Source organism: Scomber scombrus, chromosome 13 (assembly GCF_963691925.1).
Source record: "Scomber scombrus chromosome 13, fScoSco1.1, whole genome shotgun sequence".
NCBI lineage: Eukaryota > Metazoa > Chordata > Actinopteri > Scombriformes > Scombridae > Scomber > Scomber scombrus.
In genome coordinates this window covers 3223354-3367532 of record NC_084982.1, presented here as the reverse complement: position 1 = coordinate 3367532, position 144179 = coordinate 3223354, and the positions used below count along the sequence as shown (strand labels likewise).

General features: G+C 40.1%; 3 protein-coding genes across 3 annotated transcripts; 1 reads left to right on the top strand and 2 right to left on the bottom strand.

Annotated features, from left to right (window-relative positions):
* Positions 1–11536: 11536 nt before the first annotated feature.
* LOC133993088 (probable ribonuclease ZC3H12C) lies at positions 11537–17661 on the top strand. The gene is made up of 5 exons (XM_062431939.1): positions 11537–12318; positions 13536–13675; positions 13839–14073; positions 15577–15683; positions 16114–17661. Exons 1-5 carry the CDS (start codon positions 11537–11539, stop codon positions 17658–17660), a joined length of 2811 nt encoding a protein of 936 aa, XP_062287923.1. The 3' UTR covers position 17661.
* A 6387-nt stretch (positions 17662–24048) lies between these two features.
* LOC133992917 (radixin) lies at positions 24049–71908 on the bottom strand. The gene is made up of 15 exons (XM_062431715.1): positions 71681–71908; positions 58211–58311; positions 41793–41876; positions 35745–35840; positions 35245–35367; positions 34811–34962; positions 34639–34722; positions 34230–34376; positions 32378–32474; positions 31996–32159; positions 30787–30917; positions 29252–29412; positions 28816–28908; positions 27066–27275; positions 24049–25264 (listed from the first exon to the last, which is right to left on the bottom strand). The coding sequence occupies exons 2-15, from the start codon at positions 58220–58222 to the stop codon at positions 25100–25102; spliced, it is 1719 nt and encodes a 572-aa protein (XP_062287699.1). The 5' UTR covers positions 58223–58311; positions 71681–71908; the 3' UTR covers positions 24049–25099.
* Positions 71909–102951: 31043 nt separating this feature from the next.
* Positions 102952–137131, bottom strand: arhgap20 (Rho GTPase activating protein 20). The gene is made up of 15 exons (XM_062432243.1): positions 136871–137131; positions 133924–134009; positions 124402–124578; positions 122769–122918; positions 122083–122124; positions 121620–121704; positions 121373–121450; positions 120018–120084; positions 119460–119669; positions 116276–116466; positions 115319–115483; positions 114471–114580; positions 113734–113923; positions 108293–108407; positions 102952–106725 (listed from the first exon to the last, which is right to left on the bottom strand). Exons 1-15 carry the CDS (start codon positions 136961–136963, stop codon positions 105056–105058), a joined length of 3429 nt encoding a protein of 1142 aa, XP_062288227.1. The 5' UTR covers positions 136964–137131; the 3' UTR covers positions 102952–105055.
* Between the last annotated feature and the right edge of the window lie 7048 nt (positions 137132–144179).

Here is a 144179-nt window from a genome sequence, read left to right as displayed (position 1 = left end):
CCAAATACCTGTAAAACTAATGATATTCCCATTAACAAATGTTAGTATGTTGATGGACTGATCTAAGGTGGGAAACCTGCCAAACATCTGTTAGAATACCATATCCTGTTTTGTAAATGTATGCTCTGTGATTCACTATTATTTGGGGTTTTTTACTAAAAATTAAACACATTCGGTAAAGGGTTCAGTTCTTCTTGAAAGGCGTGTATTCACACCTTCTCTGTTCTCTTTTCTACTGAAGGGTGAATAAGGTTTTGTTCCACTGGGAGTTCTGAGGAAAATAATAAACCTCCTACTCTCTGGGGGTGAAATTGCCTGGTAACACACATTGTTTAAGTTTAATCTTTCTTTCTGACCTTCTTTAAGCTTAAAAGTAAAAAAAACCCTCCTCACAATCTGAAGCCTTTGAAAAGATGCTACCATTTTTCTAAACAATGAATCTCAACTCTTGTTAGTTTGAAGGCTTTTCTTGTTCACAGCTTCCTTCCCCACCTGCTAACCTTCTGTCTGACACATAGATGTGGACATGGACAGTACTATAGTATCATGTTACTACCAATATCCAGTTGTTTCTGGATTGTCCCTACGAATATTTTACCCATCTCAAACCATCTTTATCTCCATGTAATGTTAATGGTGAGATCTCTGCTGAATATCCAGGTTTACTATTATGGTACAGAGTGAAAGAGCAGGATATGGGGGATATTCAACCTGATTTGGGGACGATGGTGATACCAATATTGGGGAGTAAAAAAATTCTGATATGGATATATCATCAGGATATATGCATAAACACACTTTTTTTCAAATGTGGTTACCAAATACCGAGAAAGATATGTAATAGAGGCTGTGATATTTTAACAGTTAGAATAAAGTTATGAATGAATAAAAGTAGGAATAAACACATAAACTACATCAGTGCACTGAAACAGTAAACTTCACAGGGAATTTAAACTTGAATTAGGAAATGGATGAAATATACATAAAATGCGGGCTATATATCTAAAAATCGGCACATTACAGACATAACGGCATAAACATAAACAATACCGATAAATCTGTGATAAACCAATATCGGCAATAATATTGGTTGAGCCAAAGAACCAAAGTTTAGTTTCTTTAAAAGCTCTGTAATCAATCCAAACATATTTTAAAAAGTGAGATTTCCATATTTTTTTTAAAATACAAAGCAGGTCTAGTTGCTATATAAATAATGTGAATTTATCCACAGAATCCGTATTCAGAAACTAACTTTAAACAAGCCATTTGGACTTCCATAAGGTTGTGTGAGATCACAGCTATATGGTCAGTGTTTTCTTTCAGAAGGGCGGCAATTAAGCAGACAAATGAGCTCGTTTCAGATTGAGTCAGAGGGGCTGCATCAGTGGCTTGTACAGCTGTAACTTGGTATTTTTGGACCATAAAAAAAAACATTTACAATAACGTTCATCTCCCCTTTTCCATGAGTGGATCAAAAGCAGAGATGCACATATTGCATAATGTTTCATTAACACATGAATATTATTTATAAGCTAAATTAGCCACAGCCTGTTTGTGATTGTCGGGGCATCATTTGATTTGATTTGAAGTTTAGTTGAGTTTATTACGGTCATTAATAGATTCCTCTTGATGAAAATGACGAAACAATCAAAGTGAGCTGCAGCCTCTTGGGTGAGCTCTGATGTCATAGTGAAAGATCCTGCCATAAGTTCAACAGTTCAAAGACAGATTTAGATGGGAGGCAATTGAATGACTGTTGCAGAATCTCAGGTGAGTTACGGCAGTGAGTTATACATTTTATTTTATTACATCATTTATTGTGACAGTCTGTTATTTTTAAGATGATGAGATTGATTAATAGTCATTTCTCTGAGTATTTGGGGGGGGGGGGGGGGGGGCACAATACAAAATAAAAAGTAAAACAATCATAGAAAAATTGACAATACAAGTCTGGTTTCAGCAAGTCAGCAAATGCATATTCAGTAAAGTAACATTTTGCACAGTGAGGCTCTTTATGTGTGAATGTGTGAGAAAAGAGAGCAAAATAGAGATAGAGAGCAAGTATACAAATATTTTGGCCGTTCAACCAAAAAAAAAAATTCCCTACCAAATCTAAAAGAAGCCTCAAACCTATAGGAACACACACACACACACACACACACACACACACACACACACACACACACACACACACACACACACACACTCCTAACACCCATTTTTGGAGCACACACTACTTTTAACATAATTCATCTCATTGTCTGACTCAAGCCAATCCCCCCAACCCATAACAAAGAGGCAGCAGCCGTCCCCAGTGGGCCAGGTGTTCCACAGGGCTCAATTCTGGGTCCTGTGTGTGTGTGTGTGTGTGTGTGTGTGGGTTTTTTTCACGCGGTCTTTCCCCTTATGTATCTGTATTTATGTGTGTGTGTGTGTGTGTGTGTGTGTGTGTGTGTGTGTGTGTGTGTGTGTGTGTGTGTGTGTGTGTTTGTGTAATGGCCCTGAGCATGGTGTGTCTGTGTGCAGCTGCCTGCCGAGGACCCTCCTTTGTATCCCCCTCCTCACTATTGTGTGTGTGTGTGTGTGTGTGTGTGTGTGTGTGTGTGTGTGTGTGTGTGTGTGTGTGTGTGTGTGTGTGTGTGTGTGTGTGTGTGAGGTTTTCAGTAGGGTGGGGGCAAGGGGGGAGTAGAGAGGGTGGAGTTATCCTTGCTTATCTTAGTGTCCCTTTTTTAATGGGTGGAGAGATGGGTGTTTGGTGTGTGTACAGAAGAGGCTTTGCTCAAGACAGGAAAGTGAGACGTGTGTGTGTGTGTGTGTGTGTGTGTGTGAGTGTGTGTGAGTTAACTGCGTTCCTATTGGTCAGCAGGCAGACTCAGTGTGAGGAGGGGATGGTAGATGCCTTACACTCCATCTGTTGTCAGTCACACAGCTGAACCTGCAGCTTCAGGACACAGCACTCTGCTTCTCAACCAAAAAGGGGAAACTTTCGAAGGCTCATCACTTATGATTGCTGCTAAACTCAACCAGGAAACTCATTCTGCTCAGCCCTCCCTTGGATTGGCAGCTTTACTTTCTCCAATTCTCTGGTGGATACTGAGATTTGAGACATATTTCTTTTTTTCTTGCTTTAAAAAGGAATTTCCTCCTACCTCGGGGCTTACCTTATCAGCACCAACATTGGGAAATTTTCCTTGAAGTTTTTCTGATTTATGGAATAATCATAGGTAGCATTTCAGGAGAGAAATTATAGGAGTTGCTCTCTTTTCTCTGTGTTGCCGCTTTGTCTTTTCCTTTGGAGTCGTGTGGTGAGTGTTTTTATCTTCTTTTATTGCTCCTTTACCTAAATTTAACATTCAAAAAATCCAATTCAAATCACTGTTCCCATGTTTTAATCTTAATTTTGATCTGTTTAAAAAAAAAATGATTATCATGAAATCTACCTGACCATATTCCCCCAAAAGTACAGCCTGTATTCAAATCACAGCCTTCTGTGTAACAGCAACAACAGCATACATGTGCAGATGTGACTAAAAGGCTCAAATAGAGGAAGTGTTAGCCAGAGAGATCAAGCTTCAAGCTGGAAGACAAAATGTGTCAAAGCTTGTGTTCTTTTTTTTGTCTTCAGCTCAAAAAGTGTTTCACATTGTTAAAAGCTGCAAATGACTCATAACACAACACTGAGGCAGACAATATTTATTATCTCCTTCAAGTGCGATTTTCAAAAAATTTATTGTTGACTTTGGAAGGTTTTATTGATGATATATGTTATATGGTGTTGACCATGAGTGAAAGAATGATGGAGAATGGTTTTGAGGTTCCATTAAGGGCTTCTGGGGGGATTCCTTGGGATTCCCCCAACAACACAAAGAATAGTGAAATTTCACTCCAATTTCATTCAGCCGAAAGCATTCAAAGTATTGAAGACTGAGAGTGAAACCAAAGATAGTCAGTGATTCCACTCTCACCACTTTAATCCCCCTACATTTGATGTCTGTGACATGTCTGATCCAGAGCTTAGTCAGCACCAGGGAGGCACAACCAGACGTGACCAACTGCTCAAGGAAGAGGTGAAAGTGAGTGTTGCCTTCAACTCTCTATCAAAAAAAAAAAAAAAAGGTCACGTGACAGACAGTGGTGATATGTGTATCACTGAGGGTGAATCTGGACACCACCAGTTGCAGGAGAGCAGGAGGTGGGGGGGGTTGGAGGAGGAGGATGCTTTCAGGGAGGTCCCCTGTGGCTTCAGCAGGCATCTGTTGCCCCCGCTGCCCGTATACGCTCCCCACCCCCACCGCTTTCCACACACCCTTTGTCCCCCTCCCAGCCGGTCGTCGGTGTGGCGCACCGGCTCTCTGCCGGGCTCAGCCAGCAAATGGCAGCCATCCAGGCAGCCCTGAGGGACTGGTCAGGGTCTGGCCTCAGGGGAGCTCCTCCCTCCATACATCCCCCAAGGGGGGTAACCCTGGATCATGACACAACAGAGATACACATAGTGCCAATGAAGTGCAGGCAGGCAGGCTGGGTCACTGAGGTGGAGGCTGCAGCATCTGCTCACTACGGAGGCACTTGGACCCCCCCATCCTCCACCCAAAGTCACACACCTACACAAATGATTTGGAAGATGAGTTATTCTAATTACAGAAATGATAGAATTTGCCATTTTGACTAAAAAGGTTCACAGCTGAGAAGCATTTCTCCACGACTGAATGGAATGAGATATATTTAATATCCTCCAGTATTATATCTGTGCAGGTTTATGATTTTTGTTAAAACATTAAACACCAACATATTGCCTCAGTATGACTCACTATAGCTTAACACAACTTAAGTTCAACCATTTGGATCTCAAATCCTGAAACTTGTTTCTCCCATATCTTTTTACTTAGCATTATGGCTCAATGGTTGGAAACTACCACCAGCTGTCTGTGTGGTTGTGCATATAACACCATAAACCACTAATTGCAGGCTTGATATGTCTATAATAATATATAACATTAATAATTATAATAAAATAAGTATTTCAACTCTTCCTGTATATTGCTGCATATACATTACTCTGAATGGCAGGTCAACATTTTACAAGTCCAGGAATTTTATACATATTTATATATTTTTATATTTAGTTTATTTAGTTTGTTTTGGGGAGACTATCCCATAATGATTCATCTCAACATTAATGCCAATGTAGTACATTATACAATATTATAATATTATACATACAATAGCCTATAGTACATTACACTAAAAGTCATCTATAATCTTTCACAGAATATGTATGTATAGTTCTATAATAGAAATATGATCAAAGCAGCAACACTTTGTCACAATAGCTGCTTGATTATTGTAGTTTTTTCCATTTATTGTAGTTATTATTCATGTTGCACTGTGGATGAGTATATAAGGATATAGTCATCAAATTACTCATTCACAAAAAACCTATGAAAAAACATGATTTCTTATTTTATTAGTCAAACTTTTAGTGCTGATGGTTACAAATTAGATGTAAAAAGTTATTTCTAATAAAATATTTGGCTTTGTATGATGAATATATTGGTGTTCAGTGAGTGTGATTCTCAATTTAGAAAAAAAAAGTTGAAATTAGTATCTCATCTGATCAAAAACATAAGCCATAATTTCATAATGTGTCTTTAATTTACTGTAAAATAGTTCATGAAGATTTACTTTCACTATCTGAAAGCTGGAACTATCATTCAATACTGTGTTCAGAGCTTCTTTCTCTTCATATTCAATGCTATTTGCCAATGAAGGAAGTTAGGAAGTTTTTGCTTTAAACCTTTTTTGTATTGATTTTTTTTTTTTTTTTGTAAATCTCAAACTCTCACCAGGATGTTATAAGCCTAACAGACTATAACACACAGAGGCAACACACATACATTACGTGACTGCCTCTGACTTGGTGATTCACACTTTGCTGTGTCACTGTCATATTTCTGCTGACTCTTCAAAGGTTCCGTCTGGCAACCTGTAATCGAGGCTGCTGCATTACCAAGCACTGTGTGTGTGTGTGTGTGTGTGTGTGTGTGTGTGTGTGTGTGTGTGTGTGTGTGTGTGTGACGGTGGGGGTGAACCGGGTTTTGAAAAGCCCCCAGCCTCCGTCTGTGCATGCTGCTCAGGCCGAGAGAACAATGCTACCATCACAGGGGGACAGATTGGGTGGCAGCTGCATTGTTGAAGGACGGCAAGCCAGACACACTTCTCCCCCCCACCCCCACCCACCCCTCAACACAAAAAACACACTCTCACTCTTTCCATTTGTGGCCTCTTTTGTTGTTTGGTTGGACTAAATTATTCCAGCTCTCTTGTGGCATTCAGGGTGACAAACAGTGGCGCGGCAGCTTAGACGTCGGGGGTCGGGACATTAAGAGGCCCCTGCTTTCCGGTGCTTTAGCCCCAACATCCAAAAGACTTCTCATTACAACTGTCTGAACTGCTAAAATATAACCATACATATGCATGCATACAGTGTCTGAAATTAACTTTTTTGAATCATCAAAGGCTTGTAGATTTTTTTTAAAAGTGTGCAGAGAATAATTTGCAAGCATTTAAGTGAAATACATATTGAACTTCACTGCTTTTTAAGGCCGTTTCATGCTCAGCAAGCTACTATGCTACAGCAGTCTTTATTAAAGTAACAGTTTCCATTGCTCATTTCAGTACACTTAAGAGTTTTGCCGCTCTAGCCCTATTGGGTGTGGTCTCTCAGTGTCTCTCACTATATTTTACTTGACTTATTTTAAGACTCTTTACACCAGGAGACAATGTCTGCTTCTTACTTTTATTCCCATTCCATTTGCCATGTCAGTCCCTTCACCTAATGATGATGTCTTTAAAAAAATTGCATCAAGAGAAAGTTGGAAAATCGTGAGAAAATGAGCAAAAATACGGTGCGTTACGTGCCTTGTGTTATGACCACAGAGGTGGCTGTTAGGCAAAAGTGATACAACCTTGCTTTTTTTTATTTTTTTCACACTTTTTTTCGCAGATTTTTTTTTCCATCTGTGTCTGCATCCACAGATTAACATTACATTCAAACTAATATCATGATTGTTTACAGTCCAATCAGCAGTAAAACCGATGTTTCCACGTTGCCCATGGCAGCAGATTAGACAATCAGAAGTGTGTTTGTTTGCCAGTGTGCTTATAATGCATTGATTAAAAAGAGAAGGTACAGTGGCCTGCAGGTACAAAGTTCACAAACAAAGCTGTCAATAACTAAAGCATTAAAATCTATAGTTTTTTCACCAAAGCTTGGAGCAGTGCTATGCTTTGGAAACACCCTTCATGGGTATTTCCACAGATAAACAGCAAACAAACTGGCAATGTTTGTGGTGTGAACTGCAAACCTAAGCAGGTCAACAGCAGCTCTGTCCACATCATACCAGTAATAACAGGTGCTGTTTTGAATTATCTTATAACTGATCTTTGAGATTTATTTTTTTTTTCTTTGTGCACAGCTCTGTTTGAACAATGTGCTTCTGTGTGGAGCGAAAAAAAGACAAGTAGAGGCAACTGGAAGAATGACCTTCCCCATTGTTCACATATTTGTTAATCTGCAAGCACAATGAACAAAAAGCCCTTATGTTGCACTGACGGAAAATCATACATCAAACAATCAGGACTGACCTAGATCTGAGGATAATAAATGTTTAAATTAAAGGAAGCTGCTGTATATTCATATAAATGTGTATGTATATGTAGAGTAAATCATTTTCTTATAACAACAGATCTCTGGACCCCCACTAGAAGAAGAAAAAGATACTTTAAAAACCATTAAGGGTTCTTTTTATCGTAATAATGGGGGAACTGAGAATCCTTTCAGATTTATTAGGTGCTTTTTATTTTTGAGAAATTGAATTAGTTATGTTAAATGATGTACTTTGAAATTCAATTAAAAATGAACTGATTAATTAGATTATAGTCCTGTATGCTATATCTTATAATATGCAGACTCAGACATTTCCCTGCATTTGTAACACTCAGTGTCTACAGGCGGCACAACATCAAAATTGCTGCAGTTCATAAACTCCCACACCTAGTCTATTTCTTGTCGTAATATGGAGATGCTTCTCATTCATTTCTAATCACTAGGAATTTATTTTCCTTTTTTTTATTTTCCTTTTTCCTGACAATTGTGAATGTGATCTTATTTTGGTCATATATTTGGTATATATTTTGCCTGTAGAAGTAGCATGTGTGTCTATATCCACAGGTAAACTCTCTGCTAATCCTTTTGTTACCTATAGGTGGCGCAGGTTGTACCTAAAAAAGTAGCAGGGCTGAAGCTATGTCAATGTATGGTGTTGGCGTAGTCAGGTCACTTCGTGTGCTTTTTATTAAAGCGGACTTATTACACTTTTCCTTATCTTCAGTCGTAATGTTACAATGTTGGAATAACGAGGTAAATATAAGAAATCGCGGTGAGCAAAAAGCACCAGCTTCAAACTGCTCTGAACGCTCCGTTTCCAACATTTTTTTCTACTTTCAGCCTGAGCTGATGTCAGCTTGTGATAGATTTCTTTATATGGTCATCTGCTGCACACACAGCATGCAAGTTAACTGCTCTACTCATTATGGTATTTTTCCACTGTTTGGGGGGGTTGTCATGCAGAGCCATGACTACAGTTGAGCTGGCACGCTATGAGTGTTTTTCCATTACACCGCAGGGCAAAGTATAATAAGTTGTTTACCTATTGGAGGTGTGCTGGTCATCTGTACCTCTTCATTAAACATCATCATCACTGTGGTTGTTTCTGCTTGGATTGGCATTATTTGCGACTGATCTACTGAACAAAGAACTCTAAATATTGTCATATCTTGCTGTATCGACTGATATTTAGTGTTTGAACACATCTCATTTTCCTGTATAACCTTCACAATAAATTCTCCCATTATTTAGTCCTTTGGTAACTGTACATATGAAGCAGTAAAGCAGGAAATGTTGGGTTTGCATCAGCAGTAACTAAACGCAACTCTGATACAGATGACCATTGGTAGGTTTCTGGAAAGCTGGCCAGTCAGAACAGAGTGGGCTCATCAGGAGGGGGGGGGGGGCGCCTTAAAGAGACAGGAGCTAAGACTGCCTGTTAGAGACATAGGCTGAACTGAGGGGGGTTGCATTAGTGGCCAGTATAAGATAAATAAGGAGTTTTTTTTGTTTTGTTTTTTAAGCTATGAAACATGCAAAGCTACTCTAGTGAAGAATTATAATATAAAGTAAGAAAAAAGCTTCCAGACCCTATTGACTCTAAAGGATAAGCTGCAATGTCTAATGGCTGCATCACTTTATAGTAAGAGTTGGTTTAAAACACCCACGCTGTAATATGAAATTGAATTCAGCAGTTACTCCAAAACACTTTATCACTCATTATAATTATAATAACTTGTTCTTTTCAAATTGGAACTACAGTTGGAAAATTGCTTAGATCCTTTTTCTTTTTAAGTCCTAGAGCACTTAAGCCCTGTATCAAAGTAGTACTTTTGGCAGCGCATGTTTGAAAGTGTTATTCTTGGCAACAGGTATTGTGTACAGAGAAGGCTTGGCATCACTTGGTTATTTGCTCAGGTTTCTGGTATTTTGCCTCTAGTCTAATTGATGTTTGTTTTGACAGCTGAGGTTAAATGCTGCTAAAATGCAAATCAGTAAAAGTGGGACGGCGAGTAAGAGAGGCCACATTTTTCAACTTGCCCTTTACGGCTCTTAAAAGCCTGTCGTGTGTGCTGTTAAACATCACAAAGCATGTATTCTAGTTGATGTATAGTTCTTGATGATGCTGTTATATGGACGTTAGTTATTTTTTGGCTCTGCAGAGGACACGGTCTCCTGCAGGTGTTTGCTTGTTTGAGATACCAGGAAGAGGTGGAGTTAGGTGATATTTCAGTCAGTTGGGCAAATGTATGCTTTTGACCTTTGCGTATCTTGGGGGGTATTTTAAATGGTACATGTACATGCACATTCCAGGTCTTTATTTATATTTTAGGGACAAACAAATACTAGTAGTAGAATTTCTCTTCTTTCTCTTGGATTTTTAACAGTACTATATTTTACCTTATTATAACATTACTTTATTTAATCTTATTATAACATTACTTTATTTAATCTTATTATAACAGTACTTTATTTAACCTTATTATAACATTACTATATTTAATCTTATTATAACAGTACTGTATTTAATCTTATTATAACAGTACTATATTTAACCTTATTATAACATTACTATATTTTACCTTATTATAACAGTACTTTATTTTACCTTATTATAACAGTACTTTATTTAATCTTATTATAACAGTACTATATTTAACCTTATTATAACATTACTATATTTTACCTTATTATAACAGTACTTTATTTTACCTTATTATAACAGTACTATATTTAATCTTATTATAACAGTAATTTATTTAACCTTATTATAACAGTACTTTATTTAATCTTATTATAACAGTACTTTATTTAATCTTATTTTAACAGTAGTTTATTTAATCTTATTATAACAGTACTTTATTTAATCTTACTATAACAATACTATATTTAATCTTATTATTAACAGTAATGTATTTAATCTTATTATAACAGTACTTTATTTAATCTTATTATAACAGTACTATATTTTACCTTATTATAACAGTACTATATTTAATCTTATTATAACAGTACTTTATTTAATCTTATTATTAACAGTAATGTATTTAATCTTATTATAACAGTAATTTATTTAACCTTATTGTAACAGTAGTTTATTTAGTAGTTTAGTATTTTAGTGGTTTAAGGTAAATTTGGAAATTTCGAGATATATATTATGTATCGTGCTATAGCTTAAAAATATTGCAATATTATTTAATCATCCAACCCTAAGAAGGGACTTTGCAAACAGAGCTTTCAGATCATGTTGAATCCTCGGCTTTTGACTTGCAGGCAGCATTTCATGTTTGGAAACGGGAAGTAACAAAAAGCATGTTAGTTATGTCCTCCTTAGGTCTTAGGACAAGAAACAAGGGAAAGAATACACACCAAACGTCCCTGGACTGACATTGTGGTTCATGGTCGGCAGTTTAACCCTTCAGCTATGGGGGGGATTACTGATTGGGGGGGATCCACATTATTTCGTTAAGAATGTGGCAAAAACTGTACAGATTTTATTTCTACCTGACTAAGGTCCAAAAACAATACATTTAATACATTCTGGGTAAATGTACACCTCGCACAGACATGCATTTTTCATTCAGGTGAGATATTTACATACATACTGCCGCTTAAAACCAGATGTAAGTGCAGTTAGTCATATGCGCTATATATAATATACAGTATAAAGCAAACCATTGGTTGCCATCCATCTACATTCTGTCTGTTTCATACTGTCCTCAGGAATTTAACTAGTTGCTTCTTGTGTCTCCTTCAAGCTTCCCTCTCAGGACCAGTCAGTAAACTGTTAACTATCAGCAGTAACGGTGGGGTCGGTCACGTGCCTGGGAGGTCACGGAGGGCAAGGAGCTGGATGTATGAGACGGCTTCATGGGCCTGAGGGACCATCTGGAGGATGGAACAGGCCACATCCTCAGCCTGGGGCTGGATCTGGACTACCTTCATGTAGAAGGTGCTGAGCGGCAGGCAGGTCTGAGCGCTGCGGTCGTTGCTGGGAATGTAGCCTTACAGGTCGGGGCCGCTGCTACGTTGAGCAACAGCACCAACAGTATTGGTAGCAGCAGCACTAGTTGTAGTACTCATTCAAGCTATAGCATCAGCAGTAGTTGCAGTAACCTCTCTGAGGAGTGTGCCGTCTCTGACAGTGAAGATGAACGTCTCCAGAATGGCTCCAGTTCTCAAAACTCTCACCAAGATCAGCCTTCATTCTGTCAGCCGTTCAAGCAGGACCTGGCACCAAACCGATCCCCCAGAGACCCCCCGCAGCCAGAAGCATCACCTCCCTCTGACCGGGTCACAGACTGCCGCAACAAGGTAGAGTTTGCTCTTAAACTAGGCTACTCCGAGGAGCTGGTGCTGCTGGTGCTGAAAAAACTGGGCCCCGAAGCACTCATCAACGACATCCTCGGAGAACTGGTCAAATTGGGAACCAAGACAGAAATGGAGCAGCAAAGAGGCGGATTTGGCGGAGGCTCGACCATCTCCCAATTTCCCTCTTCCACTTTATCTTCCTCTTTGGCCTGCTCATCCTCCTCCTTCTCCTCCTCCACATCCTCCCTGGACTCCTGCCGGCTGCTGTGCCCATCCCAACTACTGGAGGACAAAGAAAACCTTCGGCCTGTTGTGGTGGATGGGAGCAATGTAGCAATGAGGTCAGGAAGAGAAGTTTTTGGAAAACTTATGCATGTAGCCACATCTTACATGATTACTGCATGATGCTTCACCCCATGAGAGGGGGGGAACAGTGACACTGTTCTACCATGACAGGTTGAGTTGAGCCTCCTACTTATGGAAACCTATAGGGGAAAATATTACAATGACAATGTAAACTTGAAAACGAAAATGCATTATCATTTTCCATATATGTATGTATTTTTTGAGTACAAAATGAAAATGCAATCATCCAATTTGTAGACATAACTTGCTGTACAGTGGACAATATTCAAATGTTAAATCAAATTTTGTGAAAAATAATATTCAACATAAACAATGTAGCCCAATTTTACATTTGTGAAAGTCGCAATTAAAATTACAATGCAATTTTTCTAAGTATGTTGAATTACATTTTCAGTTTCAAGTTTATATTATGATTTAAATATAGTCCCCTATAGGCTTCCATACACAGTTGATTCAGACCCATTTTGTTCATATGCACAATGGTTTTTGGTTTAAAGGGAAACAATGAGCAGTATCTAGAAATAGTGAGCAGCTTAGCAACACATAGCATAGTTAGCAACCATATAAATGTGCTGGCTATATGCTGGCTAAACATGCAAACATGCTTATCAATCTTATCTCTCTCGGTTTTGTGTTTCAGTTTGTCTTTGAAGACTGTAGTGTTTATTTAAAGTCTCTCCAGTGGTAGGAACCCATACGCACAATCAATAAAATATCATTTGACACACACTGGCTAACTCTGTATATGCGTAATTATTAAAAGTTTTGGTATAAACTAGTATAACGCAATGCAACCATGTGTGTTTTTCATGCACATTTTGGGAAATTCGTATTGGCCAAAAACTTTTGCGTTCAATCAACTTTTGCTGATTTGGACTGATACTGTGGTTTGGAAAAAGGAAGTCTGAAATTTGACAATGATCTGCAACCTGGCTGAAAGTCACTTGCAGACAGATGTTGAGTATAATAATATTTTTTGGTATAATTGACTGAGGGTTTTTTATATAAATAATATAAGAAGTTGAACGTCGTTAAAAGTAACAGTTTGGGAATGATGATGTCAGCACTTACCCCTGGGTTTTCCAGTCATCTCAGTCACATGCATAAATGGGTGAATTATTACATACCATTTAATTATGTCTAATTTGTCCCATAAGAATTGTATGTTCAACCTTTCTCTTTGCTCTCACAGTCATGGAAATAAAGAGGTGTTCTCCTGCCAAGGCATCCAGCTGGCTGTTGATTGGTTCTTGGAGCGAGGTCACCGTGACATCACAGTTTTTGTCCCTGCCTGGAGAAAGGAGCAGTCGCGACCCGATGCTCTCATCACAGGTAAAAAACACCTGTAGCTTTCACAGTGAAATGACACCATGAACAAGCAAAACGATAAGCCTAAAGAATACCCTGCTTTGAGAGGGATTTCCTATCTTCCTAAAAAAACAACTTTCTCTTGTCCTTCATTTATGTTCAACTCTATTCTCTCTTATATTTCCAGACCAGGAGATCCTACGACGACTGGAAAAGGAGAAGATCCTGGTCTTTACTCCATCTCGCCGTGTGCAGGGACGCCGTGTGGTTTGCTATGACGACCGCTTCATCGTCAAACTGGCCTACGAGTCGGACGGCATCATCGTCTCCAATGACAACTACCGTGATCTAGCCAATGAGAAGCCAGAGTGGAAGAAATTCATAGATGAGCGTCTGCTGATGTACTCCTTTGTAAATGACAAGTAAGCGACTCAGACCTAACAACTAATGAAAAGAGGAATTAGAAGAAAATACAAAAGACACTGATACAGAAAATGTGATGAGTTTGAGTACATTTGTAATGAATAGGAAGATCTATTATACTAGTCCAACATCTGAGGCTTTCGTGCATCGAAAGGCAGTAAAATAAAAACAGGTTTAGCTCCTGTCCAAGAAATTACTTTTCAAAATATTTTCTGCAACATTAAGCAACATGTATTCCAACCACGAAAGAGCAGTTGTATAAAATATTGATAATTGCGCAATGCTTTTTTTTGCAGGGAAATCTACTGAGGATTTCCTGTGTACTTATCAGCTTTTTTCATTTCCTCATTGCCGCCCTTTTGATCTTTTATTACATCTCTTCAGTTTTGCTGCACTAATCAGATCGGCTATGATCAAAACACACATTCTACCTTTGTTTGCACCTTACTCTTACACTCTTACTCTTACCCTTACCCTTACATGCATCTATGGTCACCATGGCCGTAGCTACCATTGAGGACACCGAGGTCATGTCCTCGGTATTTTTTTCTTGAAGTTTCGTTTAATTGTGAAGTGAAAATAGCCGACCGTCACACGACACATACTTCCAGATACCGCTGCCATGTCAAAACAAAAGTAGTCGGCTATAACCAGCGGCGGAGTGATTCTTTGAAATCCACCGGGAATTTTTTCACTGGCCCGAGTGTTATGTCGCAACTGGTTTCCAATTTAACTGGTTTCCTTACAGAACAGCTCCAGCTGTGTTGCGCTTCCGTCAGCAGATTCGTCACAAATTCACAAATATACACAGCATATTACTAGAGATTTTTATGTCGCAGTTATATAGTGCTCACTTCCAGAAAAAATATTTGCTGCAGTAGATGTAGTAGTGAACTGCGACTTGAAAATAGCCAGAAATATGTTGTCTACATTTGTGAATTGGACATGACCCGATGTTGCAAACTGTTCATTCATTGGACGAGCCCTTTTCTCCCAGCAGGCCGTGCTCCATTCCACATTTTAAGAACAAACAAAGAAAATAATATATTGCAGTTATAATTTTTAAAGATACAACCATGGAAGTTGTAGAATACTGAAATAGGAGTTGATTTAAGTTGCAAAATTGGAAGTGATAAGAAAGAACTGAACCACAAAAGTGACCATGACTAAGAAATGCACAGCAAGAAAGTAGTATAAATACATCATGTATTACTATTAACTATTATATAGATTGAGGTTTTCTTTTTGACCTCGGTATTTGAAAAATCCTGGCTACGGCCTTGATGGTCACAGGAATGTTTTTTTGGGCGGCAAATACCTGCCCAACCTTCAATTATCAATGATAAGTTGGGAGACAAAACTAGAACATCCATGCTTCAGTCTCACTGTACAGTTTCAGATATTTGCTGAAATGCTGTCAGCTATTGAATCCTGGATGAAGCAGGATTTAAAAAGAGCTCATGGGGTTAATAAACATTTGAAACTATTTTCTGCTTATTTAGGTTCATGCCACCAGATGACCCGCTTGGACGCCACGGACCCAGTCTGGAGAACTTCTTGAGGAAGAAACCTATTATTCCTGAACACAGGAAGCAGCCATGTCCTTATGGTGAGAAATATACACTTATCTGGCTTCTGTTGTAGTCAATGGAATGCTTCAAGTCTGAACTGTAATATCATTTAAAAAAATCAGATAGATGTATGTGTATGTGAAGATTTGCATTATGTAGAATACCAGCATTATTTCAGCAGGTCACATATACTGGGAATGACACAGTAGGCTATGTGTGTGTGTTTGTGTGTGTGTGTGTGTGTGGTGCAAATTGTATTTCTTATCTGATTTTTGACCCATTTTTTTCATTTTCAAATAAATCCCATAATTATGTTAAGTAATAATCGTATTTTTATACTAGTGTGGATGACTTTGTTTCTAGTGTATTGAATTAAAACAATGTTTAAAAAAGGGACAAATGCTGTCCACAATCCAAGATTCATTACAGCAAATTAATAGGAAATGCTTTTCTTTTTTCTTTCATTAGGGAAAAAGTGCACATATGGCCACAAGTGCAAGTTTTACCACCCTGAAAGGGGCAGCCAGCCCCAACGTTCTGTGGCTGATGAGCTCCGCGCCAGTGCCAAAATGTCATCAGTAGCTTCCAAAGGCCTGCTGGAAGATGCCCTGATGGTGAAGAGCCAAAGTTCTGGCCGACCAGAAGGAACGGCTGAGGCCGAGCCCGGTCGGGGAACTCCAAAGAAACAGCCGAACCCCAGCCATCGGAGCTTCTTCTCTGACTTCCTAGAGGACAGGCTTCGGGTCCAGTCCAAAGTGGAAGCACGTAGGGGAAGCAACAGCAGCAGCAGCAGTAGCTGTAGCAGCAGCTTCTTAGGCCATCCAGCTCCAGGGGGTCCTCCTTCATTAGGAGGCCTGGAACAATGGGATCAACCTGGAGGAAGTCGTGGAGGCAGCTCCAGGGTTTTAGGAGCCTCAGGACCAAGCCAGGCTGAGACTTACCATAGATGTGAGTCTCCAGAGCTGGGCTACAGCTCATTAGTAAAGGGCTACTCCAGTCTCGGTCTGGTAGTGCCACAGAGTCCAGAGTGCTTCTTCCCAGCGGATCTGCGAGATAGATCTCTGCTCTCAGACTGCAGCAGTGAAGGCAGTGTCAGCTCTGACTCATTCTCTCCTGATCCCATGTTAGATGACGGCCCAAAGTGCCACCATCACCACCATCACCACCACCATCCTCACTCCCACCATCACTGCTCTGGCCAGTATAACCAACCTGTGAGCCGTGTTCCTCCTGGACTGGGCCAACAGCACGCACCTTATGGATATCCCCACCCTGAAGCACATCGGAGAAAACATGGTTTTGGCTTGGATGACCCCCCATCTTCTCTTACTTCACATGCCTCTCCACGTCCTTTCAAGGCCCCATCAGCCTACCTCCCACCACATATTCAGCATCCATCACTGAGCAGTTTCCCAGGGGAATTTCAGGCTCTTCCGATACATCCAACCCAAACATCCCCTGCTCACTCCCACTCTCAGAGCTCGTCCCTGGGCCACAGTTTGATGAGCTCTCTTTGGCAGGAAGGTGGGCTGCAGGACTCCCGAGTGTACGAAGGGTCCCCACTTCATACCAGAAGGAGCTACCCTGGGCTAAACCAACAACCACAGCATCAGGTAAATTGGGACCCGCACTACCAGCAGCCCTCCAAACCTTGCTATGATCCGTTTGCCTTCCAGAGCCTCCCTGATGTCCACGAGAAGACTTGGCACTCTCCTTGGGGCAGGCAGGTTCATTCATCACCCCGAAACCATGCTGCATCAAATCTTCCACCACCTCCGCAGTTATCCCTTTCGTCTGTAGCCACCCACAAAAGGCAACCATCCTCAGCACCTCAGCACCAGGAGCCCCCTACCTTGGGTCGATACCAGGACCTGAGGGAAAGGGTATTCGTTAGCTTGTGCGGAATCTTCCCTCCAGACTTGGTGAGGATGGTGATGACCAGGAACCCTCATGTGATGGATGCTCAGAAGCTCGCAGCTGCCATTTTGATGGAGAAATCACAACATGGTTCTTGAATACAGCCAGAAAGTGAAGTTCCAGCTTCATCTCAACTGGTCTCACATGTGCAGGGTTATCCCTTACAATCATCTAATGCCAGGTTGGACATTCACAGACATAAACACAAGGTATAAAGCTCCTTACACTGCTATGAACTGCGTATTTTAACTGCAGGGATGTTGTCTCTTTTTTTTAAAGGTATTATTTGTAAAGGAATCCCAAAATTGCCATATTTTTCTATAAATATGCTATTTTAGCACTTAAGATCAGGAAATTTGGGGGTTTAAATGTGCATGTTTGAGTTATTTTGGGCTGTGAGTCAAGACACCTTGGTGCTTAGGGAGGCTTTTAATGTGTTTCATGGGTGACAGTGTTGCGCATTTTAAATTAATGTATTTGTTTCATTTTAAGTTATTTGCATAGTTTTACATTTATTCTGTTCTGGCACTTTTTGTTATTATTGTTGTGTTTTCTCTCCAACTTTTTTTTTTTTCCCATTTATTGGCAATCATATCAGGGTATCAGGACTGCTCAAATTCATACTTTCCATCTGAGTGAAATATAGTTCTCTTTTCCAGTCACTAAGATGGAAATGTGGGGTATTTAACCAAATACATAAGCATAAAATCTCACTGCCATATTACAAATATATTGTAATATGGTGTATTTGGTGCTGAAATGAGCAAATGCCATTTGGTTTCTGTCTATGCTAACAGGTGGTAGATCAGATGAGAGTTGATGGATTTCCCCCTGTAGGGAAGTGAAACTCACATATCAACCATAAAGGAAGATAGCAAAAAGTCCACTTGAAAACCCCAAGGCTGAGCTCCGCTTTTGAATAACAGTTCATTTCCTCTGTTAGGATAGCCCTGTCAGCTGACTTCATGGTTTATCCGCTTTCAGTATTGATTTTGTTCTCTTTTCCTTTTTCTTTCTTTAAATCATATCATATCCAGGTTGCTGTTGAGATCATAGTCATCAGAAATGTGCAAGATTGTTGATGTTATTTTTTTAATTTAATTTAAAACTATGTGTTAATTTATTAATTTTTGATGTGTGTGAATGTGTTTGGTGCGTGAGACACAGGGTCGTCTTTTGTCAGTGGTGTCACCACTTGACAAGCCAATAGGGTTTCACTTTTATACCCTACTTTTTTAATACACAGAGATTCACAGCTTTCTAGTACAAGTTGGAAAATAGACTTGATGAATATCTTCCGACTGAGTATGTTACCATGACAACAATGGGAACACCAACAGATAGGAGTTTAGTACTACAAACTTTTCTTATAGGCACTCATAATCTCATTGGCTAATTTAAAGCTCAGTGGTGGTGCAGAGAGAATTCTGATGAAAAATATACAATACGTGGTAAATAACTTGTTTTAATGATTATCATGGACATGAAGTAATTTGCCTTCTTTGAACAGCAAAGGGATTGTATGACTAGTTTCATTTAGGAAAATCAAGATTAAAGTTTTTCAGGTTTAAAGGAGTAACCATGTTCTGTATACTTACTGCCCACCAGCGCAATAGGTGTTAAGTGCTGGTTCATGAATTCAGTATTTAATCTATAAAATAGCAAAACATTAAAAAAATAAAATTCACACAACCTAAAGTGACAATTTCAGATTGCTTTTTCTGTCCCCGCTACAGTCCAAAACCAAAAGATATTCAGTTAACATACATAAAATATATAAAAAATAAAAATGATATTTAAAAAAAGATAAAAGCAGCAAATTCTCACATTTTAGAAGCAGAGAACACTTGAATTTTTTGACAAATTGTTATTTTATTTATTTATTTATTTATTTTAAATTAACTTAAAGTGATTTTTTTGTTGTTGATTTTAATTCATACAGGGCTGATTATCAAAATTCTTGGCAATATATTCCCTCATTTTGATTTATACAGACAGACAGAAATGATCAGCATTAATACATTACTTCTTTTAATTTAATACACACAAAAAAAATCAATAGCAAAACTGTACAAACCCAAAATATTGACTTAATCAGATGGTAAAGCATTAATTTATGGAACATAATAGTATGTACAGTAGAACATGGTTCTTTTGTTTGTATCTTTCCTCCTTTCTCACTTCTTATCTTCACATCAGAATTCAGCTACTGAGCCAGAAAGACTGTGTGGCTCATTAGCTCCATCCACTGAGTTATAGAAGAAATTAAAATCCCGTGAAATCTGCTTTCTCTTTGAAAGTATTTTTTTAAAAGTCATATAAAGCACTTTCAGCTGCATTCCCTGAATTAAATATGTATTAGTATTCTTTTATTCTGTCTGAGAACTGTCTGTGAGGCTGAAACTCTTGCCTGGTACGCATCATTTCTAGTAGCCAGATGACACCTCTCTTTGTTGATACAAATTGTATCCTTTTTAAACAATATCATCGTTTTATATGAGAATATTGAAACAAAAAAAAATATTTGGAGTTGAATATTTTGAGTATTTGTGACAAACTTTGTCACCTTTTAGCATAAATTTATATGAGAGGCCTTTTAATTCCCCTTTTTTCTCCGTATGCAGGGAAGTGAAAGTCTCAAATGCATTTTTTTGCAAACAATTGTTATTGTTTTTATTGTCAGTGAAAGCATCTGTGTAGCTCTAAAACGATGAATCTTTTTACGCTGGTTTCGGTACGGTAGAGTACAGATGACGCAGGAAACATCCCTTGTTAAAGGTATTAAAGGTAAAGGTGTGATTCAAATGTTATGCTCTCATTCATCTTGAGACATATTGAGACTTTTTAGCTTCACACTCCACCTCAGAGCAGTATTTCTGAACACCTCTGGAGCCAAAATGGACTTTGAGTGCAGTAAGAAAAACTGCTTCTCAAATGTACGCATCAGGCTCCAAATATTTGCCAACACCTTTATTAGAAATATAAAACCATTGTCTTTTTTCTTGCCCTGAAGCTCTTGGATTCCTTTCATCTCCAGGGCTTTATTGTAATGCGAACGGCATCGAGTCATCTCTCATTACTCGTCCCATCGGTCCGCTCTTCTTCTTCTTCTGTTATTAATAATAATGTGACCGCTTAGAGAGTCAGTCATAATGAGTTGCTCTCACACTGCTGGTCTGGCACTGTGTGCTACCGTCTGCTACAGGATCGAGTCGCTCCACAGTTTTAATATGAACACACCTCCAAAGTGTGTTTTGTGAACATTCCTGTGGGCGTTTAAAAAAAAAAAAAACATTAATGGCAAAAACTATTTTTCTATTGTCATGAACTTGTTAAAGAGCTATTTTTCTAAATGTATGTGATGTTTAATCCACAAGAAGAGATTGTAGTCAGTGTCAGTGTTGCTGCATAAGGAGGGGATGGATGCATTTAACTGTGCAAATGTATGTTGTGTTTGGATTTCTCTGCAAATGTTACTTGACAAAGTGCTTTCAGACTAAATATGCCAATTTAAACTTTGCTTTACTATATGTCCTCAGGTCCTCAGTTTATCTCCTTTTTTGTTGAGTCGGTATGTTTCAGTTTTGTCAGTTGAAGAAAATTACAAGTTTTTCATCAAAGTTAAAACATGTCAAACTTGCGTGAACATGTATTTGCCCCAACTTAAAGGATAGATTCATCATTTTCTGACAATTCTCAAAAGTGTCTTAAAACAACAGTAAAATGTGCATATATATATATACAGTGAAAGAGGTTTTCCTTGCTGTAATCAGAAGCTTCATATTAGCTTTGGATAGCTTTGTTTACACAGAAGGAGGACTGTGGATTTTGTCCTCCATCACTTCCATTGTAAGTGCATTATGAAGGGATCTTCTAATGGTCAGTATGAACAGGAGGAATCATTACAGCAAGAAAAATATGTTTCAATATTCATTTGGGCAGATTGGAAAAATCTTAAAACTGCCATTTAATGTATACTGTCATAAACCTCTATTAATATTCTGTTTTCCATTCACTTCTATTCAAGCCTGCATGTTGGACAAATTCATGCATTTCCTATTTCAGAGTAGCTTCAAACTGCAATTCAGCTTTGATTTATTGGATTTTTTTACAGTTGTACTTTTCCTACTGTGACATGTTGAAATGTTTACTTTTTAATATCCATAGGCAACCTATTCTCAGCAATTTACAAGACCTCAGCCAAGAAGCACTTCAGTTTTGTTTATACCTTTACCTGTAATCTTGGAAGCGAGGATATATATTAAAAAAAAGGAATCCTGAAATCACAACAGACATTTTGTCACAGCTGACAAAAAACTAAAACTTTCTCGCCCATCTCTACATCACTCTTTTTGCCAAATCACTGTGGAGCTTTTAAGGGAATTTCACCCACATTTACATTAAGTGTACTGTATATCTTTTGGCAAAGTTCGGGAGGGGGGGGTATTCTCGTTTTGCACCGTGGTCTGTGGGTATTCCACAGCAAATTTGCATGTTTACATCATCTTACATTTATTCGTGCGACCTAAAAATTTGCTTCAAGTTCAGTCTGATCACTTTCTAAGAATGAATATGTGTTAAGAGAAATGAAATGCTTATCTCCTAATGTGTTGCTCATTTGATGAAAATGTTTTGATGCAGTGAAAAAAAAGGAAAATATCAACAGCGTCACAGTTTATTCCCACGCTTAATTGTGCTTTAATGCAGCTTCATTTCTGCTATAGAAAGCATTGGCATTGTAAAAAAAAAAAAAAATCCTCTTCAGGGACTAAAGCCAAGTAAAAAATATTTTTTTTATTGCTTTCCGATGTTTCCTCTGCTCAGGTCAACGGTAGTTAAATTAAACCAAAATAAGGAAAAGATACTGTGTTAAGTGTTTCACAGTGTGACCTGTGGCAGATGAAGTTCACTCCAAAAGACCAACCAGGGCCGTGTGCCAAAAACCCAAAGCCGTCAGTATACAGCTGTGCTAAATGATGAAGGTGTATTGATTAAGCTCAGTCAAATTGGGTTTCAAAATACCTCCTTTACTTTTCAGTGCAATGTGCAATACCAACAGAACATATTGCTTTAAGCTGATACTGATACTTGAAAGAGTTATTCTACATAAGTGCCCAAATCTATACATTTTAGATCCATCCATAGTGTCTATCTAAAAGGTAATGATTCAATTCAATTTTATGATATTTACTTTTCCCTATTAGAGTTACACCTGTCATGAATAGTATCTTGGCTGTTGTTTTTTTTTTTAGTGGGTTACATGTCATTTTAGAATGGTTCTCTTCAGACCGTTTTGCTATTATTAAGCCGTGGAACTCAACTGAGCTTTAGGCAATGAAACCCAAAAAAAAGAAAAAGAAAGCACGAAAAACAAACCTTTAATACCAACAGAATTTGGGAAACCGTGGCCAAATGAGACATGTTGACTGTTGATGATGTTTGATGTAAAAGTGAGCAATAAAAGCCCTTTTCTTTTCATGTTGTTGTTGTTGTTTCCTTATAGGCTCTTGAATGTTACTGTGCATTTGATTTTGGCATTGTTTGTATTAAATAAATCATATACTTATATTAGACCTGTTACAATAATTATCGACTTAAAGTACAATAACGTAATTATCGACATCATCATGGCTATATATGGACTCATCATATGATACAGGGACATGACTTTGATCATTTTTTAACCTCCATATTGCCACACTTCATATTAGCAGCTAAGAGGCTATTCATGTCACATTGGCTAAACAAGTAGTGTCCTCTATTCCTCACTGTGTACGTCCTGAGTGGAGACTGTAGAAGAATTAAAGGTAAAGGTGTTATTATATCATCATTATATCAGTGGTATAAAATGATCTTCAAATGACAATAATATCGTTTATCGCGATTATTTCTGAGACAATATATCGTCCTTCAAAAGAAGTTATCGGGACAGACCTAGTTGTGCACATGTCACAATAAGATCAGGAGCTAAATGTTTTTCTCCTACGTTTTAGCATGTACTGCATTGACTTAATACTCAATAAGAAATAATGTTACAAGTTGCTTCAGAGCAGCCAGACAGTCCTCCAATACTGAAAGTGATATGTTGTTTCCATTTTTACGAAACACTGAAAATGATTCATGTTCTTAATACTAAACCCTAATTTTCTTTGCAGAAATACGCATAATCAGATGATGGTTCTGTGGGTAAATACCTTTCAAAAAAACCATTTTATTTGACAGAACACATAATTTTAATATGTCGAGTAACATAAATACATGTGCCAATGAAGAGTAATGTTGACTGTCAGTAATATTATGTGAATGCGCTGTTATTTTGAAGGTTTGTCTGCTGTATCTGGCAGCAGAGAAGAGCGTCGATGATGGTACATAATCATACGTTGATGTCTTGTCATGTTATTGAAAAAAAAAAAAAAAAAAACTTGACCAAATGTGCAGACAAGTCAACAACAGTGAAAAGTGTAAAAAGACAAACCGGATTCATAGCCAGCAAATTCAGGGTTTCATTGAGTTTTATACATGTTTCGTTTTTTTTAAAGCAACTCTGTGTATATCAGGTTTGAACAGGTACGTCTATAACACAACATCTTCTACCAATTAATCCAGCGCTACCGACAGCGACCTCAGTCAGGACCTTAACATCATACTGTAGCTGCATAGTTTGGAAATATAAATTCATTCTTTATTGTGAGGCAAAATATATATATTTGAACAAACGTATCAATGGATGGAGAATGCCAGCACAGGAAGAATGCAAAATCAGCAAAAATTTCGTTTGCGTGTCCGTCGGCTCACAAGTGTCGGAGTGAGCGTTCGCAAACACGGCGGTTTAAGAAGCTAGCTGACATTAAACAGATGGATGACAGTAATCACAGAACTCATTTTCCCAACACTAAATGACAAAAAGGTAATGATACTAGACATGAAGGAAATATGAGATGAATAAGGCGTTTTAAAAAAAACAAACAAATGATTTGAAACTGTTCAACTGATGACAAGAGAAGTGAAAGTAAGGATATTAAAGCTTTACGGACAAGCGTGCCGGCAACATCAACAAGCTACAAATGGCCATTTCCTTCGTAAAAAGCACAATATTAACCAATTTTGTCCAGTCTCTCATCGCTCATGTTCCTGTTTAATTATCAATCATTCATGCAAGCCTTAATATCGTCCGTATTGTACAAGGGAGAGGTCCGTGTTTGACAGGACATGTTGCGTACTATTTTTCAGACGGATAAAAACGTGTGCTTTGTTGGGGTTGGAGGGGGGGGGCGGAGCTCTAAAAAGCAGGTAGCAGTGTGATTGGCCAACCGCTGCTAGGCAGAGCTTTGGCGAGGCTGAAGCTACAAAGCCCATTGGCCAGTCATTCTCCTTGGTAGAAAAAAAACAAAAGCAGGAGTTCCTGGGAGGTGGCAGCAGGTTTTGGGCTTTTTTTTTTTACGAGGAAAAGTGAGGAGTTGACATGGCAACGAAACCGACTGTCCCCCCCCCCGCCCCTTCTTCGTTGTCGTGGTCCGCCCTTCGCCCCCCCCCCCTCTCACATGGACTCGAACTCATCGATGCGCTGCTTGGTGTTGCCCTGGCGGATCTGGCGCAGGGTTTTGTACTTGTCTCTGCCTGCCTTGACGTTCTCAGCGTGCAGCATGTCGTTCTGTGTTTTCTTGCTGTCGTCTCTCGCCTCGGCCAACTCCGAACTCAGAGCCTGGACAGGAGACAGAAACAGAGAGAAGGAAAATGAGAAAAAAATTGCACCAACAGTATGATTTAGGCACCAGTGAGGGCCAGTTTTGACCTTATTTGACCTCATCAGGCCAAGATGAGGGCTGAAACATCACATTTAATAGAAAAAACATTCTGCTACATTAGACCAATTACTGTATTTGGGAAGACTTGCATAACTTTTAAAGCCTCTTATAGCCTCTATATTAGACCAGCCAATATAATCTTTAACCCTTACATACTGTTCATATTCTACATCCTTGCAGTATGTTCCAAGTCAGTTCTGACCCAGTCTAAGAATCCTGTCATAAAAATCCATTTTAAACCACAGATGTGTTTAGAAAACATCAATAGTCGTTATGACTGATCAATAAATGTTTGATTAAACCTTGATTCATGTTTCAGAGAGCAGAGAGAGTTTAGTTTTTAGGTAATTTTTGAAGAAAAAACATCTCCTATCACACAATATCATGTCCTATTTTACCTAAGACATGAAAATATAACATAGCAATAATGATGGAAATGTATTTTATGTAAAGTGAAAATGACAAGACCTTTATGGAAGTGTGGGGTTTATTGTATAACCATTAGAGTCATCAGTCTTCACTGCTACATCATAAAAACTACTATCTTATTAAAACTATTAACTATTCCTTTAATTAAAACACATGTCAATAGATGCGGCTCAAATCTGACTCAGAACAGCCTCAATGGACAAAAATGTTTTCATTTTTGTGCATTTTGGACCACTTTAGGTAAAGTCATCATATATCAGGGTAAAAGACATTAGGGGAGTTTTTACAAGCTGTCAAATGTCAAAACAGGACAAATTTGACCCGAACAGCATGTAAGAGTAAAATATAAGAGCATAGGGCAAAGACCTAAACATTCCATCACGCCTTTCATTGTGTGATATCTGAAAATAATTGATAATGCTATAGAAAGAGGAGCAGAGACCGAGACCTGTACATTCACACATTTGAGGGTAGATACCTGACCTTGCTCTAAAGTACACACACACACACACACGCATAAAAATTAAAATGACATTGAAGAAGGAAGTCTGAATTACTCTGCACCTGAATGAGACTTTAAGGCAATACCAAGAAAAATAAAAACAGAAATACATTTGTCAGTTTGACAGCTTGTGTTGCTTTTGTGGTTTGATCTCTTATCATTACACGCCACAAAGGATATTTTAAAAAACATTTCATAGAATAAACAGAGTACTTCACTATATCTGAATGACGTGATTACTGAAACATGTAGCGGCATGCTCCTCTCCCAGGAGGTCATAAGTATAATACGATTCTATGGAATCAGATTCATCTTAAATTCAAGTTTCCAGGTACTTTACAGCAAAATATCTTCAGCATATGTGCGTGTGTGGATGTGTCAATAAATATCAAATGATCTAGCAGGAAGTGAGACATCCTCCAACTCTCTCAGTATAAATATTAAGACATTGCAAAAGAAGTCTTGGTGAGCCATATCACAATATCAGGAGCTACGTGTTTTTCTCCTATGTTGAGCATGTACTTAATTGAGTTAATACCCAGTGATACGTTTTTTCCATATTTACTAAATTCTGAAAAAATGATTTGTGAATCTACTGTATGATTCATGGTCTCCACCCAATTCTACTACATTCAGCAATCCATCAGAAAAATAGGAGGATATATGGAGCATTACTAGAAGGATTTTGGAGTTAGAGAGTGTAATATGCACTTTAGAAAAGGCTGGCACATGTTTACTATCCCTCCACTCTTGCACCGTTCCCGTACCTGTAGCTGTTTCTTGACACGTTCGTTCTTCTGCGCCTCTGTGATGCGCTCCTCTTCGCTGCGGTGGCTGGTGACGCCGTCGCTGAGCAGCTCGGCGCTCGCCTCAGCGTTGGTCTCGTCCTGCTCGTCGTGCTCCGGCGCCGGAGGACACGTCATGGCCATCTTCAGCTCCTCCCTGGTCTTCTCCAGGTCGTCCTGTGCGGCCAGAGCCTGGAAAGAACACACGAGAATAAGACACAGAGCAACATGTTTACAGGTGTACATTTATGTAGCTTTATACTAGAAATGTATGTATATCATTTCTCTTCTAAACCTGCCTCCTCTGTACAGATACAGACATCAGGTTGACTATGGACTGTGTATTTATTCCCTGCATCACTCTGATAGTACACTAAACTGAAATCACATATACTATTTATATCAAATGACTGACTGTAAGAACAATGGGAAGTTATGTTGTTTAATTGTTTAGAAAATATCATTTCCTATTATTTTTGGAGATACGTCTCCACTCAGGTTGTGATTCTTGTGTTACTTTTTAAGTTAAATTAGTCCCTTTAAATTCACCAACCAGCACTTTGTGTGGTCATTTTAAATAAAGAGTCTCATAAAAATGGAAAAGCAAAATGTCCTCAAGCGTAACTTATTTTGCCTGAAGCTTTTCAACAAATTACATTTAATATTAACTTAATATTGTATTTATTATAGTATATTAAGTAGTGATATTTTTAATTGCAGTTCCACGACTATTTCTGTCTTCTCTGTGCACACATCTCCAATTTCCTGTCTGCTTGTCCTTCCTTGTTTCTTATTAAAAATGTGTCATTTTTCTTTACTGAATTGAATGTCTGCAAATAGATTCTAAAGAAAAGTTTGTGAGTAAAAATTCCCTTTACCTGACTTAAATCTATAAATGATGTGAAACACCACTTACTGTACTATACACAGAAGAAGAGTGGGAGTTAATGTAGTTCATATATTACACTCTTTATTCAACTTCCATCTAATACTGGGACTGTATGTATGAATACATGTCTGTTTTATCTAATGTTAAGCTTTATACATGTATGTATTGAAAGCGATTTTGTCACATCACTTTAAATGAACACACAGCGTCATAGTAGCAGGTGTGCACTGGTTCATGTGTTGTGGTTTCCAGGCTGCTGCTAATGTACGTGATGTCATGTGAGTGCACTTCATGAACCGCTTTGATGTAGAGCCAAATGCCCCGACGGGTTGTCTGATGAATCATTTCCACATCAGCATCATGTGAACACACGCTGACATAAAACAGCTCACCGCATTCATTGTTTGTTTTTTTCTGCCACGTCAAAATTGTATTATTATTTTTTTATCGAAGATAAAATCAGAGAATAATGAGCCCAACATACAGCAAAAATTAACATGTCACACACACACACACACACACACACACACACACACACACACACACACACACACACACACACACACACACACACACACACACACACACACACAGGCACACAGACATCAGACCATGGTCACTTTTGGGGACATTACATACAGTAGACTTACATTCATTTTCTGGAGGCTTGCCTAACCCTAACAATAACCACCGACCCAAAAATCAGCCTGTTCCCAATTAGGGACACAGCTTGTGTCCCCGATAGCACAAGCTGTCCCCAATTAACTGTTCCTAAGTCTGGAATGTGTCCCCAAAAGTAGCCTGTGACAGAGTGTGTGTAGAGGAATACAGGGATGACATTACCTTGTGTTGCCACTCTGTTGCGTCCTCTTCTTTTTTCCTCTTGGCCTCTTCAAGCAGAGCGATTTTGGCAGTGAACTCCGCTAACTCACCAGCCTGTCAAAAGTTAGCAAATTAGAACTCAATGTGATGTCTAACCAAACGTCCTAAAACTCAAAGTATTCAATTTACAATAAGACAGAATTAGCAGCTTCTAATATTTGAGATATGAGTATATTTGTGTGATAAATGATTTCATATTTTAAAAGTATAAAAATCTTATTGGTGATTAAGAGTTGGTTTAACATAAATAGCTCCTAGAATCAGTTGTATTACTATTGCACTATTCAATGTGTGTCTACGTAAAGAAATAAAATGTGAATAAATGAGTGGAGTAACATAATGGATGATAGTGGAAGGTATGTGGTAGCAGCTGCTTGATGTGTGAGCACAGGTATACCAGCTGTTCCTGGGTCTTCATTTGGTCAGCAGCCTGTTGAGCCAGCGCTGCCTTGGCCTCCTCCGCCGCCTGCCTCTCCTTCTCCAGCCGCTCCGCCTCCTCCTTCGCCCGCCTCCTCTCCTGCTCCAACTCCAACGCCTTGCGGGTTTGCTCTTGCAGCTCTGTGCGCACACAAACAAACACACACACACACACACACACACACACACACAGATCAGATATATAACCTCATTAAGCTGTGAGACCCTTAAGACATCATGTCAATGCTGCACATTCTCTTAATTATCCTAATAGGGATGTTACAGCAGAGTTGAATGAATGGATGATCTTCAGAGACTCATATGTAATGTGTTTTTCTTGTATTTCAGCGTGGGTGTGGACTTTTAACCACTATGGACAAACAGACTCCTAGAAGACAAGTGTAATTACTCATCTCATAAACTATGTAGCTGCAGTGAAACTTAATAATTCTCACATATTCTCTCATGTTTTCCGGTGACATAATCAGGGGTATTTTTATCAAACTGACACCGTGCAGCTGTTTCCACTGACAGAATACGAGTAAACTAAACTTCACGTGTAAAATTGGTGAAGTTTCACTTGGCGTACAGCTTAAAACCAACAGAAGTTCTAACAGATTGAGAACTTGCTCCACACATGCTTTGCTAGCTTATTCCCCGTTTCTTACTTAAAACACCCAGCAGGTGGAGTTGAGGCTTGAAAAATTCTCCTATATGTCTTTTAAAAAAATTTGATGTGATGACAGTAAGAAGCCTGCTGCTGCCTGCGGCTACTCCTCCCCGTCTGTGTTGGAAGCTTCACTTTATGCAAATTCACAACAGTAGATAAAATGTTTGGTTACACACACACAAAAGCAGTTTGTTTAAACTGTGTAGACAGGGTAACTGTTTAGATATTGGTGGAAATGGAGATGTTACTTGGGTTTGATGTTTGTTTTTTTAATTTAAAAAGTATCGCTAAAACAATAAAAACAATGTTTGAATAAAATATTTCAAAAATAAAATAAAATGGCAAAATGATTGTCTAAAGTAAGAATTAACTGATCAAACAATCAGCAAACAAGCCTTTGAATCTGACTCTTAACTTTCAATACTTGATTGTTTTTAATATGTGATTCTAGAGACACATTTAGGTCACTACCAAAAAAGTATTGAGGTTCCATTTCCAACCCTAACAATAAATCTTTTGTATTTACTGTATGTGGCTTTCATTCTGTTTTATTCTGATTGATGCAGGAGAGAAACTAGAAAATCCTCCTCACTTTTGTATGACTCCACCAACCAGTCAAGTTACAGTTAATCGATGTCTGTCAACACATGTCTGAAGTGAAGAGTAGGCCTGTGTGATATGACCAAAATCTCCATTCCCGATAAAGGTTATATCCCAATAACGATACATATAACTTTAACGATAGTACTTTTTCTGTAAATTCAATGAATAAATAGTTTCTGCCCCCCACCCCCCCCCCCCCCCCCATTGCCTGTCCATTGCGTGTGTTGTTGGTGGAGGCGTACCTTTCTGAGCTCTGTGTGTCTGCTCTTCAATCTGCCTCAGCCTCTCGATCAGCTCGTCCTTCTCTCGCTCTATCCTCTCCTTCTCCTTCTCTGCATGCTCGCGTTTCTTCTTCTCGTTCTCCAGCTGCGCTCTGTTAAAAAAAAGACACAGAAAACGTCCGTCACACACACGAACCTCATTTTATTTGAGGTTATACACTGTAAAAAATAGTCACATTTCAAGGTGTTTGTATTGAATCGGTATTTTTCCTGATGCTGTGTCAGCTGTTTTCTTTTCATATACGTCTTATTAACAGTGTACACGCCAACACATACTGTTAAAAAGCAGAAATGAATACAGCAGTCAGCTCTGTGTCAGCAGCTCACACACACTTTAAAAAACCAATGTTACATGCTCGTCTCACACACTGAACCACAGAGATGGAAACTTTGCTGTTGACCGTGTTCAGTGCTGTTTGCTATTGGTGGACTGATTACTATGTATCTGTTGGTTATTTTTTTTGATTAATTGATTAATTGTTTGGTCCATAAAATGTCAGAAAATTGTGAAAAATGTTTCAGTCCAGAGCCCAAACATATTTAATGTATTATTAAAATAATTACTCATGTAAAACTGGAATCAAGAATTTGGTCATTTGACTCAAAATATTATTAAAATGGAGCAATTAATGAATTAATGTTTGCATCTCTATTTAGGAATGATTTAAAATGTATTTGATGTTAATCATGACAATGTGCTATCTAATGTAACAGCTGCAGCTCTGCAAGATGAACATGAGTTGTGTTTTTATGCAACACTGCCCCCTATTGTTCACTTTATTGATACATTTGCACTTTAAGAATCAGTTTATATTTGCTGAGTCAAAACACCAGGAGTTTATTAGGATGAATAAACATGGTGGGAACTGACCTTTAATAAACCTGTAGTCATTCATTAAAACTAAGCAGGGGCATGAAGTGATTTAATTGATGATAAAAATGCCAAAAAAGCAGTATGGCAGTGTTACAGTTGCAACTTACATATTATGATAAATAGTGTGTTTGTTTTCATATTTGCGCATTTACACGTGTGCGAGTGTGTAGAGTGTTGTGAAATCCATAAGGAATAGACTATGCACCACTAGGACAAACAGGAAAACCATCATTTTCAGCAGGAATAAACAGATGATATCGCTTCAGGCCCTGAAGAAGAGAAAGCAGGTACTGTACCTCTCCATCTGTTTGTGGTGCTTCTCCTCTCTGGCCTGAGCCTTCATCTGCTGCACCTCGATGGTGTCGGGCTTCCTCCTTCTCATGTACAGCTCGTGGTTCCCCATACATAACGCCAGGATGCGCTTATTGATCCGCAACCGCGGGGCGTAGAACACAAAGTCCTGGGTGGGAGGACAGAAGGGGGACATGACGGCATTAGTGCCCAAAAACCAACCTGATCTCACAGAAATATGTGACAGGGGCACGACCCCTGTTAACAGTGGAATCCGTGTGTCCACCACGAAAGAGGATTCCGTGATGGGGACACGTAAATTCTGAGAGATCAGGCTCCCAAAAACATATTTGAAAATCTGCAGTTACATTTTATTCCAACACTTACTGGAGCTTTCTTGTCGATGGGTTTGATGACAAACTTCTTGTCGTTGAAGGAAATGTTTCTGATCTCGCTCCAGGGGAAGCCGATTTTTGGTGACAACCTGAGGAGACAGGTACCAGATTTAAAGACTGATGAATGAGTTCTTTGAATTCTTTGTCTGAATACGTTCACATTTTTTCACTTTTCATTCATCAATTTGTTGTTTGTGGTTGACTCTGGAAAATGGAGAGATGTGTCTCATGTTATTCATCAGCTGTGCTGTTTAACACCACAAGATGGCACTGTGGTCATATTAATGCAACCCAAGGCCATCCAGGCAGCAGTGACAGTATATTCTTTAACCAAGCTATAACACAGTTGCTGCAGTGGTAGCATCCATACAAGATAATATTTTATTTAGTATTTTATCGGGTGTTACACTTTAAAAACACACGTTGTAGTGCCCTCATAGCCTTATACCCGCCATGTCCCTGGTCAAGACCGGCAAGGGACCTTTGTTGCATGTCATACCCAATTCTCCCCTTGTTCCTGTTGGATTCTGTGCCACTAACTGTCCAATAAAGGCAAAAAAAACCCCAAAATAAATCTCTCACAACTCCATCGCAATAAAAAAATTAGGAAACTGATTCCTCATCATCAGCGAGAATGTGAAAATGTCCCTGAATAAATGCTGCTGTGACAAAACAAGCACTCTAATGGGTGTAACATATAATATAGTTAAGTCACACACATATCTACCTCATACAGTACATACTTATTGCTGTCTTCCTCTGTGGTATATTGTGTAAGTTACACTTCCCACTTAATGTTACAAATGCATTTTATAGCTCCATTCTTCCAAACATGATTGTCTGTTGCTATTAAGTTGTTGACTTATTTGCAATTGATGAATCAAATGTGACTAAAAGAATTAAACTATGTGAGTGGGCGTTGCCATCATTAAGAGCCACTTCTCTTGTGGTTTCATTTTCTTCCTCTTTGTTTTCTGTTTTCAGTTTTGATGGATTGATAATCAGAATGAACTAGACCACTGCTTCCCCTTCTTAAATTGATCCAATGTGTCCTCTGACCCATTACATGTCACATGTTGCATATTTGAGCAGTTCTCCCAAAGAGTAATTACATTTTAATAACGAGTAATTGAAGGTCTGACTAAGAAGAAAAAGAAAAGACTAAATCAGTAGCTGAATATAAGCACAGAGTCATTTACTCAAATATTATACTTAAGCACAAGTAAGTGTTACATACAAAATATATGATCAACTTATAAAATATCACATCTTAGATCATGGATGTCCAAACTATTCCATAAAGGGTTCATGTGGCTGCAGGTTTTTATTCCAACCAATCAGGAGCACACCAGGCTTGACTCATTTAATCAACTGATCTCAGTCTTCAGACAGTTGATTGGTCGAATCATGTGTGCTCTTGATTAGTTGGAACAAAAACCTGTAGATACACCCTGCCCTTTATGGAATAGTTTGGACATGCCTGGTTTAGATTAAAGTAGAAACATGGCAGTGCAACATGGAAGCCACTAAATTCTACAGACTGCACCTTTAAATTACTATTACTAGTACTACTACAAATTCGCTAAAGTAGTAACTTAGTAATTAATAAAATGCTGCTTACACAGTAATGCACTGTAATTACTGATCTGATGATGGATCAAATATGGTGGAATGAAGTGCTAACTTGTAACCCAGTAAACTGTCTTACTAATTAAATTAAATTAAATTAAATATTGAGGTATGAAACTATAATAAATTAATTATATTCATTATTCATTCAATTCAATAAGTATGTAGCCATGTATATATGCGTGTGTGAGTGCTGTTACGTGTGTGTTGGTTACTTGTCTTCGTGTTCGTAGATGTTGAGCCCGAGGGCGTCGACCCCCAGCCACAGTTCTGTGCCTTTCTTGTTTTTAATTTCAAAGTAGTTGACGCCGTACATCTCCAGGTCCTGAGCGATCTTTAGATACTCCATCATTGCGTCCTCCCTGCGCATGCACACACACACACGCACACACACACACACACACACACACACACACACACACACACACACAATGGTAAACAGACAGATACACATGCATTTAGGTGTCAGTGTCTTCAAAATCATAACCCCACTCTCTCTTCCTCTCACTCACTCACTCAGTCACTCACTCAGTCACTCACTCACTCACTCACTCACTCACTCACTCACTCACTCACTCACTCACTCACTCAGTCACTCACTCACTCACGCACTCACTCACTCACCTGAGCATGCTTCTGTGTTCCTCGTGCCAAGTCTGTATTCTGTCCTCCCACTGCTCCTTTGTCAGCTTGTGTTGCTCCAAAACTCTACAGGACACACGCACACGAATATTATCCATCATCCATCACTGGTATATTATAGTCTGTGTGTGTGTGTGTGTGTGTGTGTGTGTACCTCTGTGGCAGCAGCCGGTCGGAGGCCAGGTAGCCAGGCTTGTGCATGTCTTTGTTGTAGTCGCCGTACTTCGCCTGGACGGCATAGGAAGCCAAGAGCACAGCCGTCTCTGGAGGACAGTAGTTCTCATCATTCAGAATGGCTTCTTTCACCTGCAGACACACACACACACACACACACACACACACATATATATACACACAGTTGGGTATCATCTGAATTGGTATTACATTGCCGATACAATACCTGAGTTTCAGTACAAATACCAAAGATGTTTTAAATCAGCAACTATCTGATTAATACTAGATACACATTAATACTATAGCTTTAAATCACAGCTCAATTATCTGAACATGTTTGTCTGTATCTTTTTAGCTACCTTTACCACCTTAATGTGTTTAGGCAGGCACAGTAATGTGTGACCAGTCCAGTACCTGCAGGAAGAAGAGCTTCTGGGTGATCTCCTGGATAAGCTCCTCAGAAACGTCCTCTGGGAAGAACTTTGCTCTGAACTTGAACTGCAGAGGATTCTCCTTCTTCACATCCTGCTGGGTCACCTGGAGAGAACACCAACACATGACTTTTCACCCTGAAACTTCATTACATTATGTAAACATATCGATTATTCTCGAGGAAAGAAGACTGCCTATTTAGGTTTTAAGAGTCATTTGTTTAAACAAGATAAATATGAACACTGGAGTTGATCTGAGGCACTTTGGATTTAAGTCTCTAATAAACAGAATATTGAAGTTAGTTCATACACACACATTTACTTCTAATGCTTTCTGGCATGAGTCAAGTCTAAACCACAGGAGGATGACCATGTTTACTGTTTACAGGTTTCTGTAGCATTGGATTCATGATCTTTTGATATGGATTATTAATATTTAATCAAGTAGATATGTTTTGAGGGGTCGTGTTCAGGGTCTCTCACCTTCTTATTGAGCTTCAGCCACGTGATGTATCCTTTACTGTCTGTGTACTGCAGGCCGAAGAACCAGACCTCCCTCAGACCCACCGTCTTCACCACCTGAAACCATACAAATGCCGATCGTTTCCACCACTTCACAGGATTCTGTCATTATTTCAAAGATGTTTTAGATATTTGAGAGGTTTGAACGACTCGCAGTCGAGACTTGAGGAGGTGTAAACGATGCCATAAAACAAAAGTGTACTTCTGTTAAGCTGCTGTGGAACATGAACTGTATTTAATGCATAAAATCCTATTAAAGAGCAAGTTCACAGTTTTTTCAAGTGTCTTAAAACATCAATCAGGTGTCTGTATGAACAGTGAAAGAGGTTTTTCTCAATGTAATTACTCCTCCTGTTAATGGCTATTAAAAGATCCCCTTCAAATGTTCTTTTAATGTAAGCGATGGGGGCATATCATACATTTAAAAGTAAATGTGAAGCCTATATGATGCTTCAGCAGTCTGAGTTGGTCATATCTGACACATTCACAGTCTTTTTAGCATCAAATTCTCTCTTTGTGTTTCCTTGTTGAGCTGTGGTGGAAGTATAGTAACAAAAAAAGGGACTTTGGCACTATAAAAGACTGTAAGGTTGAATCTGCTTGATTTGACAAAAATGAAGCTTCATATTAGCTTCAGATCAACTTTTAGATTTTTGCAGAGGACGACTGTGGATTTTGGACGCCATCACTTCCATTGTACTTTACGGCCAATATAAACAGGAGGAATGATTACGGCTCCTGACTGTTGTTTTTAAGACAGACTTGAAAAATTGTGAACCCATCTCAAATGCATTAGAAGTTTAGTGAGAGAAATAGTTCCATCGTTTATGACCAAAAACTCTAACGCTCAATGCGGCATGAGATAGAGGCTGTGCATCATCTCAACCGTGGTGTCACAGCTAATTGTGCTGTGAAATACTCTGTGTGTCACAACTTTAGGGACAGATTGTTATCATACGTTGTTTTTACAGCCAGGGAAAGGCTGAATACTGCACCATACCAGTATACAAGCAAAAAAAAAACAACCAAGTACTCTTTCTAAAAAAAGGATGTGGAAACCAGAACCGAGTGAGTGGACACCTGAGCATTACAACTGAACATCTCATTACAAAACCATGAGCATTAATCTACTTCTACAGCGGCCTCCACTCTTCTTGGAAGTCTTCCCACCAGATTTCCAAACCTGGCTGCAAGGATTTACTCCCATTCAGCCACGAGAGCATCACTGAGGTCAGCCGCCGGCTTTGTGTACAAAGGCATTGTCATGTTCAAACAGGAAAGGGCCTTCCCCGAACCGCTGCCAAAAAATTTTGGAGGCACACTATTGTCTGAAATATCATTGTGTGTTGTAGCTGATCCGCTCCCCGCAGTTACTGTTTCACTCTGAATTTTTGCTCCCTCCCTTCTGTTCCCTCTCTGGCTGCTTCAGTCTTTACCTCATCACTTCTGAATCCTTCACTACTGTCTCTAAAACACGCTCGCATGTTTTGTCATTCACAAACTGCCAACACATTTATAAAGAGAGAGAGAGAGGGAGAGAGGGAGAGAGAGAGAGAGAGAGAGAGAGAGAGAGAGAGAGAGAGAGAGAGAGAGAGAGAGAGAGAGAGAGAGAGAGAGAGAGAAAGAGAGAGAGATAACCTGAAGGGTGTTGTGGACGCGTACTCAGACTCTAATGTGATTTACACAGTCAATACGACGGTTCTCGCTACCATATAATTAACTCTCGCTCTTGCACATTCAACACGCATAAAAAACATCAACTACTCGTGTCTAATCCACGTAATGACACTCGTAAAACAAAATGCAGGAAACTCCCATCAAAAACACTTTATTGTCACATCTGCAAACACACACACACACACACACACACACACACATACACCCACAGGGCCTCCAGTGGGGATGGGAATGCGGTATGCAGAGAGCTCAGCATGCAGATTTAGAAGTGAAGGCTCAGAGTGTGGATACATCGTTTTGGAGATTCAGGATGAAAGAGAAGGAATAATAAGTGAAGAAAATAAGACAGAAGAAGAAAAAAGCAGCTGAACAGGAGTCCTTAAATCCTTTTTGTTTGTACAGACAGCTGTAAAAAGTGCGTGTGCTTCGTGCTCCATCAAAGCGTGCACGCTCAGAGAAGCGCTTACATGTTGGTGTTTGGCTCAATTTGATTAAAAAGCTTTCCTAAGCCCCTAACCCCTTTTATCATTGTGTGTGTTCGAGTGAGCTTATGTGTGTTTTATATTTAGCTCTGCGGCCTCTTTGTCTATGGACCCCTCTCTTCATTCATCTGAATCTGCTGAATGTGTTGTTAAAAAAAAAAAAAAAAAAAAAATTGAACAGCTTTTTAGGATTGGTTTGATTCTTGCACGATGCATCGTCACAGAGCTCAATGTTCACTGCTGGACATGTGACTTCCTGTATGTGACTTATGAAGCGGATCAGTTTTTGATATCAATACTGAGCATCATGTTTATGTTCCATACCAGGCTGACAATGTTATCCTGTTTCACTGCAACCTTCCTTATATAAACACATAACAATAGGCGTCACAATAATTATCGACTTATCGTACAATAACGTCATTATCAACATCGTCATGTCTATATATGGACTTATCATATGATACATATTGACATATATCAGTATTACCACACAAGTGTAGCACCCACTCTCCAATCATTATTATACTATATATTATCATTATATCAGTGGTATAAAATGATCATAAATGACAATAATATCGTTTATCACGATTATTTCTGAGACAATATATCGTCCAACAAAGGTAGTTATCATGACAGGCCTACTGAAGGACACATCCAGTGTATCCTAATGACTCTCCGGCAGTTTCTTAATCTTACTTGTTTGTTCATGACCTACAAATGTTGAAAAAAAAATGGATGTACAAGAGCTATATTTTCAAGGTTCATGGTTCAAGGTATCTTTATTACCTTGAACCTTTCATGCAGGCAGTCATACTGAAACAGTGCTGTTTTCAATAAGGGGATATCTACAATGTGATATCTTCATCTATTTTTAGCTAATGATGGAAACTTTACAGCAACACCCACCACTAAAGTCTATCCTCCTGCACCTGTCAGCTCACTCACGACCCACCTTCTGTCTCTTCTCTATTCTCCACATGAGTCAGTGGGCCTTATCCTCCTGCTTACACTTGTTTTTTTTCCCTCAATTAACTGATTAAAATGATTCAATTTGAAAACAGAGCAAAGTATTTCTCACATTTCATGAGCTGGAACCTATGAATGCATTTTAGCCTGATAAGTGAATGATAAATGAATCGACTGAATGTTTCAACAACCTGAAGCACTTCAATCTCCATCACAGCCAGACTTATGGCATATCTTCCTATGATCTGTTCACTTCTCTCATGCATCAATAGGAAAACCTACAACTACATTAAATGACAGATAAGACATAACAGAACAGTACTAATGATGCACATTAGAGCTGAAACTAATGATCATTTTATTGGTGATTGATCGCTTCAGTCTATGAACAAATCTGAAAAACATTGTGAAAAATAATGTGACATCTTCAAATTGCCTTTTTGTCAAATCAACAGTCTGAAACACAAAGATATACAGTTTAAATGATATCAGATGAAAGCAGCAATTTTGAATGAAAGAAGCTGAAATCAGAGATTATTTGACAGTTTTTTGATGAAAAATCTTGATCAGCTGTAATCTAGATCATGAAATTTGAAAACCAAACAATTATGTCAGTTTTGAGACATAAAGACTATTATTATTACAGAATACATTATTCTGCACGATACAGTGCAAAGTAGATTAAATCAGTTTTTATTTTTATTAAAAGGTCTCATCTCATTTTTATACAGTCTAATCATACACACAAATACACCCATTCTTATGTGTGATCACTTGCACACAAACACACATGCAGTCCGGCAGCATCGCACATTCGTCCATCGACATTTGATAGCTGGTTGCTATGACGATGCATGGGCACACCAAGCTAAAACATTCAGGTCTGGTGAGTCAGTCTTTTTCATGGACGTAAAAGAGAAAGGACAGACATTCATGTTGTGTGCATGAGAGGGAGAGAGGGAAGAAGAAAGTGTGTGACAGAAGAGAGACAGAGAAAGTAAAAGGGAAAGGATTAGTGTGTGTGTGTTCGTGTGTCTGCGTGGTGTGTGCAAGAACTATTAATGCAGCCAAGATACAGCATTCTAATATGATGTTATATCAGACAGAATAATTGTATTGAGTCAGCTGTGGAGTCAGGTTCTACTGTATAGAAGTTAATTAGCAAGAAAACTGCTGAGTGAGCACAAAACACATTAAAAAGGACCAGTTCACCCAAACTGCAAACCGACATACTTTCTCACATATATGTGTGTGTGTGTGTGTGTGTGTGTGTGTGTGTGTGTGTGTGTGTGTGTGTGTGTGTGTGTGTGTCTTTCATAGGCTACTTCTGGGGACAAATTTCAGACTTAGGACTGGTTAACTGGGTACAGCTTGTCCAATTAGGAACAAAAGCTGTGTCCCCAATTGGTATTAAAGGCAGATTTTTGGGTCAGTGGTTAAGATTAGGCAAGTAGTGGTGATGGTTAGGGTTAGGGTAAGTGGCTAGGAAATGAATGTAGGTCTATATAATGTCCCCAAAATTGACCATGCTCTGAGAGGGAGAGAGGGAGAGGGAGAGAGAGAGAGAGAGATAGAGAGAGAGAGAGAGAGAGAGAGAGAGAGAGAGAGAGAGAGAGAGAGAGAGAGAGAGAGAGAGAGAGAGAGAGAGAGAGAGAGAGAGAGAGAGAGAGAGAGAGAGGGGAAGGGAAATAATATAGTCTACAACAGAAAGTAAGCATCGGTTGAGTGTGTGAGTGTATGTGTGTATTTATGTATTAATGAGTGTCTGAGAGGGGAAAGGTTTACATGAGTGTATTTGTATGCCTGTGTGTGTGTGTGTGTGTGTGTTGATGGAAAAACAGTAGTTGACTCAGCATTAGCTCCAACCTGGGCCTCTTTCCAGTGCCCCCTCCAAACACACACACACACACATACACACACACACACACACACACACACACACACACACACACACACACACACACACACACACACAACACACACACACACACACACACACACACACACACAGTTTAAAACAGTTCAATCTCAATCTCTGTCTAATGTAGCCAATGATTTATCAATCACTATTAAAAAAAAGCAACACTCACATAGTTTATCACTACACTTGGCATCATGGAGACATAAATACTGCAAACTACAAACTGTAATAACTGCTATTTGTCATTCTGGATGATCAATTCTCAGTTTGACACATTTCCCATTTTATAGAGCACTGAGAAGACTCTCTATTCTTGTGTAGCCTCATTTCGTGATCTAAGTTGATACGACAGAGGTATTGTTATATGCACTTTCTTCTGTAGCCTTAAGAGCTTTTTCCATGATTTGATCTCCTGCTAAAAAGCAGAAAGCAGGCAAGAGAGCAACAACAAAAACAGCAAAGAGAATCTCTTTTCTTTTGTGTTCTTCCTCCAGCATCATCACAAGCACAAAAAACATTTACAGCCTGACATGAAACAACGCTGAAAGCTGCCCTTTCACCCCCCGGACGGTATGTGCGCACACACACACACACACACACACACACAAAAACAATCATACATACATCCACTGTCTCCCAGTTTAGACAAAGACAGCTCTTGTCTGTCTTTTCTGTACAACCCAAATCCAGCCACGCACTTACTGGCACACATACACACACACACACATCAAGAACTTCTTTTCATTTGTAATCAACAACAAACAATGACATTCTTTCGACAGGTCACAGAGTTGACTTAGAAAGACAAAATTTGAATTCTGACTCTGCTCCCGTCTAGTGATGGATTTTTCACACCATTCCAGCTGCTGTATAAGTTTTGGTTCTCAAGCTCATTAACAACATACTGTGTGTGTGTGTGTGTGTGTGTGTGTGTGTATATGTGTGTGTGTGTGTTACCTGGTCAAAGAGCTGTTTGCCTGTCGTGTTGGGCTGGATGGCAAACTCCAGCTCAGCGTCCATGGTGGTGACGCGCACGTTGATCTGCAAAACACAAAGAAATCGTCAGGTTTTAAAAAAGAAACTGTAATACTGATTCTGCTACATTCCTATGACTTCAATCATTTGTGAGATATCCTATATTATTTTCAAGTTTCCTGGAGATTTTGCCATTTTTTGATTTCACCTGACTGGAAAAGAAAATTCCACGTGACATCACAGCAAATGCAAGACAGGGTGGAAAGTTGTGAGAGTGCTGACTGTGCAGAAGATCATCTAAAAACAGGTTTTTATCATCCTTTGTTTACTCTCATAGAGGTTTTTGTCGTTTGCGGTGTCTCTTGAAACAAAAAGTCAGGGCCAGTATGTAAAAAGTAAGCCTTTACTAATAGAATGAAGAATAAATGTCATAAATGCATCAATGTCACATCAATGTGACTTTTTTGCAGTCGATGTGATCCTAAACCTAGACTAAAATTCTATCCCGTTAGACTTGATACACACCAACCCAGGTACTCTGCTCTCTACAGTGATATTTCACTATTTGTAATGAGGATATGAAACTCATTATACTGCTGCGCTCGCTGCGGGGGCGTCAGCTGAATGTCAAAAATGTAAAAGCAGATCATTGAGGTTTGGTATGCAGCATGCAAACATGATACAGTAGAGAAGACATATGTATATGATGATCCGTTATGAACCTGGTGAACTTATACATACATATATCAAAAGGAACATGGAGTGAACTGGATGGAATTTGTACAGGAGGTATTAAAATGGCAAGAAAGTTTGAGAGGTCACATCAGAGAAAAATAACTAACAGAAGTGTAACGAGTGAATGTAAGCGAAAAGGTGTGATGGAAATTGTGGGAATTCTTAATAATGTTAAAGTATATTTGTCAAATTAAAGTGCAAATACAAGACTAAGGGCCAAATCTGCACAGGCAGCATTCTCACAATTACTTCTCTAGTATGTTGCATCTATAACATAATCTACTGAAATGTCCATCAGAAAAGGCTACAGATATTAATGTGACTCAGGCAGGTCTGAAACCATAGTGTTGTTCAGGTGTCACTGAATGAATCCAGGATTTCACAGAAACATCAGTGCTGATGTTCTGTTTGTTGTCCACAGCTGGCTGCAGTTCACACAGCAGCTGAAATGATAGTGGGAAAGAAGCTCTGCACATGTACACACGTGGCAAAGCACTTCATTAACACCGGACCGTTGAGGATCTGACAGTAATTAATGTTCTGTGTTCTGTGTACACATCTACACAGGTCAACCGTTACACACAGATTCAGGTTTATATGGTGGGACTGTCTGTAGTAAAGCAGAACTTATGGATGAATACTGAGCTCCATCAGCATTGTCAGGACATTTTTATTTGTAAGTAGCTAAAAGGCCGAGATTTGGCCCAAATGTACAGAGAGGACTGGTTGAGTGGCAAGGAAAGAAAGGCGGTTAAAGGCACACTTCACCTCAGTTCCTTTCTGGGTTTTTCAAATGTAAACGCCCACTCAGCAGTGACCTCACACCCACACATACCCCTTTTCCACCAAAGCAGTTCCAGTGCTGGTTCGGGGCCAGTGCTTAATTTGGAACCGGTTTTCCTGTTTCGACAGACAAAGAACTGGCTCTCTGCCAGAAAAAACGGTTCCAAAGTGGCACCAGTTATGTCATGGGGCAACCACAACAAACAAGACCGCGTGAAGCGTGTTTGGATGCCAATTAAGCCTCGTAGAGCCAGGAGCAACAGCTGTACACACACGTAGTCTGCCATTGTTGTTGTTGCTTCTTCTTCTTCTTCTTTGTATTGTTGTTGCTTCGAAGTTGGCGCCAGTATTTATGGGAAAGGAGCGACGTAACTGACGTATACGGTGACATAATGACGTGGCCCCCTAACCACCTCGAGATGTGGCTAAGCAAATTGGTTCTGAGCTGAAACGACTGTAACCAGCACCGGCACAAGCCCAGCTCTAGCTTTGGTTTAAAAAGGGTAACAGTGACCCCATCACACACAAACACACTCACAATTTGTTGACAGTGTCTTCGCTATAAGTTAGAGAACGAAAAATTGTCGAGATATACAATGAGTGATGTCAACAGTGAATGCTCCGTCTATGTATCTGTTATCATGTTTAGCAGAGCAGCCGCAACAGTGAGTGCTCCGTCTGTGTATCTGTTAGCATGTTTAGCAAAGCAGGAGCAACAGTGTTAGCACGTTTAGCAGAGCAGCAGCAACAGTGTTAGCACGTTTAGCAGAGCAGCAGCAGTAGTGTTAGCACGTTTAGCAGAGCAGCAGCAACAGTGTTAGCACGTATAGCAGAGCAGCAGCAACAGTGAGTGCTCAGTCTGTGTATCAGTTAGCATGTTTAGCAAGTGTGTATCAGTTAGCATCTTTAGCAGAGCAGCAGCAACAGTGCTCAGTCTGTCTCTGTGGCTACTGGCTAGGCAGGCTAAAGGGGGTTTATATGCAGCACCATGAGGGCATGGAAGAATAGCATATTGATGCTAAAACAAATGTACTCTGACCAAAATTTAACTTCTAGGATTTTAATATATATGGAATGCTAATGTGAAGCTACAGAATTATATAAAAGCCCTTAAAAAACTCAATAATGTCTTTAAGACTGCTGCGAAGTACAAAATAAATGTTGACGGTCAGCGGAAAAAAGGCAAACTTGGAAAGGAGTAGAGCCATATACCTACTGTGACCCTCTATTGGTGGGCCGACCTGTGCCAAGTGTGTGTGTGTGTGTGTGTGTGTCTGTGTGTCCTCTTATCGGACTTCTATAAATACTCTTCGCACATAGCGGACGGACACACACACACAAACACACACCCTCTGTATTACAGCCTGTGTCCATGTAAGGCGCAGGCTGTTTATGCTGCTCATCCTTCTGCCAGGAAGCTACAGAGAGGAGTTTGTTTTCACTTCACTCTAATGAGAAACATCATTAGGAGAACTCTACTTAGCCTTTCCAGCTGCCTAACCGTAACCACTTATTAACCATGATTACATTCCCAGAACTTCTGACACATGTATTTTTAATGTAATATCACCATAAACTGTCTACTGTATGTGAGACATGAGACAAAAGAGAGATGTGAATACCTAGTTTAGAGGAATTATGAAGAGAGTGTTATTACATTACTACCACTGCCTCTTCAGGGTCACATCATCTTTGCACTGACAGATTGAACGTTTGCACTAGAGCAACCACAACAATTATTTTGTGGTTCATGAACTCTAGGTCTGTCACATCATCATGTCTATAAATGGATTTATCGTATGATACATGAACATGACCGTGATCATATTTTTCACCTCAATATTGCCACATTTCACATCAGCAGCTAAGAGACTATTCATGTCACATTGACTAAACAAGTAGTGTCCTCCATTCCTCACTGTGTACGTCCTGAGTGGAGACTGTAGAAGTGAGCGGTGGAGCTTATATGGAATTAAAGGTAAATAACCAATAATGACAGTCTGCACATACTCTCCGATCCCACCCCCGCCCCCTTTGCGTTATTATGCTATTATATTATCATTATATCAGTGGTATAAAATGATCTTCAAATGACAATAATATAGTTTATCGCGATTATTTCTAAGACAATATATAGTCCAATAAAAGTAGTTATCGTGACAGGTCTTATGACGTTTCTTGGTAACTGAAAGTGTTTAATTCCATTGTTTTTCTTCTTACACGATCTACATATCTTTAATTATGTGTGTAATTCTCTGATTTTTGATTTATTTATTTTTTATTCATAGCTAATTATACTTCCCAAATGAAAGTTACGGTTTCACTGCACCGATGTCGTTTTATACAGTAACGTTTATAATTAAACTGTAAAATATTATACCATCATTACATATCTTGGTCACAAGTGTTTGATAACCACATTTGAGGGATTACTGCAAAAAAACCTGTTTATGTTTCTATTCTGTACGTATAATATTATCTGCCAATATATTGATATCAGAATTATTTTACTCCCCAATATCGGTGTCGGCATTGGCCCCAACAATCCAGTATTGGTCAGGCCCCAATACAGTGTGACAATTCAATTTGTTGTAGCCGTACTACAAATAGAGAACATTAGTTCCAGATCAGAAACGTGAAAATACAATGAACTAATCCATTTGTAGTTACAACCCTTTCAGTCATCTATGTAAATAGTATATTCCTGTACTGCATAATAAAAAAATCAGTGTACTCACATGGGAAATCTAACTTTAACTTTTAAACCTCAAACTTTTAAATCAAAGTATGTATTTATTTATTACATTTATTCAATTATGGAATGAAATATGAATGAATTTTCAACTATGCATCATGAAAACATAAGTATTTATGCAACAGCACATACAATGTGAATGTTGTTTTATATCAGTAACATAGAGGTAATGAATAAACCCATCTCAGCCTTTTCTTCCTGCACATTTTACAGGATATTTTTTTCATGCTTTAAAAAAAATTATAACTTGTGCAAATAAACTGAACTCAAATAGGAGCTGAACTATAAATTATTCATAATGATAATAAAATGAATGTTTTCTTTCCACTGGGAGGGCAGCAGAGAGGTGCGGTGGAGTGCTGCTCAGCAGTAAAGTTAAGAAAAACAGTCACCAGAAAGTAGCTGGTGTAGAAAGGGATTCTGGGAGTTTATGCAGCCTGCTATGTCTTACAGAAGCAAAAATTAGCATCTGTAAACTTTATTCAGGAGAGCTGTGCCATTTTTGAAGTGCAAGTTAAATATTCATGGCAGTTATCAGTACAAAGGTAATGAAATGTGTGTGTTTGTGTGTGTGTGTTTGTGTGTGTGTGTGTGTGTGTGTGTGTGTGTGTGCGTGTGTGAGTGTGTGTGTGTGTGTGTGTGTCCCTATCACTTCCCAATAGAAATCTAACACATTACACTGCACTGAGGTGTTCTGTGCTGCAGTAAGCATACCCAGCTGCAGTGAAACCAACCGATTCTGTCCTCAAATAACCCCCGATAGAGAGCGAGAGACCCATACAGAGGATGGCAGGAGGTAACAATGGTACTGTAACAACCGGTAACCTGCCGTACAGATAAAACTGCAGCGTCAGTCGGGTGTGTGCGTGTGTGTGTGGGAGAGAGAGACAGACAAAGACAGACAGATAACGCCTGAAGTGAAAACAGTGCATCAATCATAAGATGGCAGCAGTCAGACTACAGAAGAACCTCAGACAGCTCAACTGACCTGAAAGATATATGCAATGACTTCACGCACATACAGTAGAAGCACACACACACACAAATGCAGACAAAAGGGAAAGCAATCTACCCCCCAGCCTGCCCTCTGTACAGACACAGACACACACACATGCATATACCATACAGACACAGACATGATCTTGCAGGCAAATCCTTTAAAGTCGATTAATAAACAGTTGTGACTAAGATTAAAGATTTCTGGCATTTCACTATTCACTATATATATTCACTATTTATTACCTCCTGCCACCAACTACCCACCAAACTTACAATCCCAAAGTCAAACTATGGGTCGTACACATACAAAATAACCGTACATATATCTACATATATCTATCTAAAAATGAGTCTGTGTGAAGAAGCTGTGGAAGCCTTCTTCACACAGACTCATTTTTGTGTTGTAGAGCACAATACTGTCATCTGATAGAAAACTGACATACTGAGGAGACTGTCCTTTGTTCATTATGTTCACATGTAAGTGTCATAATTTTTACAGTCACCTGATTATTATGCTTGAGTTATTGAAATGTCTGTATAGGGCTGCAAATAACACTATTTGTATTACCTATAAATATAAAGGTTTTTTAATTAATTGTTTAATTTAGTCTTAAAGGTAGTAAAAAAGTGACATCATTGTCTCCCTGAGCTCAGTGTGATGTCATAAAATGTCTTGTTTTGTCTGACTGAAAGTCTAAAACCCAAATATATTCATTTCATGATATCACAGAGACCATTTCAAGGACTGGAGATAGATCTGTCATCATAACTACTTTTATTGGACAATATATTGTCTCAGAAATAATTGCAATAAAAGATATTATTGTCAATTGAAGATAATTGTATACCACTGATATAATGATAATATAGTATAGTAATGCATACTGTATATAGACATGATGATGATAATTACGTTATTGTACGATAAGTCGATAACGTAATTATTGTGACACGCCTGGAACTAGCAAAGAATTGAGTTTTTGCTAGATAAATGACTAAATGATTAGTTTATTACCAAAACTGCATATTAATGTAGAATCTTTTTTTTTTTTGTCAGTCAATGAATTCTGATTAATTCATCAACATGTAATAATGTGTGTGCGTGCATGCGTGTATGTGTGTGTGTGTATGTGTTCTGGTATTTCTGTTTAAATCACAATTTCATTTAATCAGTGAGGTATACACAAACTATCTTCTGTGTTTGTGTGTGTGTGTGTGTGTGTGTGTGTGTGTGTGTGTGTGTGTGTGTGTGTGTGTGTGCGTGTGCGTGTGTGAGTAAATGTATGTTCTGCATTTTTACACCACCACAGTATTTGTAGAGTATATGTATGGGAACACAACCATATGGTGGTGTGCGTTCCTATATGTGTGTATGTGTGTGTGTGTGTGTGTGTGTGTGTGTGTGTGTGTGTGTGTGTGTGACATCTGCATATGTGAGCGCAGAAATATGTTAGCCTGATATGTACCTACAATATGCATACACAATATGGCATCTTTCTGTGTGTGCATCATTGTATCCCATGTGTCTCTCTATTCTGACTGTTAAGGTTTCCACAGCAACCACTCTTGGGGCCGATTTTAATGCAATTTCCTTAAAAGCCTTTTGGACATCCTAATGAGGGATTTAAACACTTGACAGGGTGACCCACAGAGGATTGACCTAACCCTAACCCTGTCAAGGTGAGATACAAGCTGAACAGTTTCACAGAGAGAAAACAGCCAAACAGGAGACAATAAGAACAGAACTGCAGTTCAATTAGTAAGAGCTGCAGGTTATATTTTTGATTTCATTATCGATTCATTTGTGAATTATCTTTTTGATTAACAATAGAACAGTTTGTCAGTCCAAGGTGTCATCTTTAAATTGCTTGTATTGTCCAATCAACAGACCTAAACCTAAAGATATTCAGTTTCACCGTTTACCAAATATTCACATTTGAGAAGGTGAAACCACTGACAATGTGGAATTAGCTGAGAAACGGACACAACCACACGCACAGCTATTCTGTGTGTGTGTGTGTGTGTGTTTGTTCCTATGTGTGTGCTGCACAAAGATACAGAATGCCAGCAACATGTCTTCCAACTGATAGCTGCTGAACGTTAACAGATAAAGCGGGCGGTCTCAGCCTGTCCACTGACCACAATACTTTCTGTCTTTCTGTTACTCTGCATCGGCTGCTACTGCTTCTTGTTAAACTTGTGTCTGACACATTAAATATCTTTTCATGTTGCACAGAGAACCTCTCTAGATCCCAGAATAATGTGATTATTATTATGTGTGCTAGTCATAGGAAATACTTTAATTTAAATACAATTATATCAGTAATAATCACTACTGCCTTACTTATGCTCCTAGTACTACCGTTATCATTTTTTCTACCTTGCATACAAAAACAACTACTGCTAATATTGCATGGTTAAAAAATACAATATGGGCCACTAGCAGAAATATATGCAGCAGTAGTATGTGGACCCTAAAAATAAAGGAACGATGGTCCACACATGACCCAATAACTCCTTCCTGTTGAAGCTGACTTCAGGCTGCTTCCTGTGAAGAGCATCCGCAAGCTGTGAAATCATTTAACTGAATTCTGAATTCAATTCATTCACGTAATTGAGACTTGAAAAGCAAAGAAAAAAAAGACAAATGGATAAAATGCTGAAATACTCTGCTGGGAACAATGATATGTGTCTGATATGTTTTTTCCACAAAAAAGTATAATCACCACTTAAAATGACATCTACCCTCTCTCTCTCATTAAAATTCTAGTCATGCTTTTCATTCATTTACCCTCCAGAGAGTCGCGTGTGGGAGGTGGAGCCAATCCCAGCGGAATACACCCTGGACAGGTCGCCAATCCATCACAGGGTTAACATATAGTAGACAAACAACCATACACATATGGGCAATTTAGAGTGTCCAAGTAACCTAAGCTGCATGTTATTGGTCTGTGGGAGGAACCCGGAGTACCCACCCAGACACAGTTAGAACATGCAAACTCCACACAGAAGGGCCCCAGTCGGCTCAAACATAGAACCCTCCTGCTGTGCTACCCGCTGCACCACCATGACAATTCTAAAATCTATAATGAACTAATCTATAAATTATTAATATTATAAATTAACGACTGGGCAAAAGATGTCTCCTACTTCACTATAAAGTCCATTCTCAGTGTTTGTGCACTGGAAGCTTTAAGTTTCTACATCACACTTGTGTAAAGTGAATATTGGACCAGGATTGGCTTCCAAATGAGTCTCAAATCATACTCATAGACCCACCACTAAAAATCTGATTGTCAATGAGCACATAGAAACGTTCCTCCTTCAGCAGATGAAGGTGAAAACAACCTTCCAAATGTCTGCTCATACATCATTCTGCACACTGAAGGTCTAATATTCAACTGTAGGAACAAAAAGAAAAACACATTACTGAGTGGAGGGCGAACTTTAAAGTTAATACAAACTATGATTAAATAAATAGAATTAAATTTGTCAGAGGATGTCGTCCTTGCTCACACACTAGAGCAGCAGCAGGATGCTCCACTGCCACTAGTGGCCACAATGTATGTTGCCATACAGCTGATTAAAACAATACTCATGTTTACAGTACACAGCTTGTTGCAAATCACACTGCCTTTTTTCTACTTAACACCTTGCTATAGATTGCCATGACGAGTTATTTATAAGATTATAGACAATGTATCCTAAACATAGAAGGAATAACCAGAAACAGCTTGAATCTACCTCGCAGCTTCCATAATCAATAGAGATTAGAAATCATGTAGCAGAATGTTATTGTAATTAATATACAAGACAAGAATTGGGTTATGATTACAGTATTATGTTGGAATGTCTGTGTAACTTGGGAAATCTTCGCTCGTGAAGCTCTGGGGGGAAAAGAGAGTGCGTGTCAGTGTCGGTTTAGTTGGCTGCGTTTGCCAGCCTCCTCCGGTATCTCCATGTTATTCATAACAAGTAGTGACAGCTAAATAGTAGGCTAGTGTGTGCAGGCAGAGGCTGCCCACGCAATGCAGCACACCTGTTGACTTGTGTTTGTGTGTGTAAGAGGGAGAGAGAGAGAGAGAGAGAGAGAGAGACAGAGAGAGATTCAGACAGCCATAATTAAAAGCTGTATGTGGCTAAGCTGGTTAACAGAGGCTTTAAAGGCAATCAGGGCCACACTGCCTTCTTCACCTCTGCTTTTCCGCTTTACGTCGCCATGCACGCTTTCCACTCATCCACTTAACATTTCCCCTCTGACACTTTTTCACCTCCTCCGCTGCTCTTTAATTCTCTCCGCCGCTACTCTTTTCCACTCAGATTCTTCCTCTCTGCTTCAATTCTTTCCTCTCCAAACCCCACTTATCTTTATGTTCTTTCATATATTTATCAGTCATGTTTTATGTTTATTCAAAGCTGGATCATACATCTTTTTCTGTTTGAGGACAAATCCATCCATCAGTGCTGCGTCAGGCCTCCTAGTTGGTCCTCCAACTGATGCTTTTCAAAGCATAAATTATAAGCATTACATGGCTATCTGAGTTATGGGCTGATATGGACTGGAGTAAGAGGAGTCAGCAGTGCCAAAGTAATTATTTTAAACATATGCAGCCTTATCTATGATATGACATATGAACCCATGTAGTAACAGAGATTGCCTCTTTTTATTAAAGTATTTGCCTTTAAATGCAATCATCATTTGCAGTTGTGCCCTAAATTAATAATTGTTTCCATTACTGATTAAACTCTCACTATTTTTAATTAATCAATGAATCGCTAAGTCTGTGAAAAAGTGAGAAATGCCTATTACATCCTAACATGTGAGAGGCTGGAACCACATATTTTTGCTTAATCAATGAATCAATTAAATCAATGAAAACAGGTGACAATTAACTTTCTGTCAATTGACTGAACATGTAATTATTTATCTGTACTATATACTGTATGTTATTTAGGTGTGTACCCTACATGGCCTGAAGTATGTAGAAGCTTCAACATTGCTTCCATACTAGATGTGATAGTTTCAAAAACCACGTGCATTTAACTGCTGCTGTAACAGCTTCCTCTCTTGTGGGAAGGTTTTTATCAAGATTTTGTTAACTGACTACAGGAATTTGCTTCTATTCAGCCACAAGAGCATCGTTGACGCTGGGTGATAAGCCCTGAATCACAGTTAGCCTTCTAGTCTGGTGTCGCATGGGGTTAAGTTCAGGCCATTCAAGTCTTTTCACACCAAACTATTTTATTATAGACCTCAATTTGTGCACAGGAACATAGTCTAGTTCCTTTAATCAAAAACATCACTGTGTGCTTGAAAAGTTCTTCAAGGGCTGAAGAAAACCAGACCAAAAGCACAGTACTTCCACACACTTTTGGTAATATAGAGTACTTCTATAAATCGTTTAACTATAAAAGATACTGAGTGCAGCCTGAGGCAGTAATGTTAATGTTTTATCCGAATTTAATAAAGGCAACAGAGCATTTTTTAAATACATTCCAATAAAGCAGTGGCTTGAATTAAGTGGAGGTTAGTAACAGAGGCGTGGGTGGGAGTGGTGAACTTCACACCCTCCCTCTAATTAGATTTAGTGACTTGGATAATTCCCATTATATAAATGAAAATGACCCTCTGAAATATTTAAAGCCTCCAGCGCAGGCGTGCAGCCCCCCCTCCCTGCCCCCTCTTACCAGCCCAAGGCCCCCAGGGACACCATCACCAGGAGGGGCAACATGTGCAAAACGCAGAGATAAATCAATAATGTACGATATCCCACCACATCTCACACTGGGGATTAACAGGCCTGATGCACGCTTAAATACACACGCAAAACTGTGGCTGAACAACATGATTTCCATTTAAGCAGGCAAATATATTGATAAAATAAAAACACACGTTTAACCGTTCCTCTTACAGAAACACACACGCTCAGAATTTCAGTGGTCTATTATGTTTAAAACGTGCAGACACACATCTATACTCACACACACTCATTCACTCACCACTGGGGAAACACTGACCGAAACATATTGGAAATCAATATGTCTTTTTAATGATTCTTAAGCAACACTGAACGGCCATGATGAGTAGAACGATTTTTTTCTGTATTGTCTACGTGTTTGCTCGTCCTTTCATCTTCCCATGTCTCCTTTCTTTGTTCTTCTCCCTTTCAAAATGACTGAACTGTAAAATACTGAGTTTTGTTAGACAATTCGTACTCCATAATAACACAATTCAATAGTGCCACAGTCGATCTTCAAGACCTCATAACGAAAGCTTTTTAAATGATGTTACTTTCAACCCTTGATTGAACACCAAAGGATCAGGAGAATATGGGAAAAAATTGAAAAGGACAATACTTCTGTTTGTGTTCAGAGCCCCTGTTTATGTCTGTAGGCATGGATTGCCAATCAGCAAGATAATTGATCGTTACAAGCGTCAAGGGTGTTGTTTAGTGCCTCATCCTGCCATCTGACCTTCCTGTGGAGAACAAGATTTCCTACAGCTGTTGAGTAAACCAAACCACACATTTAGCTTTAACTGTTCACTGTCTTTAGGGCTTATTATACATTATGTTATGAATACTAGGGCTAGGTATCAGTACTCAGTCGATATCTCAAAGGTACCTCAAAGATATCGACCAAAATAAATCGATACCAAGTAGTATCGAAATGTCTCCTGTCAAATGTTACAGAATTTTCTGCTCACTACTGAATGAAGTAGAGTGTTTATTATATAGGGAGAAGTGAAATAGTGAATAAGGACAGAGCCAAACAGTACTGGCAAACTCCATGAATGTAGCTTTTTGTTTAACAGTATTAAAACATATCATTTGATTTTGTTCCTATCAACATGTTTCTTGTATTGGACTAACACTGACACTTTCCTCTACCCATTCATATACAGATATTTATGTTGGATATTTAGTGACAATGGGGAAACCAAAAAAAATGATTTAAACAGTTAACACAGAGCTTTGACAGAAAATTCCCCACATACTTGATATACAGCTTGAAAGTCCCACTATTTAATTTCACTGCTTTACAAGATAAAGTAACCTACTTAAAGGTTAAAGAGACATTGTGTCTTTTAAACTGAGCATGTGTGAAATCATGTTAACCTCTTAACAAACTTTGATAGTCGTACAAGGTGTTATGCATTGTAATAAATTAATACTGTGATAAGACCTTTTGACTTTTTTTTTTTCTTTTTTAATTGAATCACCTCCTGTTTTTTTTTCTGGCAGCGTTCCCCCTCTTGTTAGCCTCCCTACATAGAGCCCCTGTTCACCCCCGCTTTGAACTACATGAAAGAGGTGAACACTGAGGGACACCCATGTTGTGTTAGGGGTGTATGTGCACACAGACACACCATTAAAAAACAGCCTTGGGGAGGGTTACGATCCAGGCCAAATTCACTTTTTAATGGCCTGCCTGAGGCTAACTAGCTTGTAGCCCGTCTCGCTCTTTAGGGAGACAGACTGTTTCTGAGTGGCTCGACAGAGCAGAAAATCTTTATAGCTCTTCGGGGAGCTTCACTTGCCTCACCTGTTAAATTGTTTGTGCATTCTTTATCTGTTGTTTTGATCTTTTGCAACAAACGAGCTACAAGCTAACGCAGTCAAGCTAGTTTACTTGTTCCATATTTATCGAGCGGAGCCACTCAGCTTTAGTTCTTAATTTCAATGTATTTCGTGGCAACAACAGCCAAAGAATGAACAGATGAAGCAGTGAAAGGGCTGATGTGTTTACAGTCCAAGCGCTAAGCTTAAGGTCAAAGTATATAGCTTAATGTAACCGGAGTGGGAGTTCCCCTCCAGGGCGGCTCTGGTTTCGTTTTTCTGGACTGGATATGAACAAAGTGCCTGTCACTCATTCCTCTCCCAAATCCTCTCGTATCCCTTTGTGTGCCTTTTTTTTCTCTTTCCTACATTGTGTTTCAATAATCTGTGCTTTCTCCTTCTTTTCCAACTTTCTCCTTTGCTCTTAAAGGTTTGGCCTCTATCTGTCCATCCTCATGGTTCACTCCACTGATTCTGCAATGGTTCCTGTGGTCATACAGGTCGATGACTTCTTTGAAATGATTTTGATCGAAAACTAAACAAAAAGTAACCTTTGAAAACGAGAACCATGACAATAACTAAATGATAACAATAGAATAGACAGAATTAAATACTGTTTATTCATCGACCTCCATACATCACACACTATAGCTCCTGACATGTAAAATTGTACCTCCCTTGCCCAAAAATATCCCTGGCTCAGAATATTATTAGCGTTAGCCACTCGCCTAGCAATGTTGCTAATGAGAAAAATTGCATTCCCTAACGTTCTGTTACCTGACAATATCATTTATAGACTAAATTCATCTAATATCAATTGTGAGTTAGACTAAAGTGGCAACAAAACAGTCTGGACAAACTACGACCAAAATGCAGACTAGCACGCCCAATATTTCTGAAAAGATAAGCTAGCTAGATAAGCAAGCTGTGACCAAATGTAACGCTAACATTACTTTCAGTCAGTTATCTTTCATGTTACTATCAGAAGTATTGAGTACATTTTAGGATCAATGACAAAATTTAGCCGGTCACTCATCTAAATCTTCCTCAAGATGTTTGCTAATTAAATGTCGCCAAGTTGTCATTGGGAATGACAACTAGAATTAGAATCAGTGTGTGAACAATTTAACACTGCTTCTTCCATAACTTTGCCATAAATGAGAACACCTGTAACATTTAAAAATAAAAGCAGGACAGAAATATGTTTTCCTTAAAGTTGGATTATTTTCAATTTGCGCATACTTGTGTCCTTGCATTCACTTTGTATGTAATTGTTAAAATTTGCTTCATACTGTCTGGATGCATTAGACTAAAACTGAATCAAAAACAGATTTTAATAATTAACAGCTATCAGGTGACAAGACGGTAACACCAGTTTTGGTGATTTTCGCATTTTAACTTCTGTTTTAGTACATTGCTCCTTTATAGTTGAGCAATTGTGACCTAGATATGTGCTCAGCATTTCAGACTAGCTCAAAATGCACTGGAATCAACCTGTGAAGTCTTCTCTTGTTTCATCCTCCTTTCTCCATGTCTATTATCCTCTATCTTTCTCTTCACCTTCCATTCACTCTTTACTTTTTCCATCACATGTCCCTCGCCTCTTTCCAGGAATTGGGCCTGGCCTAATTCCCAATTACTGAGATTGATGGACCAGGGGGCTTGATACAATCACTGGCTGGCTGTACATTCCCTCTGCTGGCAGCCAGCCTGTGTGGACTGTAAACCGCCTGCAAATACAAGCTTCCTGTCTTTTCTGTAGTTTCTAATGATCTCTTTCGATCCATTTTGTAGTTGATGGGAGAATTTGATACAGCTTCACAGAGTTGAGTTGCCTACATATGTTGCTTTTATTGAATCTTTCTAAAAACTGAAGCAAATATTATTCAAAATAACTGCACCTGTAAATAGCTCTCTTTCAAACTGTCTTAAAGTTTAATAATGTTTTTTTTTTTAACTATTTCAGAGCATGTTGAGCTGTTATCATCTGTACAAATATAATAAAAAAGAATTGAACATTTCAAAACATCAATATAGGCCTATAAATAAGAGAGAGAAAACCCCTCTATGGTTCCATACTAAGTCTTATAACTGCTTTAATTTCAAAGTGCTCTTAAAATAAATAGAATAAAGGTACAATAAAAGGTAAAAATACTCCACGACTATCAGACTATAATACTATTCAGTCTGTATGTGTTTGTGTCAGAGCAACATGAAAGCTCCCAGTGTCCTTCAGTCCAAAAATAGAGCAGAGAAAGCCTTCTTTGTATTTGCTCTTTTCAATAGACAGGACATTTCCACAAAGTGACCGTCTGTTTTCCCAAAACTCTGTGTGCTCCTGTGACACGTTACTTTTGACTGAGGGGGCCTGATGACAGACTCTGGGTTCACTGAGCAGGTATGTTGTGCAGCATCAGAACAAATGCTTTCATGCTGCACAATAGCTTACTTCTAAAACATTTCTCATTTATTTCTTATCGGTGCCTGAAACTCATCCTGCACCTTTCTCTTCTAAGCCAGAAACTTTAACCTCCTGAGTACAATTGAAAACAGAGTGCATTGTTTAATTGGTGCTCAACAAGAACCAGCATAAGGAAGTGTGACACAAAATTGGTGGTTGTGTGTGAACAGCCCTGAGAACAACGTGATGATTGAAGCAGTTTTAGGTTGTTTGAAGCTGCTGTGAATCCATAAATGGAGCTTTGAGACTTTGGCTGCTCCTGATCAGTTTCACAAGCAACATGTTTGTGTGTGTGTGTGTGTGTGGTTAGCAAATTCAGGGGTAATTTATCTAAATATGACATGTCCAATAAAAGCGCTGCAACCTCTGAATTGTGTTTTAACATTTGTTTCCTCTGTGTAAAGGCTACTAGTATGCACCATGTCTACAAGCTAATTCAGTCTCGCTTCCTCTTTGCTTACACACCTGGTGCAGATACCTGCCATTCATTTGATTCAACCATTGCAAAATCTGAAATATGCACTGGTTGAAGAAGGTGAATATTACCCATGAAATTAGAAAAAAGGAAACTAAAGAGTTCCTGTGCAGCAGCTCTAATTTGAAAAGACTTTATTGGCACTGTCAGCAAGCTGCTACTCAAGAGAAATGAAAGGAAGCACATATGTAATGAAGATAGCAAGAAGCCGATGTACAAACTGTGATAAATATGCCAAAAAAGTATGTTGATGCCATTAAATGGGATGTATTAATTTAAAGATGTAATAGACTGCAGCTTTAAGATAATATGCATGCAAAATAGACATCTACAAAAGCAAAACAAACACCTCTAAAACGCCAGAGACTAGATATGAAAAAAGTAAGTTCACCATCAACATGATCTCTGTAATAGATCTGCAAATTCAGAATCATACAATAACTATGCATTTATGGCAACAGTCCTGAAATTCTGCAATCTGATACTGAGGAATGCAACAGATAAGTAGGGAAAAACCTTGTGGGATTTAAAGTATTTCAGCACAGGAAGCAAATCTTAACATGAGGGGCACACAAGGGGGGTGGTGGTGGTGGTATAAATCAACCTTTAATCTGTTACATGTCAGGTACTCACTGGTTTGGGCATCTTTCTCCTCTCTCCGCCCGTCCCCTGCTGCTGAGAAAACAGAAAGAAGTCGTCCTCCGTCTTCGTGTCTCTCTCCGGGGCACCAGCACCTGACAAAGAGAAATGGCAAAAAACAAAGGCAGCGATGTCAGCAAACAAATAACACCAAAAAAAAGCGTCCTCGAGTGTTCCCCCAGCAGACTCTTAATTGGTCTAATTGTTTAAAAAGGGGAAATACAGCCTAAATGAGGCATATTCTTGCCAATATTCCCACTCCACACAAAATGGAAAGGGTTCCTTTAACAAACAGCAAACACTGTATTGGCTTACAATTATCTACTTATCGTACAATAAAGTAATTATCAACATCATCATGTCTATATATGGACTTATCATATGATAGATGGACATGACCGTGATCAATTTTTTTTACCTCAATATTGCAGCACTTCACATTAGCAGTTAAGAGGCTATTCATGTCACATTGGCTAAACAAGTAGTGTCATGTCTTTCTGAGACAATATATTGTCCAACAGAAGTAGTTATCATGACATGCCTACTTATATTGTGTTCTGTTTAACAAAGGAGACTGCTGTGCTGCAGTCATTTTAAGACCTATTAACAAATAATGTCTTGATTATTGTTTCAATTCATGTTTCAGTCATTTCAAATATCAGACAATAGTAAAAAATGCTCATCACAATTTCCCAAAGCCTGAGGTGTCATCTTCACCTTGCTTTTTTTTTGTCCAACCAACAGTCTACAACCCTTTTTTAGATCAGGCATGTCCAAACTATTCCATAAAGGGCCATGTGCCTGCAGGTTTTTGTTCCAGCTGATAAAGAGCACATCATTCCACCAATCAACTCTCTGAAGACTGAGATCAGTTGATTAAATGAGTCAAGCCTGGTGTGCTCCTGATTGGTTGGAATGAAAACCTGCAGCCACATTGACTTGTATGGAATAGTTTGGACATGCCTGCTTTAGATATTCAATTTGCAATGATATAAAACTAAAGTGGAAAATGATCATATATTAATGATATATAAAATTATTTTCTCAGACATAGATCTGGTGTGCTCATTGACAGCTGAGCCAATCACACCTTTGTAGGCGGGATAAAGAATGTGGATGTCATCTTCCTGTGCCAGAACCAGAAAAACAAATGTGAAGAGAAAAATGGCGACAGGTGTGGATGAGATCAGTTGTACTATACAGGTGAAAGATGACAAAAACTCCCAAGAGGACATGTTACTTCAATCGACATAACAAGTTGATAACAGATCGAGTGAAAATGGTGCTGTAAGGGCAGAATAAGGTCACTCCACTCTCAACACACAATACGGTTCACATGAACACAATGTCAGACTGAATAATGAAGCAGAAAAAGTCAATTCAGTTTGATTATCAGGCTAAATTACGCTACTGTTTAAGCAGTATCATGCAAAGCTACATGTATGTTACACACAGCTTCAGGTTTCAGCCGGCCTGATGTTGAACTCAGCTGAATCCAGGGGAAACTCGCTCTCTTCCCACAAGTGAAATTGTTATCAAGAGTCAGCAGCAGCTCATGTAACAGCTACCACAGAGGTGCACTGCTTTGGCTACAGCAGAAAAGAAATAGCCTTCCTCAGTGCAGGAGGAAGTCGTGGACTTACACCGGGACAAAAGACAATATTCTGAGTGGCAGCTCGAGTAAAGAGGGTAGGAAACACGAGAGAGGAGGAAGAGGAGGCGGTCACACTGAGAGAAAAAAAAAGAATCCAGAAATAGCGAAGCAGCAATTGCACAGAGAGAGAAAAAGAGACAGATTAGGAAAGTGAGAAAAAAATTATCTTCCACTTCTCTGTTCTTCCCCTCATCTTTTTTTGACAGCCTACTTATGCGATCTCTCTCTAAGATCTGACCCTTGTCCTGCAGCGGTGGTTTTTCACAGGGGCTGATTCACAGTAACGCAGCTTGTCAGCTGAATGACTAGAATGTAAAACAGAGAGAGCAGTTGGTGGGTGTCCCATAGGTGCCAGATCTTTGTGATGTGACAGGCCAGAAATAGACCTTTCTCCAGTGTCAGCACAGAGAATCAAGCCAGGCACTGGAAGATTTGAACTAGCACACTAAGGGCCTGATTTACTAAGATCCCAAATAGTGAGTACTAAATTGCGTGCACTTTCACAGTGGAAAGACACAAACCTCAGTGCGCTGCGTTAGTACATCAGCTTGCATATTTTTTGCGAGTGATGTCAAGTTTGCACACGTTTCTACACACGCAAACCTTTAGTACATCAGGCCCTAAATCAGTTAATAGGAAGGTTTGCCCTCCATAACCTTTACAAACACAACACAGGGGTTTCTTGATCAAGACCAGCCGATTACCACACCATGTACATGAAAAGTCTCTTCAGTGTAGTTTTATTTACATAATATTCAAGCAATCATTATGCGGTGTGGCAGAGACCGTTTGTACACTGACATGCAAAAATCTTTAGTGTGGTTAGTGGCAGGTTCGAGGTCATGAAAAAGGCTAAAAACATTTTTTCTGAGTGTTGTCTCAGCACTGCATAATATAATGATTTGCTTGGCATTATTTACAGAAGTCACTATCTTTGATGGGTATGACTAACATGCTTTCTAATAAGTGGTGTCTTTTACAAGAAAAACCAATTCATTTTAACCCTTACATCCAGTTCGGGTGAGATCTGACCCATTTTAACATTTGAAAGCAATAAAAACACCCTAAATTAATTTTTTTAAAGGTGCAGTGTGTGGGACTTAGTGGCATCAAACAGTGACGATGCAGATTGCAAGTGAGTGCCCCCCTCCCCTTCCAAGTGTATAGAAGAATCTAAGATGGCTGTGAAACTTGCGAAAAATGTGGCAGGCCCTCTCTGGAGCCAGTGTTTGGTTTGTCGGTTCTGGGTTACCGTAGAAACATGGCGGGTTCCATGGAAGAGGACCCGTTCCCTATGTAGATATAAAGGTCTCATTCTAAGGTAACAAAAACACAATGATTATTATTTCCAGGTGATTATAAACTAATTAAAACATACTTATGAATATTATATTATATTTCTGCTAGACGTCACTAAATCTACACACTGCACCTTTAAGCCTGAAATTTCCTGACTTTTCCTAAAGTGGCCCAGAATAAATAAAAATGTTAATATTTCAAAATAATTTGTGTACAGTTGGTATACTACTCCAGCCTCATCAACACTGGTACAGGTAACAACAAAGTCCTCTTCTCAACAGTCAGCCACCTACTTCAGACTCCTAGAACCTTCCCACCAGACATTTCCACCGATCATTGCACTGCCTTCCTGGACTTCTTCAACTCTAAAATTAACACCATTCACCAACAACTGGCCTTATCCTGCACCTCCTCCAACGATCCAACCTGGATAATCACCACCGGCCAACCTCCCATCAGCTCCCTCTCCGACTTCACCCCAGTATCAGAACACACCATCTCTGAACTCATCCGCAAAGCCAAAGCCACCACCTGTCAGCTTGATCCTCTTCCCACGTCCCTCGTCAAAGCCTGTCTGCCATCCATTTCTCCCTTGATCACCAACATAATCAACTCCTCCCTCACCACTGGCACTGTACCCCCCACTCTCACACTGGCTGCTATCACACCCATCCTGAAAAAACCCAGTGCTGACCCAACAGACCTTAACCTTTACCGGCCCATCTCCAACCTTCCCTACATCTCCAAAACACTTGAAAGGGTGGTTGCCACACAACTACAATCCCACCTGGACACAAACAACCTACATGGGTGTCCCCCCGGGGGTCCACTCCTCTTCATCATCTACCTCCTCCCCCTGGGCACAATCCTCCGTCATCACGGGGTCCATTTTCACTCTCCTTCGAACCCACCACTGCCATCCCACCCACCTCCCTCATCACCTGCCTTGAAGACATCCGGAGCTGGATGAGCAGGAACTTCCAGAAGCTCAACGGCAATAAAACCGAGGCCCTGCTCATCGGCTCCAAAGCAACCCTCACAAAATCACAACACACCCCAGCCACACCCATCATCATCGACGGATTCCCTGTACCCTTCTCCCCCCAAGTCAAGAGCCTTGGCATCACTCTGGACAGCACCCTCTCATTTGCACCTCACATTCAAAACATCACCCGGACTGCCTTCTTCCACCTTAGAAACATCTCCAGACTCCGTCCATCACTGTCCCAATCCAGCACCGAAATCCTGGTTCATTCATTTGTCACTTCCCGCCTTGACTACTGCAATGCCCTCCTCACCGGACTCCCCGACAAACTCATCAACAGACTGCAAATTATTCAGAACTCGGCCGCCCGGATCATCACCCGCACCAAATCATCTGACCACATCACCCCTATTCTCACACAACTTCACTGGCTCCCGGTTAAATACCGCATCCACTACAAAAACCTCCTCCTCACATACAAAGCTCTCCACCACCTAGCCCCTTCTTACCTCTGCGACCTCCTCCAGGACTACAGACCCTCCCGCACCCTCCGCTCAACCTGTGCTGGTCTACTAACCATCCCCACATCACGCCTCAGCACCATGGGTGCCCGAGCCTTCAGTTGCTCGGCACCCAGACTATGGAACTCCCTCCCCCCACACATAAGACAGTCAAAAATATATTGTGACCGTGAATGTTTTTTTTAATTTTTTTTTTTAAACATACAGCACTAACCATAAAGAAAACACTGCTCTCTGAAATATTATTGAAGGATCTATCACCCATGTCTTGATGACTATGAGATATCTATGGATGCAAAATACATTTGTGGTTCAAATATGGTACAAAGATTAATGATAAAGGAATATGATCTGCTCTATGCTGTGAAGTGTCAGAATATGAAGAGTATGGAAGGGTTAAGGAGCTCTAGACATATGAATGAATAAATGTAAAAATTATGACTCGGGGTTTATAATTAATGCAAGACAGGATTTACTGTACTTTACAGCCAGCTTAACTGTAATAGAGTATATACAGTGTTTCACTAGGTTGACAGCTTTGGGGCGGTGGGGGGAGTGAGCAAACCACGAAAGAGACTCAGCAGACAGACATTTCTTTGTCAGTCCACTTTAAGTATAAAACCACTGAGTGGAGGATAGTGCTACAGACATTTCATTTCCGTGTTGGGGGTTTGGCTTCTTATTTTGTAACTCTCAAGCTCTTTTCATTACTGACTGAAAAATGTAATGTTTCAACCTCACCAGGTCTTCATCAGGCAAATGGTCAACATGAGGAAGAGCAAAGGTACTGTATATGTAGAAATTAGTACCAACATCATCACAGAAAAATGATGTAGGTCACAGATTTCTTAACGCCTCTTTAAGTGTCCTAATCTTTAACTGATTCCCGTTCCGAGCTGGGAAAAGATTTACATATTTGAAATGAATGAGATGTTCTTGAGGCAAACCGCAAATTTTATAATAACATCTGAGCGCAATATGGGCAAAAAGGATCTAATTTAGCACTAATTCCCTTTTCAAATCATTCTTGGGAATTTCACTTTGATGTACCACATATCTGAAGGGCATGTCCTGCACATCAATACACAGCTCAGCCAGAGCTGCCATCATCCCATCAGGTCCCTTTTTTGGAGCCAAATCCTGAAGACGTATGAGGCCTGGGAGATGTCTTTGTTCACAGCTAGCACCAGCAGTCAGGCCAGCCTCGCTCTCCAGGTACAAAAGCAGCTCCATTAACTCTAGATTAACATTTCCTGTTCACCACCAATTATACTAGACTGAGTTCAAATTCAAGGTGAAGGTGATTATTCTAATAGGAAAGAAAAAGTGAATGTTTCGACTGCTTCACTATGATATATTAACAGTGTTTAAACTGCAGTCTTAACATAACAACACAACACAATTTCCACATTTAAAACATCTAATTAGGGCCAGACCAATGGGCTGTCACAGATATATCATTATCGGCATGTATATTGTCTGATATGCACAGTTATTTTTTTAAAGTTATATAGGCAGCATTTTACTTGACTAATTAATTGACTTAATTCAAGCTTAATATATATGTATGTATGTTTTTTAAATAGTAATTTATACTTATTAAAGGATTTATATTTATGAAATTCCCAGTGATATCTGATGTCATTTTATACAATAAAGTTTATAGTTCCACTGTAAAATATCCTACCTCCATGTCTTTTTCACAAGTGTTTAATAACCTCATTGCAAAAAATGTGATTTATGTAATGTTCTGTCTATATAAGATTATCTGCCGATATATTGATATCGGAATTTTTTGTGGTTAATCGAAAGAATATCAGTCTTGATTCAGGCCTCTATGCTATGCTATCCTCAACCATTGTCCTGTTTGTGATAGCTGAGAGATCCAGTGCAGCAAAACAAACATCCTAATTTCTCCCTGCGCCACATTAATAAATGAACAAGTTAACGTGTCATCAAATTTATCAGCTCCCTGTGCAGTTTTTTCTCCACCTCTCTATGTCCTTTTGTTGCGCTACAGTCTTTCTATTTCACGTCATCGATGCCGAGACACAGCGGGAGAGTAACGAGTATAATAGTGCTGCTGACGGGAGAGAAAGCAGCGAGGGACGCACAAGTATTCAAAGCTTGCCTTGACCCATATACCTGCAGCCAGGAGATAGGTGAAGACACCCAATACTGTCTCGCTGCTTTCTTAACAGGAAAGTAGAAAGCTGGAGTTGGTGGCTCTTGTTTTAAAAGACGAGTATGCAGGGGATTTATTCATCCATACTTCAATTTTTATCATTGCCAGACCTAAGCTTTTGCTTTTTTTTTTCCTGAGTTGGTTTTGTGGATATAACAGCCACCAGAACGACAGCATCAGCTTTATTCTCTGTTCAGCAAGGTGAAAGTGATTACCATCTACACAATTTAATAGATTTAAATGCTCCAGGCTTTACGGAAGTGCTCAACCCCTTACACACACAGACACTCAGACACACATGCACACACACACACACACACACAAACACACCTAAGGGTGACCTATGTACTGCAGTTGAAAGCATCCAGAGCTTTCCAACAGAACACAGGTCTGCTCTGTTCAGCAGCCCAGCCGCTACCTTGTAAACCTACGTATATAAGCCTGCAGTGTGTGTGTGTGTGTGTGTGTGTGAGAGAGAGAGAGAGAGAGAGAGAGAGAGAGAGAGAGAGAGAGAGAGAGAGAGAGAGAGAGAGAGAGAGAGAGAGAGAGAGAGAGAGAGAGAGAGAGAGAGAGAGAGAGAGTGTGTGTCTCTTCATTCAGTGAAACTAGAGGGTCGCTCCCAAGCGGATAAAGACTTCCAGGTCACCATTCATGCAGAAAGTAACTCTGCTTAGAGCACATTACACTCTTTCATCTTTTTCTCGTTTTGTTCAAATCAATGTCCACACACACATTCACACACACACACAACAGTTGCATTTTACAGGCTGTGCCAAAGCATTCCCTGTCACACACTCTTTTTATGGGGGAGTCCTGCGTCCATGCTTTACAGATTCCTGCTCCTCCTCCTCCTCCTTCTTCTCCCCTTCAAAAACATTCACAGTCAGGTTGGTTATAGTAATACATCATATTTGACTGATTCTGACTCTTCTCATCAATTCTGGCTCTGGTTGAGATTTACGGCAGAAAATCTACCAAATCATGTCAAAAGCACAAACCCCCTTAAATTTTTCAAAGCTTTAGACTGTCAAAGCCACAAAAAAGTTATATTGTGACTGGTTAAAATAAAGAAAAATAATATTTTCTGTCTTGCCTGCATGTTAAATAGCATGTTTGTTAGCATGTTTTTATTTGTGTCATTTCAGAAACTATATAAGCTGTGTCCCAATTCAGGGGCTGCATCCTTCGAAGGACACAGCCTTTGCGGCCTCCGAAGGCGACTCCTTCTGAGGGACCTCCGAAGCGTCACCAGATGTTCCCGCCCTTACCATTACGTCCCGATTTCTGCCGCTCAGACCCGCAAAAAGTAAGAGAGAAAGAACAAAAGGAAGTGAAAGAGTAGAAAGAAAGTTTAAAAAATGATTAAGAGAGAGCAATTTTTGATTTCATTTAGAATCTTCCCTGTTCTGGAGGAAGACGAGAAGCGGCTCTGCCGGCGCCGATTTTCTTTTCCAGGACTGAGCAGCGGCGCGCAAAGGATAGTAGCCAGTGTCCTTCAAAAAGAGGGAAAAGGCCACATTTGTAGGCTGCATTCGAAGGAGCCTTCGAATTTGGACAGCCTTCGCACAGCGTTGTGACGTAATCAGCGTCCTTCGAAGGATGCAGCCCCTGAATTGGGACACAGCTATAGACTTCCAATAAGCAAGTGAAAGTATAACAGCTGCTAAACATTGTTTTGGTGAAAGCGCTGAGGTTTAGTTCCCAGTACATATAAGCCTGTTATTTTTCTTCTATCCTTGCAAATATCTACACCAAGCTATCCACAGATACGAAAAGTATGTCACATAGCTGACAATGAAGCAGTCCACGTGTCTTTGGGAACAGAGGAATACTTCACTCTTTGTGTTATGTGTGTCGTTACATGTGTTTGCAGAGGCTGTGTGAGTGTAAATGCTTTACGTGCCAGATATACAAACAGAACACATACACACACACACAAACTTCCAGCAACTGTTATAACAGCAGGACGCTCTACCAACTGCTTTATTGACAACGTGGCTTTAGTTGTACAACAGTATAGCCAACTGACTTCTTAGTAAGTGTAAGGAGGGAGGCGGTGTGCCAAATAGCACAAATGGCCTGTCCAGGGTGTGACCTTTAAAGCCACAAACATCAACGCACTACATAACAATGCTGTCACTTTTTGCCGCTTTGACACCTGCTTTGAAAAGACTAGAATTTTGTGAATGGTTCATCTGCAGACTAAAATAGTTATAGAGGAAAAGAAGTAGGTGAAGTACCAAACACTTGGATCCAAGTTCCCCTACATTAATTGACTAAGTCGTGTCAAGAGTAAATATGAGCATATGCGATTTACGGTATTAACAAACCTGTGACAAATGATTCTCTCCAGCTGGTTGTTGATTCATGTCAAATTTAGTGGGAGAAAAGCCTGAATGTAGGATGGCATGAATCATAGCGGTTCTACATTACAGATGACAGAAGACATACATTCTAGCTAGAATTCAATAAACCAAGAACATCACAGCTTTCTGCCAGGTTTCATTCATCTACATTATGTAATCTTTCAAAGGTGTTTTTGGCATTATTAATATTAATCTGATCAATATTTACTATTATAAATACTCATTGGGCTTAACAGATGGTGACAAAAGGTTTGAACAGCTGTTAAAATGAATGGAAATCTAAGATGAATGGCACCATGGGTCCTGTCTGCTCCTGCAATGGAGTTGACACTCATCCAGGTTGACTCTCAATGATTTAATACTATAGGTTGATGTTCAGTGTTTTGCTCCAGGACACAGGACTGACAGGGAACTGAACTTTACCTTCTGCGTGGGTTGAACCTGAAACCAGCTGTCTGATCTGCATATATGTGGCGGAACAGAGAGGATGTAAACATAAGGGTCAGTGGCTCGTAGGAAATTGTATGTGACAGAGTAACAGTGAAGGAGGGGAAGAGATGCAGATACAGGAAAGCAAAGTGAAAGAATCAAACAGGAAAAGACATGATAGTCAGATGCTAAAAGTGAGAGACGGAAAGAGAAACTTGATAGCATCTGTCAGTGAACCTGGCTGTGATGTAGGTTGTGAAACTAAAGAGTTTGCTTTCAGTCATCAACTGATACTAATCAAATAAAACCCCTACCTTTTATATAATAGATTGACTGAGAGAATAAATGTCCGTGAAACAGTCACATATTAGTTTACTGTGGCTTGGTGTTGTCAGTGTATTGACTTGTTTTTTACAGCCTGTGTCATTTATTCATAGTTTTCCAATACTTTCTAGAAGTTAAACTAAAATTTTACTCAAAGGAAACGTTGCAAACTTTACAGTCACTGGGGTTTGAAGTCTATTTATCCCAAAATATCTAAATGTATTATTTGGAAATGATAACTAAATTGAGTGTAACTGTATGTTAATGTCCAGTGCAGTGCAGAGTAGGGTTGGGGGATAAAATGATCTCAATAATTTTCACTATAAAATCCTCCACGATAACGATGATGCATTTATTTGCGAAAGTTATTTTTGTGTCCGTTTTCTATTTTTGTATCTATATTTGTATTGCTACAAAAAGGTTAGACCAACAGCCAGTTGTACAGAAGAGAAACTAACACATGTGGTTGATGCGTGTTCACTCAAGACAGGTCAGAATGACCACCTGTGAGAAGTAGCCCGCTAAGATTAAAATGGGCAGCTATGCAAGTGTGAAGAATCTGTCTTCAAAGATGAAAAAATTGTACTGAATAGTTAATGAGGGACCTTTGTAACCTTGTCTGCACCAGTCAGACTGCTCATCATGACCAAAGACAGCGGCAGGAGGCAGATATCATCTCTTCTGGAGGCATGGCTGAGGATGCAGGGTCAGGATGAGTGATGCTGGGCTGCCAAGCCTGTGGCAAGCATGCTATTCTGCCCTGACCTATGTACAATTTACATCAACAACCTTCCTGTGGGCCGGACTGCCTCCTAGTTTACTTATGAGGTTAGCTCCTTGCATTAATAATGCCCCAATTGTGTGTGTGCCTTTTTTTTTTTTTATTGTGGAAAAAACAAAAGCAGAAACATTTGATAGATTAGTCTTTTTTGCTTGTAATTGCTAGAAACGTGTAATGTGTAAATATTCAAAGAATTTACAGAATCATAATCATCTACAATATTTAAGTTATTTTCTTGAATCAATGTTAAGTATACTACTAGAGATGTTTGAAACAAGGCATTTGGTATAATGGGAATCACAACAGTTGTTTACATATTTATTATTTAATTTTAGTCATATTTAGTCATTGTTTACCATAAATCAATGTTTGTCACTTATTCATTCTAACTATTTCCAAATGAACTAATAATTGTATATTATAAACCATAATTAACCCTCTGGTTTCTTTAGGGTTCTGTATTAAGGAGAATACTGTTAAAAATGTAAATTGAGCATTATCATCAATTATCAACATTGATCAATATAAAAAAAAACATTGTGATAACATAATATTTTTGGCCATATCATCAAGCTCTAGTGCAGAGCTTCGTCCTGGTTCAACTTTGACCTACTGTACTTGTACTTGTTATGCATGCATGCACTTTGACAATCCAGCGGATGATTATTACGGATATTCTAGCACATTCACTTTTGTTTCATCCTTCCTTCGGTTCTGGGTTTCACATGGACGGGAATGTAACCATAGCTGCTATAATAAAAATTCAACAGTGAGAACCAGTTTTCCCTAAAGATTATTTAAAAAAAGGTGCAAATGAAAACTAAGGAAACTAGGAATACTGACGGCAAAAACATAAAGAAAGATAGACACAAATTTCCTCTAACAAGCTCAGTGAGCCAAATCTCACTATGAAGAGCTGATTAGGCATCACAACCAACACCATGACATAGAAGACCAGTTTCAGACAGCCTCACAATGGCAGCTGGTGTGTGAAAAAATCATCTTCATTCAGCTAACTCCACTAGCAGACTCGGACACCATTTGCTTTCTCCATTTAACATTTGTTTATGCAAACTGATTTAAATTTGTTTCTGCATTAAGTATACCATGCCCCAGTCTTTTCTCGCACAAGAGTAAACATGGCTGTATGTTGCTTTATTGAAGATCCATGATCAGGCTGCATATGACCTCTTCTCAAGGTGGGTTTCTTCCTGTTTCGCTCACAATCACAGTTACACTCTTCATAGATTTACAAAATTGAATAAATCAAACACCATGATGTGTGGTGTAAATGTATAAATTTGTCCATAACTTAAAAGTTTAGCCTGTCAAATGGTAACCAAACACGCTTCATCTTTTCATTCAAAATGTAAATGAATCATTTTAAAATGTTGCTGTCTCTAGTCTCTATCTGGGGTTTCTAGCAGGTGACAGGAGTGACTAATCAAATGTAAACCTGCAGTAAGTTCACATAACAACCCAATAACAAGAAAAGGCATTTATTTTTTAGTAAATTACATGACTATGGATGTCTGGCCAGAATAAGACAACACTGCCCTTCTCTCTTGAGCCATGGGATTATTCAACAGGTTACAAAAAAATAGTGCAGAAGAGAGAAATCTAAAACCAGCCGTCAAAGGTATCTCATGTCATGATGGAGAGTCTCTTTCTCAAATGAGTTGTAATTTGGTCCCTGGAGGGGGCGTAGCCGTGAGCAACAGGAGGATTTGAGTGACAAGCAGAACAGCCAATGAAGTCACTTCCCCCGCTGTAAAGAAGCCAATCAGCAACTCATAACTTCACTGACGCCGGCGGAGCATCTGTTTGTGCCAGATGGACCGCTAGCATCATGTGTGGGCGGGCTAGCGTTAGTGTATTCAAGACAGCTGTTAACGTACAAAAACTAAACTAACCAGCGTCATTCAGCGTGGTTTCCAGGGCGAACGGTAAACTAACATGAAGTCGCTCAAGGAGGCGCATTTACATGGGGAAGAGAATTAGCATACATGTTCTCTAACCACGTGTAAACATATGTTGTTATTGTGACGAAGGACAAATGTGTTTAGGCTCATTTAGAAGAGCGCGAATTAGTTGTTTGGCTCATTAAAGAAAATAGCGGAATTTGAGTCGACCACAATTAATTATTTCAGCGTCCCCTGTCCAGAAGAAGCGAGCCCATTAATAAAACCAGCTTTAATGTAATAAAGCTCGTAGTTGAGTTTTAGCAGCTGCTGTTTGCTACATAGTTACAGAAAGAAAGGCGCGTCGTCAGAGGCACGCGCACGAAAAAGTTGCAAACGGCGCAAAACATAGTTTCCGCTGTGAGCTTTACAAAACAAGAGCAGAGCCCCCCCCCCCCCCCCCCCCCCGGTATTAAAAACAGCAACAGGACGACACTAAAACCCGCTGCGTTACAACAACAGACTTTCAGACGTTCAGACTCTTGTGGGTGACAGCAGTGAATTAATTAGTCAAACGGTATACGCTCCAAAATGGCTACAAACAGTGTTAATATGACCGGTGTGTATATACTACCTTTGGGTCATTCTGGAAATAAGGACGAGCATCTAATTACACTGACTTCTAATGTAAGCCTTGTCTTGTTGCATAACATTTCAAGTGACACACAGCACCTCAGCGCACGGTGACACCGGTTCACTCACCCCGTCCTCCCGTCCTGAAACGTGAAAAGAAGCCGGTAAGAAAACGGAGGTCAAGCCAAATGTTAAGCCGAACCACGCCGTTTTTTTTTTTACCTGCTTGTAAAAACAGGTCCGCGCCGTATAATAAGTTATATGCCCCGCGGCTCGTTAAAAAACACCGTTACCGCTCTCCAGCCCCAGAGAAGAAAAAATAAATCCCCCCCCTCATTTGAACGGCTTAAAGGCAAGCAGGCAGAGATGAAGGCGATCTAACTCACCTCTAACGCCTGACTGCGCTGAGGATGTCTCCAACTGTCAGCCCCGTCCAGCTGGCAGCAGTGCTTTATATATCCACAGCAGAGTAAAAATAGAGCGTTTCACCTTCCCGTCCTCTGCGCTGTTTACCGGACACGGTGCGTACCGGGAGTGTATACTGATACAGGCTACCGAGGTGGAGACTCCTCCGTCTGCCTCCCACAACCAGAGAAGAGGTAGACTACAGACAGTCAATATGGCTGACGAACTTACCGTACTGAGGCGTGGTGAGCCGAGTCCTGCAGAGTCAGTGGCGGATCTAGAACATTATTCATAGGGTGGGTTGAGGTTATGACAGGGTGACATGGTGTAAAGCAGGGGTCCCAAACTTTTTTTTCATACCTAAAGAGATGTTTACCTCACAGGCCATAGTGGTGAAGGTGTTAGATCACACTTTATTTTGGATGGATCACTGCTGCTGATGCTATAATTACTACAGAGTTTAATGTGTCAATAAAAAGGTTTATAGAGGCCTAACTGTGCAGTTAGTGTGAAATAGATATTTTGAGTCCAGGTTAGGCTGATCTTTTGATTGGATGAGTTTTTAGCAAATGATACAAAGCAAACACTACTTTTCAAAACATGGATTTTTTTCTTTCTTTAACTGATAACTACTATCAGTGCTCTATCCAAATAAAGTGTTATTATGACATGTTAAGTCAAATTGGCATTAAATCATACCTGGTGTTGCTGATGAGTAGTTAAACAGGAAAATGATGATAGGCATGGAGTTGTGCCCATATGCCACCTGCCAGTTTTCCTCTCATTTTCACAGAAGTGAAAGTCTTAATCTGCCTCTCACAAATCTACACATTCATTCACTGATCAGTCAAAAAAACAATCAAGATCAATCAACAATCAAAATTGATTTCAATAACAGAATTTTATTTTTTTTAAATTAAAAAAACCTGTAAAAACTGAAACCACAAAGAAAAACATGGAGCTGCATCAAGAGATCCAACTTTCTGTATGACAGCCCTAAATATGTTTATATGACACCAAACCTTCAGGTGATCATTTATTTGCATTTACTTGTATGGGTTTGGAACAGTGATTTTAGAGCATCAATAGTGTCACAAAAGAAGAAAATAGAATATAAACAGATTTCTCAACACATACAGTTCATGAAAATTCCTGTTAGACATTTTGACAACCTTTATGCTGTATTAATAATTGTATGTAAAGCCCATGATGATAAAACCATTATATTACCCACGAACAACTGCATCAAAGGTTCACACTAACCCTCATAATACTTTAATGAATCTCTAAAAACTTGTGATATTCACACTTCTGAGGAAGCCTGGTCTGCTTGTTTGCTCCCTTTAGATCTCAGAGGATGATGTAAATTATGCACAGATTCAGTCCCGATAATTACTCTCATGTTCCCAATGTTCTTAGTTTGAAGTAACTTATTTCACACTTTGATGTCAGAGGCTTCCTGTTGGAGCACAGAGCACATAACTCTTCATAATAGATGCCTTCCCATGCCCTGAGAGGAAAACTATCAAATAAAATAGATGAGATAAGTCAAAGACACAACACCCATGAATGTTTTGTCTCTGAGATTTGCATTTGAAACATAGAATTTGCATCATAGTTACATAGACATCACAATTGCCATGATATTTTATTATACTGTAGTAATAATTGTATTCACTGAAAAGCAAGACATTATTATTATTATTATTGTTATTGTTATTATGATTACTATATCCACCCACATTTCCCATGCCCTTTTCTCCTTTCTTCAGTGCCTGTAAATGAAATGAAAATAACTTTGTTGTGAAACAGAGCCCATGTGGTTGAGAGGAGAAGAGTTGTGTCATCTTTGAACCGTGAGTCACTGGCATGCAGCGTGCCTCAACCTGAAGTCACAATGAGAAAAAAACAGCAGGAAATCATTGATGTGTAATCTGCACTCGATTAAAACCTGACTAATACCAGTTGAGCCCAATATTAAAGTTCATATTTAAGAGCAATAAGAGTCTATCAGCAGGGAGTCTTTTTGTCCATGTGTCATATACTGATTACACAGTATTTGTTTGAATTCATTTTTAATAATGTCCCACTTTCTTGGCACAGGTATCCAAAATTTGAAGGTTTCTAATAACTTAACAACTGCAGATACAGTATGTTGTCTGTCCATTAATACTCTATAAGCACTGATTCTCTAATAAATACAAATTACTTAAAAAATAATCCCTGGATCTTCTTTCTCTCCTTACAGCTTTACAGTATGGAGCCCCAGAAGGTGACACATCATTAATCCACCTCTCATTTAAGTATATCCACAAGATTATTGAACATTAATGCCAAACATAGCCTTCAGCAGTTAATACTAGTCCATTGTGTGGTACTGCACTGATATGTCGGATACCAGCCTCTTCTTCGGAAAGTGAAAGGGAAGGCAGTCCGTTGAAAATGGAGGCCAGATTAATGACAGGTCTCCAGGGAGGTTGATTCATCAGTTTTGCATCTCTGGCCTATTTTAATATCTCTGACATACATGTGACACATTGTGAGGAAAAATGAAAATGCTGCACAGTGAAAATGTGAGATAGATGAACCATAGATGATTAAACGTCTTTCTCTGTTTCTTTTTTCTTTGTTATTAGGTGCTATTTCATGTAGCTGATTAAAAAATGGGAAAGTTATTGTATTCTGTCAGGGAGGATACAGACAAGGACTAAGGTAAAGCAGAGAGACATGTTTTGTAATGGTCAGATCCTTCTAAATCCATCTTAGTCAACAGAGCAGACTGGTTGTTGCAGAGGACATCTCAGGTTCAACCTTACAAAAGCTGAGGTTGATACCATCAAGAGTGGTGTGTCGAAACAGTGAAGATCTATTCTTGTCATATATGGCGAGTTCTCTTCGGGGTAAACTTCAGCTCAGCGCCTTTCACATCTTCATATTATTCAACGTTCCTCCGACATTTAGTTCCTCTTTTTCTTTCTCACCTCTTTAAAGTCACGTCCTTTCTTTTTTTAATCACCAGTGTGTTTTCAGTCAGCAGTTTGGGGAAGTAATGCGGTACCTTCAGTGGGATTACAGAAATAGTTATAGTGATCTGAAAAGTACATGCATGCTGGTTGTTGCATAGAAACAATGAGCTATAGCACAACACTGACATCTGGTGGCCAGTTGCTGACATGAGCGCAGTTTCTTCGTCTCCAGGGCAACATGAGATACAGATGCAGTGCAGCAAAAGCCTCGGTGTTAACCAGAATTAGGTTGCTCTGTGAGTTGTGTTGGGGTCAGTAATGGAAACAAAGACACTCAGCTGAACCTAGGACTAGTTAGAAGTATGAACATTTGCTTCCAAAGCTAGATTCTGTATTTCTTCTACAGGATTGCATAATTGGAGGGATGTGAGTAGATTCTATGGTAAAAATGAAAAGTTATACCCTTTTCATGCTCAGGGTCAAAGTTATGGTTCATTTTTGTATACTTTTGTGTGGTTTAAGGGGATTTTCATAGACTATAAAGAAAATCAAGATCAGTGAAGTTATTCTCTACAAAACCAAGTAGCTGATAACATAATGATTGCTAGTTATGACAGCGGGGAGCTCCTGTGGCTCGACTATCTCTCAAACAGACGGATCAAATGCAAACTTCACTGCCATCCTTGCAGGACACTGAGTGCAAGTTTATACTCTTCAGCTGACCCTGACCTCTGATCTACATGTGTGGGAGGGAAAGAGAAAAAGATGCCTGACATACAGTTATGGGAAAATAAAGTCGGAGGATTTTACAGCTGTGTTAGTGATTAAGGCAGATATGCAGATTTGACTCAGTCTTTAAAATACTGATCTTTTATTTAACACTGATCATTGGAAATATGAATGAAGATTAGAGTCATGCAGCCACTAGAGGGTGTAGGTTGGTACTTTCCCTTCTCATGACCAAACATCAGGCTCCATCTATCACTGTAAATACTTTGAGTGAGATTTAAAGTAAGATTGAATCTGTAATCTCCAAAACATGAGAAAATATAGGGGAAAGCAAAAAGTCATTCATTTTACTTTTAGAAAGTAAGTAATGTTTTTAAGTGAAGATGATAAAATGGTGTATGTTGCCCTACATACTGGGCTGTCCTTTACTGTTTTATAAATGAACTTTGGTCTTTTCGGAGAAAGCCTCGAATCAGTTGAATTATTTACAATGTTCAACAATCTGACACATTCGCCTTTGAAGAACCTGGAGGACCCTCACATCTGGAGTTGCCAAAACAGAACTCAGTGCTTAAAACTGAACGTATTACAGGTGTGTGCATGAGCATAAATCATCTGTGAGCTTCCCTGTGTTATTAGTAATCACACAGAGACGGTTACTTCACACTGACCTCCAGACTGTGGTTCAGGCCAGTTGTCTCATGTGATGATTACGGTTGTCAGTCTGCAGGTTTTTATCTTCCTGGAGGAAATATCAGGGCAAGACCTCATATCTGTGTTCAGAAACATCGTTACAAAAGAGCCTGTTCATATTATGCTCAACCTTTATTTAAATCCCACTGAGATCAGAAAAGGATTTTTCAAAGCATATGTGGCCGTCTAACAGAGTAGCATCACAATAAGCACGCAGGTCCCCTACAACTGTTCATATCAGCACCCAAGATAAACGCTCTACTGTGTATGTTTAAAAGATGAAGGTTCTGTATAGGTTGTAACAGATTGATCTTCTACTGATAAGCACATATTTGGTCTCATGTAATTCAGAAAAAAAGCTGCAATTTATACTTATTTAATGTACTGTAGCGATAATAGTGTAGAAATGTTGAGTCAGTTCATTGATTAGTTAACTGACAGAAAATTAATCAACGATAATGACGGTAATTTTGTTAATTGATTCATTATCCAAGTCATTTATTAAGGAAAAACACAAGAGTTCCTTGTTCCTAAGTATTATCTCCAGATAAAAACAATCCATTTTCACTATTTTATATCCAACAATTAGTTGTTTAAAAAAAAGAAAAGTTATAAGTCACAGCTCTAATAGATAACACACATGCACATAACAAACATTTGTAAAACAAACTTTGCAGAATATGCGTGTACAGCATGTGAACTATTTTATCTGAGGTCATGCTATCTGAAAACTCTTGGTTAGTTCCTCATATTTAACATATCGATGAGTGCACTGTAAAACCTGCTCATTCATTGTTCACTGGGGTTAAACCTGCTGACATTGCCATGTTGGTTTTGATATCACTTGGCTTAAACAAAGGCTGTTCTTCATAAATAATGTATTGGAGTTCAAGATTTGTATTTTTTTTTTATTCGTAGAAGTGAATTTTACTTTTGGATATAACATCCTTTTAACTGGTATTGTAATTGAGATTTTATATTAGACCATTTAATCCCTTTTGTCCCAACTCGTCACATACTAAACACTGTTTGAACACAGTTTGTCGAGTCCTTTATGAATGTCTTCTTTCCTAGGACCGGGACAACCAGGCAAAATGCAGTGGATCATATTGTGTGTCTCAATCATGATGTTGTGTAAGCCTGTAGGTCATTGACAGATGATTTTACAATGTTTTTATGCGCAAAATAGAAAAGATGAACATTACTGTGGGATGAAAAGTAATTGTATTGCTTTTTCAAAGAGACATTTCAGAGGGAAACGCTGGTTAAAAATCTGACTGGCCACATGAGGGCAGCAAAACCCCACTGACTGTCATTTAAACCACTCTGGATCCCTTTGTCATCTAACATGTTAAGCAAACAGTGCTGAACAGCTTCATCCTAATGATTGCATGCACCATTCTTTGTCTATTGATCCCTCCGAGTTTTAAACCAAGGTCTGTCTTGTTTGATAGGAGAGTCAACACAGCATGCAGGCCTCTTTATGTTCTCATTATGAGTTACTTAAAGTACAGTACAGCTGACAATAGATAATGTGTTTGCACATGGAGGTGGTTTGACAGTGTAGTGAGTCTGAATGCTCTCTGACATTGATTGAACTCTCTGGCATTTATACAAGTGTAGTAAGAGGAGAGTAAAAGATACTGTGAATGATTTATAGAGCAGCTTTATTGACTTTTTCTCACCTCAGAACACCTTTAGAAGCTCCTGTCACCATCATTTGGAACGAGGTCAAACTATGTGCTTATAACATATCTGTATATGTACATGCACACATATATAGATATACATTTTATTACAATTTAATTTGACTAGATGTACACGTTGGTCAGTTGATTGCTTTGTCAACCAAGAACTTGATTCATTGATTTACTGTATTTGACCTTTCAGACACGCGATCAGCTGTTTTCATGCTGCTCTGCTGCAACTCTACAACACAAACTTATAACACATTGTAGGCTAAATAAATGTGACTTTTCTTCATGTTTTCATGTCTTAGTTTGGAGTTCAACAGATCTGACTACTTCATTCCATATACGTCACATTGTGAAGTGGTTATTTAACAAAATCCAATAAGATCAACACGTTTCCTTTTATTTGTATAGTCGCCATCTTTGTTGAACATTCCAGAGATCACCTGGCAGCCAAACAATGCACCGTACAGTACTCTCACTTTGTTGCTGCGGTTTATGTAGCTTTAAGTGCCTGTAGGTGTCATTCTTGTCTTTAGCTATCATGTTTTCTGTTTATTTCAAATAAAATGCAAAGGCAGAACAAGCCAACATGTGACAGGAAGTAACAAAAAATGTTGGAAAAATTGAGAATAGTAAAATAAATAAGTAAATGTGTGACCTCCTTGTGACTGAGTAGCTAAAAATGACAGTTCCCAGCAGTTTAAAGGAAACGACTGTCATTTCTAAAAAAAATAAAAAAAATAAAAATGAAACTACATATTTTATGACATATTTTTAAAGAGTAACAGTAAGTCCTCAGAAGGAAGCAGTGACCCTTGGGCTGAGTGCCACAGACGGGATAAAGATGACCTTTTCATGGGATTTCTCTACAAAAGACAATAAATAGAATAACACAAAGGCTTTATCTATATACCTTTAAGTAAAACATTCAACCCTGAGATTTAAATGCACAAAACAAAGACCTCAACATAAAAATCCCCTAATGTTTATGAAATGTACTTGCAATACATTTAGTATAAGTGAAAGTACAAAACTGCTTTGCTTATAACTCTTCAAAGTTATTGTACACGTCATCTCACAACCTCATAACTCTAATCTGGCATTTATGATATTTCAGCTGCTGGCTTTTTGTAAACTTTAATCCTGCTTAACATCCTTCAACTAAATATTTTCGAGGTACAAGTTTATCTCTCGTCAGATATCTACTCCTCCACATATCACCTGCACGCCATTCATCTTGTAAACGTCGGTCACGTGGACTCTGTTTGGGTGTCTGGATCTGGCAACACACACACTTGGACGGTCAAGAGAGAATTTGGCTTTGCCTTTCGAGGTGACGTGATGTTTTCAGCAGCAGAAGAAGAAAACAGGGAAACCGGCCAGCGGTGCTTCTGAGTGCCAAATAAAATATTATTCAGGTGGGATAATAATGCGCTGCTGGCTGGAAAAGTGCTGGATAAATCAAATTATAGTTCTAATTCTGACGATAATGTAATTGTAATTCTCATTATTATTCGTCTAGACGGGATCAGAAATGGAAGTGGACTGGAAAAAAATGCAGCTCATTGGTCATAATATTATGTGGGATGGTGGTGATTCAATTTAAAAGAAAAAAACAATACTACAAACCTCAAACGTTTGGTTTTGTTTAAGTTATGAGATAGTGTACATGGCTGATTCTTGCTTAAAACACTCAGAAATGCAGTGTGTGGTTCCAGAAACGATTTCCCTGTTACAATCCACAGACCTCACTGTCGACAGTTTTAATAGGGAGTTTCCTCGGGTGGAAAGGAGTTCCTGTGAAATCAATTTGCATTTGACTGTCCTGGATTTAAAACTATTCTTTGTCTCCAAGTTTCTACTTCATTTTTTCAACCTTTACCACTACGTATGTACAATATAAAAATCTCGGTGTATCACATGATCTCCATTAACATTTATTCAGTTTCATTCATGTCATACATGGACTTGCTTGGGCTTGCTTTACATATGAATAGAGGTGAGATTGAATCATTTCAATAGATTCACTGAGTGGTTTATTCCTGAGAAAAAGCTCATGCAATGTCACCTGCTTCCCTTTGTGTGAATTGACTGTCATTTCCTGCCATCATTATTCATCATAATTCAGATTTAGAAACATCAAATCAGTCTAATTATTTGGTAGAACACACATGAACATTACATACTCAACAATAGTAAAATGAAGCTAAATAAATGGTGTAAATAAACAGAAACCTAATAGTCAAAAGGATTTACATTGTTGATTGTTTTGTGTGTTGTTTTTTCCCATATTAGGTATTGTAGGATTACTATCACACGTTTTTCCTCATTCAGGATTCGCTTTGACACGCGGCCCAATAAGTCACAGCGACACGTGGCACGTGTCGCCGGCAGCCCCGAGGACCCTCTCAGTGTTTCCATGGCTTTATATGGTGGAATCACAACATCTAGGAGGCCTGGAACTGAGAGGTGAAAGAAGGAGGGGGAGGAGGAGGAGGAGGAGGAAGAGGAGGGGGAGGGGGAGGGGGGAGGAGGGGGGCGGGCCGAGGGAGTGAAGATGTGAAATGAGAATGAAATGGAAATTCAAAATGACGAGAAGCAGGCTAGGAGGAGAAAAACATCAAGGAGGAGAGTGAGAGAGAGAGAGAGAGAAAAGAGAATCAGGGAGAAGAAAAAAAAGACTCTTTACAGTTTTTATGTATCACAGACATATAGAAGACTTTATCTACAGCATGAAAAGATTGACAGACTACATGATCTTAAGATAATTCTAGTGTATTATAACCTATATGTTTGTAGATTTAGACATCATCTCTACTAGTTATGATAAACAAAGGTCACATGATCTGGGAATGCTGCAACATCACTAAAAAGAAAACTAAAGGAGCAAAAAAACACATGCAGATAGTCACATTGTGAATATCTAAAGCTGTGCACAGACAACTACAGCATGTCACATCAAAGTCAGTCTGTAAACTGTGATGGATGATAATAAGAGACAGTTTTAGTCATCATTTAACAGTTATCAGTCTGTTTTCTCTTCCAAAGAAAACTGTCTGGTTATGTTTTTGCTCACTTGGAGTGTTTTTTTGTAGCAGTGTGTCTGTGGTAGGTATGAATTTATCAGTATTTAAGGAGTGTTGTTCATTTTTAGTGCAATCCTGTTGGTCAAAAGGCTCTTTCACAAACAACAAAACATTTCAGTTTGCAGGAGTGAAATGTCAGTTTTAAAAGACGAATATTAAGGTTTAAAATATCACGGCCGGCCTTCAAAAAACATGTCGGCTGTTGATGTTAGCGAGGTCGTCTGCTTGTCATGTCTTTACCCTCTGCTCTGCTCTCACTGTCCTGCCGCTCTGACCTATTTTGGTATGAGGATGATAACATCTACTTTCCTGGGAATCTTCGAGCAGAGGCAGAGAAAGAGAGAGGACCTTGTTTCCAAAGACAAAGTCAGCACTTTGAAGTCGCTTACCTTGCGAGTGTGTGTGTGTGTGTGTGCGTGCGTGCGTGAGTCATTACTATAACATTAATCTAATTTCAGCTTACATTTAACTAGAAATCATTTACTGCAACACTCAAACTGGGAAAAAGTGGGTTTAACTGCATTTAAATGTCAGTTGTGAGTGAGAAGTTATATCATAAAGTATATCATCCCATTTCAAACTGTTGTTGACACTCGTCTTCATAGTATGAAGCTGTAAACAGAGCGGATGTACACAGCTTAGATGATCATATCCCAGTAAACACAGAAGATACCGAGGACATGAGTTCAGGCGGCCAGTAAACTCTCAAGGAAACGTGCCTGCACGCATTCAAAAAAAAATTGTTTAGAGATGTTTAAAAATGGTATCATGTTTGTAAATATTTGTAAAGAAAGATGAGATTGACAAAGTTAGTTCACATTTTGTATCATGCCTGGTTTACATTTTCTCACAGTCCCTTCACTTACAACACTCAGACACCCCAAAGAGAATTTGATTTTTACTCCAGAGTTAGATTTGAACCATAAATCTGTCAGGGTCAACAATAACACAACATGACGCAAGGCTAAAAGTTGTGACAAGTTCTACTTCAAAACGGCTGAAGCTGCGGCACACTTTGTCTAAAAAAGTCATGAAGTTCATTTCCTCTCATTATAAATATTTCATGTGAGCAGGTGGTGTCCCAGAGAAGTCATTAGACTGCAGCAAATACACAGGAGAGAGAGAGAGGGGCAAACATCCTCAGCTGCTAGATATCATAGACATTATGTTAAAAAAAACATTAAGAAACCTGGCATGACCGACCATTTTTACTTTATTGACTATATTATTTATGCTTGTTGTGTAGCCTCCACTTGGAAAATGAAATTTTAAAAAATTGGTCATAACAAATAAATAAATAAATCTGATATCATCCGATAATTTGATTTAATGTAAGTGAATATATGAATAAATACATAAACATACTTCTTTCCTTTTTTTTTGTTGCAATGATCCTTTAAAAACACTTGTGGCAAAGATATGTAATGGAGGCATCATATTTTACAGTTTAACAATGATACACTTTATTGGATAGAATGACATCAGTGCACTGAAACAGTAAACTTCACTGGGAATTCAATAATTATAAATAACTATAACTAACTGAATAACAAAAAATACATACAACAAAACACATGCACATCTATATTAAACTTGAATCAAGAAAAAGGATCAAATATACATAAAATGCTGCCTATATAACTTTAAAAAAAAAATCTTCACATATCAGAGAACATATACGCTGATATCCATACATATCTGTGATAGGTCAATATCATATGAGGAAGGAGAGGTGTCTCACTGGGACCAAATTGAATTGCATCATACTGTATTGTGTTGTATTGCACTGCATTGTAGTGTGCTGTGATCCACCAGCTTCATTTTCTTTCCTGGCCTTCCTTGAACTCTCTGTCTTAGCGACACTGACTCGATTCCTGACGCTCGATCCACTTATGGATATTTCAATCATTGCACGGATTGACATGCATGAGCATCTTTACTGTGAGCTGGCAGTTTGCTTGTTTTATTTTATTTTGTTCTGTTTTGTTGTGTCGATTTGTCTATTTTTTTCTCAATGTTGTGGAAAAGCAAAACTCATAAATTACATTTATTTTTAAAAAATACCACCAAAAAATGTTTGTTGTCTTGGTTTCCTGGATGGAGTTAAGTCCTCAGGCTGCTCTGGCAAAAATGGGTAAAATAAGGTCAAATCTGAGCTTTTCCTAAATCGTATAAAATAAACAGACATCACGCGGTGCGTTCAGGCTAACGTTTTTCTGTTGGTGACCTTTCATTGCTCTCCAGGTGACCCCCACTATTGCTTCACAGCTCAGGCTGATGACAAGAGGGTTTGGTATTTAAATGTCAGCTCTATATTTGACTTGGCCACTGTATAGACCCCTGCAAACACAAAGGTCTGCAGTGGTCTATAATGTGTTTGCATTTTTTCGTTCAGGTAGACAAACCTATAAATCAAGGCATGCTGCCAAGTGTGTGTGTCTCCAGGTCTGCCCACACACACACATATATGCATCCATGCTCTCTGGCTCTCATGCATGCTTGTACATATTTAAATGAAAATTAAATTAAAAGAATCAAAGTAGGAAGTTTGGAAACTCTTTCTTTCAGCCAAGAACTACATTTGTTCTCCCAAATTCACTGATTCCCTTGAATTGCTTCGACTTTACCTCAAACGAGAGTGATCCATCAGAGTTCAGCGTTCAAACTCTCTGAACCCTTGCTACAACCCAATGCTTTAATGCTTTTAACAAAACCAAGCATCCTTTTCGAACTTGACAGCTACTTCACTCGATGTCTTTATTTCCATCTGGTTTTCCATGGCGTTCTTTTTCTTTTAGGACTCCCCTCCTCCTTCCCCTTGTGTTTTTTTTTTCTGCTTGTTTCAAATTATCCTCAATTTGTATCCAAAACATACCGTATCCCCTCTGCTTTATCCCCAAAGAAAACAGGTGCCACTATTCATTCTGAAAGTTTATATCCCCTCCACTTATTTCGTTATTTCGTGGAATGCCGAATTTGTCATTTTTCTGTCAGCCGTCTCATCTCATTTCTCTGTTTTATGACACGGCATCCAATTTTATGTCACGAGAGAGTAGCAGGTGATACATATAGCATGTGTTTGTACGAGATCCAAGATGGCAGATGTTGAAGAGGGAGTGATGCCATCAGAAGAGCCCCATCTGGCCTCTCTCAGCAGCACGCGAGCTGGGCAAAAAAAACATACAAGCTGTGGAGAGAAAGATAGATTCCTGCCACAAGCCAAGGTGATTTGCATTGCTGGAACATCAACTTGTGTTCGCAACTGACCTCTGATACTGAATTGCTGCATGCGTGTCCAGGCACGACCTGGCGGAGGATTTCTCGGGTAAGTGCTCTTGGCTTTATCCTCTGAGGTTTTTCGGAGGAAATATCCGCAATCAGTCACACTACACAGACTCTCTAAGCATTTCGAAAGCCTCGGGATCTGGAAATATGAAGACATTTACATTCCTGCGCTCCTTGTGGCTACTGATTACAATGTTTACCTGGCTGTCTGCTGGAGGGACTCATCCTGCTTCTGTTTGGTGTCTGAGTGGACAGTGTAAAACCTCCAGCCTTGCCATTTAGAATCTTTATTAACACTGAATCAAATGACTTCTGTACTGTAAAAGGTTGGCTGAATGAACTCGATTTGACAGACAACGGTCAGGTTTTAAACATATATAATGATGCATATTGGAAATTATTTGATATTGTCCAATCAAATCGGTAATGACCAACACTTTTACCAACGCAGATTTGGTCACATGAAGTAGAATGGAGAGAAACAGTTGTTGGAATTTGAACGCTACTCCTACTCTGTTATCCGTCTCTTTCTGCTTCCAAAACGGATGCTTCGCTTTGACCGTCACCACATTCGGAGTGGATTTGTCTCGCTTTGTCAGAAGATTTGGAGGAAGTTGTGGGAGGAATGTTGGGTTTGTCAGACCAAACAGGGAGCGATCTGGTCAGGGAAGTGGGTGGCTTGGTTTCTGGATGACCTTTCTACATACATATCTCTCTGACTTGATTCCTATCTTTCCAAGCGGTGCAAAGTCTAGAAAAAGCAAGTGTTTCCCAAGACTGTGACGCATACTATTGCTTTGCAGCACTTGACTCCTAAAATTGTTGTTATCGGGGTGGAAGCATACTGCAGATCATTCACTTTGCTCACATCAGATGATGTCTCACATCATCTATCCCTCTGGTTACATTAAGCGACTTAAATAAACTTAAAAACAAGGTGATAGGTCTTCTCCATCACAGGAACCTTTCTAAGGGAACAAGAACGTTTTAAGCAACTTAATGTTTCACCTGGAAGAACCAGGGAATAAATCTACTTCCTGTATGATAGTTGAGAAGTGTGAGAAAAATCCTGTCAATGGTTCATAAAATATTGGGGTTGAACATTGCTGACAGGTCAAAGACACTGTGGCAATTACAAGCTTACATAGCACTTCATTTACAATATAAAGTACTTTTTGACTGGGTGATTCCAGTACTATACTATTAAGTTGAGGGATTACATTAAAACATTAACAACAAAAGTTAGGCTTATTGCCTTACCAATTACAAAGACCATGCCTCATACCTCCACAAGAAGTACTAAAGTCATACTTTATCTGCTCCTCTCCCCTTTGTCTCAGTTCTCACATCCCTCTCTCCCAAACCCTTTCTAACATTCTCTCTCTTTGTTTGACTTCAGGAACCATCCAGAACAGGAAGAAGAGACGGTTCCCCCAGTCAGAGTCTCTCTCTCCACACTAGTTCTCTCACTATACCCACCACTAAATCGGTCCAGCATTCCACGCCTACATCTGGCATCCTGATTCTGACCTCATTCCTTCATCCCTTTCCCTATACCCTCATCCCTTCATCCCTTCATCCCCAACCCCGTCGACCCTCAACCCTCATCCCTCCATCCCCTCATCCCTCCACCACTAACCCTTCTACTGTTGTTGCAATGAATCTTTAAACTCATTTCTAAGTTGGTCTTTGTAAGTGAAAAGCGAGATCAGAGACGGAGTGCGTGCAAGTAAACTGAAAGCAGAGAAAAGAGAGGTAATGAGAGAGGAAATAAAAGTTGATTTGCTGATTCTGTAGTTTCATTGTAGTTATGCAGACGTTAAGCAGAACTAAATAACAATCAAACACTCAGCAGATTCTGAGTCTGCTTTGGAAGGAGGCAACAGGAGTTTTCTCTCTCCTTTTTTATTATTTCATTAACATCCAACTCAAACAGTAATTCAACAGCAAATTCAAAGAACAACATGATGACTGTGTGTTGCTGTTTTACGTCCATTATCAGACTTGTTTGACTCATCTTCGAGATCCTTCAATTGCGTTGACAAAGCAAACAAGAATGGACAAAAATGGACTTTTAGTTGTGTTCTAGAGTTTCATTCCAAAGTTCCTGAAACCTCTTCAAGTAGGGCTGTACGACTTCTGGAAAGTGAATTTTAGATTCACCCTATTCAGTCTGAGGGTCAACTGTGTTTTTGTACTCTTGAGTGTGTTGTTGAGATTGTTGTGAGCCTTTTGTTGTCGCTTGGGAAGTTAAGCTTGTTCTGTCTTGAGACATACAGGAAGTGGAGTCATCTACAGGCTCAACAGGGTACGGTATGTGAGAGTTGGGTTTTTCTTACTGAAGTACTTGAAAACTCTGAATACAAAACTAGTGAGAAATATTTAATAAATATTTCCTTCACAAGTGTTGTTTGACACACCCATATATGAGCAGGCTCAGCAAGTCATCTGGTACATGGGCTCTTGTAAGTCTAAGGTAAGTCCCACGATGGTGTCATGTCCACATTGATATACTATTCCAGGTAAAAGCTCATAATTGTTCTTGTACTACAAACTGCTTGGCCTATCTGATAGAGGTGGTTCCTTAAGTCCTGCAGAACTTCTGGTTGCCTCCACTAAAATACCTGCTTCAACATGCCGTCCCAGCAGCTCTGCAAAATGGCTTCTGGAGTCACACAGGCTGTTGAGGAAGGGGCTCTACCACTCTGTTAACCATGCTTCATCAGGTCACCTTCTCCCTCTGCACCAGAGACAATGTGGTTCAGTCTTGCAGGGAAATGTTAGACAGGGTTACACTGAAAATGTCCTGGTGGTGAGGTTGACCTGCTTTACAGCAGATGTACCGAACACCATCACCAATGTCGCCGTGAGAGATTTATGTTTTTTGTTCCAGCCTCAGACCGTCCTGGAGGGTGAGATTATATAAAACAAGCCCAACAGAGAACCAGCTGTTGAGGTTTCTCCTCCACAACATCCTGTGTCATCTGCTGATGAACCCCCAGCCATCACCCAGCCAGATGAACCAGCAGAGCAGCCAACACCTCACCAAGAACCAGACCCCGCATCTGCTTCATCCGAACCAACTCCTCTGACATCGCCTCATGACCGTCCCATCAGAACTGCAGAGCGGGATGAGCGGCAATGAGGCCATAATGAAGGAGGAGGGTGGAATCAGGTGCTTCTTTAACTGGGTCAGAAAAACATTGTGCTGCTCCCTGCCTAAAGACACAAACTGAAAACATTCCTCAGTTTTAGTAGTTCTGTGCTCATATTGTTAATATCAGTTCTAAATAATCTGAAACATATATTTGGTCATTTACGGAAATTTCTTGTTACTTAACAGCTGCAATGAGCTGACTCTATTATTATAAATAGACATAAAAGGTTATAAATAAGCCTTTTTATAGTTTTGCATTACATTACAGTATCTATATACAGTACCGGCATTATATCAAGGTGACATTAATCAGTATTCAGTTCATGTTGGGTTGAAAAAGCACCAACTCTCTGGAGACTGAAAGCATGATTGTTATTATTAGTCTTTGGAGCGGTTTCTAAGGAAACTATCATGCCCAAAACTGTTCGGGGGCAAAGTAACATGTGACTGGCATGTTTTTAATTCTTTTTGAACAACAACAGAAGTCTGCAGCACAGAGAAATATATCAGGCTTTAGATACACACACAATACTTGTAAGTAGGATCAATTCATAGCTGGTTTAGTGCTGCACATGAGATTTATTGACAATAAGAAAAATGCATGATGTAAGTAAACAATACAAATTATAAAAATATGTCATTTAGATTTCTGTCAAGCTCCTGTTGTATTTTTTTGCTTTTAACTCTTGTGGAAATCTGTGGTAAACCATGATGATGATATCATCTACATAAACATTTACTTTCGTTAATACGTTAATACACACACGCACACATACACACAAAGGGATAAGCATACAGATAATCTGAATTGCATCCCAGCAAATAAGCTGGTGAATGACAGCTGGTGAATGGGCTATGAGCCCAATAGTAAAGCAGAAAGTGGATCAGTGTGTAAGCTCATTCACATCAGTGATAGAGACATGTCTTGATATTGATTTTCACTCCATTATTATTCAGCTAGTCAGATAAAAAAACAATTAGGTCAAAGCCTCTTGAGGCCACTTACAATGATTACATTAATCAGATTTGAGGGTATTTGTAAATCAAATCCCTCTGAGGGATTTATTGAGTTGATGAAAACTGGAAATTGTTTATAATACTGTGGTAGCTGCTATAGATGTCGTCTATTATTGTGGTAGCTATTATTGAAATATTGAAATTGAAAAGTCTGTCTATAAATGGGTCAAAAATGAAACCGAAACAAAATGTTGTACAATAGTCAGTACTAGTCTGATAGGGTTGAATACCTTCCTCGGTTAATTCATCTGTAGTCTATAATTATTCTTAAGAGCTCACACAGTTTACTGTATAAGAAAAAGACATTAAAATATGTTTTATTAATTGTATATCAAATCTAACTGCACCAACAGACAGAAAAGAAGGTAAAAGTGAAAGGGGAAAACGTTACATCTCCTGTCACATTTGGTCTTGTTATAATCAGAATAAAAAAAAATAAAAATAATATACCAAGTGTCTATTGACAAAGCTCCAAGAACAGTGTTTCGTTTTCGTGTGGTAACTTCAGTACGGTGGCCACTGTATGAACTGTAGGTCACATTATACTCTGGTGTCCTAACTGTGTTCAGACAGCACAAAGGGAGTTTTCAGACGCGCCACAATTGCTCACAAAGTCACGCATGTCGAACATGTTTCATCTTGAGCGTAGAATGGAGTCACCGCTCCAAACTGGAGGGAAATAACACAAAAAAAGGTGAATTTGTGGTGGCTTCTTAGTTCATTGACAAGCTGAAATGAACACAAACAGACAGAAATGCTCACACAGACACTGTCAGTCTGTCTGTTGCTAGCTTACAGCTAATGTACAGTTGGTACTTTGGCTGTTTGGGGCAAATAAACACCAATTGGTCAAATATGCTTGAATGACATGAGGCAAAGATTTTTTCCACATGCATCCATTACTTACAAAACCATTCAAAACTTTCGTCATTTGTGTGTTGACAGGCAGTTGGTCTGTCCAGAAACATTTTCAGTGTTTGCACTGGTTGATCAACATCATACTTGCACTTTTTTTCATTGTTGCTTGACAGAAAATGTACTGGGCACATCAACACTCCCAACAAACCTTGAAATGTTGGTGGTCTAATCATCATTTCCCCCCGTGCTACCATCACACCAAACTCTGACTCATGTTATGTAACCATGATATCATCCACAGTGTAGACTCTAACAGCCAGCTGGGGAGCCTTTAGGTCAGAGGTGTGCGCTGTGCTTTTCCTCTTCATTTGTGAAAATAATGTTCTACTGAATTGGAGCCATCCAGCGGGTTACATCACACGTTATGTCACATACAGAATTTGGCGGACATATTAGGTCCAAAGCTCCTTTAACCAATGACTGCATGCTCGGTCAGCCCCATTGTTAGTACAGTCCTGGCAGACCTGAATGACAAATTCAGGCAATCAAGAACAGGCAAGAAATTTGAAAGTAATTTACTGTGATTCTCTACGTGGAGGTATGTTCAGCTAGAATATTCTTACATGCGGTACAAAAGTTGGAAGAGACAGAGGGTGGAAAGTAAGTAAAGCTATAAAACACTTTTTTTTTTTAAATAGTTACAAAGTGCTTCACACACATGAAAATGATCAATGAATAAATAAATAAAGTAAAATAAATTACAATATAAAACACAAGCACACACAATTAAAAACAGACCAAACTACAGCGAACCAAAACATAAGACATGGATGGAGATCTATGAAAAGGCTTGCCTTAAAGATGGGTTTTTAGAAGCAGTTTAAAACAGTCCAAAGACTCAGAAAATCTGATAGATTGGGGGAAATGACTCCAGAGGGTTGGGGCTAAATCTACAAAGGCACAGTCAACTTTAGTTTTAGCAGTTGGAGTGGGGGATGGGAAAAAGGCCCGGACAATAAATTAAAATGGATAAAAGCAGATTTGAGGATCGGAGGGGTCGAGAAGTGGAATGAGGAACGGGGAGATCTCAAATGTGACTGAGGACAAGGTCATGTGAGGCCTTATATGTTATCAGAAGGATCTTATAGTTTGAGCCAATGGGGGATACAAGAACAGGGGTAATGTGGGACAGATGGCTAGTTCTAGTTAATAGCCGGGCAGCTGCATTTTGAGCCAACTGTAAACGATTTAGAGCAGCTTGACTGGGGCACATGTAGGGGGAATTACAACAATCTAGATGGTAGAAAATGAAAGTGTGAATTAATAGCTTGAGATCCGTAGAAAGACAATACACACTGAAAGTCATATACTGGTCAAAGTTGTTACCAAGAGTTTTTGCTATAGAATTGATATTTGAGTGAAATAGACCAATATACTGATCAAGAACTGATAAAAACAGCTTCTGTTTTATCAGGAATTAGGCAGAGGAAATGAAGAGACATCCAATCTTTGGTGGTGCCTAAGCATTTTAGTTTAGGTTATTGGGTTTGACAGAGAAATAGAACAGTGTATCATCGGCATAATGGTGATATGAATCGTCTTGAAAGCGGCCGAACAGATGACTCACAGGAAGCATGTATGAGAAGCCGACTGGTCCGAGGACAGACCGTTGAGGGACTTCACATAGCAGGGGAGCTGAGGAGACACGTTTGGTTTGTTAATGCAAATATTTAAAATATCTATTAGTCAAACATGAATGAAACCTGTGTAAAGCTGTACCAGAATTGCCAAACCAGTTATGCAACGTATTAAGTGAAATGACAATTAATGTATCTAATGCAGCATTTAAATTAAGTAGAATAAGGATGGGATATTCATCTTCTTCTGCATGCTTAGAGAATGAGAGAAAATATATAGGGAAGGTGTGGGATTGGGTTGGTTTCTAAATCTGTGGATGAGGATACAAAATGGCTCACTGCCTAATCAAAAGGACAATACTATAGGTTTAACAGGGTCGTCCACCATGTCTGAACAGACAAAGAACATCACTAACATCTCAGACTACACCAAAACAAAACTCAACCACTTGTCATCAATACAGTCCAGTCCAGCATTTTTCTCTTTGTTGACTGTGATTGATTTTACGCAGCATTTACCCCTCCATTCCCTTTCAAAATGTATTGACATGTCTTTGAAAAGACAGAAGAAGTATGTGTTTAGTGACCTTGTCCCCTTTGAGCAGCCACATCTTTCCCATCTCTGTGTGCAGAAGGTCAAAGGTCACATTCCATCATCGGCAATTATTGGAAAATTAGAAGCAGAAACAGGGAACTGACATTCTTGTGTGATCTGTTCAAAAATCAATTAATCAATTAATTATTTTGCCATCATTCCTATTGATTAAAAGATACTCTACACTGCCAGTATCACATAGACACCCAAGAATTACACCCATAGGTGATTGTTGAACATCTTATTCTATGACATGGACAATACTCTGTTGTTATAACTGCCTCCCCTCTTCTGTGAAGGCAGTTGAAACAGGAAATACCTTCCCCAAACTGCTGCCACAATGATGGAAACATACTATTGTATAACGTGTAATTCTATAGTTCAGCTCATTGTACTGTAAAAGCCCCTCAACTGGAACAATGAGGCCTAGCCTGATCCATTGAAAAAATAAAAAATAAATAACAGCTCAATTAGCCATACACAGCCACTGTTGCACAACAGCTGAAGACATCCAAATTGGCTTTGGCTTTTCTAGGGTTTGTGTTATATCACCTAAAAGCCAACTCTGAGTCACATCTTGGCAAGCAGTCCAAAACACATTCATATTTTGGCCATATCACAAATTCAGGACACACACTGAGAAACTGTGAAAAGGTCTGAGTGTAGTAAACAAGGAAGCTTATGTAAGGGAGTCAGAGGTTAGAAATGTAATGGCCACCTGTTACGAGGTAATACCGAGAAAAAAAAGAAAAAAAAATCATGTTTAGAGTTTTGAAGTGAGTATGTAAGAAGTTTCAAGTTGGGCCACAGATCCAAAGAGTTTTGTTGGATGTGTTTGAATTATAAAAGAAAATTTGAAAGCTGTAATCATCGAAAGCTTTTTGTGTGAAAACAATGCAAAATTCATCCCCGTTTAGTCCATATTGTTGCTGTTGTGTTGACTGTGTGAAGAGTTTTGAAGATGCATACTCAGTATTGAACCATGTGGGTGATCCATCATTTAAAAAAAACCTGGAATACACACTCTTTCTCACTTTCAAGTGTTGGAATTTTGTGTTCACTATAATAGAGGCTGGCTTTGGTTATGGTGCTGCATTATGTAACACTGAATGTGTATGTGTGTGTGTGTGTGTGTGTGGGTGCTTGTGCAGACACATGTCAGTGTCACATAGCTTAACTGGTAATAAGTGAGTAAATTACACACTGACTGAACAGGGCACTGACCAAATGTTTCTCTTTGTGTATCATATGTCTCTAATCTGTCTTTACGTCAGCCATTACAAATGTACCTGGGGCACTGTTGTAAACTTAGTTTCGTCCTATGTAATCTCAGAACATGTTGCTGACAGGCAAACATACACCAGCACGTAAACATGCATGCAGACACTTGAAATATTCACACACACAAACAGTCAAACCCGACGTGTATATAAACAGGAAATTTCCCTCTAAATCCGCCCCCGAGGTTTACACTGTAAAGTGCAATGTATAGACCATTTGTTAACAGCGGGATCTATGGATGGTAAAAATGCCATCTGGCACCTTTTAAAAGAAAAAAAAAGGGTTGCGGTGTGTTACGTAATGACCGAACTGGCCACAAGATGAAAAAGCTACGGTGGCCAGCGCATGCAATGATCTATAAATAAGAACAAAGGAGATGATTTCATTCGTCCAACATGAATAACACTGACCTGCCACCAACATGACTGACATACGTGTCAGTCATCAGAGAGGGACATGGGGTGTAGGTGTTTAGAGGAGGGGTACTATGAGCTTTTGAAGCCTTGATGTTGGGCAGGAGGGTGGGGGGGGGGGGGGATCAGTGGTTCTTGATGTCTTCAGTTTTACTCATAGGTCATGGCAACACCCCCCCTACCTCGCCTGCCATTTCCTCCCACTCTCATGCTTCCTTCCACATTTCATCCATCTTTCGTGAATTGCAACACAGAGTGCACCCTAAATATCTTTTACCCTCTCTCCTAACAAAGTCAGCGAGAGGTCAGCCCCCCCCCCTAGAAGCTGATAGAGATCTGATATCTTGCTAAAAAACACTTGAGGCCAATATGGGGCTTCGTTTGGTGGACAATTTATAAATTCAGAATAAAACCACACTGAAAACAAGGCTTACTGTGTCAAGAGTGAATTTAAAAAAAGAGAGACTTTATAAAAAGAGACATCGTCTGCCCCTTGCAGCATATTTGTGGTGAAATGTTTGGGCTGCTGCTTATTTACACTTTGTGTCTCAAGATCTGCTGGAAAAGAATATTTGTTTACTCTTTGGTAAAGACACTCATATCCATAACCCCAAACTGTCTCAGTGAGTACATTATGGTGGAAAGAGTACAGTTTTAGAATGAATAAGAGGAGCTGATACAATTGGCCACGGTTGAATTAAGGCTCTCACACATCACTGTAAGTCAATGATAATAGAGTTGTCCCTCCTAATCCCAAACACTCTCCAGGTGCACTGCTGCTGTGCCCAACACAACCGGGTCAAGGGTGTAATTTCTCATTGGGGACGAAGGATGGGGTCTTCTTAACATTTTTTTTTATTTATTTTTTTTACAGTTTTACATTTTAGATGGTAGATGGTATAGAGACCGTGAGGAAACAGGGAGAAAGAGAGAGGGGAATGACCTGCAGCAAAGGTGCCGGAGTCGAACAAGGGATGTGCGGTAACCACTCAACTACCAAGGCGCTCCTCAGGTGTCTAAAATCTTGCTGTCATAATCCAAATGAGACCTAGCTCTCAGATGATAATAATACAAATCCAGAAGCTTCCATTAAGATTGCCTTCAAATGTTAGTATGCTCACACCAGTAAGGTCACTTATAAATTGATATAAGTCTTGTATTTGAGGGTATGAATGAACACAGATGGCTTGTTTAACCTGGCTTAATTTTTGAGGGGCAGCAATGCAATGTCACTGGCCATTAAACACATGCTTTGTTATTACCACACGATCTTTGTGATGTAAGATACAAATCAAATCAGTTGTGTAATCCTGGTTCATGGACAATGTGCAATGTTTTGATGTCTGTTGATGTCTTTTTAATTTATCAATCTATTGCTCAATTCAGACTTCCTGGATTGTATTTCATCATCTAATCAGCACATGGAATAACATGCTGCCAACAGTGCAGCCCCCTGTATCATTTTAACACAGGGCTGTTTTTTGGTCCCAGACATCCTTCTCCCCAGCTACATCCTACAGCTTCTCCTGGGGGATCCTGACTCATTCCCATGCCAGAGAACACATCCACCCTATGGAGGAAACTCATTTGGGGCGCTTGTATCCACAATCTTATTCTTACTCTGCTACCAAAAGCTCACGACCATAAGTAGGGTCTTAACATAGACTGTCTGGTTGACAGCCTAAAAGCTCAACTCCTTCTTCACCACACCCCTCCACCACAATAAGGTGATGATTCTCTCATTTTTTTTTATTATTTTCCTGGATAAAAAATCCCTGACTTCACTGACTTCATCCACTTTCCGGCCATAAAAATACAAAAAAATGTGCATTGTGCTCCACATCTTGATCTGTAAGAGATGGCTTTAACAATACTCATGTGTATTGTTAAGATTCAAGATTCCTTTATGAAGGAATTCCCCTAAAAAATACTCTGGGGGTTCCCCTGTTACAGTGTCAAAAATAAAGGGTCTTTAAAGGAGTTTTTTCCATGGGTAACACAGGTGAGGGCGTTGGTGGTGATAACACAGGTAGATCAAAGTTTGGCCTAATCCGTCACTTCTGATGCCAGTGAAGGTCAGGCTCATGTGCCCTGCCTCGCACCTTCACTGGTTCACACATGAAAGGGGTCCAAATAAAAAAAAGTGCACACACCAGCATGTGGGAAATCCACAGAGAAACCAACCTGAGGTTTCCCCAGAGGCTAAGTGTAGATGTGGGTGTCTCCCTGTGCATTCATACCTAAATATTTGACAGCTTATATAATTATTTGATAAGTTATTTGAAAAAGTGACCTACTTAATGTGTATGCTTTGTGTTTGTGTTTAACCAATACAAAGAGGAAGGGGGAGTAGCTGCTCCAAAGGGAGCCGCAGGCAGGAATCCAACAGAGAATCTAGTCTTTGTAGATGAGAGGAAAAAGCCTTCAGGGCCTTTTTTAGCCTCACAATCCATCTAATGTTGGAACGGGGTTGTCCGAGATGCCTCGTGGGTACGTGCAGTTCGTGCACAGAAAGGCTATGAGGGGAAATAACCTTGGATTTAGGATATGCCTCAATCACAATTTTCCAAGTTGAATCTGATGTAACTCACTTTAACTCATTTCAGTGAATAAAGAGGGCAGGAAGAGGGATTTTTAATTTGCTGCCATTGTTTTTTTTTTTTTTAGAGTTTAAATCAGGGCCTTTATTTGAATGTGCATTACCTTTTGACTCTACTTTACCTCAGCCACACTTAATGAAGCTTCATTAGTCCTGGCAGCGCGACGTATTGTGCAAACTATCAACTATTCGGAAATGGACTTTGATAATCACCATCACCTTCATAACAAGTTAGCGATGGCGGTTGCGCGTCGGCGTCACTTTTTCCACATGATGAGAGAGAGAGAGAGAGAGAGAGAGAGAGAGAGAGAGAGAGCAAAACAAAATGTGACTGCATCATCTTTCTCCTTTTAGACAAGCCTTCATGATTTGTTTTGTCATGTGAACGCACTATTAAGGTCACACATTACGTATGCCATGTGTCTCCATATGCTCAGAAATGCACATACATGGACATGCATGCACAGGAATACATTTTTAAGTCCAAAAAACAGTAAATGAACAATACACCCAAGCATTAAATGCATGCCTATGTTTCTACGCATGAACACTAATATGCATACACACTGGTATGCTCACACAGATGAGTCACAGACACGCAGATGTTCAGATTTGTACGTCTCTCCGCTTTCAACTTTCTTTCTGCCCTTCTGTCTCCAGACACATAAATCTTTCTCTCTCTCGTTATGTAAGTGAACATTGTCGGAGGTCCGAAAATTCTTCCGAGCCGCGCCTGCAATTAGCCGTATTTAGATGTAACGACGTCAAACAAAAAACTGACATGTCCCATAAACCACCACAATCATAATTTGTGGCTTTTCAACTGGGAAGAAAACAATACTACAATACACTTTGGTTCTGTTACAGCAGCTACTTCCATCACATGGGACCGGGACCGTAACGTCGGGGGCGCAAGTCGACACCGAGATGCCATTATTTTTGCGCTATTTTGCACGTAGGAACTTAATCAACATCAGATGCAAGGGGTCCCACAAGGCTCAGAAGGGGGGGGGGGGGGGGGAGTTTACTCGTGCCTGCTTTTGCTTTTCACTGCAAAAATAACAGTTTCAGGAGGGGGAGAAGAAGAAGAAGAAAAAAAAAGCTACACAATGTGTGTCAGAAAAAACAATATGTGGGAATATCAGCAGGGGTTCCTGTCCAGGGAGTTTAACATGCTTTTTTTTAGAGTGGGTCAACAGTAAAGCGCAGAGAGGAAAACACACCTAAGTGCTGTTTTGACTGAAATTGACGGGTGGGGTAGATTGTATCAGGCGTGACCTCTTTGTACAGAGCTACAAGCTGGCTGAGGATTCTCACTGAGGAGCCAAGCTGCCCCTAAAACTCCCCTATCCTCTTATTTATGAAAACAAAAAGCAATGTTTTCTATTGCCAGAGGGGCAGCTGAGGGTCTGAGAACTGCAACCTGTATCGCCAGCAACAAGGTATGAGAAAGTAATAAGAACACAAACTTCTACTTTAGTATCATTCCCTTTTTGTAGGCTTGATAAGTGAGTCCGAAACATTTGCTTGCTTCATTATAGAGGACGGTAGCTATTTTTAGCTTTGGATGTTTACTGTAGTCGTTCATCCAGAATCTAAACCGACTTATCCTGTGCAAGAAAGAGATTGAAGTGATACAGATAGACAACCACGATCGGCCACGAAGACACAAAATTACAATTCATAACAATAAATAACTCCAATAACCTAACCTGCATGCCTTTTGGACTGCACACCTGGAGATAAAAAACATGCAAACATGTAGAGGGCACGCTCCGAACAGAAAGGCCCCCAGCCGAACTGATGACCTCCTTTGCTATGAGGTAACAGTGATTACAATGAAATCTGACAGTGATCCAGTTTAACAGTGAGAACAAAAAAAAATCTCAAAGCACTCATTTAGCATAATCTGCTTTTCTGCACTCTGTCCATATGCACAGTGTGTTCCGAACACTCGTATTTTTTGCCTAAATATGGATTAATACACAGCTTTTGCTTTTGCAGTAGATAACCATGCTGGAAACAGACAGCAGCACAACTGAGTAGACTATGCTGCAGAGCTGGTTTGGACATTTTTAGCCAAATTTTTCGGGTCAGTTTGTGAATCTGCAATGGAACATCCTGCACACTTCTCAGAACCAACATTACAAGCATGTGATACTCAGAGTTATAACATGATATATAGTGAGACACGTGTGCAGCAAAGTTATCTTTGGTTGGAGCGGCCTCAGTGGAAACTAAAGCCCTCAATATGGTTTGTTTTGTTCTGCTTTATGCTGGACCGGCGCACTATGGGAACTGGAGCAGGAACAGGCTAAAAGCAGGTGTTTGCGATCCCACAGCTGCCGCAGATGTGAACTTTCTCCGTGGATGGGAAACATTAAGAAGTCGATCAGCTGAGTGTGCCATTTGGTGGATATACTTTAAACATCATCACTTATGAAAGTATTTCATTACATATTTTTCTTTTGTATCTTGAAGCTTTATTTTAGTTTGGTAGTTTGGGGCTGTATAAATCAAGTTAATGAATGAGAACTCACATTTTATAGCGTCATTGTGCAATAATCTTCACTGTTTCTTACACCTACGACGCTATAAACACTACTGACTGAGGGTGGCTGAGGTATAATACATTTAAACTTAACATTTTTCTGCATATTACATGAAATATACCATTTATATTGACATTTTAAGCTGGACATAAAGACTCAAAATGTTTCCCATCATTTATAACTTTTCATAGCTCGGCCGCACTGATTGAAACCATCGAGGTTCTTACTTCAGGCATGTCTGTTATGTTCTAAGGATAAAAAGATGTTCCTTTTTTTTTACTCATCACATCATGATCTCATCCGCAGTGAATATGTAATCAAGAGAGCAAATCAACACCAGACACTCACTCAACAACAAAAAATAAAGGTTGTTCTTCTCCTTTTTCTTATATCACCTCCCAGGTCGTAGAGTACAGAAAGATTCATCTTTAACATGCCGGTAAGAGACATCTTGACAGCAGCACAGTTTGTTCCCTTTAAGAGGATTCCTGTTATATGATGGGCGGCTGTATATCAATCGTGTTTTACAGCCGGTTGTTAGATGTCAGTATCTCTTAACATGTCTGCTGCTGGCCACGCTTTGACTCCAGCCACACGCAGGTCGTTAAAGGTACACCTGAGGCAGGTAATGCATGAAACGAGATCCAAGCATTCTCAAAGCAAATAGTAGACCTCGGCTGACATCGGCTAATGAGGCCAACGCGGTATGTTTATGTTCTTGTTAGGTTTGTATGGTCATTCCACTACAGCCCTCTTTTTAACCCTGTAACGCCAAGTGAATCGTATTTGATACATGAGTTTTAGAGAGCTCTACATCATCAGTGTAAAAACCTGACGTGTATACGATCAGATACATGTAATGCACGGATAAACCACCAGGGGAATATTTTATTTGAAGCAGCCAAGATGGACGTTGTCAATCAATGAGCTACAATTTTGAGGCCTGGATATTTTTTGCCAATTTTGAAAAAGTTAAGGCAATTAGTTAGTGATACTTCAATAGAAATAGATACTTGAATTGATGCAATGTTGAGTGACTAAATATTCTGTAGTTTATTTGATGGTAAATTCCTGTTGAAAATGTGTGTATCAGATTAGATACAGCAGGTATATTTGATTGCATTTAACGTTGTGGCTGATATGAGCTTCATGCAGGACCTCTAAGAGCTTTAAAATGTTGTATTCAGTATGTTTTTATTCATAAGGTCCAATAAACACTCCAGTTTCAAAGATTAGAAATCTTCTGGCAATTATTCCATGGTTCAGGCTTTACAGGGCTAAAGCCAAAAAAGGCATAACTGCTGTGTTCTTCTCTGCTGAGCTGCATTCAGGATCTTTAAATCCTCTCATCCACTTATCAGAGGAGATTTATTTTGTAAAAATGAGAGGCGATTCAAAAATATGTAATACTTTTCTCTTTAAAATAAGACTAAACAGAGAGCCTGGTCTATATGGCTGGATCGCTTGCATTCTTTACATATAGAGAGCAACAGCTGTGTCATCCTAAAGGGTCATAGTAATCTCATAGTAATCAGTTTATGAGGTTCATTATCCCATCATTAAGCGGCAAATCCGTAGGGTGTAATGCGGCGTGTCACTTTTTGCCTGTGGCTGTGTGCATATATGCATGTGTGCGTGCATGTGTATGTGAGGGGGGGGGCATTGTCCTCAACATCTGTACATGATACATGATGAAATACATAGAGAGAAAAGCAGTTACAAAGCAGCATGTAAATGTTCTTTTAAACCACTTATATAACTGTGTAGTAATGTGTGTATGAGGACACATTAGTAACATTTAGTTCCACAAAGTGACCAACATACAGTACATAAGGGTACCACTGATTAATCGAGCAGCTACTGGTATTTCAAGACTCTGATATTTGACCTCCTTCCTTTGTTATTCATTTCCACTTTCTGCGATAGAGGTGGGCGGGGAAAGCGAAAGAATCCGACATCTCTTAACATTTCAGCAGCCGAAGTAGCTCGTTCTCAAGCGAAAAACAGGAAACGGCACAGCGGTTTAATTATTTTATGTAAGCAGGAAGGTGATGCATTACATCATTGCTATATTTTTCTGCTTTCATTTGCTCCTTCATTCCTTTTCTGCGGCGTAATATCGATTGCATCGGTCACAAATCTGTGTAAGTCAAGAGAACATGAGGTGTGAAGCTTTTAAACAGCTCTTTATAAACTCCTACCTGCAGCTGCTCAGAAGTACTAACTCTAGCCGCTCTCCAAGAAAAATAAAACCCCTCCTAAATTAAAAAAAAAAAGTAGAAGAAGGAAAAGAAAAAGAAAAAAAACTTGGAGATTTGGGATGCAACAGTCGTGTTTGGATTACACCATCTAATCTCCTGTGCAACCTGCCTCTCTGGGGAACATCAGGCCGGTGGAGCCACATCAGTACACAGTTCATAAATTCTAATGTGACGTAGTGGTGGAAAATATGAGAAACACCAGCGTTCAAAATCCGAAGGCTTTGGATGATTCCGTCAATATTTCTGCTGGGTTTTGACGACTCAGAATGCCTTCTGTAAATATATGAGTCAAAGCACCAGAACCTGCTGCTGTTCTGTTTCATGTTGAGCTGCGTGTTAACGGCTTTAAGATAACATTATAAATTAAGGTTCAGAGAAACACTCGCAAAGCCACGGTTGATTCTTGTGTGCGAGCAAAATTTCGCTCTGGGTTTCCTTGAAGTAAATATCCGTATCGGGTTTACGATCGTAACTCAGACGGCTTAAACAAATCTTCGGAGGAGAACCACACAGGATTCTCTCAAGGATTCCTCTATATATATAACTTCAAGAACCTTGATAATGACCGCAATGCTATAATTTCTTCAGCCTCACATACTCATGTTCAAATTAAACATTTTATTCGAGGTCCCAAAGCTTGCAAAGATTACAGATTACTTAAGAGCAAAACATTGGAACAAGCAGAGGAACATGTTTATCATGTTTATACGTGAGATTAGGTTCCTCAGCGTTACCAGAAAGTATCCAGCACCTTCCATGGCCCATTTTATTATTATTGTAGCAATATTTTTAGTATTTTTATGTTGAGATTAGTAACGTTTCATCTTCTGCCTGGGACAATGATTGGCCTGCCCTGAGGTCACATGACCATATCAACAACCTATCTTGGTAGATAGCCCATTGGATATATGGCTGGATGCACATAATTAGTTTTTCTTTTATATTTGTTTTACTTTTCTGAACTTTATTCTGCTTTAACCCTCCTGTTGTCCTCGAGTCAAGGAAAGAAGGAATGATGGAAGGAAGGAAAGATGGAAGGGAGGAAGGAAGGAAAGAAAGATGGAAGGATGGAAGGAAGGAAGGAAAGATGGATGGAAGGGAGGAAGGAAGGAAGGAAGGAAGGAAGGAATGAATGAAAGATGGAAGGAAGGAAGGAAAGATGGAAGGAAGGAAGGGAGGGAGGAAGGAAGGAAAGGAAGATGGAAGGGAGGAAGAAGGAAGGAAGGAAGGAAAGATGGAAGGGAGGAAGAAGGAAGGAAAGGAGGGAGGAAGGAAGGGAGGAAAGAAGGAACAGTCAAAACAGACGGGGTCAATTTGACCCGGGAGGACGACACAAAGGTTAAACAACTTTTTTAACTTCTCCATGCACCTAGGAAGTAGGTGAAGTTGTGCCAGAAACCTCTACTCTGTTTCTACAAAACACTGGAACATGTATAAGAACATGTTTATTATGTTTATTAGTATGATCTGGAGTCACATGACCATATACCCAACCCATCTTGGTAGATACCCCATTGACTGATACATGTCTGGATGCACATAATTGGTTCTTTTTTTGTATATTCTTTTTCTTTTTTCTGCTTTAAACTACTTTTTTTCCTTCTCTGTGCACCTTGAAAGTAGGTGAAGTGAAGAAAAAGTAAGAAAAAGACTTTCCATGACCCATTTTATTATTACTGTAGCAATATTTGTAGTATTTTTATGTGAGATTAATAACATTTAATCTTAAACTTCATCCTCTGTCTTGGATTGGCCTGAAGTCACATGACCATATACCCAACCTAAGATATCCCATTGGTTGATACATGTAATTGGTTATTTTTTGTATATTTCCTTACCTTTTCAAATGTTTTATTTGCTTTTTAACTACTCTATTTAAATGTGGTTTGTAATGTATTTTATGATGACCCCTGATGAAACGCGTTGGTCTATCTATAAAGTTGTTCTGTTACTGGAGCTTTGACTCTTTTAGACTTTTTTCCCCCCCTTCTCTGTGCACATTGGAAACTGGTGAAGCGGTGCCAGAAACCTCCAACCCGCCTCTACAAAAAAATATGAAAGTGTAGCACGAGGTGAAATCCAAGCGGCCGTCCAGAAACGTGAGTAGAACGTTGATGTATTTGATCGTTACTTAAATGTTCATTCTTTTTACGTGTCTACTTCTTTTATGAAGTCATTCTGCTTCATGCCAGGCCCTCCGTGAAATATTGAGCGTAACTATATTTTGTTTTAAATGCCCCTTGAGGTAAAAAATGTCTATGTTTATATCTTCCTACATCCAGCCCGGTCGATAAACCTGTCAAACCTCTCAAGCTCCGAGTTGTTCCGCTTAATAAAAAAAAAAAAAAAAAAAAATCACATTGGATCTGCAGAGTAGTTTCACAAGAGCAACATTTATTAAAATCAATGAAAGTTTGTTCTCGTGAGCATTGGACATCAGATGTACATAAATATACAAATGGTGCGTTTCGTAGCAAATATACTTTTCTATAGAGACAGCAGCAGCAGAATTGGCATGTACAAAAATACACTTTTGATTTTTTTCTCACACGACATGACATACCGAAGTAACAAGATCATATATTTATATATTTATTTATATAATTCTGTATCATAAATATGCGGAGCTTTACACGTCGAACACTTATTCACTGTAAAATGGAAAATGACAATTATAATATTAATAATACAGGATAAAGTACTTTTTTCGAGACCATTTTAAATGGCAGCACAACGCTATGGCCTTATTCCAGCGTGAGACCTGGCGGACGAGTTATGTTAAGTTCATAAAAAACACTGTGTTAATATTTCTGCTTTTTATATACTTTTTCTGAACGTTAACTGAACCGCAGAAATCAGAACTGCAATGATGGCTGCACTAGAATTGACATATAATATTATTATGGACAAACGTACAACAGCTAGAGAATGCATTCAACTTAAATTTACACGCACGCACACACACTCACACACACACACACACACACACACACACACACACACACTACTCTCATTCTTGAGAGACTAAGAGGAATTCTTGGTGAGAATAATGAAGTACTATAAAAGCAAGAACAAAGGAGATTTCTCCCTCAATGGCACACATTTTCTCACATTCCTGTTGTGGACAGGCTGTCAATGATCACATTATATTCACCGACCACTTTCTTTTTCACACAAACACACATTGACAGTTTTTTTTTTCGTCCCTTCCTTTCTCCTTGCTCCTCCCCTCCCAGGTCACACGGATAGAAACCAGAGCTGCAGCGGACAACGCTATGAAGCTGTGTGTCTGGAAACAATAGACATGAATAAAAACCGGCCCCACTGATTCACTGCTGAATCAGACACGCGCTTCACTCTCTAGGGAAATAAAAGTTGACAATAAGGATGGCCGTTTGTCATAAAAGGTAAAAGAATGCCCTTAAAATAGTCTAAGATGGGGGTTTTTTTAAGGTACAAATAAGAACAGCGAATATCTGTCTTAAAACTTTCCTCCTCTGGTAAAACATTAATGATTACAGGTGTTGTGAGTAGAGCTGAAAGCATGAGTGTATAGTATTTGCATTTAGTCACAGCAGTCATCTTGACCATATTGTTGTCATTACTTCTACAGAATCAGCCAACATTTTTTTTTTTCCTTGGTGGGTTCCTTGATGTGTCCCTGTCTGAAATCTGCTTTGTAAGTGATTATGAAATACAGTATAGTATGAATTTTAGTCAAAAATGTTGTATGTTTGGCTGTCAAAAACTGACTACAACAATCTGTCATCACCTTGACTTCTCACCAGATTTTTATACTGGCTTTAAAAACACTAAAAACGTATTAATTTTTTTTTTTTTTCAAAAGGAGAATGGTTAAAAAAAGAGCTCCTTTGTCCTCTTTTTCTCCATTTCTGAACAACTCCTCTTGCTTCATTATTTCTTCATGCGCTGAAAAAGGCAACAACACATTCCAAAGGCAGAACCAGGACACGAACGAGGACAAAAAAATATTTTTCAGAGCTGGTGACGGTGACCCATTTTTGACAGAGGCTTTAATGATTGTTTCGGGATCCAGATGTCCAATTAAATTCTCTCTTTCGTGAATTCTCTTAATCGGGTGTCACCACTCAATAAATGATGTTTGGAGGATTCCAGCTGCAGCGCTACGAAGCAACCTTCAAATACGAGGAAACGCTGTAAAACTCGTTCTGTGAATTTCTTATTATGACCCATCGCTTCAACGTTTTTTATAGACTTTTTTTTTTTTTAACCAGATGTCACGGTAGAAAAAGAAATCAAAACGTACATTTTTAACGATTTCGGCTACCAGGGGGTGAAACACTGAAGCAGGAAGTGCATCTGTACCTTGGATGTACCGTTAACAGTAAACAGGAACAGCTTTTTTCTATTGGGCTGACTGCTGCCATGAGGAACAAGGTGTATACGGATGAATATTATTATGACATCAATGAGACAGCTGCATACAAGCCAACGTATCAAATAAAAATCAGTCTCTCTCTCTCACGCAGTTCATCTGTACACACTTCTCATTTACACGTATGACTCTTCTGCAAAAAACAGCTGGTCAAAGTCATCCACGCGCGGGTCGCTGCACCGCCGGCTCTGCCACTCCCTCTTCCCCTGCACTATCGCCAGCGCCACCTCCTGACTCCTCCTCAGGCAGGCCTCTGCGTCCGACTTGCTGTGCGAGCAGAAGTAGTCCCTTACGGCTCGGGTGGCGGAGGGAGACAAGCAGAATCGTTGCTCGGTGGAAGACGGAGAGTTTTTGGGCTCCACGTCTGACACCCTCAGACCTCCATCTTTAGCCTGACCTTTAGAGACACGAGGTCTGTCCAGGGTGAGGCTGGCGGAGGGGTTAAAGATCGCGGCGGCGGATGCCACCGTGGAGGGTTCGGACGCTCGCCGGGGAAGGGTTTTCCTCCCTTTGTGTCCTTCCGTGGCTGGAGTTGAAGAGTTCTGCCTTTGGAGGACCAGAGTGGTGGTGCTTTGTCCATAAAACACACCCTGTGGTGGCTGCACGCACTCACTTTCAGCTAGCCTCTGTGTGGCCTCGCCTCCTGTGTGTGGCTTGGAGTTGTTGGGGGGTCTGAAGGTGCAGGTCTGGTCGTGGAGAAGCCTGAACTCTCTGACTGTCAGAGGTTTCTCTGTCCCCCTGTAGAAAGGAGATCGACTGCGATGCAGCTGCATCAGAGCCTGCTGGTAGGACGGGGGGCTGCTGGATCTCCTCTGGCAGTTTTGGTTCATCAGCAAAGCCTCCAGGTTGCCGTTACAGGTAGAGTGACTTTTACCGTTCACCAAGTCCTCCTCTGTGTGTCCGTTATTAGATTGCCTCAGTGACAGGCGTCGGTCCTTCTTGAGCCACGTGTTCGGGTGGCTGGAGGGGACTTGGCTGGTCCGGGGGGCGTGGCTGGACTGCGGCCAATGAGGCGGGGCTTCCCTCTGAGGAGGAGAGCCCCTCGGAGACAGCTGGGGCCGACCGGGAAAGAGGGGGGAAAGAGGAGCCGGCTCGCCCAATGCGTTCACCCCATTGGTGGCGTAGTCAGTAGAGTACTGCGAGAAGGCGGAGTCTAAAGAACTGAGGGAGGAGCCTGTGGGAGAGGTCGCCGGGGATGACAGACTGGAACAGCTGGCGTCCAGTCTGAGCGGAGGAGGAGGGGCGTGCTTCATTTTCCTCCGCCCACCATTCAGGATTTTGGCTCCTCCTTTCTCACATGCGTCCCCTTCCTCTTTTAGCTGTAGCCCGTTCAGTCCCTGCTGCATGAACACCTCGTCCTCATCCTCCTCCCCCTCCCCTTCGATGGCGGCGTCGTAGCTCGCCTTCCTTATCGGTAGGCCGTGCTTATCGGCGTGAACCGTCACCGCGCTGGAAGGCGGGGTGCTAGCCAGCGCCAAAGCGGGCTCCGAGCTCCTCCTCAGCCTCCTGGGACCTTGCGACGGGCAGTTGGACTGGCGGGTGCGCGGCTGTCGCACGGCGGGGCTGAACCTCCGCGGCCTGGCCAGCGGGGGGAGCTGCAGCAGGTGGTCGGTCTCCGGCTCGGGGTCGGGGTCGCAGTCGCTGAGGGTGATGACGGAGTCGCGGCTGCAGCTGTCCGGCTTGTCGCGCAGGGGCAGCTGCTCCTGGTAGGGAGACTCGGGGTCGTCGTTCAGCTCGTTCTCCAAGCTGTCGTACGATGAGTCGTTCATCTGGAAGGATGAAACATCTGGCGGGAGGAAGAGAGAGGAAGAGAAAGGGAGAGGAAGAGAGGAGAGAAAGAATATTATTATGAGACTCGGACTAAACATTGTGGAATCTCAAGTCAGGATCAAGAGAATTTAATCCAAAAATACACCGAAAAACACAATAATTTAGCAAGCAAAATACACAGACTTTACTGTTATGGTGAAATAGCCCGAAAATTATACATCTTTTGCAGACATCTGCTTTCCTGCAATTATCCTGCAATTTTGTGTCTTTCCACCTACCAGCTACCAAAACTTGCAGTCAAACCTTTTTTTTTTATTTACACAACAACCTACACCAAACTGCAATAAAAGCTATAACTACATCTCCCACATTCTGTAGCTCTAAACTTCCATCCACAGAGCTAAAAAAAAAGAAAAGTGAGAGCTAAAGAATCTTGACCCCTGAGCTGAATGAACAACACCACAGTTCACGGCTGGAGACGAGCAGAACAGACAGGCGTAGCGTGGTCCCGCTGTGAGCTCCCTGGGCCTCTGTTAGTTATTTATAGCATGAGGAGGAACGTTAGCGGCATTTATGAATGAGGAGATTCAACGCTCTGTTAATCAGCACCTGTGACCCTGGAAATCACTGAAATTACCCCGAGTCAACCTGCTGACCCCAATCAATGGGGCTGAAAGAGTCTCTGCCATTCAGTCGCGCACCCCCCCCCCCCCCCCCCCACACACACACACACACACACACAGACACACACACACCCACAGTAAGCTAGTCTGTCTCAAACTACCTTGTTACAAAATTTAAGGTGTAACAGATTAAAGCGTTGTCAGCTAAAAATAAATCCTTTCAGAAGTGAATGAGCTCTTGTTCAGCCACACACACACACACACACACACACACACACACACACACACACACACACACACACACACACACACACACACACACACACACACACACACACACACACACACTTTACATACTTTAGTAGACTTTCCCCCTTGACCTTACTTTCATTAAACTATGTCAAATTGTTAATTTTGCTCCAGTTGTGCTTAATTTCTCTTTATCAGTTTTTAGCCTCCACATTTTCAGCGTGGGTCAGTGACCAGTAAGATTATTTTTTAACCAACTAAATGGATACAATTTTGAATTTGAGGGTCATGGGAAGATATTCTGTGTTTGTGTTACAGACTTACTTTGTAAAGAATGTCACTGACAACAATAACTCTTTTAGTTTCAGCTCTGACAGTTCTCTCTCATGATATTTTAAGATTGTGGAAGAAAAAAATCGAAATGATTTCACTAAAATATCAAATTACAGCATTTATCATGATGCAAATACTGATTAATATGTTTCCTTGTTGTTGCTTTTAGTGGAAAGCAGAAGAAACAATGGACACTGTGCGTGTCAGTTCAATGACAAAAGTGGGAACTGAGACCTGGCCTCTTAAAAAAACATTCTATCAAACTCCATCCATCTTCCGCTTATTTTCTATTTATACAGTATGATTCCTCCTCGGGCTCTCCTTTCCTCTCCTGTCCATTCATCTTTAACCTCTTCTCTTCTTATGTCTCGTTCTCACCTGATCCGTGATCGCTGCTGCTGCTCTTCTGGCTGAAGGCTCTAAACAGAGAGGTGACGTCTTCTCCCAGGACGCTGGTGCAGTTCTCTATGAGGAAGCGGACCAGCTCGCACACCTGCGAGGCGGAGAGAGAAACAGCACGGTTACAGCACGCACACACACACACTGACTTTTCCCACATCTTTACTCCTGCTGCTGTTGCTGACAATTCGTTTGAATTGTTATACAGTTGGATGAAGTGTAGCTCTGTAACTGTTTATGCAGAGCTGCGTTCTGTTGAAGCGGTTCATCAAAGTTCAGTTCGGCAGAAATTCGGCAAAAGTCTGCACACCAAGTAAACACGTGGAACATACACACAGCGTTTATTATATGTAGATAGGATGCTATGTTAAAACACTGAAATAAAACAGCTATATTTTGCTCATACTGCAGCTACCGCCTACTTCATTTCTGTGTGAAATCATGACCTAAATAACTTTGTGATATCAGTTCAAAAGCTATCCAAAGCTGTGTGTGTGTGTGTGTGTGTGTGTGTGTGTGTGTGTGTGTGTGTGTGTGTGTGCGTGTGCGCGCCACATATTATCACTCTGAGAAAAGCTTGTGTTCGTTTGTTTGCGCTGATGTCGACCTTCCAACTCCTACATGAGTATTTGCATTCCAAACCCAACCAAGAAAACATCAAACTCCTTCCTCCCAGCCCTGGATAATGTCCTGATAATCATATATGACATCATGTATTGGCCGTTATGCTCGAATGCTTGCTGGATGAACACAATGACAGGCTGATGTAGTGCGCGGGAGTTTTTGACAGCGACTTTTATGAAAGTTCGCTTTTTTTAATGTTTATATTTTACAGTTTTCGTCATTACGAAGAAGAAAACACCCCAAATCACAGCTACAAATGGCTTCACGTGGTGATTGTATTTGACTGTGAAAGGTTTTCATTAAAATCTGCCTGTTATGTTTATGAATGTTTATCCTGTCATTGCTCTGCCTCTGTGACACTATGGAAACAAAGCGGAGACAAACACAACTGTGAGACCTCCTTGTTTGTTTGTTGGGCCAGATGTTGTCTGTGTGGTGTCCATATGCTGTGTATTATATGATGTTTAGTACAGAAGAAGAGTCTGCCTGCTTTAACAGTGAACACCCAGGCTGCTGTAGGGATGTTAAATCATCCTTTCCTATTATTAACCTCTGAAACCTTTCTTTTCTTAAAGCCAATCAAACAATCGGATCGTCATCGTCGTCTGATTGTTCTTTTATTGACGGTCATTTCTACAAAATTGTGGAACAAGAGAAGCAGGTAAAGATGATTATACACCGAAATTTGGATTAAAAATAGAATTTTTTGCAATTTACTAAAACCATCACAGATGGTTCATTTGCTTTTTCCCCACCTGCCAGATGATGGAAAAAATGTGTGTTTTTTTTTACAGTTATATAACTTAATGACTTACACAATAGTTTCATTCTAACAGTCCAGTGCAGTTAATCCTTTAAAGTTGTAACCGGAGAGCAAATGTAACATGTTCCTCTTCGTTTTTTATCTCCTGCGTCATGTACACTATTTCTCCTCAGATAGCACATGTGCTAATGACTGCTGTATGAAAGCCCCGAGGACACGTTTTATTTGGATTATGTGTAATTCTCTACATGCCTGTCTATGACTAGCGCTGACTTACACAGGGAGAAAATATGAAAGCAGAAATGTCACATCTGCTTGTAAAAAGATGTTCAAAAAAACCTTAAACTTAAATGACGCTCTTTCATTGCTTCCCACATGACTGACACCATTAAAGTGTGCAAGTAAATTCCATACGCTGCACCTGTGTATATCTCACATTTATTATTTTATTTAATTATCCGCCTTCATATTTACCAAGTATTTCAGTCATTTGCTTCAGGGAGAGTGAAGCTATCCAATTATCTTCCAGAGAAGAAACCTGTTCCTGATTACAGGTAAGATATCTTTACCTTTATACTGGATGTTGTTGCTTCTATATGTCAAACCTGTGTGCAATCAGTGCACAATGACTCCACAAGTCACCTGACAGATATTTTAAGTGTGATGTTTATCAATGGGAGATTACAGTATGCATCCAGTGGTGCAAATCAACAAATTAATTAGAGGTAAGTATCCGTGCTTCCATGTTTAGGTGACTTATCGTGGAATGTTAACTTAAGTGCGATGTGAAGGCCGGACATGTTTGAATCACAGTCATTAAAATACCTGAAACTTAGGCCTACTGTCTTACTGGGGTTCTGATATGACAGCAATTAAACATTTCTTAACCTAAATGATAATTACTTTGTTTGTCATTGCCACTATAATGAGTCATATGAGTGTTTTTGGAGTCCAAAGACATAGTTTCACCCGTCTTTGTTTTATGTCAGATGCAGTTGTTTTGCTACTGTGGCTCTATAATTACTGAGAAAATCTGTCTTTAGCCTCAAATGTTGGGATTAAATGACTTCCTGTTGCCCTCATGTGAAAATAGGCCTTTTAGCTTAGTCAGTCAGAGTGCTCTAATAACCAAAAATATGAATCTTTTCCTGGTTTTCATTCCAGTTAAGACTGAAAACAGCAGATAATGCAACAAATGTGAAAAAAGGTGAAGAAAATGAGCTTTTTTCTGAAGTCATACATGGATTGACAATTTATTGAGTTGTCTGGTCTAAATAATTAAGTAGAATTTGCACAACTCAAGAGGAATGGGTGTGTAACAGCTCTTTCTCTTGATTGATGTTTTTCTGTCTCCTTTTCACCACTTTCATTTCTTTGCCCTCCTCCTTCTCTCTTCACTTTTCCTTTTTCTGCTTCCTCGCCGTCTTCTTACCTGCCTCTGTCTCTTTAGGCCTCCCGCCCTCCTTCAATCACTCACTCGGCATTCCTCTCTGTCTTTCAGAGAGCGCTGCTACGTGATACTGAGCACTGTTTCAATGAGCCCCTGAGCTTTTTTCGGGAGTCTTTCGCCAATCCATCCATCAGCGGCCCATTCAGGACTACACCTTCTTTAACTCAATAGGATGTTGTGTTAAACTCTCTCTCAACCATTGAAAAAACAGTGTTGTATATACACAATATCTATCTGCTATATAAATGTAGAATGAATGTAGGTTGAGTGTACTTTTTTTCACCACTGCATGGACACTATCTGCACGTGTGCGTGGGTGTGTGTTTGTGTGTGTGCATTTAGAGATGTCACAGCTGTGTGTAAGTGGGCAATTTGTGAGTATTTGTGAGGTCATCCATCAACATATAAATCTCACAGTTTAAGCACTTTTCTGTTTTTCCCCGACGTTACTCCACCGGTCCGATAAAGTCTCAAGAAGAAAGCTCAAGGGGGAAAAAAACAACGTTTCTCTCTCTAATGATTTCTCTGCCTCCATGTTAAGTAACACACTAACTATCTAAAAGCTATATTTACCTCAGAAGCTCCTAAACAGCTGCATTCAGCCAGAAACATTTAAATTACATGCTGCAATGAAGAGGAGGGGAGGGACGCAGCAAACTGAACTGAATTGGCTAACGCTGAGTGCTCACGTGTCTCCAGACAAGGCTGGAAACTGGCCACGGCTCGGCCAGGGGCCCGGGCCTAGTTTAAATTGGCCCCTGGCTCCGACCGCAAGGAGGGAAATGTTGAAATCTCACTTTGTTATTTTTTTTCCCAGAAAAGTTTTTCCCAGAAAAAAAAAAAAAAAGGGCTGCCTGTGTTCAGGCCGCAACACACACAAACAAGCAGTGTAACTAGAAGGAGAGTGTTATCAGGGGAGTATTTGTGAAAGAGAATATTTAGGTATTTGTGGCTGTTGAGGTTATTTGTGCTGACAAGTGTGTGTGTGTGCATACATTTGTGGGTTGCATGTGTGGGTCTTTTTGTACGTCTCAGTTATGCATGTGTAAGTGTGTTAGGAAGAAGAGGAAGAAGAAAGGGGGGGGGGGAGGGGGGTTTCGGCCGATGCAGCTCTCCGCTAAAACACATGCTCTGCCTCAGGATTTCGTAGGAAATTCTCTGCGTGTTTTCTCAATGAACCTCAACCACCTCGTAGATAAACACACACACACACACACACACACATTTGAGAAGATAAGTAAACCAGCCACCCACAGAGAATGCGTGTAACTCAATAACTGTAACTTTCCAAACTTGACCACAACTCAAAATTGTATGCTGTATGTCTTTGTGATTTCATGATGTTCCCTGATGGACGGGGAGTGGGGGGGGGGGATTCCTCTGTGGTCTCTGGCTGCAGCTACTGCTGGAGGTATTAAGTCATTTCAGGTTAGTTGAGCAGGCCAAGATGAGAAAGAAAGCCAGAGCAAGAGTTGCCTCACTGCTGAGTTAACTTTGGATTTAAAAAAAGAAAGAATAAAGCGATGTAGTGTCTGTAAATGTGTATTAAAGGAATGGATCACACTAATTAAGAAAAACATAGGAAAGGTTTTCACAGGGACTACTTTCTAATAATGTTGGATTTGTGTTTGTTAAGCTTGCTCAGATTTGTTGAGAATGAGACACAATGCTAAAACTCAAATGTAAATGATCCTTACAATAAATGCCAGTGTCCTTATTGAACTATCTGTGCTGCTACATAAGACACCAGAGATAATCCTGTTGTTTTTATTTGGGTGATCCGACCATTTAAAGGTGACATAAGTCTTGTTGTTGATGTTGAACTCCATACATATTGTAACATTATATATTTTCCTGTGTGCTTGTCCTGTAAAGCCTGTCAAGTCTTGCTCTAAGCTCGGGGATTTCAGGCTCAGTCGAGTGTAAGAATGTTGTGATATGAGCTCATGAGTGATTGTCAGTGATAACATGTAAACTTAACTGAGCGTGTGTGTGTGTGTGTGTGTGTGTGTGTGTGTGTGTGTGTGTGTGTGTGTGTTAGTAGGTCAGCTCTCGCTCGGAGGTCGGTGCTCGCATCCACAGAGAAACCTTCAATCTGCTGACAAATGGCTTCCAGGTTGTATGTATAGTGTGTGTGTGTCTGTGTGAATGGGTGTGTGTGTGTGTGTGTGTGTGAGCGTGTTCACATGTGTGCGTATGAGGGTAGTTTTGCGTGTTGAGTCTCTTAGCTGTCCGTCAAACACACCCCCCCCCCCCCCCCTCCCTCCTCTCGGCCTATGTGTCTGATCACATGTGCTTCATACATCCCAGCAGCACGTACACACACATGGCGAAACACTTTGCTTCCATAATTCCACTGAAATGTTAAATTCCTTGGGTTTGCACACTGTCTCGACAAGCCTCCGTCACACACACACACACACACACACACACACACACACACACACACACACACACACACACACACACACACCTGTAGCTCCTCCTCAGATGTATTCAGTGTTTAAATACCTTCCAGATTTAAACAATAAAAAAATTAAAAAAATCTACGGTGTGTGTGTGTGTGTGAGAGTTCCTTCTCACCTTTTTGGTACCCTCCCCCTCCATCTCGGGGGTGCTTGGCGCCGGGGCCCAAAGCATGCTGGGAGCGATGCAGACGGACAGGTTGAATGCGTTCATCTGGTTGTCGTGGGCGTTGCATTGGATGCAGTGCAGCACGGCCATCACGTGGCGCAGCAGGAGCAGGTTGTCGCCGGGCAGAAGGCGGAGCAGCCTGAGAGCGATGGAGGGAAAAAGGAAAAAGATGGAGGTGAGAATAGATATAAAGGAACGATTTGAAATCTTAAACCACACGTATTCTTGCTCTTTGACCTCTGTCTCTCATAGTTTGTGTTAGTTGTTTTATTACGAAGGAATTTCTCATTTTTCTCACAAACATTTGCTTTCATGTTACTTATATTTTCCCAAGCTGAAGGAATTTAGTTTGTTGCTTCTGGATCTACACTCTTACTCTCCCTGTCTTTCTCCTCCGCCTCTTTTTCTCTTTAGACATAAAAAGGGCATAATTAAAGGAAAAACCAATAAAGCGTCTTTAGTAAGGTGTTGAGCCACCACAAGCCTCCCATTTACACCCATTTTTTTTCTCTCCTTTCATCTCTCACCCGTCTGTCTAATGAATGTCTGCATGACTTGTTGTGTCTGTGCTTATGACAGACGGACAAAGAGTTACAGTTTGTGCGCTGTCACGACTCTCATTTTGAGCGGCAGGATTAGGATTTTGGCACACACGTGTTTCGGGATTTGGAAGAGAATGTTCCTACCTATTGACGGCTTGTGTCCTCTCCTCCCCTTCATCCCCCTCCATCACATCCATCCACTGGTCGTACAGGTCCAAGCACAGCAGGCTGCCCGGGATGTTTCGCAGAAAGTCCTGTATTTGAAAAAAAACAAATATCCATTGTCCATTATATCAGAATTTTCCCTTTTTTAATATATTTTTGGGGGTGGAAATGTATGCTTTTATTATGCTTATATTATATGACAAAACCCCACATTATAAAGTTATTAGTCAACCTAAAGAAAGATTGGAATCTGCAGCTTGTTGGATTGTTTATAACTGCTACCAACTACTAAAATGTTAAACAGTCATTTTAATCAATATTACAGCCCCACACTGTCAACCAAGTCAAAGAACTTAAGGACACAATCACTTAATGTATATTTATTTCATTATTATTCTCATTCATGGTGCTGTATTTTTACTTGAGTGACTTATTATTGTTATTTTTACAACTGGCAGTGGTTCATTTTTCTGTCAATGGACTAATCAACCCACAGCAACATTGTTTTTGTCGAGGCTCTCCCCCGTCAGCTGTGCAGAAAACAGGTAAAGCCCAACAAAGACAGGAGATGAATCAGCTGGGTAAAGAAACTGGAATCACCTCAGCTGCTCCCTGGATGCCCAACACTGCAGTGGCTGTGTTTGGCCTGGATGCTGAACAATGCTGCACCTTGTGTGTGTGACTGGCAGCCTGCCTGGCTGTGCAGAGACAGATTATCCCGTCTGGACTTATGTGACTTTGGAAACACATCAGTCAGGACTGCTCTCTGTTGTCTGGTTTCAAACAAGTTTAAACGGGGCATATCTGTGTGTGTGTGTGTGTGTTACCTTCAGAACAGCAGCAATGACGAACGCAGATTGGTGTGTGATCTCTGGATCCTCTGTCCCTGCGTCCAGTCTGTCCCGCAGCTCCCGGCAGGTTTTAGCTCCTGCCGACCGCCTGAAGATTCCCCTGGTGTAGGGCCCCTCCAGGTACAGGAACACCAACATGTCCTGGAGGAAACAGGGATTAGGACAGGTTTAGGACATAAAATCCTTTCAAATTATCTTTTTATCTGTATTCTGAATGGAAAAGAGGTGGGGGGGGGGGTTTATTGCTGGCAGATCTAAGAATTCAAATGCTGCAGTACAGCAGCTCTGCATGTTTGTACCTCCAATTACTAGAAAACAATTCATTTGTGGTATTGAAGAAGTTTTTATTGATGTTTCTTTCGATTCATCATTTCCTAGCATCAGAATTTCATCTGGGAAAATAAGATGAATCAGGATTGAAATTGGGCTTTTATTACAATAAAAGAAGAAGTCATGATTCATTCAATTGTAAAAAAAAATATACTGTATACATAACATCCTTAATAGTGACTCCTGTTACCATATAATGGGTCAAAATGAAACTGACAGATTTTTACTTGCAAATCAGAAATATAAGAGTTCCTGTAATGCATAAAAAATAGAGTGTTATTAGAGTGTAGAATCTTGACTGTTGATAGAAAAGATGGAATAAATGTTTTCTAGTAATACCAGTTTGTTCTATATGGCTTTAATCTGTTTGTCTGACACATACAGTACCATACATTCTTGTTTGAGCAGGTGGTGGTTGCTTCCTCAAACAGTAATCAGTAACATTAAAATAATTTGGTATCTAAAATGAATCTTCTTCCTCATAAACCCTACATCTCCCTATACTTATACACAGTTCACTGTCAACCTCTAAATCATCCAGTGACCCCTCCGGACAGGGTCTCAACCCTTCTTGCCGGCCTATGTGACCTCTGCTCAGCTCACCATGACAGGCTTGGGCAGGCCGTGGTCTGGAGAGCAGACGGAGCTCAGGGGTCGTCCGAACAGCCGTCCCTGAGTGGGTGAGAGTGAGGTCGGGGACAGGGGCAGGTTGTCCAGCTGGCTGCTGGAGCCTCTCCAGAAAGGCCAGTTGATCAGAGACCTCTTCCTCTTAAAAGACTTCTGCGATCCCGGTTCTGCAGGGGGGGACACAGAAGAGGAAGAGGTGAGCTGCGGTTTCAGATGTAATCACGCTGCCGTTGCTTGAGTAATGCATGTTGAAGTCACCAGAAGGCATTCAGTAAGATAAAAATGATTGCTCAACAATTCACCCTATTGCAAAATTTGAGGCTATGTAACTCTTTATGTAATGTTTTGTTTTTGAGTCTGGGTTGGATTTTGCAGCGAAATAGGTCAAACTGTTTAGTAGTCACCTCGGAGTTCTGGAGAAGACAAGAGGGAGAGTGTGAAATAAGAAAGAAAGAAAGACACCAAAAAGATAGAGAAGAGAGAACCATTGATTCAGTGTTTGTCAGAGAAGCATGCAGACATGCGCTCATGCTCGAGGGCACCGTTTAATTTGAGGGTTGTGCGTGCGTGGAGGTGTCTGTGTTTATCCATGCTTCATGTGTATGAAAGCATACATGAATGTAAGGGCCTCTGTGCGACCCTTAGGGCTTGTGACTGTGTGTTCCTTGTTGAGTGTTTGCTCAGTGGGACTAAGTCACGATGTCTACCTGTGAGGTTTGTGTTTAAGTGTCTGTCAGCAAGCCTGCCTTCACGGTGTCTGCATGTTCTCAGTGACATAACAGCTCAGTGTGTCTCTGCTGTTAGACAACTGCATAGTGTGTGTGCATTGCTAAAAGACACAATGTATTTATGTATTTGAAATCTTTATGTAAAATGAAAACAAGACAAGCAACTCAAACGATTAATCAAAAAAAAATAACACACGTTAAATTTCTAATCAATTAATATTGAAAATATCCATGCATTAAATTTATTCCAACTGTTATAAAATACCTGTAAACTACTGGTGATCTGTCTATTTGCAAATATAACACTACGGCAAACCTTTTAAAAGGCTGTTGGATTGCATGGCAACCTCGTAACAGCTTTTTCCAACAATCTTGAAACCATAGCATTTATTTCATTAAGAGATTGCGATTTGTAACCTAGGGTGGGACTCTTCCTAATACACGAAAGATTCTTTTAGTGGGTGGAGGACCCGGCGGTCCAAAAAGGCCCCAGAACATATGTAGCATACCTCACATAGAAGTCATTATTTAACAATCTGCTGTGGCGTTGTGCCCAAATATGATCTGGAACAAAGTTCAAGAGTAACAAAATTACTTTCCTGCTCTGGCACTTCTCAACAGGCCTCGCCATCATCGGAAAAAAAAAAAAAACACGACTTTGCTGTAAATCAGGCGGGCCGTCATTAGGGCTTTCTAGTCAGGGAACATTTTTAGACAAGGGGAATGAGGGAATAACAAAAGACTGGGTGGGCAATGTCTGTCATCCTCCTGTAATCTTCGGTGCTAGCCTGTTACAAAACAGGTGCTACGTACAGTATTTGTCTCCGAGGGTAATAACGTACAGCACTAGACTAGACTAGTTTTGGTGGACCATGAGTCAACCTGTAGAGACTTTTTACGATACTGGTCAACATTGGTCTCTTTTCCTAATTTTAATGAGTTTTATTGGTGGATTTTTCTGGAGGATGTGGTTCATTGTGGTGACCCAGCTCTGTACGATGTCAAAACTACAATGAGCTGAATTTCACTTAATTGTCAGGTGTCTTCAAGCCAGTTTTAAGGCTATTACTTCCTATAAAGCTACCACTCAATAAATATACATGCGTTCATTAGCTTTCGGATTGGGTGCGAGCCATCAGGCTTGTATATTGGTGGGGCTGGTATGGAGCAGTTATGTAAGATGCTGTTATGCTTGAAGCAAAGGAATCTGAGGCGAAGCTTGCGGTTGGCAAACTGGAGCCTCCTTGACTGGAAAACACACACATTTTCTCTTTAACTTGTTTTCCTGTAAGCCCCATCTCCTCCTCCGCTGTCGTGTTTCCATCCCGGTTCCTGTATCCGCCGCTTATCCTCTCTCCTGTCCATAAGTCATCTTGTTTGTCTTTTTCTGCTCATTTTTCTGTCCCGCTCATTTTTTGAGGTCCCTATTTTCAGTTTGTTCCCTCTGGAAATTCCTCTCACTCCATCTGTTACTGTCTGTTGTTTCTTTTTCCTTCACCTCCGTTGACCTTCAGACTTACTCAATGGCTGTGTCATCTCTTTTCATTTTCCATCTTCCTATTCTCACACTCATCTGTCCCTTCTGGGGTTTCTTCCCCTTTGTCTGTCTGACATTTTTCTTATTGTGACACTGCGCCTGTCCTAACCCCTGTTGTAACCCCTTCTCTGCTAAAACCTCCTTTCCCACCGTTCTCATTGATGTGTCCTTTTCTTCTTAGCGTATTGATTCAGAAATAACAGCAAGGCTACGTGCCTATGAGTATCAAAATGAGAACAAACAAAGTGAAATAGTTTATGTAAGCGAAACAAATTCTGTTGTAAAAGTACTTTCTGTTCTGCACTGATACTTCTGTATACTCATATTTCTTCTTGCGGTTTCATAGAACTTTGGAGGATTTATGGGCGGATGAATTCTTGTCACTGGCCAACCATATACTTGGAAACCTCAACTCATGTGGTGATGAAAAAAGAGCTTTTAGTCGGTGAATCCTCCTGAGTGTATAAAGGTATGTGAGCATATGGACAGTGTTGTCTTATTGGACTTTTTAAACCAAATGGGGTTATTTTGCAAATTCATTCTTGGAAGATACTTTGAAGCTACAACTTTCCCAGTTTTATTCAAACTAGTGTGCAAGTAAAGACCTTCAGCGTGTATGAAAAGAATTAGACCATAAAAGCATCACAGAACGTGGTAAATCAATATTCACTCGTGTTTTTTTGGTTCTTCCACCCTTTGGTTCCCTCACCTTACTCTGGTAGCACCACAGATCTTCCAGAAATGTAGAATTTGAGGGTTACTGTTTTTTTAAGTCATCACGATGCAAGGTTGATTACTTTCTTGTGTCATCCTAACCACAAAAATGTCAAAATCATGTGGTGTCATGACCTTCCAAAATAAAAGCAAATGCTGTTTTAGGTCTTGACAGTCTTACCTAAAAGTGAAGTCTGTCCTGGCGCAACCTTGCTGGGTTTGAGGATGAACTGGCACTGGGTGTCTGGTGGGAGATTCTGGTCCAGCAGCAACACTCCTGAACAATCTGTGGGACTCGATGAATCTCTGCCTGCTCCTCCTCCCAGTCCTCCACTACTGCTCCCACTATCCCGAATATGGCTCATCTTAATGCTGAAGGGAAATTCGTGGCCTGAGGGAGAGGTCAGGGTCCAGAGATTAGAGGTCATGGGTCTGGTATGTGCAGTCTCTGCATGTGTTGAGGAGCCAAGGAAAAAATCTGATACAAATTAGGGCAGAACTAGTGTGGTGCAACAGTGAATCAGCAAGCTGGAGTTGGGCTGTTAGTAATTCAGTGTGAAGAACAAAAGATTATGGTAACAGAATGTCACAAATATGCCACTGTGACGTCAAACAAAACACTAAGTTCTCTGAAATGTGTTTTGTGTACCACTTATGCTTGTACTGTAGTGACCCTGCACAGCAGTAAACTGTGTTTCAACAAGAAGGTTCTACATAGTAAAATGACCGATGGGCTCACCTATGAGAGGATATGGAGGGTCGTCCTTACTGGAGTTCACCCACAACCGGTGGTCTTTCACGCAACCCTAGAGATAGAAAAAGAAAAACAGGTTCAACACATGTATTTTAAATAAAACACTTCTTCTGACTCTTCTCTATACCCTGCCTACCCTACAAGTGAAAAGCTGACTGTAGCTCTGTGCTATAACTATCACACTTTAGCATAGCCTACGAGCTTTTTGGGCCAGTTTTTCAAAACGACTCCAGTAAATGCTCATTTCAATTTTTAAAAAAGCTAAAACTACTTTCTTTACTTACTAGGTGTGGTGGCAATTTACCCCCAAAAGTTCAAAAATATCACAGCCACTCTTGTTACTGTCTCTGGCAGTACAGGCTTGAGCTAAATGCTAACCTCAGCATGCTAACACGTCAACAATGTCAATGCTAACATGTTCATGTTTAGCTGGTATGCTTAGTTTATTGTGTTCACCGTTTTAGTGTAGGGTGTTAGCATACTAACATGCTCACAATATCAATGCTAACATGCTGAGGTGTAGCTGGTATGTTTAGCCTAATGTGTTTGTGCACCATCTTAGTATATAGTTTTAGCATGCTAACGTTTGCTAATTAGCACTAAGCATAACATAACACGTCAACAATGTCAATGCTAACATGTTCATGTTTAGCTGGTATGCTTAGTCTATTGTGTTCACCGTTTTAGTGTAGGGTGTTAGCATACTAACATGCTCACAATATCAATGCTAACATGCTGAGGTGTAGCTGGTATGTTTAGCCTAATGTGTTTGTGCACCATCTTAGTATATAGTTTTAGCATGCTAACGTTTGCTAATTAGCACTAAGCATAACATAACACGTCAACAATGTCAATGCTAACATGTTCATGTTTAGCTGGTATGCTTAGTCTATTGTGTTCACCGTTTTAGTGTAGGGTGTTAGCATACTAACATGCTCACAATATCAATGCTAACATGCTGAGGTGTAGCTGGTATGTTTAGCCTAATGTGTTTGTGCACCATCTTAGTATATAGTTCTAGCATGCTAACGTTCGCTAATTAGCACTAAGCATAAAGTATACCTGAGGCTAAAGGGAGTGTGTTATTCTTGCTAGAATTTTGTCATAAACTTGTGTGTACGCAGTCTGGACCTCATGTTGGTGTTGCTATTAATACTTTGGGCAGTCTAATAATGTCTAATTGAGACTCACAGCTAGATGTTGATCAAATAGGACTGTAACTTTAAAAAATACACAAGCCTAAAAGCTGCCAGACTGCCAACTTCCAGACTGGATAACTATATTAGACAGTGGTCATTAGACAGTAAGCTGAGTATCAACAGTGGTCTCTGTGTACTCACTGATATGCCAAACTGCAGCAGAGCCATGCGGATGACATCAGTTGTGCTGTCATTGTTGCTGACCGCAAGCGTCTTGGCCTAGTGGGGAGAAAAAATTGGCAACATTATGGAAATATCTTAATGTGTGTAACATAAGTAGGGATGCCATTAATTACATACTTAGAGACAGGTTCAGCGGTCCAACAACATTCATTTTTGTGCTGAAGGAAGCAATAAAAAATCACAGAGGAAAGAAGAGAATACTTACATATGCGCAATTTCCAATATCCTTTGCAAATATCTTTAGTGGAATGGTCTTGGGGTCGTCATTTTCTTTTCCCTCATTTATCCGACTGAGTTTAGGGGAAAAACAAAACAGGAGGTCAGTGTTAAAGAAAGAAAAATCATTGTAAAATATCAAGTAATTTAGCTCATATGTGAATAAAATACATGCATTACTTATAAAACATTATCTAGACTATACTATATTCATCATGGTTGTTCAGATGTGGTAAATTAATCTCATAATTTATGTTAGGCCAGTTGATTCCTATTTATTCACACTGTGATTGTTCTCACTCATATTGAGCTGGCTTCTATTTAATCACTTCTGTTCCATCCATATCAAATCCCCCCGTGAGGGAAACTGGATTTGCAAGATAAACTTTAAGCAAAACAACAAAAGCAAGCAATCACAGACAAGGTAGCAAGGGGTATAACCAAATATTTACCTTTTGATGAGTGCCAACCATTTTTCCTTGAGCTCTTCAGAGCTGAAGAGGAGAGACAAAAATGAAAACGTGATTAGAGGAAATCATGTTAAAAGCAACTGCCTGTTTTTCTCTGTTACATAACTCCCACTGGCCAAAACCGCAGACTTTCGCCATAAGCTATGACTGCATTCCTGGCTATATAAAATATAATGGGTGAGTGGGAATGAGCTTGAACGTGTGGATGCCATTGAGGCAGGTGCAAATGCATAGTCCACATGTTATGAATGCATTTGTATGTGTGTAGCATGTTCCTGCCTGATGTGTGTCTACTCTCATCTTACTGCGGTTGGGTTGAGCAGCTTTACGACTGGGTACTGCCTTCCCTGCTTAAGGGTTTATAGATTTTGTGGTTTGGTTGTTCGGTTTTTAGTCCCCTGTTATAATGTACATCTGCCTCTCAGAACATAGTGTACTCTCTCAGTACACTGGGGAAGCATTTAAAAAATATATGTTTAGTGTTTTTAGCATAAATAATTATCATGCAATGCCAGTGTACTGAATTTAGTTATATAAAGGTAAATTGAGGTATATTGAATTGCTCGTATCTGATCGAACAAGATCATCTTGAAAAAAGAAAAGGTATTCCTCTAATTGAATTTGAACAACTTACGCTGTGTGTGGTGTGTGAGTGTGTGTGTGTGTACCTGAAGGTGGCCACGCAGTTGCTCGTTGGCCAGCCCATGACGAAGCTCCTCTCTGGGTTAGTGCTCCCTTCACAAACTTCCTCCATGCAGCTGGCCGTCCACATTTCACACACGCGGACTTGGGCCTTCACTTTGAAATGAGTGGGAGACCTGCAGGAAACACAGTGTGCTATATTATGCTAGACTAAGACTTCAACTTGTGTTTTTCATTATTAAATCCATTCATCTAATTAGGTGTTTTTTCAAAAAAATTGTTTGGTCTGAAAATAGTGCCTGTCACAATTTTCCATGTCCTGACGTGACATCAAAATTATTCATTATCAAAAAAGACCAATTAATTGAATAGCTGGTAACTTATGCATTAATTTTACAATCAACTAATTCATTAAAAAGGGTGTCAATTAACATTTAGGAAAAATCATTAAAACCCCAGAACATTCTGTTTAAAAAGCTCACAAAAAAAGTAAGATCCCTTCTAAAGGAGTTCCTCAAGGAACCTACTAGGAGCCCCTGAAGTTGCCATCTGAGTTTTCTTCAAACAACATATTTCTATAAACCTCCAACATATGACAATCCCTACTTAAGAAATATTTCACACTGAAGCAAAATTGAAAACATTGGGCTATTTTCAAAGGTTTAAAAACAGCCATGCTCAGCAGAAGTGTATTTATACACCGCTACATCTGTGATTATAGATGGAGAAACTCCAAATGCACACATGTGGGACGCACACTCGCAAACACACGTGCACGCTCCCTGCTATTACATCGATATGAAAGGCGCACAAACATACATACACATCAGTGAACTTCTTTTTTTTTTCTCCTTCTGTTGCTCCTCTGTCTCTCTAAAATACACACGTGCCAATACACATTCCTCTTACTCACCCTGTGTTCAGCCACAATGTAATAAAGCCAATTATAGCATATACTTGCTATGCTGGAAGGGGGTCAGCTCCGCCCACTGTCACATGACTCCCAATATGGACCACAGACATCCTGCTGTGTCTGCACTGAGGTGTGTGTGTGTGTGTGTGTGTGTGTGTGTGTGTGTGTGTGTGTGTGTGTGTGTGTGTGTGTGTGTGTGCGTGTGTGTACAGTGAGTACATAAGTACACACCAAAAAAAGTCTCTTTCCGTCTCCGTGTCTGTGTTTAAATGTGTGCATGAGCTCATATATGTGTGTTTTTGTGGACTTCAAAAATGTAATGTGCTCTTTAGGTTTCTATTTTTGTACATGTGTGTTGCAGTTTGTGCACTGGGTGGGGAGTCTCATACTGTAGGAGCGAGGCAGGCCAGCTTGGCTTTGATCTGAGCCAGGCTTCATATGGATTTAATTGGCTGGGAAATAATTATATGCTGGGGAGAAATGAGGGAGGGAGACGTGAAGGAAATAGAGGAGTAAGAGAAGGAGAAAGGGAGGGAAGATAGCTCCATTTTCTACAGATTTCTGTTTGCTATCAGCGTTAGAAAAACAACTGGGAACAGATGAAATATCTCTCCTTGGTTTTCTTTTCTTTTTTTTTTTCCCTGTTTACGCCTCCCTGTTTCTCCATCACATACTAAACCACATAAACAGGCACTCCTTTATTCTCTATCCTTTTTTCAAAACAAAACGCACAGAAGGAAACTTACTTGGCCTTGGTGACGAGGAGCGTGTCGGAGAAGAGGAAGAGGTGTCTCTCTTGGGTCTGAAGGCCCATCTTTAGCTGCGTTTGGGCGTGACCCAGGAACACACGGCCTGGACACTCCGCCAGGAAGGCCTGCACGAGGGGACATGACTCTGGGCTGACTGGCGACAGGCAGCTTTCCCTAGGGGGGACAAAACAGAGACAAACAAAAAACACAGAGAATGAAATACTGTATTTGGGGAAAAGGAGAAATTTGTGGTCTGGATGCTTTGGAGGCATGCTTCTTAACGGCAAAATGCTCAAATTCACTTCACCTCCCTCAACAACTACTGCAAGATTGCCATAAAGCAATGGAGCTGCTTAGTGACCAATATAAGAAAATAGTGCAGCTGCTGAAAGTGAACTGTGTGACAATGAAGCTATGTCAGAAGCATGCTCAATAGTCATAAATGCATTATATATCACTGTAACACCTTCTGCATATTTACAGAGTTAAGCACATAGAGGTTATTGAATAACTGCAGTATAGTGCTCCACTGAGTGTCACATTCACTTTTAAAAGCTATTGAAGGATACAAATTGGGAACCCTTTAGTCAGAGTCCAGCTCCAGTAACCTCTAAACTAAGTGCCACTTATCCTATTCAGCTGATAGATATTCAATGAAACCTCAGAAAAAAAAAAAAAAAAGTATCTACACAACCTGGGTCTGAAAGTGCATTAGTTCCACAAAATGCAATTTAAATACAACACTTTTAATTTGGATTACTACTGGGAAGGTAGTAAGGCATAAAAATATTCCTGCCAGCATATTAGGAAAGTAGCTGGATGACTATAAACACTGAACAATCTGGTGTTTTGACGGTTGCATGCAAATACTTGGAAGCTGAATCTAATAAGTTGGGAGTTATCAGCTAAAGTGAGAGAGAGAAAAAATTCATTGGATAAAATCTTAAGAAAATACAAGCATGATTGAGACTAGGAAAAAAATATCAAAATGGAACAATCTCGACTATTTTATCCATAATATTTAGCTTCATGCTGGCTGCAAAATTGGCCTTGTTATTTCCTGTATTTCCTCTACTGATTCCTCACAGCTGCACGTGAGCATATAATCATGCATTGTCAGTAGAATAAATATTACACTTTTGGAACTGCAGCGCAATTATTCGGCTACAAAAACACCTATTGTGTTGGGTAAGCGTGCTGGAGAAATCCGTTGAAAATTATTTGTATGTTTTGGAGCCGCGCAAAGATGGCTCGGTTCGCTCAAACGGTCGGAAATAGCTGCGATGGAATTACGGCAGCTGCTGCTAGCATCGATGGCACCTCAACAAGAATGAGGTACACTAAATGAATGACTTTATTAAAAAAACCTGGTTTGTTTTTCCTTATCTGTCTCTTTTATTTCCCTTTTTTTTTTGGTTTCTCCCTCCTGTAAGCACATTTAAAAGTTGCTTGTGATTAAAAATAACATCATTTTTTTAGGTCGAGATTGTCTTTCTAGATGTTTCCCCCGCTGTCAATTGTTGCCACTGACTGATAGACGGATGAAAACAGGGGAGTTTTTGGAGGAAGAGGAAATTGTTAGAGCTCCATCCTTTCCTGTTTACCTTTCGCAACCAGATAAAAAACCTAAATCTCCCCTCACACACATCTGCTATCTCTGTCTCTGTTTTTCTGTGTCTCCTTTCATGTACACAAATATGCACCCATATTTTCTGCTCTCTCACGCATGTACACACCCTCGTAGATTCCCCCTTTTTGCATCCTCGATACCGACAAGCACACACACCCACATGCACACACACACACACGCACACACACAAACCCCCTTTCTACAAAGCACCTACTAGTTGTTAGAGTCTCGCTGGCAAAGACAGAGAAAAAACTTGGATCGGAGCTCTCTTCTTTCCATCATACTCCGAAATCCTTCCAGCTACATTGCGTAAGTGATTGGTTACGTAATTAATTAACGATGAACAGACGACCACGCCGGAGTGCTTCGTTTCTTTGCCTCTGCCTGTCTTTGTGTGTCATCCAAAAAAATAAGTCCAAAGGGAAAGGGGGAGTGAGTGAATGCAATTAAAAGCAATGAATGTAGCCAATTAAGCGCTGATGCTCACTGGGACACGTTGCCCCGAGGGAGAGCGGGAACTGAGGACTCTGACATTTTCTAAAAGTGTGAAAAAATGAAAGAATGGGCACCCTCCTTTTTTTTTTTTTCTTTTTTTTTTTTTAAGGATATAACTCTATGTTGCTATAACAAAATACAGAATTAGTTCCTGGAAAAAAAGAACACTTTCCATGTGGCACACTGTGAAATGATTTGAAAACATTTACGTAATTCATCAACTCTCCTGCCGCTATAAATTAGGGGATTCCTTTCTTTCGTGTCTTTGTCGGGGAGATAGAATGCGAATCTTCAAATTTTGAGCGTTAATTTCTCCAGCGGATGAAAATCCTTCCTCTACTCCAAAGAAGTTCATAAAGTTCAAAATGAATCTTCTCTCTCTGCTTGGCATGTGACTGACCCAAATCAGCTCAGACTGCATTTTCTCAGCATGCTCTCTTAATGTCACGTCACATGCTGCTGCTGCAGGAGGAGGAGGACAGCACAAGGGTAAAAAAAAAAAAAAAAAAAAAAAACACACTACAGAGGGACATTGGGAGGATTTGCGGGTTCCTTGATTAAATTCAACTGGGATTAACACCATTATAAAGAATAAGTGTCATAAATTCCCATTGGGCTTATCAACCGCACACATCCTCTTCTGCTCCTATTATCCATGTAGATCCTGGAATGCTCCCGTCAGAAAAGCCCCCTCCGCCCCCTCCTCCCTCCTCCATCCTCCCTCCACACACACACACACGCATGGACGAACCTTCATGTAAAGCCCCCCCCCTTTCAGATCCGGCTGCCACCAAAAAAAAAGACAACATTTTCCGTATTCACCGCACATCCCTCCCTCCTGAATGTAAGATTGACAGCTGAGCCGCCCGTCTTTTGAATCTGATGGATGTGAGGCTAATGGCTCCATTGTACATCATGTGATGTTGATAAATTAGAGCGCTCAGCCCGCCTGCACGTACATGGCCACCTTTGTTCAGGCTTGGCACCACCGTGGGGAGAACTGTTGACTTTTGGGAACACAATAAGGGGGGGGGGGGGGGGGGGGTACAATGAACCACAAAACACAGCATACTAATGTCCCAGTGTGCCAGCATGAATATTTAAACAGCACCCGGTAAGGTTTGTATATAAAAGGTCAACATATTTTATCAGCTTAAATCACAAAGTACAGATAAAATATGGCATCATTTTTGGTCCCAATCCTAATCTGAGTCCTTTATTAGTGTGTATCTGGTGATACACAGTTCAATTCAATACTTATGTTTAGTTTATATGCTTAAATGACTTATATGATGCGAATGATGAGGTTAAGAGAAGACATATCACTCTGTTGGAGTTGTTGGAACTACACATACACTACACTAGAGCTACAGTTTTTTTTTTTATCTCACTAATGATCATTGGCTGAGTGCAGACACTGGCTGCATTTAACTAGACAACAGCAGGCCTGTCACAATAATGATGTTATCAACTTATAGTCAAATAACGCAATTATCAATTATCATCATGTCTATATATGGACTTATCATATGATACATGGACATGACTTTGATCTTTTTTTTCACCTATTCATGTCACTTCAATTATTGATGTGATTGCTGCTGGCGACATCATTTTAAGCAGTGATAGTCAGAGACAGAACTGACATGTACTGTCACTATTTTAGGGGGAACTCACTTTTGGTTTTTACTTCCACATCGGGAGTTTAGATTAAGCTGGTCAAATTGTTTGTTTGTCTGACAGTCTGACTGCACTGACATTCATAGCGATGTCACCCATGTTTACAGATCTCAGTAATTACTTTAGCGGGTGAAATTTTATCATGACTAATAAAAAAAGTTTGGTAAAAGCTAACAAAATAAGACGCAAGATGTAATAAAGTGTAATTATCCTTTAAGTGTAAGTGTCATTACTGAATGAGACACTATTCGCTTGTTGTTACTTGCCCGAATGAAATTCCAGTAACAGAAAGAGAGAGAGAGTCAAACTTAGGCACTGAGCTGCCTCATTCATGCAGCCTCACACGTCCCTGTTGCATTACTCCTGGTGTGTGCAGCAATCACACACACACACACACACACACACGTACACACACTTATGATTCACTGAGTCCTAACAGTAACGCCACGCAGACTGGGAGTTAAATCATGGACACAACCATAATCAATATGCACATACACACGCCTTCAAGTGCACACCCTGAGGACAACAGCTGGACAAACAGCTGCAACCTTTCTCTTCTCCTTCATCCTGTTTATCTTTTCTTTTTTGTCCACATTCTTTCACTTCGCTCTTTTCAGGAATCTCTCCCGACATTACTCATCCAGCTATTTTCTCTCTTTCAGTTTTGAATTTTTTTTGAAATATTGTCATTGCACCCAGTAGGTTCATTAATAACCTCATCGGCGTAACTTCTATTTAACGTGTTACATCGCTCGTTCACACCCCTGCAGCGCGACAACATAACATCACCTCGGCTGTCAGATGGTCGACCCCGACCGAGCGGACCGGCTCCCTCAGGCAATGACACACACACTTATATAACACTGTCCCTTTGCTCAACTTCATTAATAACATAAGAGGGACTGTGTATGTGTATGTGTGTGTGTGTTTATACATGTTTCAGATCTCCACCTGCAGACCTGCTTCTGTTCTCTAAAGAGTAGCCGCGTCACCGGTTTCGTCTGCAGCTTAATCGCCTCTAGAAAAAAATCCGACTTCTCTAAAAGCAGCCGACCTGCTTCCGATTTTACCGTAACCGCCGGAGACAAACTGAACCAACAGAAGCTTTCATCTGGCTCTTGTGTTCCTTATGCAACATGTCAACACTGACTTCACTGTAGCTCACTGAAGGTGTGTGTGTGCGTGCGTGCGTGCGTGCGTGCGTGCGTGCGTGCGTGCGTGCGTGCGTGCGTGCGTGCGTGCGTGCGTGCGTGCGTGCGTGCGTGTGTGTGTGTGTGATTTGTTTAAAAAGAATGACATCACCAGTAGCTTGACCTCTTTCTCTTAGATAATGGCCTTCCACACAAGCAACGACTGACTGGTCAATGAGCGTGTGTGTGTGTGTGTGTGTGTGTGTGTGTGTGTGTGTGCAGGAGAGAGAGATAGAGAGAGACAGAGAGATAGAGAGCAATTGTCTGCTAACATGCAGATTAAAGGAGACGTCATTTTGGATAAAAACACACCAGTCTGTTCCATCTCCTAGATCCACAGTGGCAGCTTTTGTTCACTACCGCCACAAAAGTACAGTATACATGAAAACAAAGAGATTCCACATGAGCTACATCTGTGAATTACACTCTAATTATTGCTAACTAATTAAAAAAAAAAAGTATATACTACTAAGTAACTATCATAGCGGTATATGAGCGCTTTACTCTTAACTTGAAATCCTCTACACCCTTAGTAACGCTTTTTCCCATCTGTGTTTACGTATGTCATCGTGGAAGAATTGCGCTCCACGCTCCCCGGGGCGGATAACCGAGTGATTCTAACCTAATGATCTGACATGAACCAGGACGTTTTTCTAGTCTTTGAAGCCGGTTTTTAAAATTCATGCGGCGCTGTTTACAGGACATCAGTTCCTTGAGCTGTAACCTGCAAAACGTGCCAGCTTATTCATGCTTGTTGAAAAGCTGCCTGCTGCTGCTGGAAATGAGGTTAATGAGAGAGAGGGGTGGGGGGGGGGGTAGAGTAGAGTTTGTAGGTTATAAAACCAAAACAATGAGCTGAAAGAAGCTAAAAAATGTCCTTTTTTTGATCCAATGTTACAAAAAAAAAGTGAAATGAAATTCTTTGATTTGATGATTTTGTCATAGTTCTTCTTACTGTTTGATTGACAGGTGATCTCTGCATGTGCTGAGACACTAAAGTAAAAAAAAAAACACCAAGCATTTTTAAAATCAAACTGGCTGCTTCACCTCTTTTTTTTTCTCTTTCTGTCTCTTTCCTGTTTCCACGTGACTCACCTCACCTCACCCTGAACTGGCTCTGGCTGCACCTGATCATTTCCATAGGCAAACTATAATGTCATCGTTGGCTCCAGGCTGAAGCAGTGCTGTCTATACACCCGAAAGCCAACACACACACACAGACAAACCCACACACACACAAAGGATGAGGTCAGACTACTGAAACCTTTTTTCAGTCTGCAAAAAGAGAAGTGACCAGAAGCTGTCAGCCATGATATCCTTAACAGAACTCATTATCAAAAGCAGGAAATGTCTTTTGCATGATGTGTGACTGAATGTGTGTTCTTGCATTTGTGATTTCGAGGACCAAATGTCCCTTAACAGAGAGGAAGAAAATTATTAAAAAAAATCAGCCAGAATAATGACTTTTTTTCTCTTTTTTTCTGGCTTGGGGTTGAGATTAAACTTGCGGTTCTGTGAATAAAGTCATGTCTTAACAAGTATCTCGATACAAGTGTGTGCGTGTGCAGAAAAAAGTGAATGAAGTGCCAAAATGACACACTGTACACACCTGTGCTTTGCATCTCTGTCTGCATGTAGGTGTTTACAGTCAGGTTGTTTTTGGATTAGGTGTGTGCGTGTGTGTGTGTGTGTGTGTGTGTGTGTGTGTGTGTGTGTGTGTAAGTGTGTGTAACTTTGTAGTGTGACGCCATAGCTGGTAGTGAGTAATAGCGCGAGGTCAGGAGTGTCAGCCAATCGTATGTTTTTATGCTTTACAGTGAAGCCACCTTCCTCCCCAGCAGTATAGATTTCATTGCATGGGAGGGTGGGCTTACACTCCAGTTTCAACCCATAAAAAACCCAGAGGCTAAAAGATGAGGTTATACTTCTGGATGATTTGTAACAGTGTGTGTGTGTGTATGTGTATCTGTGTGTGTGTGTGTGTGTGTGTGTGTGGAAGTGATGTAAGTGGCTCAGATAAAGTCCAGAGAGCCTTTTCAGCGCCTCTTGTCTTGATGGGAAAGACAGGACAGCGGGAGCACAAAAAAAAAAAAAAAAAAAGAAAGAAAAGAAAAGAAAGGAGTCACCTCACATTTAGAGGGAATGGCTACTTTGTGATTTTTACAGTATAACATTTCTTTGGAAAAAGTTGCGCAGCTACACTAACAACAGTACACACAGCATAGTAATTACTTTCCTCTTCTTATAATAATACCTGAGCCAGTGTGATTTACTTGAATAAAGAGCACAGCGGTGTTGCAATGATGAGCCACGGCCAAGTATTGTTGGCAGGAGCTGATGTGTTCATTATAGATGTATTAATGGGACTATTGGGTGTTACTGCTTTTATATAACAGCTACCAAAGCGAAGAAATGGCCTGAAAAGATTTAACCAATGCGTATAAAAAAAAAAAGAATGTCCATTTTCCGAAAATAAAAAGATGAAAAGAAGGACATCTACAAATCCACAACAATCACCATCAGCTGTGACCTTTCACATTTTTTAAGGCACCTGACCGCTATAATATTCACTTCGTCTCTCCCCTGGTGACATCCCCCCCCCCCCCCCCCAAATTCATATCCACATCCAGGCATCAATGAACACCTCACACACCCGCTGACATGGGGAGGTGTCGACCTCAGGTGACATCTACTGGCAACCATGCTTCCTGATGAGAGGTCAAAGGTTAAGGGTGACAGCTGAGAGTGTCGAGCCCTGGCTGGCTCCGTCCTTTGGCAGACTGGCCGGTAATACACAGACACGCACACGCACACACACACACACACACAGATCAGACTGGGCGACTCTGTCACTCTACCTAAGACTATTTATCGTTCACTCAATACTCTGCCTGTCTTTCCCTTTCTCTGTGTCTAAAAAAAGAATATGTGTCTTTTTGTGTCTTATTTGTGCACGCACACACACACACACACACACACACACACACACACAAACACACACACACACATTGCCCCAAGATCACTGACCTATTTAACAGTGTGGACTGTTTTGCTCAGCACTGGTCTAAATGGTCCAATTTCACAGTTGGTGCTGCAGCCCAGCCTCATCTCCCACCGCTGCAAACAGCTACAGACACCAGTAACTGCCACCAGCATGCACACACATCATAAACACGCCAAGTCAAGTTTCATCACCAGGCATTCGCATCCCCCTAAGGAGCTCCATGACATTCCTAAAGGAACTTCCCATCACAATTTCTTGATTTAACTTCCTGTAACAAGTGTTAAATGCCTTCAAATGCCCCCAAAATCTAGCACCAGTAACTTAAACATAATATATGAGACTTAAAAAAGCCAAGAATCTAGTAAACAAATACTCTCCCCAAGTGGTTTGTAATGGCTTATTTCCGACCCCTGTTAAAGGAAGAGGAAGGAATTTGTACAATACAAGCGTGATGAAAGGTCTGATAGCTCTGGGAGAAGTACAGTAAGCATTTAAGCCCCCCCCCCTCTAAGCCATGAATGAGTCTTCCTTTTTGATGTTCGACACACATTTAAGGCAATGTGGGAGAAATGAATGTCGGAGACTTGTGAAAACATCCAATCAAGTCAGTTTAAAACGTTTTTTTTTTTAAATTTTCTTTTTTTTTTGTAATCAGTATTTGTCCAGAGAGAGAGAGAGAGAGAGAGAGAGAGCGTCTAACCCTCGGGGCTGCGCGCGGAGGGAGAGGAAGCACAACCTCCCACTTCTGCTCTTTTTTTTTTTTTCTACCATCAGATTTTCCAGTCGGTCTGGTGATTTTAACCTAAAGCCTGTTTCCTCTCTAATCTCTTGCGCTATCACCGCTTTAATTCCCTGGGTCAGTGTTTCGGAGCTGAACTGAGGAGAGGACGCTAATGGGTTCCTCACTTTTCATCTGTCATCCACAATTACCAATGTTGGAAAGTTACTCCTAAATGCCTCTTTTAACAATCCTCAAACATTGGTAAATGTTACCAAAAAAAAAAAGCTGATGGTGAATAGATAATGCTCCAAATGCTCTGCAGAACTGAAAAAGTGTCATTCTGATGGAGGATATATATACCAGCATGACTCATTTTCACAACCTTTGCAACACTATATACATATAAAAAACATGAATCAAGCATTAGTTACAGCTTATAAACACTTATAAACTCAGTAGAGAGAGGCACCAGAAGTCAACACAGGACAAGGAGGAAACTGGTAAACAACACGCTACAAATGACTCTGAAAGCATGCAAGTCAAACGTGCACAGCGGGGTTAAACTCTCTTCCAGTGATGCACTCTGCAGCAGCTACGTGGGCAAAGCCAAAACTCTTAGCTCCATTGAGAAACTGCAGGCCAACAATGATTTCAGCCCCCTTTTCTTTTGGAAGCAGGCTATGTATGTGTGTGTGTGTGTGTGTGTGTGTGTGTGTGTGTGTGTGTGTGTGTGTGAGTGTGTGTGTGTGTGTGTGTGTGTGTGTGTGTGTGTGTGTGTGTGAGTGTTTGCTCATACCTGGATGTGCTTTTCGATCTGGTAAGTGCTTTGCTGATGACCAGCGAGGGAGCCGACTGGCGTCTCTGGGCCAAAGTCTTCATCTTCTACACAGTCGGAGAAAGAGGGAGGAGACAGGTCAATGCAAGTGCTGACTGAAGGTTTGCACCATTTTGACACGCCATGTCAAATAACACATAATTGTTACGGAGAAAGGAGACAGATTGCAAATAACACAGTCAGCACTGTGACGGAGAGGCTGGCTGTCGGCCGCGGAGGGAAATACAGGGCGAGAGAAGGAAATAAAACTCTGGTAATGTGTGCGACTGTGTTTGTATGTGTGAGTGAGAGAGAGAGAGAGAGAGAGAGAGAGAGAGAGAGGGAGGGGGGCGGAGGGGGGTGTAAAAAGAAAGGGAAGAATGGTGGCTGAGAGAAAAGGAGAAGTGGCAGCACACAGGGAGAAGAGGAAGTGAGCTAAATGGTTAAAGATGGACACCGCCAAATAGGATGAGTAACAGAGGGGAGACTGAAGTGGTGAAAAAAAAACAAAAAAAAACAACAACAAAGGAGTGAAATATGTCTTCTGGCTGTTGCACAATGTTTATGATCCCTCGTATATATATTCACACTGTAACATGATGAATAGTTGAGCGCCCTCACTAAAAATATGACAGGAATCTCTGCGGCCCGCTGCAGCTATTTCATTTTAACCCTAATCTATTTAAAACACACTGAAATCATGTGATCTGCCCCCCCCCCCCCCCCCCACCCACCCCAACATACACAACACTCATTCAGGCTGGGGAATTTTTTTTTTTTTTTTTTTTTTTTAAGTTCAATAGCACTGCCATGAATTAAATTAGACTTTGCTTCCTGAATTCATTCTGCAACGACTTATGAGTAACCTTTCTCTGCTCAAGAATTCAAATTGAGTATCGAAGAAGGAATTTGACTCGTGTTAAGAGTCGAATTGCAAGATGCTTGAATGCCGTATTTGAGATTTAGACGTTACCGTGCCTACACTGAAGTGCTCTTCAGGGCTGAGAGTGACTGGAAGTTTAAATCAGGCTCAAAGGGCTACAGTAACACTCCTAAAGTGACATGTTTGTTCTTCCTGCAGGTGTGAGGTGATTGACAGGACACATGGAACACTGATATAAAAACATTCCACCTGGCATGATGAAACAACAATAAGGCTCGTGCACAGAAACAATATTAACTCACTGTGCAGCATTGCAAGAAGATTGCATAATATAGTTTAGTATGCATGTATGTATGTTACACATCTACCTGTCACGCATGCCAAGAGCAGCTCAAAATACCGAACCGTCAATCTTTTGACACAAATAAGCCCCTGAGAAAAACTCCTGTGGCATGTGGAAATTCTACATTCGGTCAATGATGATAAAGCACAGCTCTGGTTTTTAAAAAAAAAAAGAAAAAAAAGAAAGAGAAAGTGAGAGAGAGAGAGAGAGAGAGCAAAAACTTTTCCAAACCAGGCCAGAGAGCAGCAGCTGCTTGGAGGGAAAAAAAACCCAAAAGCAGCAGCAGCAACATCTGTAGACGTGTGAAACAACATTTAAACAGCGCCGGACACCAAGATTGAGAAGGAATTACAAACATTACAAGATATAGATTGCACAAAAAAAACATATCATTGTATTGTGTGTTGTGATTGAAAACATTTGTGGATATTGGAGGATTTCAGCATATCAATATCAACATCATTTACATTTAATGGAATATTAAAGCCGTAGCCAATTGTTGTGTAACTGCAAAACCATCATGTATTGATTGTAAAAGTTACTCAGTAGCCATGTTTACACAGTGAATAGATCTGGGTTAGTTTGGTGAATTAGTCATTACGACTCTATTACCAGCTTCTTATCTCATCCTCACACTGTTTTCACCTCATTTTCATGATCATCCAATTTATTTCATTGTTTTGAAATGTTCCTTATTGCACTTTTTGGCCTGTCTGGAAGATGCAATTCCAGTCTTTTTAAATAAGATCTGGAGGGGGGCGCTGTTTACTACAAATTCTCTGCTCTTCTGCTGAGGAATCACCTCCCTCTGTCTGACTGTATGACTGTCAATGACCTAATCTGAGGTTCAAAGAATACAAAGGAATCATTTAAAGCGATGCAATCCGCTTTTGTATGAAGGTCAGAAGTGAGCAGCCTAATCCGATTCATCCAGAAACATATTTTAAATATTTGTTTGTTTTATTATTGTTGTTGTTTTCTGTTATGAGTGAAATGTGAGAGCAAGGAATCTTTCCTCTGTTTGCGTGGTGACTCGAGTCTGTCTGATGAACAAATAATCACTATCAGCAAATGATCCTGATCTGTTGTTTGGTAAGACTTCTCAGTTATGTTATTCTCTGCTTTATCCAAAAAAATAAACCACCTGAAAACCAACAGGAGATCAGCCAAATCCAAACAAGAATGCGATTATTTTGACTTTTTTTTTTTTCTTTGTTAAAAAAAAATCTCTGCGTAAAGTAAACTGAGAAAACATCCAAATGGAACAGATTGTTTGATTTAAAATGCATTTTCAGTCAGATAAATGTCTTGTTTGTTCAAATGCAACCCAGTCAGAGAGGCACCGGAGCTCCAACCGCCACCGGCTCAATCATTATCCAGTCAAAAAAAAAAACCGGACTGTGACTCTCAGCTTTGCACTAATTCATCCAATAACAAACGATAGAAAAGGAAATGTCATTAAAGGAAAGATTGTATTTCTCTTGGGAAATATAAACACTAGACTACTGTAAGTTTTTATAGGAAATGATTGAACCATGACACTGGCACTGTAAAATACCAGTTTCACACTTTCTGGGAGTGTAATTTGGAATATACTAATTATCCCTAATGAGCGCACCGGGTTGCTCACTGCGTAAAAACGCAAACAGTGTTCCAGAGTGAATAGTTGAGCAGCAGCAGCAGCATTAAAGCCTCACTTGTACCTTTTTATTGTCGGGAATCGCCTTGCTCTCTCCTGTCAGAGAGTCGGACCTGTTCTGTCCCATCGTCCCCTGCTGCGGTGACATGGTTTCCATCAAGGCTGTATAAATCCACGGGCAGGAGCGCACCGATTGTATATTCCCATCATACGAGTTTATCCAAAAGTTTTTTTATCCGGCGGAGAGCAGGGCACGAACCCGAGGAGAGTCCATGATGGAGAGGAGTGTGGATCCTAAAGGAATAATGAGGTGTAGCTGTGTAGCTGTGTGTTCCTCAATGTGACTGTCTCTGGCTGAGCGCTGTTTGTTCTGAGCGCCGTGACTCCCCTCCGCCTCTACTCACACTCATGTTGTAAAGTCAACGGTGATTAAAAAAAATAAAAGACGCACGACATCCGCTCTAACTTTTCAAAATAAAAAAAAAATGTATGAACCGGACATTGACGTTTGTTGGTGTCATGCAAAGTGAACACAAAGAGTATAAAGTGAAGATAAAACATAAAGATGTTACACTCATGTTAGTAGTGTTTAGGACTCATTTAAAAGCGATTACACCTCTTAATGTTGTGAGTACATAAGCTGAATTTAATTGGTCAATCAAACTTGCCCAAACAAGGCATTTATGCCATTAAAAAAAAAGAGGAACAGGATATTACAAATGGCAGCTTTACTATTAAAATCTATTCATTTTTCCATAAGAAGTAATAATAGCTAGTAAGACTATGAAAAAAGGAAAAACTTAAGCAGAGACTGGAATATAGAGCTCCAAAATGATGTCCACCTTAATATCTATGCTCCAAAGATACAACAACAAATGACAGCAAACAATAACTTGCAACAACAATAACAATCTATCATTTCAGCTTGTGGTTTTTTATCATATTTGTAGGCAAAATGTTAGCATATTTATAAATGGTGTGATATTTGTTAGTGCTGCTTTGTGCTGAGTGAATTCTGATGGATTGAGCACAGCAATAATACAATTATTACAGCAGCTAAGAACAATGTGACATATCATTTTATATATATTTATCTCCAGCTGGGTCAGCACTTGTCGAAGAGCGTTTGTTAGCTTTGGAGATGAATCTATGCGTTGTAATACATCACAGCCATTTCAGTTGATTGTTAAACTGATCAAATCTATTACATAACAAACTGCTTTAGTGTATCTCTAAGATTTTTGGACAAACTGTTCACACCGGTCTTTTTTATCTGTTGTATGAATCTGCTTATTTCAGCCCCTATTATTTTGAAGCCAGAAACCAACTTCTGCTCATACCATGACTTAACCTGCACCTCTTGACAAACCTCCTGTATGTAAAAGCCTTGGTTTGACTCTTGTTGCTTGTCCGTTTACCTACTTGTGTGTGCGTGCGTGTGTGTGTGCGTGTGTTTTTTATTTGAATGGCCCATCATATGTTTTTGCTTGTCTGGCAATCACAGCCGTATAGAAGCCGACTGTTCTCGTACTACAGGAAAGCCGTTTGCAGAGAGTCCAGGCCAGGTGTAAGAATGCACACCGAGGGCCAAGAAAAACATGACTGATGAGGAGGAATGTCCACACTATTTTTTTTGTACATAGCCATGACGCATGACACATTTTGCCTTTTTAGTTACAGTACACCTCACTGTAGGGGGAAAACTGGGTGGGAGTGTTTACTTTCAAATGTCTGGAGGTGGTCTGAGAAGTTAATAAAGATCTGATGAGTGTGCAGACTTTAGAGTTGTAGGATTTGGGATTAAAGCTCCAAAGTCAATTGGTTTCACAGTCCAGGCTTAAATGACTTAAAAAGAACCTGGAAGCGGATAACCATAAAAATCAACAGTCCCGTGAATCTATTTACGCTCCGATTTTTTTTAAGCATCCACTTAAATGAATCATTTTTTTCACAGCCCATTGCAGCTCATTGTCTCCTCTGCACAAACACAAAGGTATGCAACAATTGTTCCATCTTATCTGTCGCCTGAATAGTGGCATGCAAAACGATGATAAGAACATTGATAGCGCTCGGTCATCTCCTTTGATCATATCACAAGGCTTGCATGTGCCAGCAGCCAGGGGAATACTGTCGGAGCTTCAGTCTGCTTCAACTCTTCAGCTCCACAGAAAAAACTGCATTCCTTCACTCTGACTGAGACTAAATCATCCTTTTAATCGAAGGCCCGGCGTGGCCAAGTCACATTTGCTCTCGAACTGAAGTTGCTCTTCTCATGCCCCCTTGGTTTTCAGGGTGAAATGACTGCTTTTTGTTTTTTCCTGCTGTTTTTCAGAATCAGGAGAAGCCTGAAGCAAAAAAAAAAAAAAAAGAAAAAAAGAAAAAGGGGGAGACTAAATTGAGGGTGTGTCAGAACTGTGGTTGGAAACGCCGCCGCTTGACCACGACTGCCACTGCGCCGCACTGTTTTTTGTTTTTTCTAGCTTCTAAACGTTCCACCCTGTCACTGGTTGTGTGACTATAAAAACTGTATATGGGTTTTTTTTTTCTCTCAGTATCCATGGCAAAACACAACACATTTCTCCTTGATAAGTAAAACACACACATTTTTTTTAATCTGCCACCAAATGAAAAACCCCAAAGTGGGTCACACACATCGCCGTCTCACTGCAACCGAACGCTCCGAGAATCTCTTCACGACCGAATCGCCGCGCGAGTGACTTCGGGCCTGATCTGCACCGGTGATTCTTCTCCGATCGATATGCGTCCTCGTGAATATCATTCGACATTTCCTTTGAAGTGTGTCTGAAAGGGAATGTCTCCGTCATGCCGTGGGAGTCGAGGTTGTTGAAAACCCGAAAGCAGAGGAGAGGATCGACTTGGACGGCAAACAGTCAGACAAAAAATGAGCTGGAGAGTGTCCAGAGCTCTGACAGGGAGCTCTACGTGAAGGCTGTATCCTTGCCTGCATATGATTGGGGTGTTAGGGTTGCACACACATACACTTCCATGCACACACACACACACACACATATATACACACACCCTATACATAGCTGAGTATCTATTTAAAGAGCACTCTGCCCTCCCCTCCTTTGAAAACAAACACGCTCGTGTACCGGGGAGGTTGACGAGAGGCCGCAAGGGTGTGATGAGCAGTTTTAGAAGCTGTAGCAGATAACTGGATGATGGATGGATGCGTCGAGAGAGAAGGATGGATGGATGGATGGACGTGTGATGGATGACAGAAATGTTTCAAGCAGAGAGGGAGATGCCACGATCCAAAACGGCATCCTCCAAACCCAGTTTAGAGGCCTCTACCGCCGCCATCGACGCTGCCGCAGCTACTTTGAGGAGTCAGACTTCCACGTCGCCTGCCAAAAATAAAAAGCTGCACTTTTCTTTTTTTTTTCAATGAATCGGAAAGGCATAATCCAGAAGTTTTTGGGCGAGAAATGTTAGAGGTATGTACAAATTCTGGGGAAAAAATGGCATGCAATAAAATGTTTTTGGACTTATTGTCATGTAAGACTGTTGGGGTCGGTCACTCCCTTTGTTTTAAAAGTGCAGCACACTTTTAAGACACAATCAATGCTACATAAAGACTACAATTTCTAATTCTGGGATGTCTGTTGCATCTTATCTTTGTGTCCCTTATGAAAAAATGGGATGGGGGGATGCCTCCACACACCGCACGTTAACCCTGCAGTCCACAAACAGACCGACCTGATATCAACCCTCCATCAAACTTCTGGTTAAACAGCAAAAACAAACCGACCCAAACCAAACTTAACCGAGATAAATAACTATAATTATTGAATTTCAAATAGGAAACCCCTTTACTGAAAAACAGTCAACACATTGCTGGACTTCCAAGAGCATTACAATTTTTTCCAAAAATGATCCACACGACTGCTTTTTCTGCCATTTCAGTGGTTAGGCTTCGGTTAAGTTTTAGGCATATGAAACGACTCGGTGGCGGTTAGGAAACATTTTGATCATTATTAAAAGGGACCGATATTGGCTGTCGGGATGCAAACTGCGGTAAAAACCCGTGCCTTGTACGCCCAAGAGCTTTGCTGTGCTGCAACAACATTACGCCTCTCTGCCTCTCAGAGACAACAGTTGTTATTCGTACAGCCGCAAGACGTTGTAAGTCAGGATTATGTAAATATAGTTTGTTTTAAATGAGCAAAAGATTAATGTGGTCGTTGTTGTGATGGGGGAAGTCTTGAAGAACCATATTAAAATCCTAACAGACGGTTGAACCACATAAGGCTTCATTAGTTTAAAAAACATTGCACAAAGTGATTTTACTGTTGCATTCATCTCAATAAATTTGACAGTGAAGACAAGTTTTTAATTTCCACCATTCCCTGCCTCCTCATGGCGAGTCCCATCATCTGTTTACCTCCTCTGGGATTTACGGATCCTGCCTTTAAAGCCTCCGACGCAAACATTGGGGCTTGTTATGGTGAGAATGAGAAGGCGGAAATTTTCGGCGTCCCTCTCCACCACAGTCAGCGTGTCTCTGTCTCTTTCGGTTTGTCTAAACATTGCGGCGGCGCGGAGAGAGGGCCGAGGCGGATTGGACCGTGGAGACATGTGGAGGAGACAGACGAAAGAGAACCAGACTGAGACAAAAGCCTGCGGTGAGAGGGAGTGACTCAGGTGGAGGAGAGGGAGGGGAAGACATCTAAACAACATTGTGCTGGAGGTGGAAACTGTGGGTTAGCTGACCGCTGCCTCTACCAAAGCTGGCTCGAGAGTTATGACATATTCTTGGGCTTGTTTAAAGCTCTTCAAAGTACCAAACGCCGGCGTTTTCATCACATCGGGGCCTTTTAAAACCAGATATTGTCCTGAAAGTTGTCAAATGTAAACTAGCCTTGACTGATTTCTTTGGTTGGAGCTAAATGGGGAAAGTTTAATTCGGTTTTTCTGTTTGGTTAGTTTTGGTTCAGACGACCAAATTGCAACCAGAGCTTGTTAATTACGGTCTTAAGCTTCTGGTTTACTGGACAGTTTAGGCAATCTGTCATCCTATCAGGTTAGAGAATCCAAACAAGTCTTATTCCAGTTACTGAACCTTTAACAGACTTATCTTTCTCTTCATCAGAGGTGTTTACGGCACTTCAGAAGCACCTGAAAAAGCCAAATATGCACATGGACATCCATGTGGAGATTGTGTGATGAGCTACTTCTCCTTCAGATCAATATCAGTCAGATTTTCAGGTCAAGTCACATTCTTCCACATCAGGAACTCATCAATAATGAGTATTTCCAGAAACAATGTCCCAGAAGGCAACAGATCTTGCTGTCAACACATTTTATATAGGGACTATTTCTTCAGTTTAAAATCATTTTAATTGAGTGACACAAATCACGTTCACCTCCGCTGGAATGCGGTGAAAGCACGGATCTCAGAGATGAATATATCAAAACCTGAACGAAACCAAACCAAAATGATCTGTATGTCTGTAGAGATCACACCAGATAACACACAAATATGTCTTTTTCTTATTTTTATGCACTGACCCTTTAAGTTGCTGTAAATTGCTCTTTTGTCCAACAGTTTCTGTTACCTGTGTTGGTCCAATATCCCCCCCCTCTGATACAGACTAACAGTGACACACACACACACACACACACACACACACACACACACACACACACACACACACACACACACAGATAGACAGACAGGCGATCATTCAGTCAGTCAGACAGAAGATACTGAAGAGACAGAAATCAGAGAAACAGACCGTCTGAGCCCGGCTGACGGACGGTTACATCTGCTCTCTTATTGGGCGCGTGCACACACATACACACACACACACACACACACACACACACAACAGACCCATCCTCCTCCTTCCAAACCCCCTAACCCCCGCTAATCTGATTAGTACAATCTTCCCTACAGAGTCAGGGATGCTATTGACACACTGCCATGTGCGTGCTAGTGCTTCATTGTTGTTGTTGTGGTTGTTAACGGCTTATCCCGACTTCACCGTATCACATAATGAGGCATATGTGGACGTGGAAATTATGACTTTAAACATTTAAAGACATTAAAAGGCTTTTTCTTTTGTTGTGTCTATATTTTCATGTGTTTCGTGTGTGTGTGTGTGTGCATGAATATGCGTGTGCAGAAGACAACAGTCAATTAGAGGATGCAGCGGGACAAGTTAAGTTATGTCCTCGGGGCTGACAGGACTGTTTAGGTTTTAGTTGAGGGGGTCGTGTCTTTGTCAACAGTAGAACTAACCTAACAGGGTTCCTGTGTTAGAGCAGCAGAGGTCCTGTGTGAGCATGACAGATTAGATCAGACAATCAACCAGTTCACCAGATAATACCGGGATCTGATGGGACGTGTGGACGCTTTGGTGAACTACAGTGAAATTGATGCCACAAATATTCACACATATTATTAACTGCGTAAAGAGAGAAACAATTGTGCCCTGATGTATTTCCCTGCTCCACCACTTTCCCCAAACCCTCTAACACAATGTTAGAATGCTAATTAGTTCCTCCCCTAAATGACTAAAGGGTGTAAAGAATATACTGAAAAGCGAGCTATTCAAGATATGCAAACGACACATTAAGTCTTACCTGACACTAGTTGTCACATTGCTGTAAACCCCACCCATCTGGCGCTCCCAGAAGTTTAAAACAAACACTAGAATTGAACCTTTAATGTTATATCTGTACTTTTATTTCAGAGTGCAAGCTACTAGAAAAACCTTCTGCATTAAAGTTTGCTGTAGACTGTAGATCTCTTTGTTTGTGCTGTGTGGTCAGGTTTGACAGTCTGCAGGTAGGGCTTGCATTGCCTTGCTCAAGGGCACATTAACAGGACAAATTCCTGCAGCAGGGGTCAAACCTGTTAACTCTTAGTGACCCTTTAACCCACCGCCTAACCTGACTTTGACGAATAGTTACTAACCGGCCCAGTATAACTACAAATTGGACGATTCTGCAGCACGCAATTTAGACATGCAGCATATTAACGTTCAAGTGACAAAGCCCTCTAGTGGCTGTAGTAATTATGATGGGAGCAAAAGAGGAAATAAGGGGATATTTTTACACTGACAAAGTCTTTAAAGGAAGTAAGTAGTAAATTTAAGCAAAATTATGATTTTTACCTAATTCTAACCAAGTGCCAAAACTTAACCCTTACATATTTGTGGGTCAAATTTGACCCATTTTGACATTTTGACCGCTATAAAAAACACCACAAATGTCGTATTTTTTATCCTGAAATTTTATGACTTTTCCTAAAGCACAAAATGTTATACTTTTTTTATAGGTGCTAAAAAATGTGTCCATTTTGGCTGTTCCGGGTCCAATTTGACGCGTGTCTATTAACATGT

Bases quoted from the DNA above. Each gene is read 5' to 3' on its own strand.
- LOC133993088 (XM_062431939.1), top strand. From the start codon at position 11,537: ATGGGCCTGAGGGACCATCTGGAGGATGGAACAGGCCACATCCTCAGC. The intron at 14,074-15,576 runs GTAAGCGACTCA...CTGCTTATTTAG, and splicing joins TACTCCTTTGTAAATGACAA to GTTCATGCCACCAGATGACC. The intron at 15,684-16,113 runs GTGAGAAATATA...TTCTTTCATTAG, and splicing joins GAAGCAGCCATGTCCTTATG to GGAAAAAGTGCACATATGGC.
- LOC133992917 (XM_062431715.1), bottom strand. The intron at 34,377-34,638 runs GTGAGTGAGTGA...GTGCATGCGCAG, and splicing joins GAACACAGAAGCATGCTCAG to GGAGGACGCAATGATGGAGT. The intron at 25,265-27,065 runs GTACGGGAACGG...TCTCCTGTCCAG, and splicing joins GTGTCAAGAAACAGCTACAG to GCTCTGAGTTCGGAGTTGGC.
- arhgap20 (XM_062432243.1), bottom strand. From the start codon at position 136,963: ATGGAAACCATGTCACCGCAGCAGGGGACGATGGGACAGAACAGGTCC. The intron at 122,125-122,768 runs GTACACACACAC...TCTCCTCTTCAG, and splicing joins AACTGCGTGGCCACCTTCAG to CTCTGAAGAGCTCAAGGAAA. The intron at 121,705-122,082 runs GTAAATATTTGG...CCCTAAACTCAG, and splicing joins TGGTTGGCACTCATCAAAAG to TCGGATAAATGAGGGAAAAG.